This window comes from Astatotilapia calliptera, chromosome 19, assembly GCF_964374335.1.
Source record: "Astatotilapia calliptera chromosome 19, fAstCal68.1, whole genome shotgun sequence".
Classification (NCBI taxonomy): domain Eukaryota; kingdom Metazoa; phylum Chordata; class Actinopteri; order Cichliformes; family Cichlidae; genus Astatotilapia; species Astatotilapia calliptera.
This window is the reverse complement of record NC_137440.1, coordinates 16,195,904-16,340,082: the sequence shown is the minus strand read 5'-3', so window position 1 is coordinate 16,340,082 and position 144,179 is coordinate 16,195,904. Positions and strand designations below refer to the sequence as shown.

At 40.4% G+C, this 144,179-nt stretch overlaps 5 protein-coding genes, 1 long non-coding RNA gene and 1 pseudogene across 17 annotated transcripts in view; 5 read left to right on the top strand and 2 right to left on the bottom strand.

Moving 5' to 3' along the window:
• Positions 1-22,284, top strand: part of alk (ALK receptor tyrosine kinase) — a 489,366-nt gene extending 467,082 nt beyond the window's left edge. For all 5 annotated transcript variants that reach the window (XM_080293835.1, XM_026152849.2, XM_026152846.2 and 2 more), the window contains 12 exons: positions 315-473; positions 1,559-1,672; positions 3,891-4,077; positions 4,783-4,873; positions 5,811-5,875; positions 5,965-6,094; positions 7,600-7,697; positions 10,770-10,862; positions 15,453-15,554; positions 15,801-15,935; positions 18,657-18,747; positions 19,338-22,284. In XM_080293835.1, coding sequence (XP_080149961.1) covers positions 315-473; positions 1,559-1,672; positions 3,891-4,077; positions 4,783-4,873; positions 5,811-5,875; positions 5,965-6,094; positions 7,600-7,697; positions 10,770-10,862; positions 15,453-15,554; positions 15,801-15,935; positions 18,657-18,747; positions 19,338-20,414 — 2,342 coding nt within the window. In that variant the 3' untranslated portion in view covers positions 20,415-22,284. The remainder of the gene's footprint in view (positions 1-314; positions 474-1,558; positions 1,673-3,890; positions 4,078-4,782; positions 4,874-5,810; positions 5,876-5,964; positions 6,095-7,599; positions 7,698-10,769; positions 10,863-15,452; positions 15,555-15,800; positions 15,936-18,656; positions 18,748-19,337) is intronic.
• An 8,682-nt stretch (positions 22,285-30,966) lies between these two features.
• On the bottom strand, positions 30,967-92,191 carry LOC113012735 (CAP-Gly domain-containing linker protein 4). Of its 4 annotated transcripts, none has more exons than XM_026153043.2 (16): positions 92,051-92,191; positions 70,533-70,679; positions 69,474-69,613; positions 68,890-68,983; positions 68,483-68,644; positions 65,728-65,846; positions 56,553-56,801; positions 49,836-49,971; positions 49,213-49,344; positions 44,417-44,512; positions 43,032-43,214; positions 42,780-42,914; positions 39,889-40,012; positions 34,964-35,028; positions 34,776-34,854; positions 30,967-34,450 (listed from the first exon to the last, which is right to left on the bottom strand). In XM_026153043.2, exons 2-16 carry the CDS (start codon positions 70,657-70,659, stop codon positions 34,084-34,086), a joined length of 2,208 nt encoding a protein of 735 aa, XP_026008828.2. In that variant the 5' UTR covers positions 70,660-70,679; positions 92,051-92,191; the 3' UTR covers positions 30,967-34,083. The 4 variants fall into 4 exon arrangements, with proteins under 4 accessions (XP_026008828.2, XP_026008827.2, XP_026008826.2 ...); XM_026153042.2 differs by lacking the exon at positions 92,051-92,191 and adding an exon at positions 74,788-75,386; XM_026153041.2 differs by lacking the exon at positions 92,051-92,191 and adding an exon at positions 71,161-72,378.
• On the top strand, positions 56,737-60,312 carry LOC145422547 (uncharacterized). Its single transcript, XR_013903857.1, has 3 exons — positions 56,737-56,873; positions 59,212-59,549; positions 60,191-60,312. It is a non-coding gene; the product is annotated as an uncharacterized LOC145422547 (long non-coding RNA).
• Positions 77,299-78,913, top strand: cimip5 (ciliary microtubule inner protein 5). Its single transcript, XM_026153048.2, has 3 exons — positions 77,299-77,642; positions 78,167-78,203; positions 78,588-78,913. The coding sequence occupies exons 1-3, from the start codon at positions 77,506-77,508 to the stop codon at positions 78,765-78,767; spliced, it is 354 nt and encodes a 117-aa protein (XP_026008833.1). The 5' UTR covers positions 77,299-77,505; the 3' UTR covers positions 78,768-78,913.
• LOC113012677 (tripartite motif-containing protein 16-like) lies at positions 79,299-81,722 on the top strand (annotated as a pseudogene). Its single transcript, XR_013903856.1, has one exon. The product of XR_013903856.1 is annotated as a tripartite motif-containing protein 16-like (transcript).
• On the top strand, positions 83,312-92,601 carry slc66a3 (solute carrier family 66 member 3). The gene is made up of 7 exons (XM_026153047.2): positions 83,312-84,069; positions 88,815-88,897; positions 89,318-89,387; positions 89,498-89,555; positions 89,915-90,035; positions 91,207-91,248; positions 92,165-92,601. The coding sequence occupies exons 1-7, from the start codon at positions 83,921-83,923 to the stop codon at positions 92,263-92,265; spliced, it is 624 nt and encodes a 207-aa protein (XP_026008832.2). The 5' UTR covers positions 83,312-83,920; the 3' UTR covers positions 92,266-92,601.
• A 1,650-nt stretch (positions 92,602-94,251) lies between these two features.
• On the bottom strand, positions 94,252-143,459 carry rock2a (rho-associated, coiled-coil containing protein kinase 2a). Of its 4 annotated transcripts, none has more exons than XM_080294028.1 (33): positions 142,562-143,458; positions 118,749-118,830; positions 118,101-118,201; positions 116,890-117,027; positions 116,443-116,703; positions 115,055-115,199; positions 114,827-114,965; positions 114,258-114,349; positions 112,921-113,080; positions 112,738-112,789; positions 111,794-111,882; positions 111,626-111,674; positions 111,083-111,218; positions 110,196-110,287; positions 109,670-109,916; positions 107,798-107,904; positions 106,947-107,106; positions 106,590-106,750; positions 106,223-106,407; positions 106,056-106,125; positions 104,955-105,058; positions 104,584-104,770; positions 104,254-104,347; positions 104,075-104,169; positions 103,742-103,933; positions 103,464-103,632; positions 102,568-102,638; positions 102,395-102,483; positions 102,213-102,291; positions 101,838-102,105; positions 101,505-101,718; positions 97,246-97,277; positions 94,252-95,909 (listed from the first exon to the last, which is right to left on the bottom strand). In XM_080294028.1, the coding sequence occupies exons 1-33, from the start codon at positions 142,658-142,660 to the stop codon at positions 95,644-95,646; spliced, it is 4,425 nt and encodes a 1,474-aa protein (XP_080150154.1). In that variant the 5' UTR covers positions 142,661-143,458; the 3' UTR covers positions 94,252-95,643. The 4 variants fall into 4 exon arrangements, with proteins under 4 accessions (XP_080150154.1, XP_026007232.1, XP_026007231.1 ...); XM_026151446.2 differs by lacking the exon at positions 97,246-97,277 and adding an exon at positions 97,333-97,386 and having other exon boundaries at positions 95,770-95,909; positions 142,562-143,459; XM_026151445.2 differs by lacking the exon at positions 97,246-97,277 and adding an exon at positions 97,278-97,386 and having other exon boundaries at positions 95,774-95,909; positions 142,562-143,459.
• Positions 143,460-144,179: the final 720 nt, after the last annotated feature.

Here is a 144,179-nt window from a genome sequence, read left to right as displayed (position 1 = left end):
ATTTACAGGTCACCGTCTTCTGTTTTTATTTACCGCTTACACAGTCTCCTTTCTTTCTGTGAGTGAGGATACCATATGCTGGATCACGATGGCGTGGAGAGTGAAACCTTGGGAAGTTTTTCTTTCTTTTTTTTTTTTTTTTTCATAGATCCTTTAATCAGGACTATTTCCTGTAAATTACATCAGGAGCGTTATTGAACTTTGGCTCATTTAACCAGAGAACATCCTACAGCCATCTAATCAAATCCTGTTCGCTTTAGAAACCTCTGCTCTGCCGTGTTTTTGTGTCTGTGTGTGTGCGTGGATGCCTACAGGTATGGAGGGGGATGGCGAGGTGATCATCAGCCCGGTGCAGAACTGCAGCCACTGTGAGAGCAATGAATGCCACGAGATAGACATAGACTCCACAATCTGCTTTTGTGATGAAGGCCTCACCCTGGCACCGGATGAAGTTTCCTGCATCAACGCCACAGGTATGACACAGGAGATAACAGTAGTGGAGCTCAAGTAATGAAGAACCACAGACTAATTCTATCTGTTCCATGCAAACGTATGAAATGATCTGAACACACAAATGAGCTGAATGTAATTGTACCTGTAATAGGCTGCGACTCGGAGAACAGATAATGAATTAATCCACAAAAGTAATTAAGCCTGGAAGGCTCTGTACTTTATTGAATCTTTATCAGGGAAAATGTTTTTTAATAGCGCTTCAATCATTCGTAATAATTATCAATACGTAGGATAAGCTAACCTCTCACTGAAAATGAATGTAACCATAGCAGTAATAGTCGTGTGGATTCCTGTCCTGTCGTTTCACTGTTGGCGCTGCAGTCAGATAAAAGCTCTTTATTTCAGGATGTCAAGGATAAAAGGTTTCACCTTAGTACTGATGTGGTGACATTAGACTGTGGATTGTGAATGTGTTTCATAATGGGCTTAATGAGCCTTCATGGAGCTAGCTTTGCCCATTAGGCCCATCGACTAAAAATCAGCTTTCAGAAATGTCTGAAAACTGCGTTCTTCTTGGGTTAAACTCTAACAAGCCGGTGTAGACAAACCCCTACAGACCCAGAATTGCCTCTTCAATTATGATTTGTAATCTCAGGCAGATAACACGTTTATGAATGTAGATCTGAAATGAATTAATATGGCAGAGTGTCACTTTATAATTTCAAGCAAAATAACAGGGCTTTTACCGTCTCAATAATATCTTAATGACCTAGACTGTCTCCTCAACCGATGATTTGCAAATCTGTTCTTTATAATGACAAGCGGTAGATAATTCTGTGATGCTAGGTCGTAAAAAGGTCACAATTTCAATATGGTGTCTCTCGGTGTTCAGATTTGTTCCTCGGCTTAGACGAGCGAAACGATCTCCCCTCCGCACAGAAAAAAGGAATTGACATGCAGCGTCCGTCGCCGCTCCTAAGCTCTGTTGTGTCATCGCTTTCACATCATTAATTAAGTCTGGGATCAGTGTGGTGAAGTGAATGTTAATACTCCTCTGGGGGAAGATAACAACTGTATGACACCGTTGTTTCCCCTTGTCCTGCAGATGTGTCCCAGCAGCCTCCGCAGCCATCTCTCTCGCACCTGGCGCTGGGTCTGTCTGTGGGCACCTCGGCGCTCATTGCTGCCCTCCTGCTGGCTGTGTCCGGAGTCATGATAAGTAAGTGTTGACACATCTTTGTCAGCAACTAATATGAATTTGAAAGAATTATTTGGTATCGGCAACGGCCAAAATTATTCTGCTTGATAATTTACAGAATTTTTACAGTGAAAATTGACATGATCTGCAAAAGCCTGGATCAGCAAGTGTCTGCACTCGTTTTATTCTCATTGCACTTTTTCCTCCCTTCCTCAGCTTTGCAGCTGGGGTTTGTAGGTGGAGGAGGACACAACATAATTAATTTGAGACTAATTTCAGGAGGTGTATTCCTTTGTTCACTCATTCAGTACTTCCTGCTATACATAAAGTGTTTTGCTCTGTGATTTTTAACACTTGACTTGCCCAATCACTGAACAAGTTATACGCAGTCGTACCACAACGCAACATACTCTATTAAATATTACAGATTTTATTAGGAGATTGTGAGAGAGGGTTGGGGTTCCAGAAAACACTGGGACTCTGTGCAAAATGTGCATAAAAACAAACTGCAAATCTAATAAACCCAAATTTTATTTACAGTAGAACATACAAAGTTAATGGCAGCAACATGTCTTAAAAAGTTGCCACAGGGACATGTTTACCATGGTAACATCCCCTCTTCTTTTAACAACAGGCCATAAACATGTGGGAACTAAGGAGAGCAGCTGTTGGACATTTGGGAGAGAAATGTTCTCCCATTCTTTTGATAGAGAATTCTAGCTGTGCAATAGTCCTGTTCGTCTTTGTTGCATTTTTTTTTTATTTCATGATGATCCAAATGTTTTCAGGGGCTGCAGGAAAGCCAGTTCAGCAACTGGGCAATTGTGCTATAAACCCATGCTGTTGGAATAGATGCACTGTGCTGTTTAGCATTGTCTTGCTGAAATATTAAGGTCTTCCCTGATCAAGTCTGGATGGGAGCAGACTTGTGTTTTCCTCTCATTGATACCTTCAGCATTGGTTGTGCCTTTCCAGATGAGCAAGCTGCCAATTCCATAGGCACTAATGCACCCTAGTACTATTTGAGATGCACGGTTTGGTGAGCACTGATAATAAGCCATATTGTTCCTCCCTCTATAGTGTCTAAGCCTGAGGTTGGCACCTCAAGTCAGCAAGCCACAGGGTTGTACGCCATGAATTTGTTCTCACTACATGGTGGATACGGTTCAGAGGTTCACGGATACAAGCTTAAAGCCAAATGTAAACCCGACATGATTTCTTTTTTCATTTGAGATGTTTTTATGATCACCCTTTTTTCTTGTTTGTTATACATTTTGAAAAAAACACATTTTCACTCTGCATGAAACTTCTCCAGTGGTCCCTGGCCCATCTTAAATGGCCCTTAGCAGGCTGTTTCCAGAATGGGAGGTGAGCCTCGTAGCCATCACAAATATCCCTCTGCACGCCTGCTTTCAGACTATTACCGCCAGACATGCAGTATACGCTCATTGAGCCATCACTTGCAGGCTGACGCATATTTTCAGACTCCCACCTACACTTTTGAACGCACATTAGTGGACGAGGCAGGGGCAGACGAGGTGTGGGACAACCTCTCTGATGAACGAAACACGCTAATGATGGATGGCTGCTTAGCCAGCAGCTGACAGCACTCGTACATTAGACAGCACTTGGTAAATAAATAACTCCCCTACACACACATAAGCACACACACAAATGATTGTCCCTGAAGCTACTATGTTCACAGTCCAGGTTGAGGCTTCTAGCACTAAAAAGTGTGAAGTTTGCTGTGTGTGGGTGTGTGAGAGAGAAACAAAGAGCTGAGTTTTCATACTTCATGCTGTTCTCTATGAGGTGCATGCATTTGCAATATTGAGGGAAAAGATGTGAGCTCTTTGGGTCTTACGCTTTGGGCCCATTGTTGTTTATGCACTTTATATGTGTTCATGTATCTAACAGGTGCACATGTACAGTGGTTGAAAAACTTTAAATCTGAAACATGCTCTTTGTGATATTTTGGACAAATCTCAGATCGGATGGAAAGGAATGGATGCTCAGGGACACAGTGGGCTTTATCTAAGTGACTGGTGCTGTACAGCTTTGTGTTCTTTGGAGACGTAATAACTGGAAAAGCTTTCCGCTTTGTGAGCTTTGGCTGCCAGTAGTAATTTTTTACAAAAAGGACTTATGTTTTGTTATTTATTTATTTTTTATTAATATTATTAATATGTCGATATCTCAGTAGTGGAACAAAACTGCTCTTTTATTTTCATGTCACCAGTGTATCGGCGTAAACACACAGAGCTGCAGTCCATTCAGCTGGAGCTGCAGAGTCCAGACTGCAAGCTCAGTAAGCTGCGGGCCTCCACCATCATGACAGACTACAACCCCAACTACTGCTTCGCTGGCAAAACGGCCTCGGTCAACGACCTGAAGGAAGTGCCAAGGCGAAACATTTCTCTCACCAGGTAAAAGATTCAAGTAATCTCATTACTGTGGGGCAGGGATGGACTGATGTGCAATTACTGAAGATGTCAGTCCTACAAAATAGTTGTGGAAATCCACTTATGTTAGACTCAAAAATGCAGAATGGCGTGAGAGGAAACAACGTTAGTAGTGTGACGTCTCACGGTGTTCACCGCTTCTGAAAAATCATTTTTTTCCAGAATGATCTTGTCTCTGTGTTTATAGTTCGCCAGTTCATCATTTGAGGTTTTTAAACATTTGAAATCATTAATAGTTTTCTCTTTTTTTTTAACTTTCATGACACATCTATTTCATCTAGTTATGCGAGAGTCATGTCAACTGAAACAACTTTTTAAAAAAAGGGGAAAAAATGGAAACTATAAATATTTTCATTTTAAAATTCACTGCTGCAACAGGTTAAAGAGTTATTTTTCTTTGTGGGCTGAAAAGCTGTCAGACCACTAAATTAGAATACTGACTAGCATCTCAACCACCGTGTTTGAAAGAAGTCACTCTTTTTGATTTACTACATGACTCCCACTCGTTTACCTCGTGCTTAGCTCCTCGGGTAATCGATGTTTGGACAAAAGGTTTATTTAGGATGTCTTTCTGCTGCCTTGTTCAAGCGTCTTTAGTTTAGAGGTGTCAGCACTGTTCTTGTTTAAATCGTTCTCTCTAAAACTAGTTATGTGTTTGTTTGTTTGCAGGGGTCTAGGTCACGGTGCTTTTGGTGAGGTCTATGAAGGTCTTGCAGTGGGGATACCAGGTGAACCAAGTCCACTGCAAGTTGCAGTCAAGGTGAGTCATGACGCAAGAGTAATAGTGGGGTTACATGTGATGGATGTTTGTGCGGCGTTTCTCCGGCAATCACAGAGTTGAAGACTTGTTTTGAAACTCCGTTAAAAGCTTTGTAACAGAACGACTGTAACAGTTATTTTCTCTGCCCCACATTCAGCATCATTCAGCTCAAGATACAAAATATCATAAATACTGTATGCAACACTTATTACCACAGACTTTTTATAAAAGATGGATGTACCCATTGGGACACCACCAGCTGGTTTATAAAGCTCCATTCTAAAGCGACAATTTGTAGCATTATAGTTTGTTTTGGACCAAAACAAAGTATTTTTGGACGAGAGGGTGTCGTGCTAAATTGTCAGCTGACACAGTGAGCCTGGTAAGCAATATGCATTAATAGATGGTTGCATACTCATACACAGATTGCTGCTAATTAGCGCTAACAGACTAATGAAATATTAGAATTTCACTTGCCAAAGCTGGAGCACATTCTTCTTGGATGGTCTCTTAACCGCACAGTGAGCCATATTATTTGTGTGATAATTGCATTAAAAATGCTCCATAAGGCACCAACGGCACAAACGCAGTCGAGAGGTCCAGTTCAATGACTCCAATTAGCTGAGGTGAAGCCTAGCAAACTGCTAGTGGCTTAATCAGAACCCGCTTGTCACTCACAATGTCCAGGCCACTAATAATTCCAACCTTTAGCCTTTATACAGATAAAACAGGTTTGTTATTTTAAAAAAGGAGTTCTCCCCAGGCGTCGTGATGGGAGGGAAGTGGCTCTAGAGACCAAAGCAGTTTTTGTGCCCGTCTGCAAAAAGTTTTTTTGAAGCCTTAAGTGCCACACAAAGAACTGCAATTTCATTTGAAGCCAATTACAGCTTGCTTATTACCATTTGTTGCACTGAGATTTGGTTTCCATTTAAACTAGACTCTTCCGGAAGTTTGTTCTGAGCAGGATGAATTGGACTTCCTCATGGAGGCTCTAATCATCAGGTAGGAGCTATTTAAGCATTAAGAAAATTCAGTCTGTCGTACAGCACCAGCAGAAATCTGACCTGTGTTTCTCTGCTGTGTCGCTGCAGCAAGTTCAACCACCAGAACATTGTGCGCTGTATAGGAGTAAGTCTGCAGGCTATGCCTCGGTTCATCCTGCTCGAGCTGATGGCTGGAGGGGACCTCAAGACGTTCCTGAGGGAGACCAGACCCCGGCTGGTGAGACACACTGCTGCTTGGCACTCAAGTGAACATATCACTTTATTCTCCTGAGACCCAGCCCCCAGTTTGGGATTGATTGGGCCTGATAACAGTAAAAACTAAACATCATCTGTGAACAGACAGTATTTTTTTAATAGTGGATGTGGGTTTATTTTAAAGGATAATACAAAAAGTTCATAATTGTTAACAAAGTCTAAAACATTTTATTGAGCAGAATGAAGCTCCTTTGTGAGGAATTGGGGTCTCAGGAGAGTAAGATGCACAAATGTACTACTGTATGCGTTAAGCGCCTAAATATCACATGACGCAGTGCATTGATTTGGTCTTATATTCATGCTGACCTGATGAAATCCAGCATTTATTCTCTTGTTTTAATCTCCAAACTGGCTCTGCAGCCACTTAACTCTAACATCGTTATCATGTCTCACTTTGGACTCCATATAAACTAAACACTTATGTGTACTGCTTGAAGTTTGACAGGGTAGCTAAGTCGAACACACCTAGCTATACATGATGACTGCAACGTCCAATAGTGAACGCTGCACTTGGTACCGCTCATCTAATACACATTTCTTCTACACTGAGTGAAAACGTAACACCTGTATACAACAAACAATGTCACAACAGCTGTAATTTCAGCGTCTGAAAGAAGAAAATCTTTTGTTGTAAGCTAGCTAGCGTCAGCATTGCCATTAGCTCTGCTGATGTAGCCTCACTTTACACTGTTGGCCAAAATTTCATTGATTTGTGCAAGTATTTTACTGTTTTTGGCAGTTATTAAAGTACAGCAACTGAGTACTTGTCAGTGTGAACACATTTCCAGACTAAAAAAAGCAATGGTAATTAAACTGTAGGCTCAGTTTTCTTTCCTTAGCTGACAGGAGTGGCACACAGCACGGTTTTCTGCTGTGGCCAATCTGCTTCAAGGTTTGACATGTTGTGTTTTCAGAGATTTACTTCTGCATCTTCTTCTACCTTGGTTGTGACAAATAGTTTTTGGAGAAGATTCTTGCTGTCCTATCAGCTCGAAGCAGTGTGCTCATTCTCCTCTGACCTCTGGCATCAACAAGACATTTTCACCTAGAGAACTGCAGCTCACTGGATATTTTCTCTTTTTCGGAGCAGTCTCTATAAACCCCAGAGACGGCTGTGAGGGTTAATCCCAGCAGATCAGCTGTTTCTGAAATACTCAGGCCAGCCCGTCTGCCACAACTAACGAACAAAGTGGCTAATGAGTAATTTATATAATCTCTCATTTTTGACAATCCATATGCCAATACAGATAAATCTGTGATGGGCAGTGTTGGTTAGTCTCTTTTGCTGTGTTATTAGAGGGTTTTTTTTTTACTGTGAGGTTGAACCAGAATGGTAAGTTTGTAGCAACGAGCTAAAGGGGGATTGTTATCATAAAATATAGTGCTCATTAACTCTTAAAGATACTATTCCTGATTCAGCCCCAGATTCAGTTTTTTGTTTTTTCTGTCTCTTCTCTGTTTAATCAGGATCAACCATCCAGCCTGACCATGGTGGACCTCCTCAACGTGGCCAGAGACATCGCTAAGGGCTGCCAGTATCTTGAGGAGAACCAGTTTATACACAGGTACCTCAGCAGATGGCTGCACATTTTGCATACACTTATGCAAAAACAAATTTGCGTTGGCAAAAATAAATGGAGCATATTATTATGAACGAATACAGTGAACTCAGTGGTTCTCTAGTCTCCCTAGCAAAACCGATCAGACTGACATATTCGGGGAGCTCATTCACTGAGGTCAGTACGGTATTTCACAATTTAAAAGAAAGTGTTTTCAGATCTACATCAAAATTTAATGTATCCCTCTTTTCCCCCGGCCACCAAGTTTCATGAAATTTGTCTTGGTGGGGTTTTTTTGCGTGATCTAGCTGACAGCCAAACAAACAGCACCTATCACAAACCCCCGCCTCGGCTTTTTGCCTTGGCAGATGAACAATATGCAGAACATATGGGTATGCATGCCACTGTATAAATATGGAATGCAAATGTGCATTCAAACAAACAGAGTTCCCTGCCTTCATCTAGCATCTACTCAGAATAATGAACTGACTGCATCTGTCCAAGCAGAACATATGGACTGAGTATGCCTTTTGCCTTCCCTGAGATAGCAGAAAGGACAAGTGATGAGTTTAGTATCGGAGCAGCCAGATGGGCTAGCCGGCTTGCCTTTTTACGCTCTGTATCCGAGGCGCAAGTCAAGAGTATGCCCCTTCTATGCTCATATTCGCAGTGGCTGGTGAACCATATGATGTGGCTAAAGAATTTTTAAAAGCCCTCTCTTGAACCCGACTTACAAAAATCTCCTTCGTGGACGCGCACGAGGAAAGTCAAGTACGTGTTAATACGAGAAAAGGTCAAAATAGATTCTGCAATCAAATCAGGACAATTAAAGCACATCCACCTTCCCTGAGATCTGCCTTTGACTTCCCAGGGATTGGCCAATGACAGACGAGGTCTATTAAACCTTGTTTGCCCCGCTGCGGTACAGTAAAGCTCCATCAATCCACCTAATGGCCGACTCTTCTCCAGAGCCTCGTGATCTTCTATTCAACCTGATTCTCTGCCTTTAAACCTGTATTAAAAGTCCCCCCCAACGCTGTCCTTGAGGCTAATTTCATTTTTATAGAAGCGTGTTTTCTTGGGGGTGAGTAAAGGGCATGTGAGTGAAGTAGGCTGCTACTCCAAAAACAGAAAGCAGCTTTCTCTCGGGGCTTACTGGGTTGGATGAAGAGCTGTTATGTTCACCAAGAGGTTAAATCACAGGGTTGATGTTATCTGAGAATGACTTACTCCAGCTTATGTGTGTTTCTCTGCTTATTTCCATTTTATGGCTAGTGGATGGTGCAGTGTTGCTCTTTGGTTATTTCATTTTACAAGCGGCCTGGCAATTGTAGCCACCTGAAAATTATCACTGTACTGAGGAGTTGGGCAGTTTCGTGCAACTGCAGGTGTTAAAATAGGCTAACGCGTATTGTTCTGGAAGTGCTGCTATGAAATGGGTCTTTAAGCTGCAGTGAAAATTTACTGTAAATAAGGTTCACATTATAAGGCCGGTTAATAATATTTTAACAACAGTCTCCTCTCATATCGCTGTGCTGCACGTACAACACATCTGTGTCTTTCCCTTAAGCTTTTAGACCACAGTCTGTCACAGCAGTATGCTGCAGTTCAAGACTCTTCCTCGCCTACAAGCAAAAGCAAATCATTTCCATGAATTCTTCCAAGCCATTAAACACAGCAAGTTGGATTTAGTAATAGCACCTCACGACTCTGTGTGTGCACGTGTGTGTGCACGTGCACTCTCGCCCGCTGATTAGAGTCGCGCTACGGTAGAAATTATGCAGCTTTCCTGAAGCGGCTTAGATGACCTTAAATGGATTAATTGTTTCACCTCTTGTTCCTGAAAAAGAAAATGGAGGAAGTTTCTCTTCTCTGTTTTTTATAACCGAGTTTATAGACACTGACACTTATTTAACTACTTTAATATAAAGTTTAAAAGAAACTTGGAGAAAGTGGAACTGATGTCCTAGAGAGGATTTTATTGTTTCTCATACTAACGCGATGAAATACTTTTATAATGTTAGCTTACATCTCTTGCGGTGGACTAAAGTGGGGCAGCTGTGTACAGTGGTTAAAAAGCCCTCCGTTTAAATCAGTCTGAACCATTACTTCATCCTCATTGTGTCATTTCTCATCTGAGCTTGGAGGCCAAACATCAAAACATGTGTGTGCGTTTGTGTCTACACACAGAGCTCGGTGCTGTGTGTTTCTATCGCTGGTGGTTTCCAGCCGTATCCTGTCTCGTGATCTAGTCTGAGATCAGCGCCGCCACATGATGTTATTCTGATGCTAAAGTCTGGCTGTTTATTGGCCTTTGGTGCTCGCTTGTCTGCAGTGTGCAGACGAGCAGTGAGCTACGTCACTTCTTAAGATGTTGAGAAAGTTAGATGCCTGGGGAGCAGAGAAAAGTGTGTGAGCTCGGCTCCTTTTTCCCCAGACAGCAGTACAGCACGCCGTGAGAACTACTGTATTTTTGCTCAAAGAATAACCGGCCCAGAACAGTGCAAATATGAATTTTCTCCTCTAACCCACTCAGCCTGCACATACATTTCAATCTTTTCTTTGGATCCACCATGTGGGCAGAGTCATAGGAAACTATACACTTTGCCAGCTTGCCCGGAGCAGCTTGGTAGTTACAGTGAACTTCAGATCCAACAGGGAGCATCTGTAGGTGTTTCATACATGGAGATGTTATAGATGCAAATGTATGAAAACCTCTGAGCAGAGCTTTGCGAGCATCAGTATTCACCTTGTCGTGCTGTATAATTCAGGCTTAAGCTATTTTCACAAATGTACAATACAGTGGGACTGGATATGAAACAGTCTATAACCTGCCAGTACCCCAAGCACAAAGTCTGTATATTGAGTGATGAATTCACAATGGGTCAGGCAGCACCTGCGTTGAAACCACAGAGAATTTCAGCAGTGAGAACTGTGTAAAGCGTCCTGCTGTGTGTTAGATGTGAGAAAGCTATCCTCACCTGATCCTCCTGAAGTTCGTGGGTAAAGATTTCTAATAGCATGAGTCCATGCATGTGTGCAACATAACCTGAAAGTGTTTTTTTTCTGTTCTTCCAGGGACATTGCAGCACGGAATTGCCTTCTGACCTGCAAAGGACCGGGACGAGTGGCTAAGATCGGAGATTTTGGGATGGCTCGAGACATTTACAGGTACAATACTAACGCAGCTCAGTGGCAGCGGGCAAGAACACTCTGGTCCAGTTGGCTAGCTATAGCTGAACTGGAATCCAGATAAAGTCCAAAGGGATGCAGCTCACACCAAACAGAGAGAAACAAACATGTGGCAGAATACTTTTCTTTTACACAGTCCACGACTCTGACCTAATGGCAAGTAAAATCAGAGAGTAGGATGACCGGAAGGCCTAAGCAGCAATCATTGGATTTTAACCTAGTACCACTTGTCACAGCTTTGCTTCTATCAGGTGACAGGACTGGAAGGAAGTCGTGTAGCTTTTTTCAGAAAATCATTGGGGTGGCTGTAGCTCAGGTGGCAGAGCAGGTCAGCCACTAATCAGAAGGTTGGTGGTTCGATCCCAGGCTGCATCCTCGCTGCATGCCAAATATCCTTGGGCAAGATACTAACCCAATGTTTGCCTACTGGTGGTGGTCAGAGGGCCCGGTGGCGCCTGTGTCCGGCAGCCTCGCCTCTGTCAGTGCTCCCCAGGGCAGCTGTGGCTACAATGTAGCTTGCTATCGCCAGTGTGTGAATGTCTGTGTGAATGGGTGAATGACTGAATGTAGTGTAAAGCGCTTTGGGGTTCTATGGACTAGAAAAGCGCTATACAAATGCAGGCCATTTACCATTTACCATTGAGCAGACTGGCCGCTGACTTCTCAGATGCCCGTTGCTCTTAGAAATAGGGATACGTTTGCTTGGAAAAGCAGTTGCTGCATGCCATTGGCAAATAGCAAGACTGTATGCACTGGTGGAGAAACCTCTTCTCGCTTACTGATATGTGCAATGCAGGTCATAGATGCATGAAAGTTTTTTCTTTCTTGTGTGACTATAACAAAAAAAGAGTTGAAACTGTTTTTGTCCTGGGCTTTTTACCCAGTAAATACTGCAGCTCAGCTGTTTTATCCTCTGTTATACTGTTGGACTGAAGCTTTCTTTTAATCTAGACCAGCTCCCCTTTAGTCATTGTTCTCATCCCCTTTTTTTTTAATATAGCTACCATTATTTCACGTGGCATCATTTAAATGAACGCACAATCCAGCAGGGAAATCTCCCAAGCCTTTCATCTGGTAAGAAATTAGAGCAAGGAAAATATGTCACAACATTCAGTTAGATCAGCGCAGCGCTTTTGAATCATGCGATGAAAAGTCACACGAGAGCAAAGTCACTCACAGAGCATCCGGAAAAAGCTGTTGCACAATATCCCCGGGGAGCCACTTTAGGAACACTTGATTTAATTGCTGATGTCAGTTTTTCAGGTGCCTCACTGCGATTTTGTTGTTATCTCTCAGCCTGAAGCTCTGGTGCAGGGGCTTTTTATTATTATTGTTATTGTGTTCGGAGAGAGGCGGGTTGTTTTGCACACATGGCTACCAGGCTGCTGGTGCGTTATTTTTGCCATTTCACGATGTGGCCATACTGCTATGTGACAAGCGACGTGGGGTTCTTTTGAGGCGATCACAGGGGGACAGGTGCCCCCAGTGAGGCACCAGGACATGGCTTAATGTCAGCTTTTTATATTCCGCTAGAGCCACAGGCATACTTGCACTTGCAGAATTTCACTCACACAGTCTTTCACGCATGCCTGCGCACCAGTGATGTGGTGGTAAATAAAAAGCTGGGTAGACAATAGCTGGCAGACAGCCGTCATCCTAAGGTGAACAGCTGCCAGTATGAAGAGAAATCTACTGTTTCGCCTTAAATGACCATATTTTCATAGGGTCTAATAACAGTAGCTGTATAGCACGACTCTAGGCTGTATTTATTAAAGTCAGCCTGGCGTGCACACATGCAGGCGCACAATAAAAGCAGAACAAAGACATCCAGCTCCGCAGACACAAACATTAGCCTCCACCATTGTGTCCTTAGGTGCATGCAACTATCTTACTTTCCATTCAGCACAGCCCGCTCCGTGCCTTTGTCTCTTACTGTTAGAGCAGTATTAGAGGGAAAAACTATCTTGCACACAGAGTCACACATAAACATAAAACACCTCCATTTGAGCTATAGATTTCCTGAGACTGTATTTAAGCCTCCCTAATCTGCAGCTCAGCTTTCAGTCAGTGTTGGAGGTGTTGGCAGGAGTAACAAATATGTCCATACACCCTGTGCTGAAAAGGTGGTTGATCTAGCGATAGCGGGATTATCAGTCTCGTGTTCTACATGTCCCTCAATCTTTCTCAGAATGATTCACCGTTCTCTAACAGCCTGACAACCGACAGGGCGGAAGAAAATTAGAGTTCGGTTCATCTGCATTTATTTGTTTCGGTTGCAGAGGTCATCAAGGGTGGACGCAGTATACGTTAAAAAAAAAAAAGAGGACATTTTAGGAGAATAAAAGGAGCTCCTGCAGCAGTTTGGTCTTACTGCATCTATTTACAGGGGCCACTCCACTTCGCTCACCGTTTTCTTTATTAGGATGGACAAGAAAATTAGAGGGGTACCGAGGACGGAGAGGGGAATGAGATGGTAGCACGATTCAATCCTGTAATTGCGGCACTAAAAATGGGGCTGGTAACTGATTCCCATCACTGACTGGGGCATGTTATTTTAAGTGATGGATTAAGTCGCTGGGTGCATATCTGAGTGTCTGCCCTGCAGTGTAGCTCTCAGCTAATCTGTCAAGCAAACAGACTTCACTAGTGATTGTTTTCTCTGCTTCATTGATTATGTGTAATTTCCCTCAAGGGTAACTTCTTATGCCAATAGTTTATATTTCCCTTTTAACCATATTATCTGTCTGCATATCATTTATATTCATCTCTGCTCATGGATCCCCTGAAGAGTCGCAGCTGCAGCTAAGTTAAAGTAAATGATGAGTGCTGGCTCTTGCTGTTTGCCCTGGGTTCATACTGTAGGAAATGCAGCAGTCTATTAACGCTCTCACCTGAATTTATAATTAAAGGAAACTCCATCTTTATGACCAAAATTTAATAACTGAGGCCGGGCCTTGGCTGCAGATGGTTAATACTGCATAAATATTGCACGTTTTACTTCTGTTTTAGCCTCTTGGCACTCATCTCATATTATTTTTGGATTTAATTTAAATGTCAGTTCCAGGTTATACAGTAGGTACAGAGCAGTGGCTTTTAACTGAAGTTTGGACATTTTTGCCCCAGGAGAGCATGAAATGAAAGCGGGACTATTATGCCTTTTTCTTATTTTCCATCACATATTTATATGCTGTTCCAATGTTGGGTGTTAATTATGGCCCAGTGTTCAAAATGATGAAGCTGGTGGATGTAAAAGTATTTCCCGTGAGCCAAAAGGCGTCAAGCTGCTGTAAATGCTCAGGTTCAGAAATTTTTTCTTCTCTCAGTTCTTGAGGATAGCTTTAATATAGTCGAGCGGCACACAAAAAGCACACACACACTGTTTAAATCGTCTGCTTTCAAGCAGAAGCCAATCAGAAAAAAGTTGGCTTAAAGGCAGAGCAGTGAAGCTAGCTTATTTCAGAAGCCCAGGATAAGATACAGTATCTCTATTTGGAACTGTCAGTGCTTTGAAGTAAATCATGCAAAGCTGCTGTTGTTGACTTCAAAAATGAAGATATGGAGCTGGATATGAGCACTTGTCCAGACAAATATAGGACATAGAGCCAAGTGCACAGGTATCAGATGGTGCATTGAAAAAGCTCAGGCTCCTGAGACGGTCCCATAATTTCTCCAAACTACAACTGTCTATTTATTCTTTATCACCTTGTTTTTGATGCGTTTGTTTTCTCTATATGTTTATGTGTTCGACCAGGGAACACTAGTTACACCTGGGAGCTGCCCACTGTAATTACAATTCATTCCTGTGCAGCCATGTGCAGCTTCAGCGGAGCAGCTGCTGTTTTCAGCAGAGGAAGAGCGTTATTCCTTAGGCCCCAGGGATTTGAACTGGCAACCACCCAGCCAGTCACACAGTCTCATTTATTATCAAGAATTGCCATGTTTATGAACAAGTGCTTAGGGAATATGCTGATATTTTTATGACAGTATTACTGGGGGCAAACAGATTTACTCCTCCGCAACAGAAAACGGTGCCAAAAATAAAGTTTTCCCGTCTGACAGCAGCTGACACCACTTAACTGTGATCCTGACACATGTCCGTTTTTCTTTGTGGACACCGTGGCGGACGTGGAGCCGAATGGGAGCCACTTCACGTCTGTCCTTGTTGTGCATCTCGGGGAGGGCGAGATAAACCAGGCGGCGACCTCTATCAGCACCAAAGATCAGATACAGCACACATCTGATTATTTTTCTAGCAATGCAAAGGGCAAGGCAGCATTAAAAATGGCTCAGACGGGGCTCGGCTCAGACGGGGCTCGGCTCAGCCCGGCGAGAAATCTGCGTCGTTCCTTTCTGCGAGATAAGGAGTTCTTAGAAGGTCTCACACAGCAACATGTAAGAAGGCTGAAAAAGCGACCAGATCAGAGCGCCAATAAAGCTGCCGAAAAACACTGAATTAATTGCTGGATTTGAGAAGTTTTCACCTTTTTTTTTTTTTAATACTGTGTCTGATCTGTTATTAACCACACGGTTATGCAAGCACGTCCCTCACAAATGTGTTTGTGTGTTCAGGGCGAGCTATTACAGGAAGGGTGGGCGTGCCATGTTGCCGGTGAAATGGATGCCACCTGAAGCTTTCATGGAGGGCATCTTCACATCTAAAACAGACACATGGTGAGAACCCTGCACACATCTCTCAGACTGACACTGGTTTCACCTCCAGAGTTTCACACCTGTCTGTTTTTTTCACCTCCTGCTGAACCCTCGCTGCATTTCTCTCCGTCTCATACTTGTCCTCTGCTCTCATCCTTCACCACTTCAGCGGTGATGATGCCTGTAATTTAAGACTTGATTGTCCTTAGCTTTCTTTCTCTCCCTCCAACTAATCTTTTTTTTTTTCTCATCAATTGCCTCTCGAAGGTCATTTGGGGTCCTGCTGTGGGAGATCTTCTCGTTGGGCTACATGCCATATCCGAGCCGCAGTAACCAAGAAGTGCTGGAGTTTGTAACAAATGGGGGAAGAATGGACCCGCCTAAAAACTGTCCTGGACCTGTGTAAGTGCAGATCACACAGACAAGAAAGATCACAGTTGTAAGAAAGAGCTTAAATTTATCAACTTTTTTGTACTTATTGCTCATGGCATCTAATCCAAGTCACAACTGTAGACTAAGCTAATGCTGCACAGGCCAGTTTCACACATGCACTGAACTGCTAAACCCAACATAGGCATATATGAAAACAAATGCAGATTATCCAGCTAGCCCGGTAAATTCACTGTCACTGTAAGAAAGCAGCACTATAGATTTTGTTTAGAAGCTTCTGCTTCTTTCACAGTTTGGCTAATCTGACTGTTTTAAGAATTTCGGTGTTTTATACAAAATTAGACAAAGTTTTGTCGGGTTTTCCTCCCATCAACCCCGATTGGTTGAGGCAGATGGCTGCTCCTCCCTGAGCCCGATTATTCTTCCTGTTAAAAGGGAGTTTTTCCTTCCTGCTGTCACTAACTGCGTGCTCAAAATGGGTTGTTTTCATTGCTCTGTATTATTTCAGGGTCTCTACCTTAGGATGTAGCAGTCGCCTTGAGGCAACTGCTGTTATGATTTGGTGCTTTAAAAAGACAATTTAATTTAATTGAACCTTCCACTTTAATAATAATACGAGTCAGACTGCAGTGATATGGGAATATCACAGCTGATAATCCAGTGCATTTACCACTCGAGAGAAGGTGTCATGCACACACTATCCATGCAGCGCACTCACCTTAGCCACGTAAAGTATTTCCAGTGTGAATGTGTCTGAAGCAGACTATCTTGCTTTGCACTGCCTGTGAGAAAGAACAACTGATCTAGTTGTCTTCAAACTATCCATAGTTCGTATCAAACAGCAACCAGCAGATTGTACTTTTCCTGTTTTTATAGCCATTCAGGATCAAGGCTGCAAAAGATAAATGACCTTCTGTGCTAACGACTTCTCTAAAAGCTACTCTAAGTCAGGTGTTCCAGTTAAAGACGTGAGAGATGAATTGGAGGTTGAAAGGTGCCACACATGATAAATAAAGACATATAGAGTCTCTATTGACAGAGTCTGATCCTCTAAAGTAAGACTGGTGGGTGTGAATCATGTCTCGATCACAGCAACTTTCAAAGGACAATTCTAAATGTGCACAAAGCTGAAAAGAGCTTTTGAAGACCTGGGTCCCCTGAGTTCTACAATAATAAGATAAACTATCCATTAAATGGGGAGTTTGTTTCTGCTGGGAGTGAGCATCATGCAAACAACACAGTAAGATGGCATTGTTCAGTCCTGAAAATGGGTAAAAACAACCCAAAAGTAACATGAAATTGTCAGCAAAATCTCTACAACAATCTGTGTTCACTGTGAGAAAAACACAAAGTAAGAATTGTGTTAATGCAACAAAACCACAAAGGAGGCCACTGTTTTCAAAAATGAAAAGAGATGAGGTAACATTTACATTTTCTGGCTCAATGATGTTGTTTTGTTTGTTTGTTTTGAAGAAAAACAGGAACTGCACAACAAAAACAAGCCTTGTGTATGCTGTGAAGCAAGTTGAGAGGAAACGTCATGGTTCAAGGCTGCTTGGTCGCTCAGGACCTTGCTGAAGCTACTAATCAAAGATGGAACACGAAATTTAACAGGAGGGAGCAGCCGGTGACCCGAAGCTTCACAAGGCTGAAAGCACAGTTGGAGGAATAGTTCAGAGTTCTATCATCGATCAAGTCTGATAAAGGCTGTTACTGCTAAATAAAACGTTTTACAAGTCACAAAGAGTCTCCCAGATTGAAATATAGTCACGGGGATTGTACTACATGTCTATACTATAGACTGTATTTCTCAGCCACTTTATGATATAATACTCTTTGTCAACATCGATGACTACTAATTGTTTGTTAACCTACAAGTAGAGGAAGTTAGACAATTAGTAGTCCCTCCTCTATTCTGCCCCTTACCTCCCTGGTTGAACATGTGAGCCTGACTCTCAATGCTTCACAGGAAGAGTACAAGTACACAGCACACTTCACCCTACCACTTCTGTCTATCACCTCCTTGTTAATGATCTATGTACCTCTAGCCATGAAAGCAGTTGTTTTCCCCAGGCTGGACTTGAACATGCGTCTCCCGCTCCAAAGGCGTGGAGTCTTACCACTACACCACTATCCAGCTATATATCCATCTGTCTATATCTCTATCTCTATATAAAAATAATAAAAAAGAAAATTTCCCTGAAGTGCAAATGTATTTTGAAATGAAATTTGTATCCGACGTATCTTCCTAGCAACGTAGCACTGATGTGCGCATTAGTGTAATCGGTATAGCAGGAAATCGTGAATTAAAAAAAAAGTTCCCTCCCCAAATCTTGTTATTCATGTTCACTGTAAACGTGTTGTTGGGTTTTTTTTGTTCTCTCAGAATAGGCAGATACCTTAAGTGCTCTATCAAACTGAAGTTTTTCTGAAAGCCACAGTGAAATTTAATCACCAATTAAAACCATAACTCAGGATTTAACATCACTAAAACTCGCTCCTGTAATTTACATCGCCCATTTAACAATAGCTCTCAGTGGTGGGAGGTTACACTTTAAATCTGCATTACAAAAACCTAATAAAATCAAAATAAAATAAATAAATAAAGAATATTTAGTCAAAGGAGATTTACCCAGCATGCATTAAATCAGCTGGAGAGTCTCTGCTTTCTCTGCATGGAGTGGGAGAAAGTGTTTTGACTCCGTGTTTTCTGCTCGTTCATGTGCATTTCAGGTACCGTATAATGACTCAGAGTTGGCAGCACCAGCCTGAAGACAGGCCCAACTTCTCAACCATCCTGGAGAGAATCGACTACTGCTTACAGGTAACTAAACTGAGCACCGTATGGGAACCTGACTGTCATGCAGGCACTGATTAGGGCTGAGCAATCAGAGGAAACAACCTAACTGTGACTCATTGTTTACTATAAGCTCTTGGCATGCAAAGACTGATTACACAACACGAGTTTGTACAGAGCATAAGAAAGCGTATGTGTGCATGAAAAGGAGTGTTCCATCTGAGAGGAAGACATAATCTGCAGTAGTGGACTACTTGCTCTATTCGACCACTCTGCAGGACGATAGAATCAATCAGTACAGCTGACAAGTGGCTAAGATTATAATGTAAACTGCTGCTGCATCTTATGCCATAAGTTGTTGATGCGCAGCTTTCAGTTTGCTGGACCCACAGGCGAACTGTGAATATTCCACAACTTTGTTAGAATCTGCTTGCTGGGACGTTGTTGCCCTTTATTACTGTTAGTGCAGCCAGACTGTCAGCGCACTGCAGTTCTCCGTAATATCCTTCTCGTTAATTCTCTGCTCGACCTCATGACATTTTCCAAGCAAAAGTATTAGACCAATGAAGTAACTGTTATGACCATTCATCCACAGCCATGATCTTTGAATCTTTCAGGACCCCGATGTGGTGAACGTGGCTCTGCCTATCGAGTATGGGCCAGTACCCGAGGAGGAGGAACATGCCCCCATGGGCCCCGATGACCCCTCAGCTCCGACTGTGCTGGTGAATCCCCAGGTGCCCGATGGGGAGGCTCCACAGCCACCTCCCGCCTACCCCACAGAGGAGAACCGGAGAGGAGGGGAGCACGTTGTTGTGACGAGCACAGCGTCTGAGGCCAAAGCACAACCATCGGCTCAGCCCCAGCCATACCTCCACATGCACCAGCACCCTCACACACAGACCACCAACACAGTCACCTCTGCTGCCCCCTCCACACTCACTGCCAAGGGACCTCATGTCACCACCCAGCCCAGCTCAGAGGGAGGACACATCAACCTGGCTTTCGCCCAGGGACACCCCTCAGAGAAGGACGCCCACACTGGGAAAAGCAGCAGTCTGTGGAACCCTACGTATGGCTCGTGGTTCCTGCAGCAGCAGCAGAGGAAGCAGCAACAGCAGCAGCAACAGCAAAGGCAAGCAGGGGTGGGCGGAGCAGGAAGCAGTAGTGGCAGGGTTCCTGGAGAGGGGCAGGATCACGTGAGCCGGACAGTGGCTGAGGTGGCCGGGGCATTAGGTCTCCAGCACCAGCACAAGCAATTCCAGCAGCAGCTCCAGCAGCAGCACCAACTCCAACTGCTGCACCATCAGCAGCAGCAGGGTCTTTGCAGACCTCTGCTACCCCCTCCACCTCCTCCCGCTGCCCAGTCTCCCCTACTTTTAGATTCAACCGCCTTGCCCCCAGTCCCCCTCTACAGACTGAGACGTTTCCCCTGTGGCACCATCGGATACGGCTACCAGGAGCAAGGCCTCCCCATAGAGTCCAGTCACAGTAACACCAACCCACCTCCTCCACCCCAGCAGGGCAGCATGCCCTCCTCAGCAGCCCACCAGAGGGGGGGACCCATTCCTACGTCAGTGTCCATGGCTCAGTCAGGTATATCCGAGGATAGCCGCCCACTGCTAGTTACGATGGGGACGGTTCAGGACCCACGGCTGCCCAGGATGGAGGGCCACAACGCCACCGTGCTTTAGCCCACAGGCCTACGCAGAAAGTCTTCTTTTTCAGGCCCCGTCTTTGGAGACTGTGAGTCACACAGCAAGAAACACTGTGCCGTGAGAGAGACTATTTTTCACCACTCCCGTCCCACCATTTTGGAAAGAACCCATCTCTCTAAAACTGGCTTTTTACACCAGAACCTTTGAGGTGTGTTCAAACCCCAGTGGATGCTAAAGCACATCGGAGAACTAAAAAGCTTTGGGAGGCAAAATGTAGAGTCAAACATAGTTTTAAGAATATAAAAAAAAAAAGAAAATGTATTTTTTCAACATTGGAGCGATTGAGTGAGAAAACTGAGAATCACCTGGAAGACTTTCCACACGATTGTGACTAGGAGAGGTCAACTAATGTTCTGCTGAGGAGGCTTCACGACTATCAGAAACAGACTACGAGGAGGAATAAATCTCTATATTTTGCCAGACTTTGACTCTCAACCTTTGGTGATCAGTTTGACTGTAGCTGCCAGCCACATGTGTCATTCTTCTGCAGAGCCCTCAAACTGTTCCTCATCCCTTTGGGAAAAGAAAAAAAAATGCAGCGTGGTAAATTGCTTGTATCAGACTATTTTTCAAGAATATCACAGGATTGACGCTGGATTACCAGAGACATTTCTACAAAGGAAATAAAAAAATGATGATAATAATAATAATAATACTGGGAAAAAATGTGGTTGTTGATGTTTGCTTGCCTGCTTGTTTATTTATTCATCTCTTTATTTATTATTTGGAAGTGGCTCTATAAATTATTACTGCTTCTCCAGATCCAAACAAATTCCTTTGGAAGCAGATATTTCTCAGTTTTTTTGTTTTTTTTGTTCAGGTTTTTTTTTTTATTTGAAGAAACTCCTTACAAAAAGAAGTTAACTAAATATTCTAAAAGCTTTGTTACAGCAGCGACTCTTTTTAAGCGGAATAGTTGGATAAATGAAGCACTGAGTGTTATGTGACTGAAGATGAGCAACATTTGGGAGTTGAGCTTTTTTGTTGTTGCTAAAGATGTGAAATTACTCGTTGCCCCCGGTCTCATTGAAGTCGCTGCTCTTTGAACTCTCCTTTTGTTCACAGCTCCATTCTGTCGAACGAGCGCTTTGAGACAGAGAAGCCGCGGCTTTTCCTTACTTATTGCTTCTTTGAGTAACCTTTTATTAATTAATTCACATCTTGGTTTTCTTTTTTCCCAAACTTTTTTGTTTCGTCTGGCTATAGAAACAGTGGATATTGCTGAATCAATCTTAACCTTCAATTTGCCATCGCGAGGCACTCCACGTTCTTAAATTTGCATATTTTATCTTTTCTATTATAAGATGGCTGTTGTGGAATACAAATGAGTCTGAGAGAAAAGTTTAAGTACAAACTGCTTTCGCTCCACATGTGAATGAAACCCAGAACCGCTCATTTTCACCCGCATAGTCTGTGTTTACCATCTGCCTTTCAGTTCGGCGTATCTATCAAACGATGCCACGAGTGTGTTGATATTTAGGTGAATTAATGACGATATTTTTTTACGCTTTTTGCTTACCGGTACTCGGCTGTCAGTCCAGCTGCTGTAAAGAGACGACGAGCCGTCGTGTGAGTGTCATGATGCTCGGTGATAAATGCGTTCCTGCAGGCGAGCTCGGTATTGGCTAATGAACACTGTTTTTGCTTTGTCTGTGTTAAACTGCATTTTATTGATTCTGTGCTCCCTTCACTGCTCATCCCCGTCGTTTGATGTAAAAAGACAAACCCAACTGCACCTGTAAATGTTGTAATTATGAAGTATTGTACTATGGCTCTGGTAAAAAGCTGTACATTGCCCTTCAGAAGACATTCGGCAAAATTAATAAATTACTATATAACAGCCGTATTTTCTCTCTGTTTCCATCTTTGAAGTTGCCAGCCAACTTAATCAAATTAACTCAAATAAGATACCTCTCTAAGAAAAAAGCGTTAACTAGACGTCCGGCAGCTTGTTTGCTCTGCAAACATAATTCAGGCGTTAAAATTGAGCAGCTCATTCTGCAGCTGTGTGCTCATACGTGCAGTACTCCAGTGATTTTGTGTTAGGTTTTTGATTATCATGACTCTCTGATGATGATGATTAGATTTTGCCGAGAATTCATCAGCGTGCCACACGTCAAACAGTGCATGAAGCACTATTTTAAAACCACTTTCTAACTGGCTCTGCCCAGAGGAAAAGCTTTCCTGCTCGCACTAATCTTTTCTTTGTCTCATCAAAACTTAATCACTTCAGCTTTTGTTTTGTTTTTATTAGATAACTGAATTTTGATCAGTTTTCCTATCTCAAGGTTAGAAGCAAAAGCATAAATGCATTTAAAACAAATCATCCGGTTTGCTCTTAGATTCATATTAGAAACAAACACCGGACAAAGGCATTCTTTTTTTGTTCCCAGGCTTCTCAGTTGTTTCCCTCGACATGAAGCCTGCAGGATTTTGATCTCAGTACTGTCCAATTTTTATACTACTGTGCAGAAATCTTGAGCCATGTTTTGGAAGGAAAAACTGAAATACATGCAGCAATTAATTGAAATATGGGAATGCGTACATAGATGCACAGGATAAAAAGCAAAAATAGAATTTGTGCAACAAGCTTAAAGGCTGGATTTGGTATCACCACTCTTATTCGTCAACATAGCTGCTTAAGAAAGTTTAGGCTGTCATCTTGCCAATCGCTTACGCAGCCTTCACAGATGGATATTTAGTCCACTTCTTGTGTAAATTTGACATACCACAGCCTCTTCTTCCCATTTCCCTTCCTTAACAATGGCTTTTTGACAGCCACTCTTCCACTGAGACTGTTTCTGATAAGGCTTCAGTGAACACTAGATGGATCAGCTGAAGGGCCAGATGCATCTCTCAGGTCCTGTGTCAGGTCTTTGCTGAAATTTCTCCAAGGACATGACTTTCACCGTTCAGCTGCTGTACATTTTCCGCTAATAGATAGTCCACTACATACACATCAATGCCTTTTAGCAAAAGTCTAAATTACCTCCAGCTAGAATCTGTAAACTGGAAGCAGATGACTGGTCATTTGCAGAAAAAAAATGCATAAAACTAACGTGAATTCTAAGATCTTCATAGAATTTACAAAAAATCAAAGCATTGAAAAACTCCACAATGCATGAAATTGTACCTCAGCCTGGCTACATGGTCCATATGAAATCAGTAAAATCTGAAATGTTGCCACCTGAGACCCTTCTCTCAAACGACGTGAGAATTTGGAAAAGGCTGAAAGTCGAACATGTTAACACCAAGCTTTTCCTCAATTTCACAGCTGAAAGCGACAAGTCTTACAAAACAACTGTATTAGAAATAGAAGTGATTGCATCAAAGCTAGGTTAGGAGCCTGGTGTCAAAATGCAAGTAAAAATGAAACCTTTTATGTGCGATAGCGAGCCTTCTACCTGTCCCACGTGGTGAAATGACCCTTGAAAGTTTCCCTGGGAAGGTGGCTCAGGTGGGAGGCCCTGATTGGCATCTCATGGAATGACCCTGTGATGTTTCAGCCTCAGTTTTTGTGACTGGTAAGGTATTACCAAAGCTTCGAACACACAAACCTGGAGTTGTTAAACTATGACTGTAAATGGTAAATGGCCTGTATTTATATAGCGCTTTACTAGTCCCTAAGGACCCCAAAGCACTTTACATATCCAGTCATCCACCCATTCACACACACATTCACACACTGGTGATGGCAAGCTACACTGTAGCCACAGCCACCCTGGGGCGCACTGACAGAGGCGAGGCTGCCGAACACTGGCTCCACCGGGCCCTCTGACCACCACCAGTAGGCAACGGGTGAAGTGTCTTGCCCAAGGACACAACGACCAAGACTTCCAATTACAAGGCGAACTCCCAACTCTTGAGCCACGATCGCCCGACTGTCTCAGTAGCATTTTCAAAAGTCTCTGATTATGGAGTCCTGAAACCCCAGAGTAGTGTTAATATGCACATACGTGAAAAGTATACATTTTAAAATGAAAACAATGACTAATGTGGACATTTCCTCAGAGCCTCTGACCTACAGTGTCTTTGGGAAGAGGTGGCGTAAAAATCCGGCAAAGGCACAAAAAACAACATGGAAATCCACACGGAAAGGCCCTGAACAACCAGCAGGCTCAAACCCATGACCTTCAAACTATGACCTCCAAAAAAAGCCAACAACAGTTCCCATTTTACACCATTTTATTCTATTCATATTTACAGTAGATGGTGCTTCATTAAAAAAATGAAGTAAAGCTTAAAACAAGGGCTATTAAACGTGACGTCCACTATGTACTTGCAGATAAGCGTTATCACTTTAGAGCCTGTAGTTTGACTGCAGTAGCTGTAAATGGCATTGGCACAAGAAAAAGTGTTGACTGAGTAGTATTGGTAAAAGCTGGCAGTAATGGGCTGGAGAGCAGAGGCCAATTAAAAACAGTCAGCAGTCTGCGGACCACAGATTTAAATCTCTAGTTAGCGCTATAAACCGTCACCAATCTGCACAGCGCCTTCAAAGTGGCTCATTCACACACTTCGAAGTGTATTAACTAATAAATTTCATCTCTTCATCGTTTCAAAAGCTTAAATTAAGGGTAAATTCATAGCTATGAAGTATTTGTTACTAATGAGGCAGGAAATGTTCTCTATTATGAAGCAGGACAGCACAAAAAAGTGATTTTACCCACTATTAGTTACTAGAAACAGTCCCATCTTCTGGTTAGATTACTCATAATCTGGTATTTTTTATTTGAAAAAAGGCTTTTATGGCACAGCAACTATCGAACAAGCAAGTTCTGTTTTTCAGAAGCATCGATGCATGAAAAAAAAAACACCTTTGCAGAATATTAATAAGTTGTTAACTGTTTATGACTCAGCATTTTAATATCTTCTGACTTTGTTAAATATTTATTTTTTATCTTTATTGATACCTTCCATCGGCTCTAAACAGCCTGCTTATACGGTACATTTGAATGTTATTAATTCACCCTGGCGTTCACCAATCTGTCAGCTGTCCGCGGTGGAAATACACTGTTCACGAATGAATACAGTCAGCAGTATATTTTAAAATGATCCACATTATGGATGATGCACCAAACATTAGAGTGGTAATGTATGGAAATTTCAGGTCTTTAAAATAATGGATTAGATATCTGATTTTTACTCTGATTGCACAGCCTGTGGGGTAGCAGAATGATTGCAGTTTCCTTGATTTATGCACTAACCACTGGCCTCAGCCATTTAAGCTTAGTGATGAAGCCTCCCATCTGACTTGTATGGGGATAAGATTTGTTTGAGATTCACGGTCCTGAGTTTGCACAGAACTGTGGTTATGCAAAGAGAAGGACTGTTGTAGCTGTAGCCTCTTTGTTGGTTGAATTCTCACCAGTGATGACACCAGGTGTACGTCGACTGCCGTTTGGTTAAAAACTTGGCTTGAACATGAAAGGCAGCCACAGCGGAGTGTACCATTGACAGAAACAAACCAAGTGTGGGAAAACCCCAACATTGCTGAAGCAGTGTGGGATCATCTTGAAAGAAAACGAAACAAAAGGCAGAACATTCAAAAAAGAGGTTTGGAACGTCCTTCAAGAAGCCTGGAGAACTATTCTTGAAGATTCCTTAAAGTAATTACTAGAAAGTTGCCCAAAAGACTTCAGGCTGTGTTAAAAGTTAAAGGTGGTCATCCCAAACATTGACTTTTTCCCTTGAATACTGCATGTTTGGATACATTTCAATAAAATAAGTGCACTATTTCCCATTTTCCTAGCAAAAACTAAAGAAAAGCAGGGTGGCTCAAGGCTGTATATCCTTATTTGTATCTCCTGTTCAAAAAAGGCTAAGCTAAAGAGACAATAACAGAAACATGAACAACAGTAGCCCACATTACCAGTGGTTTCACATATTTTTGACTCTTCCCTCTTGTGATAACATGTAAACGTGGGTCTGCAAAGCTCAAACTCAATGCCATCAGTCCGCTGGTGGTCAAATTTTCAGACTATGGATTTTTGTCTCTCTCACTAACATTTAATAAGCGAGGGCAGAGACTCCACTTTGACTCGGCAGGTCTACATTACTTATTTTGCTACATATAAGTGGTGGATAGATTTTACTGCTCTTGAGGTATGAAAAAAAGACAGTCTTTCAACTAAAAAGTCATCAACAGACTATACAAACAGTATAAAAGAAATATCTTAAATGTGTTCACTGTGTTAATACAAAAGCTGTGCGATGGCTCGATAAAGAAACCAGACTTCTTTGGGAGTACCGGAGAACTGAAAATGGAGGAACAAAAGGGCAAGACAAGTCTCCACAGACAATTCATGAGAAAATGAAATGGTGCTTATAAAGATGCCAGGCTGGTTTTCACTGACATTCAGTCTGACCTTAGTTCCAACAAATGCTGTAACTTAAGAATTTTGCTTCGAGATAACAGACTCTTTTACAAGCTGCCATGAGCTCTTACATCAGGCAGACAAAGACGCCAAACGGCACAGACAGTTTGGACTCTCTGTTCTGAATTTTCTTTCAATAATATGTTAATATCTCAAAGTCGCAATTAATATTATCACAAAGCAAAAAGGTCAACAACATGTCCTGGAAACAAACTCCACAGATGGCTGCAAGATGACACGTGACATTTCTATCCAGTACATCACACACATCTTAATTACATACACAAGTGTCAGAAACGGGTTTGGTTTAAATTCTGAACAAGAAAATAAAAAGTAAAACGTGTCCTGTAAAACAGATTCCTGCTATTCTCGCCCACTATAGCAAAATAAAATTGGACCTGTGTGAATAGTCGTTTAAAAAAAAAAAACGTCAGACTGAACTCAAGTACTAGAAATTAAGGCATTGCCAGAAGTAACGTGCCAAAGAGGCTAGGGCCAATCTGCATCTCTTACATGCTGGAAACACAGCGATGGGCCACTTCATTAGATACATCTTGCTAATAGTGAGTCAGACCTTGAAGCATTGACACAAATCATGATGGATCCATGCTTTCATGCTTGCATTTACAACAAATTCTGACCCCCTCATCCCGATGTTGTAGAAGTAAAGACTCCGTTTGTCCAATTTTGGTGAAACTGTGTGAACTGTATAGCCTCAGTTTCCTTGTCCGAGCTGACAGGCCTGGCACCCTGTGTGGTTGGTTTTCCGGAAAAAGAAATTAGCTGAGCATTTACTTCAAGAAGTTGCACAAAAAGACAGCTGGCAAAGACCAACAGCACTCTGATTTACCACAGCTCAGCCAATCTGGAGCGCAGCCTTTATTTTCCTTTATGTGACAGTAGACAGATGTAGAGAGAGACAAAACATGAGATAAAGCGTGAACAAAGCTCCTAATCTGTGATTCAACTAGGCAGCCATGTGATTTGTGCCTGCCGTTATGATTTCCTGCACACAGAGAGGTGTTAATCTAATTTTTAGCATCATATTTGAATTCTTGAACACTAAACTGTAAATCCTTTAAAGCTCCTGTAGTAATCTGTTGTTATCTTGAAGCTACCCTTTCAGCTTCATTCCTTGCATTTTAACCAATCGCTTGTCTGACTGGCTGCAGGTGGGTGGGGTTTATGCGTCTGCAATAATAACACAAGGAATATGCACACTTATTGATATCATACAGAGCCAAGGGTAGAAAACACTTTTCTGAAACTGAGTGTTGAGAGCAGTGTGAAGACTGAGCTTTTGCTCTCAGGGATTACTTGGGAGAATGTTGACCTCGCTGTTTGAAACGTTCTCCATGTTTGACACAAGGACAGAGCTGCTGTTCTCCAAAAAGCCTCAAGCATTGCAGTAATCAGCATGAAAAGCAGCGTGGCATGCATGAAAAAGAGGAAACACCAGGATATAATGAGGTCAGTAGACAGGAGAGATATGAGACTAAGATCCATGGATTTGAGGCTAGCACTATGCACTTTCTGCTTAATTCTAAGTGTTTCTACGACTACATTAATGGTTGGGTGATTAATATAAAATAATAATAAAAAGAAATTGTGTCAAATCATTACCACTCATTGGTAAAGTAGCTGTGTAATAACATGGATTATGTACAGAGAGCTGGTCATTATTGTACGTAAGCCAGCCGACGGGGTGCACGGAGGCCGCAGCAGGATTATCCCTGCAGTGTAAACATGCCTACAACTGTAGAGGCCTGTGCAGCTGACAGTGTACATTAGCTCGTAATAGCAAATCATATTCCTTACATGCCAGTTGTGTGATCCATCATGTTTGAAAGTATCGCTTCATAGTCTCACGAAAATTCTAGTATTTTAATTTTACTAAGCACTAATTAACAGATACGTGTTTAAAAACAAAACAAAAACAAACAAACAAAAAAGCAACCCTTAATGTTAAGCCCTTAAAATGTAGGACCCAAAGGACATAGGATGATGTCATGGTACATCATGGTAGTTCCGGCCATCTTTTGTGTACATTGGTAAGATGCATGACTTTACAGCAGCCAGCCTCCCCCCTGGTGCAAACAGTTTAGTCTCAGGAGGTAATTTCCTCCTTTGGCACTGCTGTAAAGTGAGTGAATTTATTACCTGCTGGGATCTACCTCACTTAATCTGACTCTCTGAGCCCAACCTATCAAGCGTGTTTGTGGTGTTGGAGTCTTGTGGAGCATTTTAATGCAATTATCTGGGAAATAATATGACTCGTTGCATGATTAGTTGTGGTAATAGCCAATCACAGAAGTTTGTGCTGCAGTTTAATCTCTCATGCATCTGTGCAACCTGCATTCTCATGTCACTTAACATAAAATGACAACAGCCAAAATCCTAAAAAACAAAAGCATCCTACACTGGTTTACACAACCCTCCAAAACGGTAAACCTTTCCATAAACATAACCCGAGTCAAATCAAATTCTTCTGATGCTTTTCCATTATCTGAAAATAAGCATGCACCTTTAATGCCCAAGTATTTCACACAGTGGGGCATGAGTTAAACAGCGCCATTGTGTGCTCCAGGGAGGCCCTTTCATCATTTCAAAAGGCTATATTCAAGATGAAAAGCATTTGTGCTGCAATGTTTTTAGGCGACAAAGACATCACCATGCAGAGAGGCTAGAAACAGAAGCATCACTGCATTTCTCAAAACTTTGCCCATCAACTGAAGCTCTCTGCAAGCTGCCTCCAGTGCCTCCATTTACATTTACAAGTCATTTACATAAGCACTTGCACTAATAGCAACAATAATGTAGCACAGTATGTGCACTTTGTTCCCCTTTTTCAAAACAGAAGAGAATCCATAAAGAATTTAGTAAAAGTGACATCCTCGGTGTAAGGACTCCTGTCACGCAGGCTACCTTCAGGATGCATATAAAGTTGAGGTTCAGCAATACGGCACTATCTCCATTTAAGGTTCCCTTTATTTGGTTATGTGTTTGCTATAACCAGTTATAAGTTATAACCTTAAGATCAGAAGTAATTAAGTGGAACAAATACTTGGTAACAGATGAACAACAATTGTTCTAATGCAATTAAACACCAGACCAGATATAACCAGGCTTCTCTCTGTCAGCTGATCCATTTACCTCTGCAGATTCTGCATCTTGCAACTCAAGTTCTGTCATTCGTGGTTCAATGCAAAAAAACAAACAAAATAAAGCAACTTTCCATTAACCTTACCGACATTAAAAAACAAACATTGTTTTGATTCAAAAGCATCACAATGTTTCAGACAAAAATAACTATTCAATGTGTTAAAATTGCATCCACCAATTCATTTTCATGGACATTAAATAAGATAAAAATGCCCTTATTCTCCCACTGAAGTCTTAAGCACAAGCACACTGTTCATTCCCCACCTGACAACTTCTCCATTTACCTCAAATCAGACACAACGATGATTATTTTAAATTAGCGTGAGATAAATATTAGATTAAGTCATCAGGGGATTGTTTTTCACGATGGGAGTTCCACAATAGAAGACGCTTGTCCAAATAAATACAAACGACTGAATTTGAAACGTGACATTTTTTACTAAAGTGGGTTCCTGGCACTCAGTTTGTATTTTTTTTTAAATGTCTGACAATACCACTTGGCTATATTTATTGATTTATTTAGTTACAATGGCTGCACGTCTCGTTTCATTCTCACCTTTGAAACCATCACTCGGTCAGTGGTTTGGACAGGCAGACGCTGCTTCACTGGATCCTCTCCCTTGCCCTCTTTTCCCCCCCTGTTGTGTGCGGACTATAAAAATAAGCAACAATAAGCACTGAAAACAATTTCATGCAACCATTCAAACATCTATTTGTTCCACAATCACAGTATAATAGCGCACGTCACTCCCATTCAAACCTGAATTTGTGTGCCCAGGCTGGCAAACAATGCCACTCCACACCAGGCTTTTCAGCTTTGACGGAGATGAGCCCCGGTGGAATCGGATGGTAAGTGAACAGACGTGTAACCATTTCAAAGTGCTTGTGCAGTTTCATTTTTTGGGTCCCTAAAGGCAGCTCTTTGTGAACAATCTGAGAATGTCAGGCAAACACACTCAATAAAAGCAAAGAGCAGAAGAGGAAAGAGATAAGAGGTCAAATTGGAAACTTTTATTTATTTTTACAAATACTTTTGTTTTGTTTGTTTGTTTTAACCCACAACATGTAAATGCATCAGAACAAAGCCCCGTGTCACACAGCCACACACTTCAAATACATTTGTAGAGGGAAGTGAGTTAAAGAAAACACCCACAGTCTGAAGATGAGATCTGAAATGTTGCAGGAACCACCACAGCGGTGGTCTTAATATAAATGAGAAGCTTTTTGTAAGCGCTGAAAATGTTTCAGTGGGAATATTTTCCACCGTGGTGGGTATTTCAGACAACCTTGTGTCTACCCACCACTGCTCCTCAATCACGACGGGGCCTGACCAGACAGATCAATGAGAGAAGGGCACTGGTGATTCAACAACTGCTGCTGTGGCATACACGCCCTAATTGGATGGTACACGAGTGTTTTACTGAATACTGGGCCTGTTTTTCAACATGCACAATCAATGGCTTGTTCTCCGCTGACTCCTCTGCTCACACAGCTCTAATCAGATAGTAAACTCTGCGCTTGAAGCTTCTGGATGATTGCATATTTCCTGTGTCACACTGCTTTAATTAAGCATCAAATACAATTACGCTCCATTCATCACTCTACAAATGCAATGATATCATATTTTACTGTTAGATACCAAAGGTGGGAACATTCAAGAGGGCTTTTAGATCACTTGCTAACACTCTTTAAATCTCACACATTTAACACCTGGCATTAACAGATTACACGGTTCAAAAATGATAGGAGTCAGCTCAAAGTATAGAATCACAATGAGCTTTTTCACATTCGGGTTATAATGCAAATTGAAAGTGTGACAGCTCTGACAGATTTAATGCTCCCTCCAACGGATAAAAGATGTGAATCTGTCACAGCGCAGCTAAAACCAGTCTAGACAATGCTGAGGAGAAGGAGAGAACAGAAAGGTACATTTTCCTGTGGCCTGTAGTGATATTTTTGCCATTTTTGCACGCGTCTCTTTTGGAAATGTCCACGTTCTCTTAAACACAACGGAATTAATACTAAAAGCATCTGCAGCACCATTTTCCAGAAAGCATATCCTTTTAGGTCAAAAACATTCACAAATCTTGTTGCGAGTCGTTTCATGAAGGATTTAGTTTTTCTCCTACTGAACATTTTCTCCTGAAGAGCCACGCAGTCAAACAAAAACAAAAAGCAGGTACTCGTCCGCACATTGGTGCTGGATCATATTAAGCTACTCGAATTTGTTTGCATGGCAGATTTTTTTAATATTAGGTTATTTCGCAGCAAAAGCAACCTGCTTTAGAAAACAAGTCATTTTGTTTTGGAGGTTATTATTAAGTGTATTTAAATAAACAATCCACTTTAAACAAAAATGAGCCAACTTTTAAATTAGCCTAAATCTTACCGAGTGTCGGATGTGCTTCGCTGCACAGGTCAATGAGGAAGCATACCACATTATGTATAATTATGGACTCGAGGCACACTGTTCGTGACAGTATTTTTCTGCATCAATAAAGAAGAAAATACGGACACTCGGTAATAATTATGAGCAAACACCTGGTCAGTTTCATGAATATTATTAACTCTTATTCTCTTCCATTAGTTGAGCAGCATCCGAGACCATTTTTAATTATGCGTTTCCAACTCAAACCTCAGTGTCTTTGCAGTACAGATCTACATCCCCGAACAAAGAAAAGGTTGGGATAATATTTAGTATGCATGTATCACTGCGCGGTCTTACATCTTACAAATAATCATCAATAATTTTAAGCACTCGCAGTATATCAATGTGGAGGAATAGATATACAGACAGACGTTAGCCTCGCCGTCATCTCATGCTGTACTTTATGTTTTCTCTACATTTGCCAGTCACTGAAAGCATGCAGATAGCCAACATTACAGGCTTAACTGATGAGGGCACCATTAATGTTTACATCCTGTCACAGATAAGAGCCTTTAGTAACAGGTGAATGAATGACTCTTACTATACAGTTTCTGGAATGATTTCTGGAAAGAGCATTTTTCAGATGTACATTATTTGACATTTTAAGCATCACAGGGCAAGTGCCATCTACTTACATCCTATTTAAGAGACACTTTTACAGCCATTATCTGTGAAACTGGCCAACAAGCATTAAAGACACGTCGAAGATGAATAAATAGCACTACAGTCCAGAGCAACCATACATAAAACTTCATTGTGAAAGGTCTCTTTAAAATCTGCTTTTCACTCATCTCGTGTGTTCCCATCTGCAGTTAATGCACTTTTTAAAAGAACAGCTTCTGATTCCATGTCATATTCTATCCAAATACCATCACTTCTTTAAAAGTGTTATCAGTATGATGCCAACCATAATGGAATCACAGTCAGATGGGTATAGATTTTTGCTGTGCCATAGCACAATACGTCAAATTAACAGACAGTCTGAGGGGGACACTGATGCACACAGGAGGAAACACTTCCTGTTGATGCAGCTGTATTTTAACAGAGGTTGATGGAGGTCTGAGCTTAATTAAATCTCTTTTTTAATTCTCATTGATTCATAAAGCGAATATTCAGTTTAGATTCGGTATCCGCCAATTATCTGTAAGCCATATAGCGACCGTGGTAAAAAATCAATCATTCTCTCTTGTTTCAAAGTGCTCTTAATTAACATGCGCACATACACACACAAACGCATGCACTCTTTTGGTTAGATAGTGGACTCTTAAATTATCTGATAAAAATCTCATTTGATGTGATCAAAATTAGCTTTGGGTATAGAAAACCTTTTTACTCGCGGACATGCGGAACATCCACTTTATCCTATTCTAATCTACCTTAGTAATGTTTGTCAGTGCAATTACATTTAAAGTAGTGCAGTGTTTAATGTCTTATTAAGACCCCCTCACCCACCTACCCATTTTGCAAAACAAATTCTATTTAGAATTTAGTGTTAACTTTTTAAAGTGCTTTCAAGGCCCCTTTAATTCCTAAAAAATAAGTACTTACTAACTGGTTTTATTCCTGTTACAACAGCACATGACTGAAAACATTATTGAGCACAATGCAATGAGGGAGAAGTTTACACCCAAATTTTTTTGCTTTGAGCGGATCATAAACAGAAAGCGTCCTACAGACCTCAGCTGGTTTCATTCACCAAGCGTGAACCATTGATGCCACGATAAGTGACACGGCTGGGGCGGACCAGCACACCGTGGCCGGGTCGACAGCTGAAGTAGCGACGGCCGCCCACTGAGCCGTCATTCTTGCCCTTGGGGCTTCGGAGCTCCAGACCCAGCCAAAGGCCTGGGGCAAAGTCTGCTGTGCCCAGGTAACGGATGATTGCCATCTCATTGGCGCTGCTCAGCAGGACCTGCATGCCCACGTGGAGGTGGACCTGCCCATCAGAGCTTGGAGAGGGACTTGAGCCTGCGGTGCTTCCAGGAATACTTCCACTGCCCCCACTGAGGGTGCTCCAACGCCGGCGGTGAGGATTGGAACGACTCCTATTTTATTTTATTTTTGTTTTGTTTGTGGAAACAGCAAAAAAAATACAGTAAGAAAGATTTATGAGAAAAGTCAGGCAGTGTGACAGAATAAATCATAAGCAAACAGGAGATTCATGGGAGCTTTGTGTTTGAGGGATTGATTCTCAGTTTCCTGCTCTTGCTCATTATAACCACAATCATGCACTGGCCATTTAAAAGAACCTTTTGCTGACTAATACCACTGCTTCTTATCAGTATTGATTCAGTCATTGCTGCATTCGGATAAAGCTGGAAAGCTTGGGGAGGAAATAATACGAGGAATATGCAGGAAAGGCAGACACACCTGGTAACGGGGCTTCTTCTGTTCGTCTCCTTCGGAGTGGCGATGGCCGATGATGTGCTGAAACTGCGACGAATTGTCCCTGCACGGCAAAAACAGGAGTCAATTGCTTCAACACAAACACACAGAATAATAAATGCAAAGTCACATTTAGTGTAGTTCAAAGGTTGTAATGAAGGCAGAATTCTTACCACTTAGAGGATGACTGAGGCGCGAGGAAGTGAGCTCTGAAAGGCAATCAACAGATCCATGGATTCTGCAAAAAGAAGCAGGCAACTGATTTTTCCCAGAATGAGACAACCTTTGGAGTTTATAAAAACAATTTTCATTAAATGGGCCCCAATTTGCTTGTTTCCAGCTCCTTAATTTTATTCTTGGACCCTACTAGGGTGGCATTGCGTGATTCACAATTTAAAAACATTCCTTATTTATCTTGCAGTGATGCTTGATGTAGCCCCCTTCCCCCAGAGCTGTTTTAGCCCTTCTCCCTTTGAGGGCACTATCCTTTTAAAGCCCACTTTGTCCCTCATAAACAGAAAAACAGCAGGCTGGTGGAGCCAGTGACAGAAAACTAAATGATGTGATCATTCAGGAACACTAAAGCATACAAAGAGCCAATCTAGATCCGGAAACAGAAACAAATTAGCAACCATGTTGTTGCACTGACACAGATGGTAGAGTTTCAGCTGTGTGGTGGTAAGCATTTATACACTACGTGGACAAAAGTACTGAGTACTGATACATTACAGCTACATGGAAAGCCACGACATGAAGCTCCCAGCTCTGGTGCTGATGTTAATGCCAGAGGATGTTTGGAGCTCTGCAGCTAATATGCGCCTCCACACTCTGCAACCCAACTGTAATGTTGTGTTTTCCAACACTTCAGGGCTCAGTTGTTGTGGTTCCTTAACTTCCATTTTGCAGTGTTACTATTCTTTTGGAACACCTAGTAGGGAAGAAATTTCCCAAACTGAATTGTTGCTAAAAAATTCAGCGATCTCTTTAGGGCGACCTTTTCTTTCCTAGCTGTATGGCTAGGTGCTTCATTTTAAACACCTGCCCATATGTTGTACTCTACTGCTGCTCCGTGTAAATCTATAGTCAAGTGTAAAACTCACTTGGCTGACACTGTTTGTGTGTAGAAGAAGTATAACTTACAGGTGGCAAAATGGCTTTTTAACCTTTTTTGGGGAGAAAGTCACCAAACTTCTGAAGTGTTTCTAAATCAGGTTTGATTTCCATAAATGTGTTTTCTATATCCCTGTGGCCAAAGAAAAATGATGAGGCTTCCTCCACATTCATTTAGATACTGATTTCAATATAACTACACAGAGAAAAGTGGTAAAAATTGCTTCTTGAAGGACTTTGGTGGGGCTTTTTGTGTCTGAAATTAGTATAAAAGGATATTCGCTCTCGTTGCCATCAGACAGATCAAGACACTTGGCTAATTGGGGTTTACTTGTACATGCTGACCTCATTATTTGAAACTTGGCAATGTTTATTGTGGGCATACACGACTGTAACAGTGTATAAATTACATCAAATTCGAAAAAAAAAATATCAGGATCTAACTGGTTATATTCAGATGTAAGCACACATTCAGTTTAGTGGGTGTGCTTTTGATGGCCACCTCTGTCAAAACGAGTTGAATGGGGAAAGAAAATAAAAATAAAAACAGGCTTTGGCTGCCTGACACGATAAACTACCTTGCTTATTAAGATTGTCTTAAGCAACTATATAATAACAGCCATAATAACACTTATAAAGGCATTCAAATATTGGAAGCTATTAAACATCAGTGTGCCAAACAGCACATGAGCAAAACAGGAAAATGGAAAAGTGTGTGAGGAGGGATGGGGGGGGTGTCTTCCTAATGGATTGTGATAGCTGCTGACAGGAAAAAGAAAGGAGGAGGAGAAGCAACTTCCTGGATGGAGACAAAGTGATATTTTTGATTTGACAGCAGGAAAGCATGTGCTTAGCTGAGCACACTTTGTACCCTGGAGTTAATTAGGGAGGAAAAAAGTAAAGGAAAAGAAAATTAATAAAAGATGACAAGGAAAAAAAAACAGCAGCTGGAATCCCTCCCAAAAAAACAAAACAAAAAACAGCTTTTAAATGGAAGAAATAAGCAAAAAAACCCATCAAATCCTGAATGGTAGATCTGCATAGAGATGAAGCATAAGTGGCATTTACTCCCAGAAAGAAAGGTTAAATGTGTTAATTTAATCACCAGTCCATGAGTTCTCACCGCTCCTTTACAATAAACATGTTTAGTATTTCCAATGCCAGCTGCTTTTTAGGGTGTAATGGCTTTTATCAAGTTGTGACACACATAATACACTTGACACACTGTGCTAATAATGAGCCATCCAATAAAAAGGTCAACAGCTTTTATTCAATTTGCAAAAAAAGAAAGAAAAAGAAGTAAACACAAAACAATGCACGCAGTAAATAACTCAGTGGTTTGTGTGTATGTATGCCAGGGAGCATATCTTGTGTATAATAATTAGGCCTCCAGTGGAATTTGCCTTTGTTCTGCACTCCACTGTACTTATATGCTGCTTTTTAACAACAGCAGCTCCACAAAGGGCTGTACATTTTTCCCTTACACACACTTACGCTCTCAGGAGGGAGTAATTAAACTTTTTCCCTAACGATTCCCAAGATGATTCAGGAAACAATTATTGTGCGATATTCTGTTTTTACAAGGATGCTCTTATTTTGTCTCGTATCATAAACTCAGGGCACTCCCTTTCTTTAGAGCATGTGTTGATCCAGATATATCACTGCTCAAAACAAACTAAGGGAACACTTGATCATCACAATACAACACAGAGTCAGTTACACTTCAGGGAAATCAGTCTGTCCAGTTAGCGTAACCCATAATGAATCAATTTCACCTACTTTGGTGCAAACAGAAGCGACTGCGGAGGCAACAACAGGACAATAGCCCAAAAAGGAATGGCTGTGCAGGTGGTGACTACAGACCATTGTCCTCTTCTCATCTTTCCTGATTGATTTTTCCTAGTGTCCTTGTTACTACAGGTGTGAGACAGTACCTGCAGCTCATTCAGGTTGCACAGATAGTGCAGCTCCGGGCAGTTTGCTGTGTCTCGCTGCACAGTCTCACTGTGCGAAGAGGAACAGAGGAAGCCCGAGAAGTTGACCTCCTGCAGTTGACTCCTGCATGTTTTCTGACCAAACTGTCACACTCAGACTCCGTGAGCACGGCATGAGAAACCAATTTCCTTAAGTGGGAACTGTGCCCCACGTCTTGCAGCTCAAACAGCACTTATGAGACAGCACAACTGGCAGATCCAACACTAATACCCCGCTCTTTTCATAGATGAGAGCAGCTTCACACTGTGCACATGTTTCACACACATGAAAGAGACTATATGGTAAGATCATCATTTGACACTGGGTCAGTGATGGTCCGGGGAGGCATCAATGGTCACACAGACTTCCACATTAGCCAACAGTTCCCCGACTGCTGTTAACGATGAAATCCTCAGAGCTTGTAGGCAGTTTCTGGAATATAAAGGGACTCAAGCTACTGAGCAGCCCTCACATTCCCTAGTCCTGAATCCCAATGAGAATCTCTGGAACATCATGTATCAATAAATCAATAAATAGTATAACAGAATGTCCAGGAGCTCACTGATACCCTAATCCAGGTCTGGGAGGAGATTATAATATAGAATTAAAACACAGCTCAGCAACAAAAAGCAGAGGACTTCAACTAATGAGACTGTGGTTTGTGATCCTCGTAAAACAAAAAGTAACCAGAGAATCAATATTTTTAGACACAGCAGACTTACTTTCATATGAAAAAAGAGAGAAAAAACACAGTTGGAGTTATAGTGGCCTTGCTGACAAAAAGCCATTCATTATCACATCATAGGAAATATCAACACAGTGATAGATTCTGCAGTCTTTGCCGCTCCCTCCCTGAAGCCCAAACTCACTCAATACACGTCTAATTCATCATTTCAACATCAACCTTTTTTTCATAATCGACCTTTATCCTGTTTTCTGTGTGTAAAAGTTATTTGTAAAAAATATTTTTTATGAATAAAGATAAACTGAGAATCTAAATGAAAACAGTTTGCAGCAGTTTTGACTCCCATCTGTCAAACTGAGTTCTATCGTTTACGCTCTCCGTCTCTGCCAAATATTTAAAATTAAAACATAAAACTTTTCTTTTCCATCCCCACAGTGCAGAGAGGTAGCTGATGGGTGAGATCATTTGAACAGCAATCCCACACTTTGTTCCATAACTTTAAAGACAATCAGGGGTACGAGAACAAACAACTCCAAAAGCTCATCAAACATTAGGATAAAACCATGTAGTCACAAAACAACTGACTTTGAAGTGAAGATTAAACATGTCACGCTGCTTATCTGACAGTAAAAACAATGCAATGTACTCCACCACAACTACATTCAGACAATATGGCCATTTGCACTTTAGCAGCATTCTTAAATATGACTTAGAAATAACTCGTGATCTCTGTTTGTTCCACTCAGCTGTAAAATATGGATTTAGCGTCAGAACGCATCACTAATAAAACCTGCCTCGCATTTAAATAAATGCAGCATTTTAAAGCGATGTCTCGTTTGTGCATTCAACAAACTGGTGGGTAAATATAACCACCTTTATATATCCATTATCCATAATCAATATTTAAAAGCAGCGATGATGGCATCTGGCTCATTACTAGGTGAAACATTAAACAGAGAAGTCATGCAGGGAGAGGGCCTTGGGCTTCGCGTTTGACGACTCAGACTCGAGTTAATCACCAGTTCAGAGAAGCCCTGTTAGCTGCACAGAGGGCAAAATCAAATATGTCAGTACTTACACAAATGATACTGTCAAAGGAGCTCATTAGTGCACTCAAATGTATTGATGAAAGAAATGAAATGCAACCTCTGGGTTTCTGGGGTCTATTGCCAAATTCATACCATCAAATCTGCTCTCAAGTTTTTAATCATTTAGAAAAACATTCTTCTTTGACAAATCTGTTTTTAGTCCTCGAATGACCACTGGCAAAAACCAAAAAGGGACCGTTAATCTTGAGAAGAAAAGCTACCTTAAAGATTCCAGACTCACCTCTGAACGCGAGACGGAGGAGCAAAGACTCCATGTTTTGGTGGGCAGGTGAAGTACCTCACTCCTCCCACTGACCCGTCATTTTTACCGCTCGGCTTGTCCAGTTCGATGCCCAACCAGAGTCCTGCACAGAGACCGGAAATCAACAGTGTCAAGAGGCATATTAATAAATGAGCAACACACCTTACAATAAAAACATAATTTTAGACTGGCGACACCAAATGACTTCTTAAAAAATGACTGAATGACCTTTTACCAGATATAAGCTTCTCTCTCTGGCTGCCCCTGAGGCTGCTTCTGCTGGAGTTGGTTACTCGGCTCCTGTTACAGACGCTTTCCTAAAAATCAAATGTTCTTGCTTCCTGTGGTTCAAATACAATTATTTACAGTAGCCAAGGTTTCTCCAAGAAGGATATTTGGTTTCCAAGTGTTTCTTTAATTTGCTTTTAGCATTATTTAACTCAACCCAACATCAGTCTACTGCCCAGTGGCATTCTTGGCTCAGCTGACGCCATAAAACAGGGAGCTTTACAGTAAGTCCTCCTGGTTTTGTGTGATTTTATCTCCACACAAATCCATCTTCCTGAGGATGTCCGACTTGTACAAATGTGATAAAATAAGATTTTGTTATTTCATTTTAATAGCTATAATGATAATAATATTTAACTGACAAAATCACTACACCTAGCTCACAGTACACCATTTGGGAACAATATATTGGAAAACTCTAAATAGGAGAGTTTGCCCTAAATTAGGACATTCGGCAGAGGCGATATTTCACTTCCATCTCAGGCAGCTCCTAAATAAATAACTTTTTAGCTCTTAAACATTCAATCACTGTCCTGTAAAATGATGCAACTCCTCAATGTGAGCCAGAAAGTTCAGACAGTGTTTCTCCTTTCTCTTTACGAGGGCCTTAAGACACCTCGCAAGTGCCAGATGAAGGTATAGCCAGAATTCTAAAAATAAGTCAACCTGCTGTGAAGTATCCAGCAGCTGCTGTTGTTTTTAGTATGGAAGCGCAGCGCTCAGTGCAGTGAGATAACAACGCATCGCTAACACTGATTTAAGAGTATCAAAGGAAACTTAAGACTGAAACCCCTTCAAACGTGATCCTCGGTGCTGTGAGATACATCACTATTTATTCATACATGACTAGTGCTGGGCCAGAACTACTACCTAAATATTAATGAATACTGTGAGCTGTTTTCTGTTTGGGTTTCAATGGCTTTTTGCTCAGCAACAGCTTCTTCACATCTAATTTTTTTTGTCCGCCAAGTATCTTCAGTTGCACTCAAGGATTCCCTCTGCAATAAGTTGGGAATGAGAATGCAGCTGAGTTCATCCAAGGTGAAAGACAAGAGCATAACAGAGCTTCAATTTATCTTCATCTTTGTCCATGTGAGTCATCTGCAGAGAATGAGTTCTCAAAAGATCCCCAAAAGTTCAGCAATTCAAGGCAAAACTGCTCCATCTTGATTGGGTTCATTTATTCATGTTATTTCACTGTGAAACCCCAAAACTCTGGTTTTAATTTTTGAACAGGTGGTCTTTTATCCATCATGTTAGGTTTACACTCAACTCTTGTCCTTTCTTTGGTTGCGTTTCAATGAGTTTATCCCAAACTACTCACTAAAAATACCAGAATATCACTTCTATACAGGACAGGCACATTAAACAAAAGAAAACTGTGGTAACTTTAATTCTTTATGACTGCCCTGAAAACAGCAAAGTAAGGACAGACATGATTTATTAAAAGGATCATTAATATTTAAAGCTTTTAAGATTTCTTTGTTAAAGTTCTTTCCAAATTCAAGGTGTCATGTACCCAAAAAGTTTTTTCTACTTAATTCCATTATTTAATTCCAAGCACACGTTTTCCTCAGTATGCTATAATTCATTCATATACATGGATTCCAGTGTAGCAATGTTTACTGTTGTCGCCTGAAAGAAAAGAAAAGCTGCACAACATAAAGCACAATACCACTGCCACCGACTTAAGGTACTTTAAGGAAATTCCACAATAATGAGACTTTTATCAACTGTCCTGTCTATATCCAATACACCCAAGTTATTGTAGTTTTGCATTTTCTAATTAGCTTTTATTTTCAATAAGGCATCCTTTGGAGTCACTGCAGTGATGTTTTGCATTTGACCCATGTCAAATAAAGCCAATTGTTTAAAAAAAACAAATAAATAAATAAATAAATAAAAACCTTGACATTATATTTAAATCCAAAATCCAAAGCGAGCATCTCAACCTCTCCACCTAAACAGGCGGACTTGGCTTCTATAAAATGCGTCAGCTAATGCGTCGTGGCAGTGTCACCACACAACATCTTGCGCGCATCCTGGCCATGCCAGTCACCTTTGACACAGCGAAGGTATTTCGCACCACAGGAACATTGATTGAGAATATTGATCATTTACACTGGAAAGTTCACACTAATTTACATCTTACAATTTGTGAATAAAGCTGATGAGTTAATAAGCTGAGAAAGACATTTTTCTTAATAATATCAGAATGTGATTAATGTGCTTTGCAGCTGATGTGATAAATGCCAGCATCAAACGCTGAATAATAGCCTCATCATAACATCATCCACTGGTTAGTCCTGCTTTGAAGGCTCCATCCAGGGATGGGTTGGACTGAGAAACTAAGGACACTGTATGCTCAGCGACTTGTCACTTACAAATTAGCCACATTGTAAATCATGCTCTGCTTTATCATTTATTATGACGCTAACAGGTTTATAATTTAGAAGACGAACAATGAATGTTGTATTAAATGATATCTACCTTTAATAATTTTGCTGAACTGCGATCTCACAAAATACAAACTAAACCCATCTTTTATGTAGAGCACATGTGTTTGAGAAAATGTGTTCGACCTGGAGCAAAGTTGGTTTTTCCGTAGAACTGGACCACACCAGTTCTCTGACCGACCACCAGCACCCTCTCCCCGAGGCGCACCTCAGAGCCATCACACAGGGAGCTGCTACCTGAGGGGGTTCGGCTTCGAAAACCTGCGAGGAAGAGGAAAACCATTTGTTAGCTTTGATCATCATTTCTCTCAATTTCACGCGGCTGAGTCTGCTTAATGATGGGAAATCATGAAATACAGTACTATGAGATTATTAGACCTGCAGTGGTGCCAGCAGAAGAGCGGAGGGCTGGTGAAGGTGTTATTCTGGGACTCGGGGAAACACGCTCCCTTCGTTGCCTGGCAGGAAGCCGTTGCCTGGGCAGCGGACGGGGTCGAGCGCCCGGTCCCTGTCGAGAGTCCAGGGAAGACGACGAAGAGGAGAGAGAGCGGGAGAGGATCCCTGTGGGTGCAATGCAGAAACAAGAAAATAAGAGAAGGAACCCCTCAAAAAAAATCTAATGAAATGGCCAAAGCAAACTCAATAGCTCACATTAATAATTAATTCACACCAAGACAGCCATACTGCCACACACACGCTACTCATATATCAAAATGGCTTATCAACTGTTGCATCTAGGCTTAGCTGGGACATTAGCTGTCTACATTATTATCCACTTTATCTAAAAATCACACGGCACCAAATGCCTGCTTCTCCTCTTAATAATGAATCCACCATCCCTCCATTTGGACCTATATCAGTAACTCTAATGCCACTGAGATAATGAAGCTCAGTCTATTATTCATTTTCCATTTTATTCTTTCAAGTGTGACAGTGCCTACAGCAGCAGGATCTTGGCAATTACCACTTTATTTTTTTATTTTTTTTTTGCCTAAAAACTAAGCAGCTGCGTCACATCAATCTAAGGTAGCACACATCAAATGAGCTCAGTCTTCTGCAGTTGCATGTACCATTACCAAGCTCCAACTAAAGGGCAACATGCTAATCCCCGCCCAACATTGGGGAATGACATGGAAGACGAGGATGCCGGATTTCGCTCTTAAGAAGCTATTTGGACGCTGGACCTCATTAAGCTTTTAACTTTCACAGACCTTCACAGGCCATTAGTTCATTAAGTGCCCGACTCTTGGAAGCTAATTGATTAAATCAGTGCCAGAATGCTTTAAGAAGGGAAGATTCAGCTACAAAGTAATTGAAACCTGGAAAGAAATGTTAGAGAAACTTGTCAGCCTTTCCCAAAACTTGTTTTCAATTGTCAGCCTTGGGTAGTTTGTCTCAGCACTGATTTTAAAAAGAGAAAAAGAAAAGAAAAAGAAAAGACAGTTGTTGTTTCTGTCATTTCTGTGTGCATGCTTCATGCACAGAGAACACTGTATGGAGGAATTTATGCAGCACTTGCTTATGCATTATACACAATTGTTTATTAAAAGCATCGCTTTAATTCACATGGGCAGTACTTTGTTTAAAGAGACACTGACACAGATGGATTAGGATGCTGGATTCAAGTATTAAGGTGTACAGACACAGATGAGGAAGCGGGATTTGAACAATTCCCCCAGCTTCTGCTAAAGCTCAAATACATCCCCACACTACATTCTCAGATAGGAAGTGCATTAAAGCCAGCTCAGCTATAACTCCAGTACCTGTCTTTACGATTGAGGTGTCGCCCTCTGTGTCTTGATGAGGACCAGATGCACTTTTTTGATTATCAGGTGTGTTTTTAACAGAAGGAGACAAACCTTTCAACCCACACACACACAAAAGAGACACAAGAGCATTATTCATCAGATAGCAAGGTTGGTAAATAAAAGCCATATTGACAGCTGGAAATTGTAGTAAGATTGTCTAGTCAGACAGGTTAAATTGGCTGAACTAAGGAACCCATCAATCTGACTGAATAATCTGCACTAGTGTCACACTGTATCCGTTTAAGGGCGTGCCTCAGCAACCTGATTGCCAAAAAAAGCACTTATACTGAAAACAACATAGGTGGAACTTTGTCAACAAAGTCGGAGCTCTTTGCATGTAAAGCAGCCCTCCAAATGGACAAATGTCGGGTCAATTTGTGCAAACCCTGTGCAAAACACACGGGGTTGTAGTCTCAAGATCGACCGGTTGATATGCTCTCATCCAACCAAATTCTCATTTTCGGCTGCCAGTGTTACTTCCATGTGGAGAAAAGTGGTGCATCAATAGCCCACATTACTTCTGGCAGCAGGGCGAATAATCTACCGTCTCAAAAGGGAGAAGAAAAAAAAAAAAAAAAGGCAGCGATGTTGAAACTGTGAACTTGCCAAAACTTGCTTAATTAGTGTTTAAATGAACTGAACGTGTACTCTGAGTCCGCTCCAAACAAACTGACACCAGCTGTCAATTAGTTTGCTGGTTGCTAGTGTGACTGCACTTTGTTCAAACAAATAACCAAAAAGTCAAGCGTGAACTTTTCCTCACCCACCCTCACCGATGGTAAATCAAGCGGTTGAAGAGTAGGTAAGATTTCAGTCGACCAAGATTTGGTTTTGTTGATTTGAGCCCTAGAAGGGCAGTTTATGAAGTCTAACAAATTACAGGAAATAAGGAGCATTTTAAATGAGGAGAATTTTAAATGAGGAGTCTATGAAGACACACAGTGCAGCACTGCGTTAAAGGCAGAGCCAAAAATGCTACACTGAAAAGATAAGGCACGCGGAGGGAAGTGAAGAAATGCAAATACGGGACAGCATGACATTGCAGAGTATAAATGATACATGAATACTGAAGCTGACTTTTCATTTACTGCAACACACAATCAAATTATTTTTTTTAAAACAAACAAAAAACAGACAAACATGCTGAGACAAGCACTTGTGTGCACACAAAGGCCTAAATGACAGTGAACACCAAAGAACTTCAAAAGGAATCTTAGACCGATTCAACACAGAAAAACAGCATTTCCTGCAGAAGTACGTGTAATTGTGTTTTAACAACCTTTTAGCAACAAACTGTAATTTTAAGCCTCTTATATCGTTTGCTGACTTTAAATATATCTGCTCTTTATTCAACACTTTGTTATTTTTATGGTGTGGTATCCGTCTGAGAAAATATCATCATAATGAATACACCGCTCTCCGCCCACATATCCATTTTCTATTGCTTATCAAGGCCTGGGTCACAGTGGCAGCCTAAGGAGAGATTTCCAGACCTCCCCATCCAGACCCTCAGCTCTGATAGGGGAATACAAACATATTCCTAAGTCAGCTGAGAGACATGATCCCTCTAGTGTGTCCTTGTGTGTGTCCAGGGGTCTCTTTCCAGTTGGATACACCTGAAAAACCTCGTCTAGGGATTCCAGAAGGAATAAACATGCATGCAGGAGAAAAAAAAGGCAACTAGACACTTTGGGCAGGGGAAACACACCCCAGCCCCAGCAGGGAGTCAGACCTGGAGGGTGCGCTTGTTGGTGACCGGCTGGTGGTCAGGCCTTCCCCCCTGAGCCCAGCCAAACCCAGCTCAAATGAGCCACTTGGGACGACCCCCCCTGTGAGCATAAGGAGCCATACAGTAGGGATCCAGTGTACTGTGGATGAGGGAGTAATCGAAGGCAGGGGCTTGACAGTCTAATTCCAGGCTTTTAAAACTAAAAACTGACTGTATGGATATTACCAACATGAGGGACTTTGTTTATAATAGACAATATCAACCAACATCTGTGCATAAACACATTTAATTTCTAATGAGGATTCAACAGGTACATAAAACTGTCTCATTTTTCTTTCTAGTCACCAACAGGACGCCCGTGTTTAAGTTTTACATTGCTCTTTGAAAAGTCATTAGAAAAATCTCAAATCAACCTGGTATTTATTGATTGCCATTTCAGTTAACATTTAGGGGGAGCTGGGAAATGCTCCCTTCAGAGACAGAGTTTGTGTCTTTCCTCTGAACTGCAGAGAAGAGCCTACATTCCAACTCAGAATACCAAACATTTCTTGTCACTTGACCTTTAGCTTGCAGGGACCTCCTGGTAGATAGAGCTATCTATCCCTTCCACATACACATAGTGGCATTCACTTCAAGTGGCAGACTGCAGCACAGACTGAGGCTTTATGAATTAAGCGGAGGTGGCTTTGTGCAGTTGTCTATGTTCTCACCACCCTTTGAGGCCTGAGTTACAGTTGACGCACTCCAAGAGGGGCCAGCCTGGCATTCTGCCGTGTCTGTCTCCCCAGGTTAGCGAGACAAGGCAGTTCCACAAAGACCCGTTCAATCTATAGATAAACACGAGCCAGCAGCCTGCACTGCAGATCCAATGGGACAGTAACACAGGTGGCTCGACAAAGCCCTGAAAACTAAGTGTGTGGTCATAAATTAGTCTAGTTCTCTGGGCTGTATGAAGCTGTAGACACACATGGCCTCACATGCCTTGCATGGTACACAAAACACTCACATGCACTTTGTGATGAATGGCTGCCAGCCTATCCAGCCTGTCTATGCCATAGTTATTAAATCCTGCTTAATTGGACTATCAATCACCGAATTCTAAAGGCCTCTCAGGTCTGCAATTCCAATCACGTCCAGTTCAAGTGGCCTTCAAAACCTCTGAGTATTACACCACCCACAACAATACAGCTATAAGCCGCATGAGTAGCAAAACCCAAAAACCATACCAAGACACAGCTTTTACAATGGTGTAGCGCATTTACTGCAAATGTCAACGGTAAGGAACCATCCGAAGACTGAGAGCACCAAGTTATGTCAGCAGTCAGCAATTTTTGCCTTATCCTTTGGCACTGGTTCCGAATCCATTTTTCAAGCTATTCAGATTAAGATTAATAAGATTACTATGAAAGCACAGATGCAATAAATCCATCCATGTAGTGGCATGGCTCATACCAGGTAGGAACGTTGAGAAGGACTATTTTTTAGCACAAAAGAGAGGCTGAAGTGATATCTGCAGCTGATGGCATCATCTGAACACTGTGGGGTGAGTTAGTTCTCCCACAGTAGGCTAAAAGGTGCTCACGTCAGTAGGGGCATCAATTTTGGATGTTGAATGAGTGTGTCACTACAAAATCTACAAAACAACAAGTAAATATTTGACTAAACAGAAGCAAAGCCAATAAACATATGGATTGCTTTTCTTTTTTGGCAAGAAAATATTAATGGAGGCAACTATGACAACTTGACAGTGCCTCTTTATTACTACTCTGCTCTGACTTTTCTTAAGTGATGAAAACTATAATGTTCAAATACTTTAACTGACTAATCAACCCATGAATACAACTAACATTAAAGCTCACCTGTTTTTTTCTCTTTACAGAAACGCCACTTCTTCGATTTTTGGATCATTTAAACCAGGGGCTCCATCTACGAACCAGCAATCATCTGGTCCCACAACAAAGGGGCACCATCATCTGAAACTACACTATAATAACCAAACTTCACTCTGAGCTGTTGGACTTGATTGCAGTTTTTTTTTTTGACTACCCTCAGTCTTTCACCTTTATTGAATTCAATTTAGTTTTTGCCTTCAGTCTTTAATAGATCAAAATCTGCCAATAAAAAAATGCTTAGTGTCAATGCAGCAGCAATATTATGCTGCTGCTGAATGTTATTACCTCTACGTTTCGAAAAATTAAACTCCCATTTGCAAATATATTTTACTTTTAAATGTTTATGATATTAGTCATATAACAGAGAAGGATTATAATCACCAAAATCACACATTGTGCATTTCATTTAGTGAAACAATGGAGTAGCAATGAAGTCAGTTTCAACTGTCCTAAACCCCCTAAAGTAAGAGGGTTCCGAAATGTCAGTGGCTTCAGTAATAATGTATTTGGAACTGTGTAAATGACTAATGCTGTCATTTGAAAATATTTGTTTTCTATGAAGTTAGCACTGTTCTGTTGATTTTTTTAATATGAAATAAAGTATCCAGGGGACTGTAGATTAGTACCTGTGGCATGAGGAAATGCCTGCCCTTGTAAAACCTTTTTCACCTGCTCTAATAAACATTCACACACACACACACACACACACACACACACACACACACACACACACACACACACACACACCTGCCCCAGGGCTCACCCAGCTAGTCAGACTCCCCATCTTTGTAGTTCAGGTTTTGATCAATTTAAGCCTTTTTTATTAGAGTATTTTATGGCAGAAATCCTGAGGTAAGACTTAATTTCAAAAACAACGCTACCATCACTGTCTTTGTCGCAGTGTTTAAGGAGGTCTGTCAGGACCTGAGCACAACTTCAGTCGTAGGAACAAAACCATATAACCATAGAACGACATACAAACAAACCAAAGCTCGCTCAACAGACACGTCATTCAACTCCTGTGACTTCTATCTACAAATTAGAAGGTTGTATAAACAAGATCAAGCGCACTGCAGACCCAACATTGATTATCTGAATTTAGCAGTAACACTTTATCGCTTGTTTCTCACCTGTGTTAATCTTGGAAGTAATCCGAGACAGGTCGATGCGACGAGGGGGGCGCACGGGTGTAGACTTCTTTGTAGTGCTGGTTTTATGTCTTTCCAAAGGTTTGCTTATCTTGGACAGTGGAGCAAAAATTCCTATAAAAGTAGAAAAGGCTCTAAGCATAACCAAGTAAGAATATCATCACTGACGAGACACAGAATGAGGATAATTTAAATACATAAAAGGGCAGCATGAAAGAGATTTTCTGTGCCAGGACACATTTTAAGTGCTGAAAACAGAATGAATTTACTGACATTTGGCCAAAAGGTCAAATCTTATTTCCTATGGTTAGATCAGACGCCACTGAAAAACTGACCAGACAATTTAAAAGGTCCAGGAAACGATTATGCTATTATGTGAACTGCAGTCAGTGTGTTGCTGCTCATGTCTGAATGCAGGAGAACACATAAAAAAGTCTTGTTTGATCATTCAAGTTTGCTTTGTACTATTACACTATTTAATATGGGCTCAAAACATAAAAGCTACACTTTTAGAGCCTAAACAGTTGGTAATCCAAGTTTCTAATCTAAATAAGGGAGCAGTTGTGTGTCATTGTTTTTGCTTTCAAGCACCGGGCGCGACCTACCATGTTTGTTTCGACAGTTGAAATACTGAACACCTGCTACCGAGCCATCGTTCTTTCCCTCTGGTTTGTCCAGTTCCACTCCGGCCCACAGGCCACCGGAGAACTCGGTGCTGCCGCAGAACCGCAGAGTTCCAACCTGTGTTAATAAATGTATGTACCACAGGAGGTCAAATAGAAAATATGGAAAACATCAATAAGAAACAAAACATTCACTAAAAGAACTGGAACCAGCTCTGAGCACTGGCTTAAAGATAAGATACGAGTTTTGATTAGCAAACCACACAACTTGGCACAAAGTATTTCCTGGTACGGCCTTAGAGAAAAGCATACAACACACACACTATAGTGGTAGGAGCCTTCAAAAAGAAGAACAGGGGCAATAGAAGGTGGCTAGTTGTGTACATCAGTGTGTACACATTAAGAATATCAGAAGAGGCGATTAATCAAATGCTTTGACTTCTGAGTCCTAAAACAGTAAGCTCCCACAGGTGATTAAGTATACTGCCAGATCCACTGCATTATCATAGACCGAAGAACCATAAATCTGGTGTTCACAGAGAAGCTGGTCATGACAGAAAATCAGCAGCAAACTGAAATGAAATTATGCATTTTGAAGCACATTGTAAAATCCCGGATGGTAGAGTTACTTACAGTTTGCAAATATGAGACATGAGTTTGAAGAGCTGGAGGTCGTTGTTCTAATGTTTCTCCACTACACAATAAACTACTGCCATCAATACCACTGGGCACTAAAGCCAGCCAACATCACTTATGTTAACGGTCTTCCCACACTCACCGACTTTAACTCATCAAATGGTAAATGTCAGAAACCTTAAAGCTTGGGTTTACTTGCATAGACAAATGCAAGAAATTCAGACATCTTTGACTCAAGTGGCTGTTTGCAGGTTATTTTCACAAATTCACACTTCCATAAAAGTATTAGGACTTCAGTAACACCGACTCTTTCAGCATGATCTCTCCTGTGGCCTAATAAAACTGTACAATTTTAACTCATGAGCCCTTAGAGTGGAAAAGGTGCTCCCTAATCTAATAAGAGTCCATTTTTAAGATATCTTTCATAAAAGTGGAGTTATTTAAAGAATGACTACAAATCTTTTTGATGTAATGGGGCCTACATCATTTTTTTATTTATTTTTTTTAAAAAGTTCAACAGCACCACTTTAAATACCAAGTTTGTTTTTCAGTGAGTTTGAGGTCTGAGCACACTCATTACTCCCTCTTCAATGAGGAAGGGTTATGAGAAGGGGCCATAAAGGGTATCGTGTGCCTTACAGACTGGGCACATTTATTCAGTATAGGGGTATTTAAATAAAACTGACTTTACTTATGAAGTCTAAGATTATTTGTGCAAGGGCAAAGGTGTCACTGCAAAAATTTCATTACTGTTTAAATTTCATTACTTTCAATCATGTTGGATGTTAGGTGTCTGCAGAGAGGTAATACTGAAAGGAGTAATAGGTAGCAAGAGGTAATTGAAGAGTTTTAACTTACAAATCGTGCAACTCACATCAGCTATAATGTCATGGCTTACACGGATGGTTTGTGAAACAGATCTCCTGAGATTTAGTGCAGTAAAAAGGATATTCCATTTAACAAAGCTCAATTTAATTCCTTCTATTAGATATATCACTGTTTGCCATTTTTCATTACTCCGGTCGTCTTCACGCGACACTCTTTCAGCATGAGGACAAAGAAACTTAGTAAATACTCTGTGTGAGAAATGGATGCAGTTCCAGAAGTACAGAGCAGACCCCATAACTGTCAAAAAAAATTGTCTTCGGGGAAGAAAAATGGAAAAGCTGTTAAGTATTAGTGATGTTGAATTACCTATGACTGCCATAAAGTAAGGTAATTTGTGCCCATGGCACTGCACTCAGTGTCTTTCACCTGCTTTGTTAGGTCACATAAGGTGGACTGGGCCCATGCTGTCAGCCCGATGATTTCAAATTAAAACACAAAGCACAAAGAGAAAGATTTCTGGGGTCCTCATTTAATTTTAGAGCAGAGACACCATGTAGCAAATTGTCAGAGCTGAACAGTGCAATGAACTCAATTAGAAAAATGAATTGTATTTAACCTATGGGGCTAAATACCCTTCTTATAAAAGTGTGATTCATTTCAAAAGGATTGCACATGGCTTAAGGTCCCAGCATGGTCCTGCATTGGTAGTCTGTAGGTGCTGTGCACACGTATTCACATGCTGTCACTGGGAGACTGTACAATGTTAAAAGAAATGTGGATTTTTTTTAGTACTTTGTTCTCGCGACCGAGCCAAAGTATGAAAACGCGTACACACAAAAAAAGAAAAAACGACTTCTTTGTAGCAATTTGAAACTGCTGTAACTGTCCTTTTTAACCATCAGTGCTTTTTTCAGTCTTTGATGTTTCATATGTCTTTATTTCAGCATTACCTGGTCAAGCCAAGCCATCTTTTTAACCAATCAACATTCAACTATGCACAGCATCATCACTGTCAGGCTGTGCTACTGGCTTTTTGGATGTTGAATTCCCATGGACTCTCCCTGTGAGGAACCAAAGAGCTATGAGAACTGAAACCAACACAGTACCATGAATCCTATTTTACAAAACTGCAAGGTTACTGATTAGGCTAATGGCAACAATACAGAAATTCAGAGCTTTTATGCCATTACTCTCTTGCCCTCTCCCTTAGGACCAAAATCTGTACATGCATCTTTGCCATACTGCCTTACTTAACTGGTTAAGAATTAATTGCATCCGTATATTTATTTTTACTTATTATACAGTGATGTTATGTGTCATACTGTTACAGCTTTGCCATTATTAATCACCTAAACTGGTGGTTTGTTGCACTTTTTCCCCTCTTCCTTTAGACATTACTTGTACAGTACTCTTCACCACATATTCTTTATATCATGAAGACAATGGTTTTTTTTCTTTTCTTTTCTGTACTTTGACAATTTGTTGCCAATTAATGCCTTCCCACAATATATCTGTCATTCCTCACACCCACACTTCAACATCCATACTTTTCTATCTTAATGCAGTGTGCTGTATAGCTGCGTTATAGTTACACTGTATGTGTTAGAATTATGACCAAAAAAATAACTAAAGAGGACAGGGCATTTTTTAAATGCTAAGTATAATTACACTGTGACTAGTCAACAGATTTTGTATAAATGCTTTTAATTACAGCGCTGCTACGTTTACAGTTGAACTCATTAGACATTCTCACTTCTACAAAGAAACAGCCAGTGCGGCTCACACTGCCGCCTGTGAACTTGGACTGGGTAAGAGTCGGTGATTAGAAAAGAATGACTCACAGACAAAGAACATGAGCACATGCATTTGTAAAACTTCTAATACTGATACCAGGCACCGGAGATGAACATGCTCAGATGAATGTTGATGATGTGCCAGAGTGATCTGATGGCCATAACCGAGAGTGCTTGATGGATTCCCAAATGGTGTTGCTTAGCAACTGGAAATTATTTTGTCTTGGTTGAAAATGTAACCAAAGCTTCTTAACTTTGGCTACAATGGACTACGGCACCGGTGCATGGCACTAATGTGATGCAGGATCCATGCTATAAAGACCTGGACTGTTGGATTGATGGAGATGTTGCTTAGTAAATGCAATACAGATTCTATATGTGCATTTATTACTGGTACACAGATATTAATAACCTTGGCCTGGCCAATCTGTTCTATTCTCTGATTGGCATAGAAATCTCCAATAACCAATACCATTACTAACTGGGGTGGTGGTGGTAGTATTGTGTTAATGTGTATCCACTTAAGCAGCACCATCCAATTGGGTTCTGCTGACAGACGTTTATTTCAAAATGAGCGGCGATAGCACGCCAGTCAAGGCTATTTTTAAAAATCTAATTTCTCCAGTTGTGCTTTAAATTTATATGAGTATTATAATAAATTGAATCTGCCTCATTATAATTACATATTGCAAAACCACACGAGCAACACAGGTGTGCCTGGGTACGCACACAGGTTCACACCCCGACTTCTGTGCTGCTCTGAAATGAATGCGTGTGTAGAGAGGCTACAGCAACCCATCATAAAATAGCAGGATATTTCTGACTGCTGGACTGATTTTTTAAAGCTAAGGCTTAATGTAACTGTGCATTTGCAGAGACACTCAGGCTACGTTCACACTGCAGGTCTTGATGCTCAATTCCGATTTTTTGATCAAATCTGATTTTTTTGTCTGCTTGTTCACACTACAAATAAAATGTGACAGTAAACGCGCTCTAGTGTGAACCCTCAAAGCGGCCCGCATGCGCAAAAGAAGACGTCACACACGACGCGCTCTGTTTCTACCCAGACCAAACACTATTGTTTGACTGATGGCCGTTAATATAAAGACTTGTTTCTGACTTTACGTTTCCCAATTTTGTTATTTACAAATAGCCTAATAATTATCCGTATTGCTGTTTTAGAGGAGCGGTGCTTCAAAGGATGTTTGCAGATTTCTGTCAGAATCTGCAGATTATACAGTACAAATAAAATGTTCACGTTTCTCCAACATTGTCTTCCCAACATTTTCACTAACATCTACACGGGATGGGCAGGAAGCGTTCACGATGTCTTCTCGGGCGCTGATAATTGGCGTAGCCTCAGTTACGGTCTCCTTAACTCCTCTTTCTACCAGGTGTTTGACATGAAATACTGTGGGTGGGACTGACAGGTGGAGAGAGCAGGAGAGAAAAGTGAGAGATTTTACAGAGGAAGAAAAAAACTGGATCACATAGTTGAATCATATATTAAAGGTAAATAAGCAGAGACGCAGCAAGTATTTTGTCTTAATACGACGTCAGCTGTTCAGCATTCACCCACACACGGTACCTTATGAGGGCTGGATAAATGATGGAGCACTACGGAGCAAATCGCCCAACCTTACCATAATCCCTATAGCCATCACTAACTAAAACTAGATGTGGGGAAAAAGTAATAATACAAACTATAATTTTGGAGGAAAAATACAGAACTAACTGAAATGATATTGTAAACCCACAAAACTAAAAGGAAATAAAAACATAAAGCAAATATTCTTTTCAGTTTTAGTCTTTGTCAATATGATAAAATCTGTCAGCAAAACCTGCTCGATTAGGCTTTCGTGCACCCGTTTCAGACTTGGAATGCCGCATATCACTTCCTTCAAAAAGCGCTGTATTAAATTCCTAAACTAACAAATACCCTACATATAATGATAAACAAAAAGGACTAACACTACCACTCAAAATATTAAAAAAAAAAAAAAAGAAGAAAAAAAACCCCAAAAACATTTTCTAACAATTTTCAAAAAACTAATTAATTTAAATTTAATTTAATTTAAAACATAAAAAAACAACACAAAGATGATAAAAGTACTTTTAAAATATAAAACGATAATAACTCTGTTCGCTTCTAGCATGAAAAGAAAGACGGAAGCTTTATTTGCAGGAGAGCATTGATGAACAATTAGTGACTGTTAGTTCCTCAAAATTTACTCTTTTTCTTTTTTTAGGCCGATAGTTTTACCAGCTCCTTCAGTCTATTTCCACATGAAATGGCTCACCTGTCTCTCCTCCACTCTTCAGGACGCTCTCCCCACACACAGTAAAACCAAGTGAAACAAAAAGGATGCAAAGAGGAAAGAAAACAAGCATCTCTCAAGCATACAGTTACATCAAACTCTCATTTAAAAATCAACATGACAAACACAAATACCATCCTTCTGCTTTGCCTGGTTTTAAGACTATGACATAACCCAACTCTAAACAAAATATCATTCAAAGTTTCTTCATACTACTCCATCCAGCACAGACTTTTCCAGTGGAACAGGAAACTCACTCGGTATACAGGATTCACGCACAACCATGCAGACGGTTTAATCTCTGCTTAAAGTGTCTCCAGAGGTCCCGTGTTTACAACCATCAGGATAAAAAGTGTCTTGAGTGTCGTTGTGGTATGTGCAGAAAGCTTGGACTTCAATGTAACAGCAGGTGAAAAATCTATTGCAACATTAAGACGAAAACAGCACACGGCATCATCGATACTCCAGCGTTTCCAGTCTGTGGAGCTGATAATTTAATAGCAGCACACACAAAAGGCTCCACTGGCACCGTATCGTTTTAAACAGCATCCCACTGTCAAGCCTTATCAAGGGCTTTAATTTCCATTGTACCAAGTGGACTTGCAAGTGGCCTCCAAATTGTTTCCTGGTGGTATTCATTTTCAGGCAAACTTAGATGGATACAACCAAATCTAGCTAGCTATTACTTCTGCTACAACTTCGCTTCAGTTTGTGAAAGCATATGAAATACTGGCAAGACGTGACCTGCAAATTTCACAAAGTGATAAAGGGGGGAAAAAATTACAGTAAGTGTTAAAGAGACGCTCGATTTCAGTAGAAAAAAGGCTGACTGAAGCCCCTAAACCAAAGTTAGTATCATATTCCAGCACAAAACTGAAAAAGCAAAGACAGAGCCCTGCATTAGTGAGCTTTGTTTAAATATACTGACTCGCTGCTGCTAAGAGACAGCTCATTTTAAACTGGAGAAGTGTGGACTTATTTGAATTCAGCTAATCACTGAGTCATAATTAGAGGGCTGTGAAACTTCCCTCTATTGTACCATTCTGAGATATGAAAAAGCTTTAAGTAAGACTGAAAGTACTGCTGTATAAAAGTGAAGATCACTGCTCAGAGCCACAACTCACCTTCTGTGCAGCTATAATCACACGGTCACCTAGACGGATTCCCATGGAGGCGAGCTGTAGCCTGGCCTTATCAGAGAGAGCAGGGAGGGACTGGGCTTTCAGGGTGAGGGGCAGAGGGGAGCTGGGTCTGGGTAACGCTTGTCTCAGCAAAGTCCGGAGCTCTTTGGCCATGGCTGCTGCATCAGCCATGTCCAGAGGCATGTCGAGGGGATCAGGCACCACGTCTGCTGGACACTGCCCTTTTTCATTCTTTAACCGGACACAAGGAGAAAAAACAAAACAAAAAAACAACACAGATAAGAGGAATGTTTTACCAATCAGGTAAGAGAATGTTTTAAGCAGAGATTTTGAAAAAGGACAGTCATTTAAATCATTATATCTGCAACTAAGCAGAGCACTAAAGACACCTGCATTGCAGAGGTCATCCAAACGATTGGTTTTAAATTAAAAAAGGGAAGAGAAAAAAAAAAAAAAAAGAAGAAGAAGAAGAAGGGGGTGTTAATCCGGACCACCCTCGGCTCCACTAACTGAACACACAGCAGAACACTTTCTCTGACATCTGTTTCAGCTCCACTGGCACAAGGACAGATACAGAAAACCCTTACCACCTCACAGCACATTCTCTTTTTATATATGAGGCATTTATTCACTGAGCTGTTATTTTATGTCCTTTTTTTCTACTTTCTATTTAAATGAGCCAAGGTAAAATCAGTCTTACTTGATTGTTTTGTTTTTTTTCCATACTGTACTTTTTTGTTGCTACAGACCCTTTCATTTTTTTAAGTAAAAATACACTGCATCTTAACTAAATATGGCAAACATAATAATTACAGCAACAATGACATCTACAGCAACACTGTAGCAAAATTCGTCAAGGCAACACCTGCAAACCTCTTAGCTCAACATCACACACCTGCAACTAAACCAATCACTGCAACTGCAATAACTAAACCACCAATTACATCTGCCCCAGAAATGGACCCTCAGTTGATATCACTGAGGAAATAAAAGAGCCAGTTTCTTTAACGCACGAGTGTGAAAGCTTCTATCCCAAATGAAAAGTGTAAACTTACTAATGCGTTATGAATCCATTAAGTGCAAACAGTGTGACCCAGACAGTCTCATTAATGCTGGGAGATGTGTGCAATAAACCGATCCCACTTACCAGAACACTGATATGATATTAGAAACTGCCCAACTGCAAGCACAAGACTGGACGTCATGTTGGTAGGAGCACTGAAGCGCTGAACCTTCTGACAAAACACAGAATTCTTGCAGTCCACTTGAGCAGAAAATAATTGGTTGAACTTGAACTGGTGCTTTTTTATTTCAACAATATCAGTTGGGCCAAGAGTACCTGAGAATGAGGATTTATTGCATGCTGAAGTACGGCTCAGTAAAGAAAGAATTTAGCCAGTCGTTTTTATAGCAGTGAATGAGAACCAACAGTGCTCGACCTACAAACTGAGGCTTATATCTGGAACTCTAATCCCTGCGGGTTAGATGTTTACATTTGGAGGAGGAAAGAGGAGGCTTGTGCGTTGAAAAGTAAAAACTGTGAAATAAAGCAGAAAAAAAAAAATACCACTAGCTGAGAACAACAGTGAGACAGCTTGCCAGCTCTCGCAATATCGATCAATACTAATTAAATCAAATGCAGCATAAGCATCACTGATGACAGACTGCTTTCAAAAGACAAACTATTTAAAACATTTTTTTTTTTTTATGTCCATCTCCAAAATGGTCACCATCATTTCTGTATGCTGCACCTAATCGCATCTTATTCATGTTGTCAGGGCAAGAGGCGCACAACATGAGCATTTAGTCACGTAAAGAAACTACAGTCAGGGAGAGCTTAGAGACACTAAGCAAGCTTAAGTGTCAGCGGAGGTAGGAGGATACGGCTGTGGAGGCGTGACAGACGAGAGGAGCTCATCCAGCACTACGGCGCAGGATTAATTGGGGCACACTTGCATTTGCCAGCCCCTCCGGCAACAATACAAGTGGTCTTTGATAAATATCAAAACCCAGCTTGCCTTTTATTGCTGAGGCCTGTCGCTCTCATGTTGTAACACTGAGCTAAAGTACCAAACAATCAATCTGTCTTCATGTGCCTAGAGTGAAGGCAGCATGCCACAGGACTAGCTCCAGGAAAGAAATGCTTAGCTCAGTGGCGATATCTATATTTAAAGGAGTGCATTTAAAGCATGCAATCTCTCTCTTTTTTCTTTTTTTTTTAAAAACAGCTGGGCAACCCTAATCAACTCCCCATGTATACTTTAGATTGATGGGGTAATAAACAGAACAATAATCACCTCTAGACAAGTCCAGTGTATTTCACTTAAGTACCATAATGTAATACCATGCCAAGCTCCCACGGTGAACCATTTTTTAAGCACTGTCACACACTCACCCACTGACATGTGACAAATGCCTTTCACAACTACACAACAGCCATACTTCATTTGTTACGGTTAAATTATGAGAGCTTTGAAAGATGCTTTTAATGCTTATGCACAACAGGCAGAATACCTGAAACATATTTGACACTCTCGCAAATGATTTGTGAATCATTGCATTTAAGTGACTTTTTTCTTTGTTGCAATCCTGGGATAGGAACATGAAAGTGCTAATAACTGCAATTCCACCGCTGTTGCAGGAATCAGCATAGCGTTCTCCACATCTTTTCCACACTTTGACCCTGTGATTCAACTGCCGTATGTTCAGGTTCCAGTGGGCATGTTGCCGACACCAGCGCACTTAGGCCTGACCTCCCAGCAGCCCCATGCAGTGTGACCGAGTGAGGAAACGAATCCTTGTGGCGTCATCTTCTTGGGATGTAAACAGGCTGTTCAACAGTATGAGATTTATTGCCAAGAAGCATCTTTACAACAAAGAAATAATTGACTAAACACAAATTTCTTTAATTTTTGTGCAAAGTTTATCCTGGAACCAACACAAAAAACAAGATTTACTGAGAAAGTAAAATAAAGCTGAGTAAGTAAACACCTTCTGTTATTGTTAACAGCTGAACTTCCCATGAGCTGTATGCTGAAATTCAGAATGTGCAGGGAAACATGTCAATCCACCCACCCAAAATCCTCCACATACCAAACAGATCTGCAACAGCAGCTCACATTTAATCTGAAACTGAAAGAGAAATAAGTGAGCAGTTCACCACAGAAACCTTTTTTTTTTACTAATGCAAGAAATGATGAGTTGCCACAGCTCTCAATCCATAAGGTATGTAGCAAGGGAAGCACGAAAGGCCAGCAACATTTTTATTTTTCCATCCTTTTTAAAAAATCTTTCCATTGCTCCAATACTCAGTTTGTTGTGATTAATCTCTGCAGTGCCAGTGAAGAGAAATATCAAATTAAACCACTTCCATGCCTGACCTTTACTCAGAAAGAAACTGAATTTCTTGGCTCTGATATCACGAACACACTGCCAGCCAACACCATCATTTTTCAAATGCGAATTTCACAATTTGTCAAACACATGAAAAGTCAATGCAGGAAAAAAAAAAGAATAGTACTGAAGGATGTGGCTGATTGTGATGAATTACTCATTATTACAACTTTTCATTTTAAAGGGAGTAATAAATTAATGTTACCTTCTCTGTGTGTTTTTTCCAGGTTGTGCTTTAATTTTGAGTAATGATAACATGACGACATTACAGCGAATGCACCGCCTTACAGAAGATCAAAGCTGCATAAATCAAAAATGGGGGGGAAAAAATACATGACTAATAAACTGATGCTTATTTTTGAATCTCTCCATTTCAAATTCTTATTTATTTCTCCATTATATTTTTGATTTCTTTATTTTAAAATAAGTCAGTGGTCTCTGTATACCTGTTGTGAGCTTGGTCTACATTGCCAGCAAAAAGCTGGATCCCCTCCCAGTAGGTACTGGACTCCACCAGGGCTGCCCTTTGTCACTGATCCTGTTCATAATTTTTTAGGACAGATTTCTAGATGCAGCTGAGGACGAGAGGGTATCAGATTTGGTGGTCTCGAGATCTCGTTTCTGCTTTCTGTGGATGGTGTGTTCTTGTTGGCTTCATCGAGCAATAACCTCACCCACTGAGGTGGTTTAAAGCAGAGTGTGAAGTGGCAGGGATGAGAGCTGGCAGCTCGCAATCTGAGGCCATGTTTCTCAGTCACACAGGGTGGAATGCCCATTCCAGGACGGGAACATGCTGCTACCCTAGTTTGGAGTAGGATGCCTCCTGGACGGCTCCTAGGTGAAGTGTTCCAGGCATCTCTCACCAGAAGGATGCCCCGGGCGAGACCCAGGAGATGCTGGAGACATTACGTCTCTCAGTTGGGTAGGGAATCCTTAGGTGAACCCCACAAGGAACTGGTGAGAGGTAGTTCTGAGCATTTCTGCTTGGATTGCTACCCCCGTGACTGGAACCACACTGCTAGTAAATTGAGATGTTCTAGCTAAAGAACTAATAATAAATAAAAACCCAACAAAATAAATGAAAAACAAACTATTAATAGAATCTATTTATCTCATTTCAATCCTCCGTAATAAAAGGACTGTCATCGTCAGGGTCACGGCAAACACACGGGTCCTTTCAAATAGTGATAAAGATTACAAGAAGAAAAAAATATTGCAATATCGGAGCTTATAAAAGCCGATGCAGCATATCTCTAGAGCCAACTGCCAGCAGCAGTGATGAACCTTAAATAATAAAGCAGACAGAAAATAATCTTCCCTCTGTGGCGTTTTAACTTTTGCTTGGCAAGATAACGACTAAACAGAAACCAAGAAAGCCTCTTGGGTTTCAAAAAGCCAGCCTTGTAATTTCTAACCACATAGTCCATATATCTTGCAAGCATTGCATTCACTCAGTAAGATATAGAGCCTCTGCTCTCATATTTGAGAATGGAAATTACTGAATTATGGTGTGCAGTGCTTTGGTGACCTCCAGTGGGAAAATTAGTGCTTACAAAGACCAGGAACTAGACCTGTTTACAAACAGCTTCAATACTTCTGCAGCCAAAATGTGCAATATTAAAGATAATCACACTGCAAGTTCCAATACAGATATAACATTCTGAATAAAACCCATAAGCTATGACAGCCCATATATTCATGCCAAAAACATTATCTACTGGGACCCTGCTGTGTATATACTTTCGCTCAAGATAACAGCTGATCAGGGCTGTTCAGCAAAGCCCTCAATCAAGATTTAAATGAAACTGAGATGCAACCGAGAGGCACGAAAGCAAACAGAGCAAGCACAAGACATCGAAGTAGTGAATCTATTCAAAAATGTCTGTGAAATCTGTAGTCTAAGCAGCTGCCTTCTCAGGTGTTAGCTGACAGCTGAGTCAGAAGATGTCAATGTGCACAAACAAAAAACCCCCACTGAATATCTAAAATTGGGGGGGGAAAAACCTGATAGATTACCTGGACTTTCATACCAAAAAGATTGCGATCTGTCCCTTTTTTTTTATTCATTTATTTATTTTTTTAAAAACTGAGCAGGCAGATTTCCTCTGCAAAGATCTCCATCAAATCGCAGTAATTCGGTCTAGCAGTAAACAAAAAGAGCAAAGATTGAATCGCATCAGGAAGGTTTGTAAAGGTGAAAGTGGGAAAATTGTGGGAATCAATTTTCTATCTCAACGGGAGTTATGAATGCTGACATCTGAGAAAATGCATGGGGCAAAAACAGTGTCATGACCACCTACAATCTAATGAAATCCAATACAAGAGCTACGAAACAACAATCGGTCTGTTGAGATTACATTAGTGAATAGCAGGGTCACTCGCATGCTGTTTTTAGAGCAGTTCACAGTGGTGGTGGTGCACTGGGCTGCTTTAAGTCAATGTGGTGCGCTAAAATAATTAGTCTGTTAAGAAAAGATTGAAAACGGGTGAATAAACTGCTTGTTTATTTTACTTTACCAACTAAAGGAAACTAATGTGCTAATGTCGTCCAGTGACATTAAATTAAATCTCATCTAAATTCTATATCTCTCGTTTAAGTCTGAAAACAAAGGTTCATTTCTATATATGGAATATGACTTCCATTATCTATCATTAGCATCATTAACAGCTGTTTCTGATTTGATCCATTTTCTTATAGAATTTTTTATACCTGATGTGAAAAATATTAAATGTGTTTATATTTTTTTGAAAACTTACCAGGCACCAGGTTCCAGAAAGATGTAAGTTTTTTTGAACATTAAGATATTGTCCCATTTTTTCCTTTTGTGAATCTGATGTATATTGTAAATAGTAAATGGATTTTTGGTGGAAGTTAAGATAAAGGCACTAACAGGTAACGTGTGCAAACAAAAAGCTTCCAGGTTGTGAATTTATATCATCACAAGGTTCATACCACAAGTCAGAGCTTGTTTTGTGCTAATGAGTTTGTGTCTGTTTGAATAAGGATTTGTCTGCACAAAGAGTTGTGCATACAGCTCACGTGGAACCCAATAGCACGGTCCATAAGGATGACGCTATACATAAATCGAAACAGGGCATAGTGGCATTCACCTCAAACACCAGAAGTGCAAAGGTCAAAAACCACAGAATGAGAAGCCTTAAATAGCGGCTACAGTGAGAATGTTTTTTAAATACTCGTTTCACATCAGCTCTTTATAAAATATAGCTTTGCTCCTCTCAGTGGCTCACAAGAACCAAGACCAGCACAAGCAAGAGGAACCCTCGGACTGGTTGTTTGTGACGCTGCCCCCTGGTGACAGTAAACAGCGATCTGTAGGCTGTGCATAAGACTACTGCAGAACCCTGTTGGAGCCCCAAGTCACCAAGATGTGGAGGGGTGGGCGTGCTGACCTCTGTGGTCATCTTCAATTTAGAGCTGGGGACAAACTAAAAAAAAAAAAAAAAAAGTTTAAGCCAAGTTGGGATTTTCTTGACAATATGTTAGTTCTGACTATGAAACAGGAAGATGTAGAAGTCAGAATACTGACAGAAATTACATTTGTTCCTGCTAGGTAGCTGATGCTAGGTGGTTAAATCAAAGGGACTAAGGCACCTCCCTCTACCAGTGAGGGAAAAAAGGCTAATTAAATATGTTATGTCAAAATAACATGTCAAAAGAAATGAGAAAAAAAAAACATTTCAAATTAAAAACATCTGGACCATGTGTCCTCTCGCTCCTTGTCAGCCAAATCCACAGGAAGCGCTACCCGAAAAATGCATCCACAACCCACCATGTTCACCTGAATGTACACGAATAAACCTTTTCACTTGTCACAGCAGGAGAAGTGGCGCAAATAACCTAAAAATCAATAACATTACTGATGAGTCAGTTGCATTAAGTGCAGTTAAGGTATGTCAGTGAGCCAACAGGCACAAAAGACTGCACTAAGTGAAATATGACCATCATACCCACTTATATGCTTTTTCAGCTATGACAAAGCCGTCTTACTGATCTTAAAACCATGCAATTACCTGACGCATCCGGTACTGACAGTCAAGCCGCAAAGGACTCTTAAATATTGTTACCTTTGCAAGTGCTGCAGATTATTTAAACCATTCTGCACAACTGCTTTACACATGTTATGTGGCATATTTTTCACCTCCTTACGGCAGATAAAGTCTGAAGAGCTCAAATCTCCAACAACACTTGAATCTCAAAGAACTTTGCTGGACTGACAGATTATAGCCTGTGGCCTTCACTGAGGTCATCATAAAACATTGAAATTTTAAAGTAAGGATAAGTATGGAATAGGAAAACAAACAAACAAAAAACAAACAAAAAACCCCAGCAAATCATAAGTATCCATGTATAGTTCAGTTAATTTGGCAGCTACAAGGATGGGCTCAGCATATTAAGACTTATTAATATTTGGGTCATTCTTCTGTCAGGAGCATTAAAGATAACACTCTAACATAACAGAAAACCAACCAATACAATAAGTAACCTACCGTCTGCTAACAAAACTTCAATACTAGACTATAAGGTCAGTACTTAACAGACTGGCTGTTATACTTTTAGCTTAGATGCTAAATGTTTTTGTTTGTTTGTTTCGTTTTTTTTAAATGGCTGCTATTTTTAGTCATGTGGCTCGTTAGCATTAATGTTTCTACAACAAATGATTCTGTCATCAAATAAAACACCTCTTAACCTTGAGCATGTAAACTGTGCCTCCATTACTTTTTGTGGAGGAGCTCAGGAAGTCCAGGAGCAGGACAGCCTAATTTTTGAAAACTGAAAAACTTGCATAGAGCTAATCTTTCTATCCATGATGTTGTTCCACCATCATGGATTATAATGTAAACTAATTTTTTTGCTTTTTTAGGGTTAACTATTTTACAAATGTAAGCCAGTCACATGACTACAGCTGTAAATTAGAAGCCTGCAGAGCCCTTACATGTCACCTCTCACTACAATCATCAGCACATCAGGTGGCCAATAATTTAATACATTTAAACCGCTGGGAACGCCCAAGTGGATGTTTCATCCTAGGTTAAAGCAATATTTTAAAAATTCATATCATGCATAAAATTATGACTATTATATAACCCAGTACTAGTTGGGCTTATGGTCAGATTACATCAGTGCAATCACATGGTTAATACCAAATTTGGTTACTAATCCTATCGTGTTTCCATTTTTTCCCCCTTATGTTGACCAATATCAGCATACTGGCAAAAAAAAAAGAAAAACAGAAAAAACAAAGATGGCGTTTACTACTGTGTGTCACATCAGTTTGGCCCGAGCTAGAAGTTCACGGGCCCACACTCAAGAGCTACAAGACTTCTTTGTTTACTTGTAAAAAGAGGAAATAATTAAAACAATAGCAAAGAAAAATCTATTTAACACTATGAGTCAACTGGAAATTTTAATTTTCCATCAGTGCATCATTATTTATAACCACAAAAGCACAGTGCGGATCATTTGCTGACTGTAGAAGCAACAAATATATAAATAAATAATACAAGCTATATTCTGAGGAGATCTTCATTTTTTAACATTTATATAACGCAACTCACTCATCAAGCATCGATTCTCGTCTCTGTGACTTAAAATCGAAAAGGGAGATCAATACCGATATGCAATCCTAATTAAATGTAATAATTCTTTGGTCGGTTTGATGAAGGAATTCAATCTGTCAAATTCACAGGATGACTTGTGAGTCTGCTGCTGTGTGCGTATACGCAGAACAACTATGGCACTTACTCTGAACGCAGGATTGGCTCCCAGTTCCAAGAGACACTTGACAGCTGATGTGCACAGGTTGGATGCGGCGATGTGCAGAGCTGTGCCAAAATCAAAGTCACTGCAGGTGGCATCAACATCTACAACATAAAAAGACCATTGGGAGGTTAGGAATACACAGTTATATGGCTTGTGTGGGTGTGTTAAGAATTAATTGACACTTTATTAACTTGCATCATTTTCTACCTGGTGTCTCAAATGCAAACACTGGGTTTAAACATTGTTTAAGCAACTAAGTGTAAAAGACAAACTGAAAACCTGCCCCATACACACACACCCTGCCTTTGTTGAAGTCATTTCCTAATTAACCTGCTCTTGTAAAACCAGTTCTATTGCCCTCACCGTTTGTATTTGAGCAGACTGCTGAGAGCAGAACTGCTGCATGGTTTGTCTGAATAAATTAAGCACCACTTTCACAGCAGAGTTGTTGAGCTTTTTGAAGGCAGAAATCTCAAAGTATGTATAATGAATGCACCAGAACTCCAGAAACTTTAATAAGTTAACATGAAAGAAGTTTGGACAACAAAGGGGAATTGAGAATGTGGTTTAGTGAGTCATCAGACTTGCTGTATCAACCTCAGAACTCCAGATAACTCCGGAAATCCACATCTGGAAACGGAGCCTACATCCATGATTCTGAAGCGTTTGGCAGCTGCTCTCAGGACTCATGATTATTTAACATGATTGCTTACAGTCTTTGGGAAAAAGCAGAAGTTGTTACATTTAGTTTATTTACAATTCAACTGAAAATAAAACTTAAAAACATTCAAACTGAATCAAAACTGCCACCACATGGCAGTGGGCTTTTTTACCGAACGAAAAAAGTAAAAGAAATTGTCAATTATTTTGATTTATTAATAGGTGGAAACCAAATATGGAACTAAATGTGGAGCTAAAATTGATTTCATTAACTGCACAGCACTATCAAGACTTAGTTGATTCTCACAGTACACGAGATTCTGAACTGCCGTAAAATTAATATTCATAGAGAATCTAGGTAAATCTAGGTCCCAGCTACACCGACATCCTACACCAAAAGAGTAAGGTATGCAGAAAGAAATCTTTCTGGACTAACAAATAGATAAAGTATTTTAAGGGTGGAAAAAAAGCAGACAGCAACAGTCAGACATACTGCACCATTTACAGGAAGGAGGAAACTGTGCTTACTGCACACAAAGACCATATGATCCTTGTGTCTCATTGACAAGTCAAATAATCGAATGTCAGTTTTTGCTCAAAGTATTTGTGGAATATTTTTACATTGTGCAACGTGCCACAGCAGAATATAGATTATTTTTGCTAGTGAATTAACAAATTATAGCTGATTGTTAACACTTTCAACTAGATTCAACTGCTGCTAACTTCTTGTTAATGCAGATGTCTACTGCACATTAGTGCAGTTAGGGTTAGACATGACATTTGAACTGAGCATTAGAGTAGGAAAGAAAGGTGACTTGAGTAACATTGAATGTGGCATGGTTGTTAGTGCCAGACACACTCATCTGAATAGAGCATAACAGAGCTGATCTGCTGGAATTTTCCCACACAACCACCTCTAAAGTTTACAAAAATGTCTGGAAAGAGTGCAGTGAGGGGTGAGAGGAGAATGGCAAGACTGTTATTAGGTGAAAGCAAGACCACAGTAACTCAAGAGCATTTTTGAACACACAATACGTCCAGCATTGAAGCAGATGGGCCACAGCAGCAGAAGACCACACTGGGGTCCCACTCCTATTAAATAAAAACAGGAAACTGAGGCTAGGGTAAGTTGGTAAGCTAGCTGGTTTTACCATTTACTGATTAGTTTGTATTTGTGTGTAATGATGAGAAAACCACACTTCTGTCTGTGTCATTTACTGAGGCAAGTGTTTCATCGAGCACCTTCTTCAAGACACACTGCCGTGAACGACACTTCTCTCGTTATCATTTGATCCAACGCAGTCAACAAGGTTTTATCTGCTGAGTAACGATTTTCATAAATTGGACATCACAGCCGTACGAAAAGAGCGATGATCAATCCTCGTGCTGCCAGTGTACAAGCAGACAATGAGCCGCCAGTATGAAAAGCTAATGACAGGGCTCCTGTACAGTTTCCATTTCAAAAGAACTTCGATTCTTTTACAGAAATAAAATTTTGAAACATCCTAGTAAACTTTTTAGAACCAAATTAACATCTAACAACACTTCATGAAACCATTTCATATTCAAGACCCTACTTTTTCAAAGGCTGGAGGCTCTTTATTCTGATACCTGGAACAGCAGGATGGTAGTATTTATTTTTCCCAGCTTCATTTGTATTTATGTAGTTACAAAGTGCTAAAAAATAAACTTAAAATAAAAAGAAATTACACAGAATTCAGGGGAATTTCATATTTAACAGAAACAACAGAAAAAATAAATTACAAAAAAAAATCCTGCCCAATGAGAGACAGGTAAGAGTCTCAACGAGGCATTAGTGTTTTAAAAAGCAAGATTTTAAGAGATTTAAAAGAGGTTGCCGTTACCCTGCCTTAGATCTTCCACCAGGTTTACTGTAAGAAATCAACACATTCAGTGCCTTCACTTTACACACCAAGAGTTGTCACCCCCATAGGCCCATTCTGAGCCAAGAAAATCCCTGAGACAGGCTGTTTATTTGAGAAAATACAGTCTCTGCCTGTCCTTACAGCTAGGGTGACCTTTCATCTCTCTGCTCCAGCTGCAGCTCTGCTCTCACCTCCAGGCTGGGATGCCTGCAGCACCACACGGATAAGCTGGGGCACATCGAAGTACGCAGCGTAGTGCAAAGCCCTCATGTTAGTCCACCGCGAACGAAGGTTTGGATCTGCGCCCAGGGCGAGGAGCTGCTGAGCAAAGCTCGCTGCCGTGTCTGCATCGCCTGAAGAACAGGTCACAAACACAGGTGTTAGAGTTGAGAGGAGTTGTAGTAACAGACAGTAAGTCAGCTCTAGAGAGTGTATTTAAGAAGTGGTTGATGAACAGCTGCACTTACTGAGGTATACAGAATAATGTTCAGCAGTAGAGTGGTCACATAAATTCACACACACATACGTCAGAGTAGATGTCTGTTTAGTTCTACCCTGCAGCTGAGAGTGCTTATTCAACATCTCTGTCAATACTTACCAATGCCTGGGGCTCCGGCCTTGCAGCAGTAGTGCAGGAGGCTCATATCTGTCAGACCGTCTCGATCATTCACACCACAGCCTCTCTTTAGTATCTGTGCAAAGAGAAGATATGCAGTATGTGCCACTAAGGACTTGGTGTTGGCGTGCAGAAATCTTCCATAACAGGTTAAAGTGAAATTAGAGGGAAATTGTGTGATGAATGACAAGTAATTCAAGGCTTTCATAACTCTACTCTACTTAAATCTGGACAACAGGTATTACGTAAACTGGCATTGAAACAAGGTATTTATTTCTCAAGGGTGATAGTTACTCAGAGAAAATGATCGCCTTCTTTTACCCTTGAGATGAGTGCTTCTCTGCACAGTTTACTGCAATGCAGCTACTTTGTGTAACACAGGCAGAAGGGATTTGGTGTGTATCTGAACAGAGTCCATAACAATGAAAAAAAATAAATCAGAACTTATATTAATCTGAAGTCCTCTGAAGCTTCAGTTGATTATATTACGACAAAAATAAAAGCGTTACAGCTACAGAAGGGACCGCTGTGAGATTCCGCAGCAGTTGGACATTTTTTTATGTCACCTCATTGCCGATAAGGTCAATGTCCTTCTGAACCTGGGGCACCCACTGCCTGAGGACAGCAAACAGCTCTGGTATGGTGGTGCTGGGATCCAACAGAACCTCCCTGCATTGCGGCTCACTGGGGTCAAAGAAGGAGAACTCTGGAAGCAATGAAGAGGAACAAAAGTAACACGTGTTAAGTATAATGAGGAGTGGGACTGGAAATATTTCTCTCCCGTGTACAGACACGAAGAGAGCATGTGTGAAACTCTGCAGCACAGACGTTTACTACGTTTCTGCAACTGACTGTTCAATCGATTCAGCAAATTACTAATCTTGGGAAATGCCCTTGCTGCCCTTGCAGAGGCAAATGAAAACAGATGTGACAGTAGATGGCCTGCCGTGAACCAAATGAGGCATTAGATGACCCGGCTGAGGCTGAAGGCAAATGGATTGCACTGTGAAAGGCCAAAAGTTAACACTAACTGTAGTCGGCATGACATTTTTTCATAATTTTGTCTCTGTACGCAACTACAGCAAATCTGAAATGAAATACTTTGATTAAAGATTCAACTTTCAGAGGGTTTTGGGGAAAAAAGGCATTAAACATGAAAATTAGACTTTAAAATACATCACTCACCTCAGAAGTAATTGAACAGTCAAGTGTTACTTGACTTCTATTCACCTCAAAAAACTTACACAAAATCAACACAGTAGTTTCTTAAAGAAATGAAACATCCAAGTATTTAAGGACATTAGAGCAAATTAGCATCAAACCTGCTGAAATGGCTTTACTGATTAATTAGGTAAATCAAGATATAGACGATAACAGTCACCATGTTCTTGTTTAAGAATTAATCACTACAAAAGAACAACCTCAATTTGTAACTAACATATCCAGCTACATTATTAGAACCCGGAGACTCTGTATCACTATCATCTCTCTGTGTCAATTTAAGCCATCAACCTTTCTTCAGTCTCATATCTTGTGGCATTTCACAGCCTGTTGATGCTGCAAAGAGAACGCGTTAACTAGCTTGAAATGTCACATAGCTGCAAAGAGAAAGCGTGAATACTCACCACAGTCACTGGGCATGGGTGCAGAGGCCACCTGGTGGATCACTGGCCGCTGATGAGAAGAGAGTCTAGCGCGGCAGCCCAGGACCGTGTCGCCTTCAACGGGCTCTGAAACATCCTCCTTTGTCATCTCCCCCTCAGGGCCTGCGGCTGGAACAATATTAGAAAGCCTATTCTGAGAACACAAGTAGGTCTAATCTCTCAATAAAAGCACACAGGCTACAGCGATGTCTTCATTTGATCTGGCAGTGCAATACAGGGAAATGCAACTTGTAAGCAAAGAACTAACATAATATTAAAAAACATGGTATTTTAATCTGTGGTGTCGCCTGAAGAATATGGGGCAAAGGCGCATTCAAGCTATCACCCCAACAAGACAGGGATTTTCAAAGAATGTCAGCATTTGACTCATAGCACCTCTGAGAGATTACTTTGCCTGCAGATTAGAAAACAAAGGTGAACACACCAAACTACGAGCCTAATCTCAAAAAAGTGACACTGTAATGGGGACACAGGAAGCTTTCACAGAGGAACCTTGGAGGCTGAACTAGAAGCATACACACACACACATAGGTGTAAGCCTGGGAAAGCAACATTGAGCCTAAAATCTTCCCAACCAACCCTCACTCACTGTCATCTTCTCCTTTATCCTCTTTCTTGTTGATCTCCATGCGAGCAGTCGTGCTAAGCTAAAATCAAAAGACACAGACTGGGTCCAGTAGAACATCTAACCAAAATCCTTCCCAAAATAACTCCAAAGCTCATTGACTGCCCCCCTCCTCAATCTCCAATAACATCCCCACTCTCTCTGATTATACCCTGTTGATCCCCTGACTCCCAGGTCCAGCAGCTATTTACAGCCTGTACACTTTCAAGCCAAGGAGCTTGTATGTCTGACTCTCCCAGCTGGAATGTCACTCTCACTTTCCAGTCCTGTGTACCTCTGACCTCAATGACATAGAGTAGCCGAGCGTAACCCCTAGTGGAGGGAATGTGGCCTGTAGGCTGCAAACAAACGGTAGGAAAGTGGTGGCTTTGATTAGAAGGCCTGTCGTTCACCATAAAGGCCAGTATCCAGTTCCCCCTGACAGCAAACATCAGCCCTATTGAAGCAACCATAGGACAGACACTGAATACCTATCAGCCCCAGGGAGAGGGTAGGTGACTTTACACCATGACCTCCATCCATTTGGTGTAAAGGAGAAGAAGAAAAAAAAACACTCACTGTCACAATAGGGTTGTATTATCAAATAAAAGCAATTTCTTTAAAAAAAAAAAAAAAAAAAAAAAAGTATTTGAGCAAATTTGCAAGATATTTGTAGAAATATTTTAAGAAAAAACTCATATTTCATAAGAAAAGGGGCTTAACAATATTAACCACTCTAGAGCCCTGAAACTGAAGCACCCTTTTTTGATTAGCTTGTGGAACTTCACTTCACAGTCTGATTTTCCAACAGCATGCTCAGGTGACGGTCTGACAAGAGACTAATTATTTTTCAGGAAGTTTGAAAACTTTGGCCTCAACTTTCCGAGTCACAAAGATGTTTTCTTTTAACCTGGATGAATTACACATAACTGAAACAATGTACTAACAAGCAAATTCAGATAACTCACATCAAGACAGGAGTCACCAACATTCTCTGTTATCCCAGACTTCTGCTTCAGCCTCAGAGTGCTCAACATTTATAAAAGAGGGCGTTTGATGTGTCATTTCACACATCTTCTGCACAAAGTTGACAGATCAAGTGCTACCTACTTCAGTCAAAAAGTGTCAGAGGAACAGAGGATAGAAGTCAGTAAAAAAAGAAAAAATATAACGTCTAAAAATTCTCTAACGTGCACATTAGCGCAGTCAGAGCTAAGTAAAATTAATTTTACTGACTGAATTTTGTAGTAATTTATTCACAGCAGTTCCAGCAGTGTGAAGCAGACTTGGCAGTGCCAGAAGATTCAACAGGTTTAATGTATAATACATTTTTCTTCAAACAGAACAGAATCTGTATTCCTATTAAAGTGAAAACTCAAACAATCAATGAAATTGTGGCACTTGCAGAAAATTTTAAAAAGAAAGGAATGCGTTTTATACATACAACCTGTTGATTTGCATTTTAACTTTACCATTAAAGGAAGCTGTGAAATTATAGCGACAAACTGTGTGTTTCAAACAGTCAGCAGGCGATGCAGAAAATGTTTAACTGTGTCTATGGGGTATTTAATGTTTAGGAAAACTTGAGAAATAATAAATAAAAGCCTGTAGTGAGTGCTAACATTCATGTATTAACTCAAAAGAATAAATTATTTTCTGCAGCATTACTCTCTTGCCATATTTGCAAAAACAATGTTGCTTTTTATCATTTAATTTTTTTGATGATCATTTCTTTAATCTTTTTTATTACATATAATTGCTCCGACTCAAGTGGGTAGCACTTAAATGGCCCATTTTGTCCAAAAGAAGAGTGAAATGGCTTATTAATTACTCTATTTTTGTGAGCATTCAACTGAGTCAGAAAATCTGGGTTACAGAAAAAAACTGAAATTATCTCTGACAAAGAATTTAGGATTTGCCAAGCTGATGCAAAGAAAGCAATGACTATGCTGAACTTTCTCAACAGCACACCCCACAGAAGAGTGCACGTGCATGCTTGAAGAGGAAGAGAGTGTGTCTTAACATGTAACTGTTGATCATTTCTTCGCCATTTTTTGTAATTCTGTAATTTCATTGTTGCAAACAGAACATTTGTATATAGATGTATGCTTTAGCAGTGATTGTGATTTCCATAGTTCATGCTGCTAAAGAGTGAGATGAAAAACTACTACCAACCTCTCTGAGGTCACTGACTGGCTGTGTAGAGATTAGGTCTTTGCAGTATGACTTGAGACAATGGCCTACTTCTGCAATAAGCCTCTTCTTGTTTGCCTGACCTACATGATGTCACCATCCCCACAGCTACTGAAGAGACAGCACTCACATATTTTTGATGACTGTGGCCATTTAAGCACCCATTGGCAAGCTACCCATTCTGGCTGACTGTAATGTATGTGGATCTTTTTAAGTTCCATGCTATATCTAGAGAACTATCTGAATTACATCATTAAGCTCATAATAACTTTAACTTCAGGAGCATGGAGCTTCAAAAAACACCCTGATTTTTCTTGAAAGTTGATAGCATTTCGTGCACTAGCATATTTGAAGGCCATAAGCAGAAAGAATAATTTTACAGCTATGATGCTGAAATTGAAATAAACATTATATGTGTTATATGTGTATTTTTATTTAGATATTTCACACACACAAAAAAGTGGCATAAATAACTTTAATTGGATTTTTCCATAAAGATTAAATGTCTAGTGGTAATGAAATGTTTAGTGGTAACAACATATCCAAAACGTTTGTTCACAGGCAGCATCCTTGACCTCCATCCATCCTATGCGCCTCATGCACCAGGCCAAATCATGAACTATTACCCCCTGCATTTGTTTGATGTGAGGTGGGGTGTGTGGATTAGCTTGATTATGGAAGACAGAGGTTCCTGTTACTCTAATCGGACGCAGGTATGCACTCAAACAACAGTAAAGCCATTAAAGGTTAAAGTATTCCTGTCTAAAATATAAGTCCTAAATGACCACACTCGGTCGCTTGAGCTTTAATCAGCTTGAGAAAAGTTATGCAACTTATTATCTAACATCCAATTATTGGAGAGATGGCTTATTTGTGGTTGTTTATACCAGTTTGTGTGACTTAAGTGTGGCCGATTCATTTATATCCCCCAAATCGTTAGCTCACTTCACAGTCGAAGAGGTTAGCAGTAGACACTCTCTCCTCATCTCATACTTTTGTAGCCCTTTAGCAGAGGTAAATATAGCATGTCATCTTTTCAAACGTCCACACGTGGATTTAATTAATTTCCAAATAACTTTGCCAGCTAAAAGTGTTTTTAAATCGAGCTACAAGCTGACAGTAACAGTTAGCTCGCTAGCATATGTTCAAAAACCGGCTCGGGCTTAGCGACAGATGAAGCACACCTTATATAACTAACACTGCAGACATTGCTCAGTCCCTATAAGCAGCTAGCCGTCCCTGCTTTCACCGTGCAGACGTGAAAGTTACTCAGAGCCCTCCTCTCAGTCACCTTAGCTCCCTGACGTTAATGTTCCCCAACAAGAACACTGGGCCAAAAACATCTGCGCTACTTACAATGCACTTAGCAAGCAGAGAGAGAAACAAGCATCATGTTAGGCTGCTTAATATTAGCGTTACCTTCACCTCCCTCCTTGTTTTGATCCGCCCATGGGGAAAATGTCAGATAGCGGATTTAATTTCCGTCCATTCTAATTGGATGTTACACAGCTGAAATACTTCCTGTTTCAACATCTAGGCTTCAGAATAAAGGCGGTTAATGTACACTTCCGGATTTTAAAATAAAAGTCTCACAACGACCCGTAAAAATAAAATAAGAAATAAATACAACTAAATAACTTTTGAAATGTTTTTGAAAATTAAAAAAAAAACAAAAAAAACAAAGACACTTTTTTTTTAAATAAAAGAAACTAACCTGCAATATCTTGACAACATAAACATGACATTAAAGACACATGTTCATTTTATGTATTTATTATTCATTTATATATTGAATGAATAAATGTTCCATTTATTCTTTTCGGGTTTGAGCAACAATTCACTAATAAAGTTAGGAGGATTTTTGCCATCCAGTTACATAATATAAAGTGGCAAACCTACAAAAAGGCATTATTTTAGCTGCCCTGAAAGTTCCTTCAATTCTGGGATTGTTTGCCACATACTAATGAAAATAATCAACAACTGAATACCAGAACCTGCTGAAGGAAAATACCTCGAAATAGCTAAATTGCACTGTACTATTTTGGTTGCAGAAATTTGGAGTCTTGTTTTTCTGTTTTTGTTGGGCAAAAAACTGTAGAAGAGTCGACAAAAGAGAAACAACTTTATATTACCTTATGATTACTTTATGTAATTAAAATAGCAATGTTTAAACCCAGTGCTTTAGTTTCTTACGGAAGCACTTTCATGACTGTTAAGTCCATTTCATGTTTTCATTACAGAATTCATAATTGCTCATCTAAAATAAATGCTCTATTCTGCTATATAGGAAAAGGATACCCATTTTGTTGATGCACTGCTTTATTCTGAAGCACCCAACCTCCGAATACAACAAACCTCTTACTTTTAAACAGAAAAAGTAAGCTGCCACAAAGATGGATGGTGCAAGAGGTCACTTTTGAGTCTAATGCCTCTCTTATCATTGGCAGTCACAGTGTGGGAAGTTGTGTCTGAACATCTTTCTTTTCAGGAGAAGGTAATTTCTCAGGGTGACACTTTTCCTCCAATGTCCATTCAGACTGACAAGCCACTTTTAGTGAAGACTCAGAGATGGGTGCTGGTGTTTATTGAACCTGAAGAGCACTCTGCATGTGTTTCTGCCTCTGTCATGAAATAAAGGAGAAGAGGACCAAATTGCAGACTGCTGAGACAGACTTGGAATAAAAAAAAGCAAGCCTTTATCGTCGCTGTTGTAGATCCAGAGCATAAAATAGAGAAGGGCAAAAACAAAAGAGACCACTGCAGGGGAAACATGCCAGGAGAAACCAAGGCTGGAACACAGTATGATGAGCAACCTGAGGCTTCAAATACACACAGGTTTCAATCAGGGAGAGTGGAAACGTAAAGGTAACAAGACACAGCTGAACTCACTTGGAAGTAACACTAAAAAGAGACTTAAACTACAGGCTGATGAGATGGTGTGTATAAGCACTAGAACACAATGGTTTTTAATTTGTGTTTATGTTTTTTCTGCGTTGATGGTCATACCAACTCTTTAAAGTATAGAATTATGGGAAAAACCGACTATAAGCACAATATGAATGCATAGTGAGGCAACATTACTGCAGATTTTTTAAACAGGCTAGTCTTGATTTTATTTACTTTAAACTACTGGTTCTCAATAGGAAGCAGGGAAGATTGGCTGCAGAAAAATATTAAGCTTTTCCTCCTTCAAATGATGAGGACAGGAATCAGCTCTCCCTAAACAGCTCCCACAAAGCTACAGGAAACCAAAAATGTTGGGGAAAACATCCAGCAGATTGACTGACTGACTGACTGACTGACTAACAGCGAGCGAGTGACCAAATCATAGGTCTGACCTTACTTGGAAAACCACAAAGTATCATGTGAATCAGGTGAAAGGTTTAGGTGTAGGTGTAGGTTTGTCTACATCTATAACAATAAATTTCTATAAGGTAAGCTTATTTATAGAGCTTATCGAGAACAACATTCACACCGTGTTTTTACAAATAAGATAAGGTACCAAAAGTGTCCACAAATCTTAAGTCCAATAAAAGCCAGTTGAACAACAGCCTCAAAAGCAAATTCTCCTTTGGTCCTCAACCTGGACCGAGGTACCACCAGGAGCTCATCTCAGCTACCTTGGGGTGGGGTACACCCTGGGCAGATCGCCAGTATGGCTCAGCGCTAACACAGCTAGCATTCATATCCACATCTATGGGCAACCTAACCAATGAGATGTCATTGGAAACGAGAGGAGCTATTTCAGAGCGCATAGTAGGAGATTTTTGTTTTTGTTTTGTTTTTGTTAAGAAGGTGAGTAGCTGTCTATTTAAAATATGAAGAGAAGGTCCAGACACTGATCAGCTGCAGTTTGAACTGGTGAACTGGTCATTGTAAGTCAGTTAGGTTATTTTTTTTTTTTGTTTTTTGTTGTTTTTTTTCGGGGGGGGGGGGGGGGGTACTGACATAATTTCATTTCGTTCAGACATATTCTGCCGGTATTGAGGACTGTTTCCATGGAAATGAAAACAATCGCTTAGATCCGGGCAGTTCTTTCACAAGCTCTGCTGACTGGTGCTTTAACTCTCATTAGCTTGTGGCCTGTGTGCAGTTTTATGCAACAAAACAGTATTTATATTTAATCTAGCTACCACGATGGGCTTGAATCCCAATAGGCCTGCGTCCTCTGCTGGGGCTGAGCGACTGGCCGACACGACACGGGTCCATCCCGATAAACAGGACCAGTTGTGGAAAGAGAGGGTACGGAAAGAGAGGAAATCAGCAATGGAATGGTGAGCATGGTTTGAAAAGTAGTCTAAATTATCAGGCGAGTTTGCCAGGATTTTTCTAATAAGAACCACGAAGAAGCAGGCGGGGATGGCACAGGAAATTGATTAGAATATTTGATAATAAATTGATAAAAGTGTACGGAAAAACATTAAGGATGACTTTCATACAGAAAGCATGATATGAAAATCAGCACTGCACTGGAGTTTACTGTGTTAAATCATTTCTGTAAGTGTTGAAACAAGTATTTAGAGGCATTAAATAAGAAAAACTCGAAATGATACGTCAGAAATACAGTCACATGTATATTGTATCATTGGATCATATTCGTTTATTCATGCTTCATAGCTTTTATGTAATATTCCACAACACGTTCTCACAGAATCTTCAAAAATGTAGCATAACAAGTAATTTTTTTTAAAGTACAAATATGCAGTACTAAGTTACATTGCACCACTGGTTCAGTAACAAGTAGTGGCAGATCATGTTCATTCAAAAATCAGTGAAACAAACTTAATCTGTTCCACAGGGAGGAAACCTTGGATATCAAGGATATTCATCACATGGTAAGAAAAATGCATGTAATGCAACATTGTATAAAAAAAAGTGCAGATGTACTCCCCTTTACGCTTTGAACACAACCAGTTATAAGTGATGAACACAAGGACTAATAGGTCGTCAAATAAAAACTACCACTGATTGTGATTTATGGAAGATGAAGTTGTTAGATTTAACTTTGATAAAAGATTTTTGCTTTTTTTTTTTATTTTAAAGATGTTTCTGCAACAAACTAGAAAGTGTATCGAAACCATTGTGAAATTTCGGAGATAAACTAAAATGTGAAACATTTACAATGGTACATTAACTAGGTATGAAAGATTTTGCAGTATTATGAAAAAAGCAGCTTGAATCGTGACCTTCTGTTACATTACTCCCCCATTTGTTTGTAGGGACCTTTTCCGAACAACCTTTCAGTTTTCTCTGATTGCATTCCCAACACTACCAACCAAGTGTATGGTAGCAGATTGAACACTCCACTGGGAGATGAACTGCTTAGACAGGAAAGGCTGACACTCTGGCCAGCAGGCCAACGCAAACAAAAGCCAGACCCAGAGCTGCTGCCTTTCTAGGCTACTCTGGACACTCGGAGTTGAAGAATCAAGCACAAATCAACTTCAAAGCAGGAATAAAGCTACTTAAACCAAAAAATGTAGCACATGTTTAAAGGGATTTTTTAAAGAATTTAAGAGCTGAGAATTTTGTGCTTTTGTGTATTTTTCCCCTAAATGTCTGTTTTATATTTTCATGTTTTCAGATGTCATACAACTTTAACTCATATTTTTCTATTGCCATTGTTGAAAGAAAATACGATTCTGGAAACAGTATTGTTATAAAGTCCTGATATTTTAATCAAACTCACTGATAAGGTTCACTTGTAATTTTCCTATAGATTCCGCGTTTTTTCATGTAAGTGTAATGTAAGGAATCCTCCTCACACATAAAAATTATTCATTGAGTTCCACAGGGTTCTGTTTTGGTACCGATACGGTTCTCATTACCACTAGGCAAAAATTCATAAAGATGACGGGTATATCTCACGGATGTGCTGGGACACATCATCAGCTATTAAACCCAAATGTGTTTACACCCAGTACAAAGATGCAATAGGATCTAGAAGATAGGTGGATTAAACAAAAAGTTTTATTAACTGATAACTGGGGCATTATACAGAGTAACAGGAGAGCACTGACTATTAATGAAATTCAAGCCCAGCTCTTCCTCCCTCCCTCTTCCTCCAGCTATGAAATGCAACAAGCTCTAACCTGTTCCTAAGTTTCTGTTTAGATCTTGGACGTGTTTCATTTCTATAGAAGTGAAAACTCACACAGCGGCTGACAGTGAGAGGAGAAATGGCACAAAAAGGAGCTCAGCTGAACAGGGAAATCTTCTCTTGTTCAATCTGTCTGGATCATCTCGAGGACCCAGTGACCATTCCCTGTGGACACAATTACTGCATTAACTGTATTAAAACCCACTGGGATGAAAAGGGGAGGAGAATGCACAGCTGCCCACAGTGTAGGAAGACTTTCACACTGAGACCTGCCCTGGTGAAAAACACCATGTTGGCAAATTTAGTGAAGGAGATAAAGAAGACTGGACTCCAAGCTGCTCCTGCTGATCACTGCTATGCTAGACCTGAAGATGTACCCTGTGATGTATGCACCGGGAGAAAACTGAAAGCCTTCAAGTCCTGTTTAGTCTGTGTGGCATCATACTGTGAGAAATACCTTCAGGATCACAAGCTTGTCGAGCCCTGCAAGAAGCTCCAGGAAAACATCTGCTCTAGTCATGATGAGCCGATGAAGATTTTCTGTCGTACTGATCAGCAGCATATCTGCAGTCACTGCAAACTGATTGGCCATAAATACCACGAAACAGTCCCAGTTGAAGCAGAAAGGACCAAGAAGCAGAAGGAGCTGGAAATGAGTCGACAAAAACTCAAGCAGAGACTCCGTGACCGAGAGAAAGACGTGACGATTCTTCAACAGGAGGTGGAGTCCATCAATCAGTCTGCTGATAAAGCAGTGGAAGAAAATGAAAAGATCTTTGCTGAGCTCATCTGTCTCATGCAGAATAGAAGCTCAGATCTGAAGCAGCAGATCAGATCCCAGCAGGAAACTGAAGTGGGTCGAGTCAAAGAGCTTCAGGAGAAGGTGGAGCAGGAGATCGCTGAGCTGAGAAGAAATGACGCCAAGCTGGAGCAGCTGTCATGCACAGAGGATCACAACCAATTTCTACACAGCTACTCCTTACTGTCAGCACTTAATGAGTCTACAGACTCATCCAGCATCGAGATCCGTCCTCTGAGGTACTTTGAGGATTTGACAGCAGCTGTGAAAGAGGTCAGTGATAAACTGCAGGATGTTCTGAAAGAGAAATGGACAAACATCTCACTGACAGTCACTGAGGTGGATGTTTTGCTGTCAGAACCAGTGCCAAAGACCAGAGTTGGATTCCTAAGATATTCACGTGAAATCAGAATGGATCTGAACACAGCTAACACATCAGTGTTATTATGTGAGGGGGGGTAGAAAAACCACAGCTGTGAAAGAACAGCAGTCATATTCTAGTCATCCAGACAGATTCACTGGATGGTGTCAAGTCATGAGTAGAGAGAGTCTGACTGGACGTTGTTACTGGGAGGTGGAGTGGAGCGGGAAACAGGTTTATATAGCAGTCGCATACAAGAGTACCAGCAGATCATTGCTCTCAGATGAATGCGGATTAGGATTCAATAGGACATCGTGGGCATTATGTTGTGACCGAAATGGTTTTAAATTTGTGCACAACAATTCTCACAAGGCTGTCTCAGGTCCTCAGTTTGGGAGAGTAGGAGTGTACCTGGATCACAGTGCCGGTATTCTGTGTTTTTATAACGTCTCTGGAACCATGACTCTCCTCCACAGAGTCCAGACCACGTTCACTCACCCGCTTCTTGCTGGATTTCGGCTTTCAGATTATGGAGACACTGCTGAGTTCAGGAAACTCAAATAGAGAGAGGTCATGTAAGGGACAGTTAGTTAAAATGCATGTTCGCAGAATGCCAATGCAGACTTTCTATTGAGTAGAGAATTAATTTTGAAGTCAGTTTTCATGTATGGGTATATTTCAGAACTATTTTACTGCTATGTTTGTGCTGCATTTATCTATGCTGACTTATAATAGTGTCTTGATTAATGATATTTTCAAGAAATAGGCATACTTTTTTAATGGTCTTTGCTACAACTTTTTTTTATCCTGACTTAATCTTTTGTCCTCTTGGGTCAGTTTTGTTTTTGTTTTTTTAGGTTCTGTTTTAATAGATCAGAAGTTGTTCAAATAAATGTACAGACAAAGAACCTAGACTTACATTATCATTATTACAACCTCTTTGATCACTGGTGATTATCTGCTTGTAAACAGCTGATACTGTGAATCAGTTGGTGAGATTTTTCTTGACTAAAGAAGCGAGATGTCCACACTTTACTCATTATGTTAATAAACTGAAGCCTTACAGAGTTATTAAAGTTGAACAAATAAACAAATGTCTCCTGTCTTAAATCCAGGTTACTGTACAAACCTGATGGCCAAAAAACAAAAGCAACATGAAAGCATAACTGAGAGTCTTACACCTGAAAAAGAAGCTTTGTGTTTTGAACAGAAGATTTCTCTTCTTTTTCTCTGGATGAATCTTAACATTGTGGCAAGCTCAGACAAGTAGGAGACAGAAACTTCTGTTTTAACTTGCTATTTCTGCCTTAGCTGTTATACTAAGCTACAGGGAGCACAATCTTTTATTAGGAACACCCCTTCACACACACACAGCAGTGAGAGGTGGTAAATGGACACAGCCGTCTAACTCACTGTGCTCCACCAGCCACACCAAACACAGAACACACAGCAGGACTAATGTTACACACTAACACAAAAATGGCAAATCAACACCTGATAACTGTAACTGCCGTTATAACCCTACAACTTACAACACGTTAACATCAGGTATACAGTCCCATAAGACCTTGGGCCAGTGGCCCTTCCCCCTAGCCCGCTACAATATTATGAATTTAAATTGGATATGTGAGTGCACACATTCACGCAACTGAAGCATTCATTTGGTAATATATCATTCACAGAAATCAGTCATTGCCCTTAGTTTAAATAAACACTGGTTAGTTTTTTCTTTATCTTTTTACTTACTTGTCTTTTCTGTTTAGCAGGCCTCTTTCAAAAGCCCCAAACAGCTGAAATGCATTCCTCTGTAATTGTTGGCTAAGATCTTATGAACAATAATCCTCCTGTGATTGCTATTTGACTGCTTTTGTACCGTCTCCAGATTTTTCTAAACCAGGGGTGTCAAGCATAAAATCTCAGATAGATTTTTAACTTTTAGCTGTATTTACATTGATTTTACAGCTTTTCTTATTGATAACAAATCCCCCTTATTAATACTACACCAACGTAATTACGTAAGAAATATTTTTTTTTCACAGAAAAAAAAAATTTCTCTTTTGAATTAAAGGTCTGGGGAAAAAGGGTTCTTGAATAATTCATGGACATGTGTTGCTGTTGTTCCTTGTTTGTGTGTATCAGTGGCTGTGTGTGTGGGTGTGGCAAATCACTGAGTTTCAGGCATCATCAGGCCTGGTGGATGTGTGCGGAGAGCACACGGACACTTACTTTTTGGGGAAGACATGATGCGGCAGTCAAGGGAGAGCACGGGGATTTATTGTCATTTATTGCACTGTAAATAAACGCGCTGTTTGCTGTGAGGAATCCTGCATTTTGGGTCCTACTTCCCCCCATCCCCACGGTCTACCATACAGACCGTGACAAAAAATTTATATCTTTATAATAATGTAATCATGTATGCAATCACTGTAGTCACCCACTTAAAAACAAAGCACCCTGTATACATCCCTGTTGTAAACCTTTGAAAACATCTTAAATTTATGCCTTTTGCTATCAGAGACAAGCTGATTCACAGTGATTTCCCACCTAAAGGGCACGGAAACGTTCTGTTTCAACTTTTCTTTAATGTCGTCCTGTTCTGTTTGGGGCCCCAATGTCTGAAGAATCAAGATGCTTCAAGGTGCAGGTGTGAATCTTTGGCACCAACTTCAATATTTCAAGGCAACAATTGAGGAGTTTGCCTGTAACATGGTAACAGTTCCTACGTTGGTGCTTTCTGTGATGTTTTTAGAAAAGCAAAGTATGAAAATATTAAAAACAAAACAAAAACTACAGCGCAGGCCCAGACTCATGAGAGGAAATGATTTTCCGTGCTCAGAAAGTACAGATTTCAAATACTCCGGGCGAAGCTGTGTGCCGTCCAATCAGCGTTCAGTGGATGTACGGAAGTGAGAAAAGATGCCGTCTGACGAGAACCTGCCAAGCTAACGGCTAAGAAGAGGAGGTGAAACAGGTGCACTTTCAAAATAAAAGAAAGTCTCTATCATTCTATGAATAGATTTGTGTTAGACGTTTGTTTTTTTTTTTACTTTTTACACACATTCATATAATTGTTTATTTTCTTTAAGTTTCAGACTATAGCCTAAAAGTTCTAACGCTTTCCACATAGTCACAGTCACCTTTATTTTGAAAGTTCAAAGCGGAAGTATTTTGTAAATTCGAGCAGTCTGATTGTGGAGGCAGAGCAGTAGGGTCCTGCGGGTCGTTTTTTGATAGAAATTAGCATAGATCTGTCAATCTAAAGTTTACATTTTGTAATCCCTCTCTTTACAACATGCAGCAGGTCGACACGTTGTTGCACATCGCGAATTTCAGCACACTGTTTGTGTGCATGGTGCTCAAGTTCCCGCAGATCTTTGTACTGATGCGAGCGAAATCTACGACCGGAGTGAGCCTCAACAGCCTTCTGCTGGAGCTGATCGGGTAGGCTGCTGTCCCGCTTCTGGGATGTTTTTCTTTTGTTGTTGTTTCTTGCTCTTAAATTTTGTTACATAATCTGTTCACGTGTGCGAGTATCCATGTAATTTAGTAACTTCAAGCTGCTGTGATGATGGGACGTCTTCCTCTTCCTCACTTGTGGTTGGTGTTCAGCAGTAAAGGCGGACTCATCCTGTCAGACAGCAGCTACAAATGCTTCTTCTGAAAACGCTGCGAGACGCTCAACACTAAAAGCTCTGGTGTTGTCTTTGTTACCAAAATTCTTTCTCCTTAAAGGCTGGATAAACGATGTTTAAAAGTTACCACCTTACTGGTAACATTCTAACAACGTTGAATGTTACCAGTAAGTCAGAATGTTACAATCACCGCGTAACCCTACAGTACAGGTGATAGAATCGCTGGTATTGGTATTGACTCGATACTAGCGTGATAGGACCGATACTTAGTTCTACAGCATATTGATACAACAGAAGTTGACTAAGTGCTTTAGAGAGAGGCAAGTTTCAGGTGTCCTCCCCCGAAAAAAATCAGCTTCAAAATACATGAAAACCCGAAACGTTTGATTTTATTGCTCATTGAGATGTGTACATAATTTTCAAATTGATGATTGATCATAAATCATGACACTGGTCTCCCCAACACAAGCTGCCTTTGTACGTCATAAGTATCAGTATCGGCAATACCTATCCTGCATTTTCAGTATAACACAGTGCTATCTTACTTCCATTTCTTTGGACTGTGGAAGGAACCCATGCAGGTACAGAGAAAAAGTGCAAACTTCATCCCTAAAGAAATTTCTTTTCTTACTCCAACACACCCTCAAACTGTTGCAGACAAAGTGCTCTCCATTAGCTAACATTACAGTATAAAAAATTCTGTCACATTAGGCCTCAGTAGCATCCTGAAAATGGTTATCATGTAACATCCTCAGCATTGCAGTCAACACATTTTGCCATAGTTAAGCTTTATGTACTTTTGTCCATGTTTTATCTATGGAGAGACGGACTGAGAGCTTTTAAGACATATTTTAGCATTTTAACAATATTTCTGTTTTGTGTGAAATCAACTGTACTGTTCACAGTAAGTCTGCTAAAGACCAAAACTGCCTTCAGATGATAAGCTTTTGGAACCAAACACACAAGTTATACTCCAATATAATAGTACTCTGTATTTCCATTTATATAGATGTATTACTCCTGTATAGTATCCAGATTGCAGGATTAGCAGTGCATTTCATTATAAAAGTTGAGTGACTAAAGCCATCCAGGGGGTCAGACTGGATCCGTTGGGCAGCTCATGGAGAACAGGTTTGACACCCCCATCCTAAAACTCCTACAGAATCGCTGATGTATAGCAATACATTTTGGCATAAATACCACTTTCACTTTGATAAAAGAAATGAGTATTTCTTACAGATTAAAACTTAAATAGGACACAAAGAGATTGTGTTCCTAACAGCTGAAAAACTACAGTACCTTAAAATGAAAAATATAATCCTACTGCGAAGGCTCAACACTGAACAATTGTGCTTTGTTTGCACAGCTGAAGATTTTGGTTAAATGATTAAAAACGGGGTAAGAGTCAGCCTCGGCTGGCTCTGTGTGAAGCTTTGTGCAGTCTGCTGTTGAATCAGTGCAGCAGATTAGAGCTTGAAGTGCTTCTTATGCATTGAACAGGAAGTGTTGTGGTTACCTTCACTGTTGGAGCAGGACGGATAAAGACCGTGTCTGTAAGTCTGCGTAATTTCTCTCTCTCCTTGGTGCCTGGCAGTGGCTGCACTGTCTGAAATGTCCCCACTGTTTTGGTAAGCGTTAGCTTGCTGTCACTGTGCATGCCACGCTGAAACAGTGAAGACGTTTATGTAGTTAGTAGTAATCTACACAGCATGGCTACAAAGCAGCAAAGAAAAGCACTCTTGTCATTCGGCATGAACGGTTTTGTCACTAGTGGAAAATCATTTCCACACACGCCAATATTAAATAGCTCTATTCTAGATTATATTAACTGGCAGTTGGCTTTATTGATCACTACCTCTTCCTAGGAACAAAAAAAAAAAAGTCCCAACACAATAAAGCCTATCTGAGAGTGGATAGGTTAATCTGCTATTGATTTCACCATATGATGTTATTGTGTTATACTGTTTATTTAACACTGTGGGAATCTCTCTGTGTGCACATGTATGCATCTGTACGGTGGCTTGCATAACAGGGCTGGGAGGCTCAAACCTGCCAGAATCAAAACAAACTCATTAGTGCAGAAGTAAAAATGGATTATGTCATCAAATGCCCCAAATGTAAACTGTATGTATAAATGTATTTTATAAAATGGGACATGAATTGAGATGCTTTTACTTGCTTTTTTTATTTACTTGTCTTTGCATGAATATCTCAGTTCATTTGCTTTCTTTTTAAATTTTTGATGTATTCAGTACATCCATCCATCCATCCATCCGCTTTTGTGCTGCCTGTCTGGGCTGTAAGAGCAACAGTCTAAGCAGAGGAGTTCAAACCTCCCTCTCCCTAGTTAGGAGGTGATGCCAGTGTGGTCCTCAGCCAACTGACAGCTGTAATCTCTCTCCTGGTTCCTGGGTCTACACAGAGCTCTCTTTCTTTACCTATAAAATCCAAGTCTTCCAAGTCAGACTCCTAAAGTGCCTTAACTTGCTCCTCACCCTATCTTTGCATTCATGAGCGCTGACATTGTATTTATTTCCATTTCATTTTCCCTTCATTTATCTCTGCAAACATTTGTTTGTCTTTTTACGTTCCTTTATGCATTTCTAACCACTGCAATCTGCAAGCACATTTGCATAATTTAGCAGAGATGAAAAATAAAAAAAGGAAAATGGAATAATAGATGTTTAGGGGGAAAAGCAAAGGAAAATACTTGAATGGGAAAAATAATACACTGATAAACAAAATGGAAAATTAATCGATATAAAGGTAGCTAAATATAGAAGCAAATTATAAAAAAATTATACACTCAACAAAAATATAAACGCAACACCTTTGTTACTGCTCCCATTCCCCATGGGATGGACGTAGAGACCTAAAATTCATTCCAGATACACAATATAACCATCCCTCCCAAACAGTGGTCACAAATCAGTCCAAATGTGTGGTAGTGGGCACATCTGCCATATTGAGATAATCCATCCCACCTCACAGGTGTGCCACATCAGGATGCTGATCTGACATCATGAGTAGTGCACAGGTGTACCTCAGACTGCCCACAACAAAAGGCCACCCTGGAATGTGCAGTTTTTTGCGCTATTGGGGGTCTGGGGACCCAGAACCGGTCAGTATCTGGTGTGACCACCATTTGCCTCATGCAGTGCAACACATCGTCGCATGGAGTCTATCAGATTGTCAATTGTGGCCTGTGGAATGTTGGTCCACTCCACTTCAATGGCTGTGCGAGGTTGTTGGATATTCGTGGGAACTGGTACACGCTGTCGTATACGCCGGTCAAGCACATCCCGAACATGCTCAATGGGTGACATGTCCGGTGAGTATGCTGGCCATGCAAGAACTGGGACATTCTCAGCTGCCATCTGCCCTGAACAATGTGAACCATGATTCATCCGTGAAGCGCACACCTCTCCAACGTGCCAGACGCCATCGAATGTGAGCATTTGCCCACACAAGTCTGCTACGGCGACGAGCTGGAGTCAGGTCAAGACCCCGATGAGGACGACGGGCATGCAGTTGAGCGTCCCTGAGACGGTTTCTGACAGTTTGTGCAGAAATTGTTTGGTTGTGCAAACCAATTGTTCCAGCAGCTGTCTGGGTGGCTGGTCTCAGACGATCTTGGAGGTGAACCAGCTGGATGTGGAGGTCCTGGGCTGGTGTGGTTACACGAGGTCTGCGGTTGTGAGGCCGGTTGGATGTGCTGCCATATTCTCTGAAACGCCTGTGGAGACGGCTTATGGTTGAGAAATGAACATTCAATGCACGGGCGACAGATCTGGTTGACATTCCTGCTGTCAGCATGCCAATTGCACGCTCCCTCATTGCTTGTGGCATCTGTGGCATTTTGCTGTGAGACAAAACTGCACATTCCAGGGTGGCCTTTTGTTGTGGGCAGTCTGAGGTACACCTGTGCACTACTCATGATGTCAGATCAGCATCCTGATGTGGCACACCTGTGAGGTGGGATGGATTATCTCAATATAGCAGATGTGCCCACTACCACACATTTGGACTGATTTGTGACCACTGTTTGGGAGGGATGGTTATATTGTGTATCTGGAATGAATTTTAAGTCTCTACGTCCATCCCATGGGGAATGGGAGCAGTAACAAAGGTGTTGCGTTTATATTTTTGTTGAGTGTATATTAGTTCATTTGATTTTAAAAAACAAACAAAAAAAACAACTATTGGCACATTTAATGGCATCTTGATTTCTTTACGGTTTGATTGCAGTCAGTTCAGCCCTCTATAGAGGAGACCTTCTCCTGCTGAAGGCTACCACTGTTGATTCATCGTGTTTGCTGAGCACACCGAGTCGAGCTGCTCTCATAAAAGAGTGAATGAACTGATCATCATGCCGCCGCTTGGCTCAGAAACTGCTTGTTGACTCCCCGTGTGAATCCCTTCCCACAACATCAAGTTTTAAGCAGCCACTGATTCTTTGGCTCGTTTGCCCCTGAGCATTGTTTCTCATTTTAATCAGTACTGAATATAACAAAACACCTCCAGTTTAATAACCTGACACCATATGCTTTACAGGTTCATTGTTTTTGTAACATATCAGATGTACTACGACTACCCACCGCCAACCTACTTGGAATATCCCATCCTCATTGCTCAAGGTAAGTTATGCTGTTACATAAATTTCCTCTGCTTATAATTATCTCCGCAAGTGTCTTTTTTTCAACCTTGTCTTAGATCCAGATTCCTTAATTAGTTTATCATTCAGTCTTAAATGCCTCGCGTTGCTCTCTGTAGTCTCTGTCTATTGAGATCATTCAAAAGGAGCTCAGTCATATTAACGTATCTTGTTTAGTAAAGCTGCACATATGATTGGCAACTTCATGCCCGTGGCAGTGGTGGAGGAAATTAAGACTTTTCATTAAGTGTAATTAAGGGTAGAGAGATGGGCAAAATAAAGTTGGAAAAAACAGAAGGAGTCTGAATACACTCTGAAGCATCTGCAAATATCAGCAGCCCTTGAAATGGAAATCAAACAGAGCTGTAAATGGTGCAAGTTATAACCCGCCGTGTGTCCTCAGACGTCATCCTCCTCCTCCTGATTCTTCACTACAACGGCAGCCTGCGGCAGAGCCTCATCTACGCCGTGGTGTATCCTTTCACTTATCGCACCAATTGATGTGAAAGTGCTCGTTCAATTTGTGCAGAAATCAATGACCCATTAGACTTTTGTGTCCCTGCCTTAACGTACTTGTGCTCAGGTTTGTGGGAGGCTGGAGGCTCCTGACTCTGGAGAAGTGGATCATAGATTTGGCTATGGTAATAAACCTGTTTAAAATCAATCATAAGTCAGTGTGTGCGTGAGAGACAGAGTCAGCAAAGAGATGGCATGTCATCAGTCAGGGGCAATGAGGTGGAGCTTTGAGAAGAAACTTATACAGACCTCATTTCACCCGGTGTTTCTCACCCAGACCTTATAAATGCCAAATGGCCCGGTTGGTTAATGAGATGAACATGTCTCAGGGCGTTTTGCATTTAAATAGGTGAGAGCAGCGAACCCTCCACATCCTTTCCTCTGAAAGTTTGACCGAAGCAGCAGAAGGTGTTTGAAACTTTTTGAAATTCAGCTCCATGTTCAGCTTGTTATCACATGAAATCTGACCTCCTTCTCCTCTCAGAGCCTGTGCACATTTATTAGTGCAGCCAGTAAGTTTGCCCAGCTGCAATGCCTGTGGAGGTCAAAGGACGGCAGGCAGGTTAGTGCCCTCTCCTGGGCTCTAGCTACCTACACGTGTATGGGTGAGTTTAACCAGCCAACAGCGTTCGCTGTGGTTTTTTTTTGTTGTTGTTGCATTCCCCACTGTATGATTAGATATACATTTAAGTTCGTAGCTGTCACTGGCACAGTTTTGAAAAAAAATTTCTCTTTTTTAGCTGTGTACCAAACAACATTGAAGTTGTAATATTATAACTTAGTTTAAAATAAAAACTTTGAGGTTAAGTTTGAGGATTTTACCATTCATTCATAATACGTTAAAAAGTAATTCAGTAGTCTTTGTGGAGAAGTCTCAGCAATTTCTTCAAAAATTATAATAACTTTAGGAATTAAAAGATCTACTGCTAATTTTATTTGAAAGCCAAATACAAGCAAAAGATAGCAAGAACACATTAATGCTGATTTGAGAGGAAAATTGAGCTAGTGAGCCCTACAACCTGGATGTACACAGTTTATATTGGTGTATGATCCCAGGATCCTTTCCATGATTAAGAAGAAACCATTCACAAAGGTCATCATCAAGAGAAGACTTTTGATAGATAAAGATCAACTTGTGAAAAGAAATGTGGAGGTTTCATAATCCAACTCTGTAAAAATGTTACATAACCGCTGTTCATGGGGATAAACTGCTCAGATTCATACAAATGCAGCAAAGACTTACTGCAAAATCACCTCAAGGGGATCTGAAAGTTAAGTGGAATATTCTATAGTAGGCGAGTCGATCACCTATTCAAAACCCAGTGAGTTGCATTTTAAAATTAAAGGTAGAAACAACAACTGGAATCACTTTAAATTTAACTCCTCAAATTAAAGCTGAGCCCTGAGTCTATATTCAGTAGATCACTTAAACTTGTTTCTGTACTCAGCTTAAAAAAAAAAAGAAAAAGCAAATACGGTGTGATTATCAGAAATTGTAACAAACTGCAGCATGAAAACGTGCCAAGGATACTGTTGCTACTTTTCATACTGCAGTCCTATCGCTGTCAAACTGAATCCTGTTAAGCACTTTTATCAGTTCACATAAATCCCCCTCCCTAAAGTAACAAGTCTACTCTTTCATTTCATGAATATGCACGGTAGTGTTTATTCAGCCCCCAATTTAATAAATGAGCAATCCAACGCTTCATTAATGAATGATCAGACGCTCTGTCGGGTAACAGGGATGTCATTAACTCTGCTTCCTCTTTGTTTCAGCTCGGATTTACACCACCACAGTGACAACTGGAGACGTGCAGGGTAAGTCTGTCTGAATTACTAATGACTGTGGGAGGTGTTGCATCCCAGAATTTTTAATGAACACTTCAAGGAAAAATGATTTGTTTTCTAAATAACCATCGTAGATTTAAAACGAGCATTTTTTGTGCTCTTCTCTGGGAAATATCCTAAATAAATAAAAACCACAAGGAAGTGAATAGTGACTTTGTTTTATACTTAGCGGTCGAATTCGTTTAGATTAGACTGCTTTAAAACAACGTTAGTGCGGATGAGGCCACCCGGGCCCGTTCAGTAATCTATCAGTAATGCATCATACTTCTATATTTCAGCAAGAGTAAAAGTGGGGTTTACAAAGCATTAGTGAGACCTCCTATGATGTATGGTTTGAAGATGGTGGCACTGACAAAAAGACAGGAGGTGAAGCTGGAGATGGTAAGATTTTCATTGGCAGAGACCAGAATGGACAGGATTAGAAATGAGAATATCAGGGAGAGATGGTTTGGACGTGTGCAGAGCAGAGATTGTGGATGTACTATACAAAGGATTTTTAATGTGGAGCTGCCAGGCAGGAGGGAAAAAGGAAGACCACACAGAAGGTTTGGGGATGTAGTGGAGGACACAAGGAGGATGCTAAGGATAGGAGGAGGAGAACCGGAGTCTGGTTAGTATTAATGGCTAACTTTCAGTCATAATTAAACTGGCAGGTCTAAAGGGCTGCTTCTTTACAATAATGAACGTCAGTAACAGGACTGTCATACAAATTTACACATCACCGGAAACCTGCAGTTTCTTATAAGACCAAAGGATTTCAGGCATCTTTTACCTGGAGTATCTCCGAGTAGTCACCATTTGTAACTCCAGCTCTGCTGTCCTTGTGTGATTCAGAGACGTCGCTGTCAGCTTCCGTGTTTCTGATCATCTTTTCTCTTTGCAACAGTTCTGGTGCGGTTCATAGCGATGACCCTGCTGAACCTGTGGGTGTTGCTCACTGTGCTCCACTATCAGAGACGCGGCAGCAGCTCCAAGAAGAAAGACTAAGTGTTTAACACTGGATTCTGCAGATCAAAGACAGCTGGGTCACTTTAGGCACAACCAATACTGTAAAATGAAACTGACGGGTAACAAGAGGTCTATCAGCAGAGAGATGATTTTTTATATAGTCTGTCTTCCCTGTTAAAGCCACACATTTGTTTGAATAACATTCCAGTTTGTAAAAATCTGTTGATAGGAAGAGAGACCAATGCTTTGCCATACAGTCTGACACGACCCCACGTATATGTGAAACGATCCTATTCCGGGTAAATTGTTTTGGAAAAGCTTTTGTATATGTAAAGTTATTTTCTGAACTGTTTCAATAAACCAAATTCTACCTTTTTACAGTGAGGTCATTTAATTTAAAATAGAAAGTTGAGTATGGGAGCTCAACACTGCCAAAATTCAAAACAAAACATTGCATGAAATATGCCACAAATTCAATCTCAGATTGATGTGATTTAATTTGCTTTATTGTAACTCACCATGTTTCTGGACAAAGACACAGTTCTTGTGATTGTGACACCACCACGGTGGATTTCAAATCAAACAGGATTTGACTGAAGTGCAGACTTTCAGTTTTAATCAATATGGTTTAACAAAAGTACTGCAGAGACTGTTTGGTATTCAGGCCATTTGTATTCAAGGTCCTCTCAGAGGCTCAAAATTAATTGGACAGCTAGCTAACGAGCAGTTCCATGCCCAGGTGAGACTTGTTCCCTCATTATTCCATGACAGATTAAGAGGATAAAACACCTGGAGTTGATTGCAACTGTTAAACTTGCAGGGGATATATATGTATATATAATATTTATATTGCGCGCCAGTAAAAGATGAGTGGACGCCATCATTTCCCAGATACACCAAATTAAACCAGAGACACAAGGAAAATGAACAAACTTGCCAGCTCAGCGACACTTAATCAAAAGGCCAGCGTAAACATTAAGGGATAACATCTACAAGAACCTGCAGAGTTCTGAAAAAAATATTTGGACAGATTTGATTTAACCTTCATTTATGCAGGTAGTCAGGTAGACATTGAGACTCAATGTCTCATTTAAAAGAGAAAGAACAGATGAGCTGTCATGGTACGAGAATGTAAGGAACCAGGTCACTGGTGTCATGTTAATCCATTGAAATTTGGCCTATACTCACCGAGGTCAACTCAGTGCTTCATTGTTAGAAAACTGATTTAAAAAAAACAACAAAAAACCCTTAGAACTTATGATTCTTATTACCGTGGTCATTTTTGCAACATATAGAAAGTACTGTGTAAAGATTTAAAGTATCAAATTTGACCTCTGACATATCCTTCAAGAAAAATAGTGTAATCGGAAGGTTAAAGTGATAATACTTTGTAGAGCCATTTAAAATTGTTTCTTACTGCCAAAAGTATTCACTCAGCCATCCAAATCATTGAATCCAGGTGTTCCTATCACTTCTACATGTGTATAAAATCAAGTACCTAGGTGTGGTACCTTGACAGGATGCCACCTGTGGAACAAGTCCAGATGTGAAATTTCCTTGTTACTAAATTTCCAGTTAGTGGCGTCATGACAAAGCAGAAGCGATTGGGAATGACAGCTCGGCCACAAAGAATTTTCTTTTTGCCTGTCCAGTCCGTCACTGTAGCACTCAGAATTATTGTCTGAAGGCCAAGAATTTTCTTTTTTAGATTTCGGTATTATTTAATGTGTTTCTCTTTCGTGTTTCAGTAGTTTGAGTATGACTGACAGCTTGTGTTGGACTCAATATCAGAATACGGAGGATTCCATATGCCTAAAAAAAACAAAACAAAAACAAAAAACAGTGGAATAAAATCAAAAATATCAATTTGTCACAATTTATATTTATTATACAAAACTGCTTACTATTTAATATTTTTTGTGGCACATTTTTATTTTGGCACTTTTGGTTCACCATAGTTGTACACCTCTGCAGAATGACAACGTCTAACATTTTTAAAACAGAAAAACGATCCAAAACCAGAAGGCACATCCATGTCTTTATTGTTGAAGTGGTTATTATCATAGAGCTGTTTGATAGCAAACATGCAATCTGGATGTAGAACCCTTAAATACAAAGTTGACAAGGCTGTATAAATAATATAATGTGCACTGTATGGCATGTAAAATATATACTGTGTATATTTATATGTATAAAACATGCTTCTTGGTTAAAGGAGAGTGCACATACACACACACACACACACACACACACACACACACACACACACACACACACACACACACACACACACACACACACTCAGTTTACTCTCCACCTGCTAACTAAGTCACATACATACGACAATGTGCCCAAACTCAGAGTTTGGTTTCCTTTAATACAAAAATAAGGACAAACACTTTTAGAAAAAACTTCAATGGAATAGTGCTGCTCAGTATTTCCACTCATGGTTTCAGGATATGATTGGATACCTTCATTATTTCGGCTTCTTATTGGTTAACTTCCCTCATTTTCACTTTTGGTACTGACTAAAAATGACTAGGCATGTGGGTGAAAAAGCAAACGCATGCAAGTTCACTCAGAGTAGTTTGTGATGAAAGGCGCGGCTTCAGTCAAGTATACTTGGATAATACAATGCCTGTGTGTCGTCTCTGGTGAAGCCCAGATGTACATTCAAAAACAACAGAAGGAGCCGAGCTCGGATCAGAAAGCATTAACGGTGCACCCCTTTGAATTCAGTAAACATTAACCCTCAGAACTGACAGTGCAGGTTTGCAGAGATTATGGGATCGTGAGGACTTCATGTCTTAATCTAATGCCATTTCAAGCAGGATTCTGTTCCCTTTGTAGTCGTTTGACGTCAAACCCATGATTCAGCGTGTGCATGAGTCAGAAATCTGAATAAGAGGCACTCTGAGAATTATTTGCTCATATCCGAGAGGAAGCTGGGCTTCATTTGCTGCCTTAATGACTTTCCATGAAGTCACAGCTCATTTGGTTCCTAAGTACCTTATTCAAGATTCCCCATGGACACGCACCTGAAAGCAGAGCTGTGAAAAGCAAGAAGCTACAATCATGTTAAAGAGTTTGAAAGTACAGACACCATAAGCCAACAAAAATACAGACTCTTCTGAGTGTAGTGTTCCCCCATTAAACCCTTCATATTGTTCACAATCATTAAACACAAGATTGTCTTTTTTTTCTTTTGGCCATGAGAATCCTCAAAGGTGGTGTGGAGGTGGTTTCCTGCTGGCTGCTTCAATCAGACAGAACTGTCTGTCCTGGAGAGAACTGTTAAGGTAAGTGTTCCCCTGTTCTTGTAAGAGCTATCCTCCATTGTGTGGGAGCCGAACAAGCTACTCCAGCATCCAAGAGCTGCACAAGTGCTCTCGCCAAGGACCCAGGAGAGGACTTGGGTTATATGTTTATGAGACGCCCAGCTTGCTGTAAAGACGGCAGATGCTGAGGTGAGCTTGCTAAGTGGCTTGGAAACAAGCTGAATAAAAATGGAAAATGCCAGACTTTGTAACTCTCGCAGGCTGAAACGGGACAGGGTGGAGTGGGCAGTGGAGAAACCAGTCCAGTGTGCTGATCTGCAAACGGAGCTTTGTATAGAGTCTTTGATTTAGGAAGAAACTCTTCCCACCACCTCGTCGATGCACCACACTCCCGGGCAAGGTTAACTGGAGGGAGAGAGAGAAACAGATGCAAGTTAATCTCAGCAAATATGCAGCGAGATGTCAGGAAGATTAAAAGATTGGGCTGTGATTTGAATGGAACAGCGAAGGCATCATTTCATACAATTACCAAATCAAGGACCTGGCTGATTTTCAGACCGAATGTAAGAAGCTGCATTTTTAATCGTTACCCTACATTTATTTTATCTCAGCAAAAAACTCAAATGATTTAAAAGTCTTTGTAGTAAACAAACTGGCTAAGCATGCGTTAGTCCTACCAAGATATACAATGATCCTAATTTGGATTTTAAGCAAGTCCTATGTCCACAGACTGTATATAAAAGATGGAAATAGCCACAGAGCAGAACATTTCAGCCATTGCCATCTTGTTTTTTTCAATTATTATTTTCCTTATACATTTTATGATTTAAGGGTGACGACACTCCACACTCATCCTGTGACGAACTGTCAGTCACAAGATGGTCTTACCCTAAACCAGTATATTTATCTAAATTGAGAACATGCTGTAATAAATGAAACCACTGATTTGATCCATAAGTTCACCAAAAAAAAGTGCTGATTGAGGTGTTCGCGTGAGCCTTAGTAATTTTCTCTGCTGGCCATGAGACAGACGGCAAGTCAATTCTGAATTAATTTCTATGAAGAGCATCTGCATGACTTTGGTCCTGAAAACCTTTTGGTTTCTTACTGTCGTCCACTGCACAGCCTGTGTGGAAAGCAAAAGAGGTTTGCTCCAAATTAATTTCAGTTCATTCCAGTTTATCTGCATTTGTAGACACTGCCTGGAACATGAGAAATGAAAAATCTTGGCTTGGATTTCTTCTAACTAAACCAGACATCCCAACAAATTGTCCAAAATTCCAAGAGGCCAAATCGGCAGACTAGCTGATGTGGTTCCAAGATTGGCTTTGCTTCTCAGGTCATCATATTTTATTCACAGTCTGAGGACAGATCAACATTAAATAATCGAAAGTCTGCGCGGGAATACAGCAGCGAATTGTTCAAGCGAGTCGCAGCAGAGTGCTGCCTCGCTAAAACTTGAATTTTTTCCAGCCGTGAGAAAAAGTCCTGTCTTATCTCTTGTTGTGTGAGAAAGGGCAACTTCAGACAAACCTGTGAACTTCTTCTCCTGAGTTTATGTGTCAATTTATTTTTGTCCAGTTCAAAACACCCAGTGCCCAAGTGAAATTTGAATTTGAATTTGATCCCAACTCTTAAAAGAGCAAATCCACCCAAACTACGTGGCTCAAGGTCCATAATACAGAGTATATTCACCACCTGCACCACCTCAGTGACACCCAAAACAAACAAACATACACACACTGAGAAGTTGAGATGTTTACAGGGAAACACCTGGTCAAAAGAAGAACAAGGAGGAGGAGGAGAAGGAAGGAGCTGTCATTTGTACCAGGTACTGCTGGAATCTTCTCGCTTTATTTTGAAGCCATTTGACCTGCGAGGGCTGAGGTCAGACATTTTTAAGGTTTTTTAAATGGCAGGCACTGCACAGCACACATTGCACACAGTGTTACCAAATGTGGTGATCAGAAATGTATAGAGGAACAGTCATCATCTATATCATCCAACGCCCAGTGCCAGTCCTGGAGACTGGAGTCCTCCAATCTGAAAGGGGAGATTAGTTTTCATGGCCGTGTAATCGTTACTGCACACAACTCAAGTCTGTTCTGTGGGGTTGTATGAGGGCAAATCCTGAGACATAGAACTGGACTGGACCAGGACAGACAATGACAACAGTTCCTCAACTTCTGCAGGACACGCATTGTACATAAAGAACAAAGCCTCACAGGTTAACACCTCAATACACCTTAAAAAGAGTTCTTACCAAAGCTGAATAATCAATACGCTAATTTTTCTCCTTCAAGATCATCAGTCGCTTTTTTAAGATTGCTTGTTGAAGTTGCATTTGTAGCCTGTGCACATGATGTGCTGTTTTGACAAGAGTGGATGAGATGTAGAGTGCACTGAAGGCACTTTATTATAAGTGGTCAGAACGGGACTTTCAGTCAGTGATTTTAAAGCAAGAGTTGCCTAAAGGTTTTTTTTGTGGTCAGTCAGCAGGCCATTATGGAGAAACAGTCATATTAATTGTGACACACAACTAGAGCTGCTCAATTAATCGAATTTTAATCACGATTACGATCTGGGCTTTCAACGATCATTAAAAATGACTGAGCCGATTATTAGCCCCTCCCTCGTGCTTTACTCTCGTGCTGCTCCGTGTGGCAAATCGAGTGCACCTCTCTGCATTTCGAACACGCGTCACAACAATTAAGAGGACCCGAGGGAAGCTCGGAAAGCTAAGCAGAAGTTATTTGGAGAGGAGAGTGACTGCTGTTGGTTGAAAAGAGAGGTAAAAAAAACTTCAGTGGTGTGGAAACATTATGGGTTCGCGGAGTCAGACGTGGATCAAGTAGACATAATGTGTAAACTTTGCTACGGTGTCATAGCTGCACCACAGAGCAACACTGCAAAGTTCACTAAACATAGATGTTTACTAGGGGTGCAACGATACACAAAATTCACGGTTCGGTTCGGTTCGATACTTTGGTGTCACGGTTCGATATTTTTTCGATACAAAAAATGTTCATGCATTTTTAATTTGTCATTTATTAAAATTATAAATATATATTTTAACTCAAAAGTACAGTTTTTGAATTTAACCCTAACCCTTGTGCGTGTTTTTTTATTTTGACAGCGAATGCGCACCTGCGGACCACTTATGTGCAGCCCTGGTTATTTAGCTCGTCATATTGCAGCCACAGAAATTCTTTTGTCCATGAAACCATAAAGCTGCACTTTCTTTTTGCCTTATAGTCTGATTTGTCATAACTTCTCCGTTTTGTGGTAAGCTTTTCTTTGGCTGTCACTTCTTCACTCTGACCTGTCTTATTTGGCTCAGCAGAACTGAAATGCTTTTACACACGCACTCACATAAGCTCAGCGATTCTCTGCGCGATCAACCTCTCACATGTTTAAGCTGCGGGAGATTTCACTTGTCATGTTTGCATAGTAAGCTAACGATTAATAAGACGATGTCAGAGGAATTGGTGCATAAATTATCATCACTCACAGATCAGTGCTGTCGCTCTCTATACACAGTTCGCATGATTGCAAAGTGAAAGCAAAAAAACAAGCGCAAATTCAAACGCGACTTCAATATGTCACATATTGACAGTGGCTCACCGATGCCAATGACATAATTACCCAGCTACATTTCTGAAAGAATGCAAAAGCATTGACATATATTTTTCCTACAATAGCCCGACGGGCAGGGAAGAGAAAGATTTTGGTAGCCCGACTGAAAAAAATCGCTAGCTCCGGGACGTCGGGCTAGCGATATTGCAAGCCCTGTATCTGATTGAGGAATCACTCATCTTTGGAAAAGAGAGTTTATTACAGAAAAATGTCTCTTTCCAAAATAAAAGCCATACTATCCGCTTCTTCTGGGCTATATTCTCAGCAGCATAAGGAGAATCATGTGCTAACAGCTGTCTAAATGACTCGGCTAAAGTTAGTAGCATGCTTGTTGTTTTTGTCTTTGCACTAGGATGATGTCGGCGTAAATGTGCAGTCATATTCGTTGTGTTCCCACTAGTGCTTTCAGGTTAATCTCGTTGAAATGACCTTAACGCCACAACACGGCAAATCTCCGTTAACGAGCTACCGCCGATCACTCCGTGCATGGGGCTAGACGGCCAACACGTTAACGAGCTAACTGCGCTAACACACTAGTTCACACCAATGTAATTGAGCATTGCATGGCACATTCAACATACTGTTTTACTTTAGTCCATGACTCGCTTACCTTCAGGGTCATACGTCATATGAAAACCAAAATAATTCCAAACGCCAGATCTGAATGACGTTCAATTTGCCTGTTGCAAGGAGAGCTTAACTTCTGTCTCGCTAGCTTGCCCTGCGCTCTTCCTTCTGACTATGCTGTCTGTGTTGAGCGCTCAGTGGATCTGCGCTCGACAGTGCAGCCTAGGCGGAGTAGTCGAACGCAGATTCACTGAGCGCTCAACACAGACAGCATAGTCAGAAGGAAAATTTATAAAATAAATTACAAATGTTGTATTGTTCGATACATATGCGTACCGAACCGAAAGCACTGTATCGAACGGTTCAATATCGATACGAATATCGTTGCACCCCTAATGTTTACATTTTTTATTTATTTTTTATATTGCAAACATTTGCACGGTTATCAGTATTTGCACACTATTTTATATTATTTTTTAAAGTCATTATTCAATACATTGTTATTGTTAACCCTTTAAAGCCAGTCAGAGCAGCACGCTCTGTTTTGTGTAACTATTTTTAAATCCCTGTAGAACCTGAACCATGTAAGCTAGCGCAATAATTTTTTTTGCATATGAAACTTACATCTTATGCCCTCAGCTTGTCCTCGGTCACGGTTTCCTTCCACATAAAGCTTTGCAAAAATTGCATAAAAAGTGCTTGCAGCAACAAAAACATAATATTCCAGAAACACGCTTTGCCGATCCGATCAGCTGTTCGTAACACTTCCCACATTGAAACAGACGTCAGCGCGAACTATCGCATGTCCACCATTTCCTGCCCGAAACAGGAAGTGACGTCATTTTCACGGAAAATGTAGTTGTTTTTTTTTACTTGTAGGCCTTAAAAGCCTATACTGGTGTTTTTATAAGTCATGTTTGAATTTTCTGAATAGTTTCTGGGATGCTTAGAACTCGAACTGCACAGCTGGAAATAGTTTATTTTGATGCTGTTTTCTTTGCAAATTTGCATCATAGGATTGTTTTTGTTTTTCCTGCAGTATATAAAAATTGGTGTATCTCCAAAACAAAACTATGAAGACACTCAAAATAAATTTCCTGTGGTGGGAAACTATTTTTTGCAACTTTTTTGTATTTAAGGTTTTGAGGGATAAGCCTCTTAAATTTCCCCAAGTAGAAATATATGTAAAAAAAACAAAAATGATTTTCAATTTTTTTGTAGTTTATTGCACTTTTTTGCAATTAATGTAGTTACTATGGACTTAATGCATACATATTATTAAAATATGGGCTATAACAGTTGTATTGATGTATAGCAACTTGAAATGCTCCCAAAAATGGCACTACAGCATGTAAAAAAAAATAATATAAGCTCTGACGGGCTTGGTTCTATGGTAGGTCTTAAAGGGTTAAATAAATATCGTCAAATAATCGAGATCTCAATTTCAGTGAAAATAATCGTGATTATCATTTTTGCCATAATCGAGCAGCCCTACACACAACACTCAAAATGCAGAATATATACTAAATACTATAAATAAATATTAAACTTTCTGGATGTAGTATGTTAATCAAATACACAAAAATTTCAGTTTTGAGGCTTTTTAGTCAGCCTGCATTATATAGGTCACTCCACTCACACTGTATGTACCTCAAATCATTAGAAATCTAGCCTGGAGATCCATAAACTGTTATTTGTTTACCTCCTGCACACCACTTTAACTGTCGTAGCTAACATAGATGAATCCAAAATCACACCTATAGGTGTCTATTACATAAAATCAGCTTTTTAGTCTACCTGCTCTTGCTGGTGGGGAGCTGTCGACTGGGCCTCCTCATGGACTGGCTGGGCTGAACCTTCATGGAGGTCCGCGGTGAGGAGCGTGCGAACTGTTCTGGGTGTGGAGGCTTTTTGGGAATCTTCTTGACCAACCGGCTCACCCACTTCTGCTGCTCCTCCTGGGACACGGCGAGCAGGAGCAGGTTCTTGGCTGTAGAAATGTCGTAGTTCACTGGTGGTAGAAGAGAAGAGAAATGTTCAGTAACACTCCAATTCACAAACATTTAAAAACCCACCAATTGTAAGTAAGATCGAAACACAGCTTTCATAGAAACAACAGGAGCGTCCTACCTTTACAGGGGGCGATGATCTCCTCCTTCTTGTCCATGTGGTCCTTGTGGCACTTGATGTGGCAACGCCGGCACTCCAGAGCAGGGGGCGGCTTGAACATGTTCCACAGTGGCTTTGTGCAGGCCTCACAGTTGGTGGGGAAGTGGTAGAGGGTGGGAATGAACTCGTGGCCTTTGTGGCAGACGTAATTGGACTTTTCTCCAATGGGATGCGGCTCCACGGGAAACTCTGGCTCCTTTTTGCTTTCACCTTCATTGGCATAAAGAATCTGGAGAGCGGAAAGAGGACATATCTAACTTTTTCAGCCTTCAACAACTCTTTAAACAATCAACATGCTCAAAGAAATAGAACATTTTCAGTAGAGCTAGGGCAGACCTGGAATATCCTGGGAATTTCTTTGGAGTCAGCTCGATACACATCTGTCTGAGTAACAGGTCTCACATGGAAGAGTTTACTGTGTGACAGAAAGGAGTGTTATTTTCTGTTTAAAGCATAGAACGTGTTAATACAAACTGAGCTGTTTTCTTTGCAGAGGTGCCTTCAGGTGTCATACTCACTCTATATCGAGCACCATGTTGGGGATGGACTGCTCTTTGTCTTGCTCGCTGTTGTAGAAAAGAATCTTCTTGCTGCTTACTACAACGTACTGCATTGACAGGACAGAGGTGGTAAGAAAAAAGGTCACACGCTGTTTTGCAGGGTCAAAGCAGTCTCAATGGTTTAGTCCTACCTTTCGCTCCCATCCAAACTTCTTGGTATTGTTTCTGACGGGGAGAGACAGCCAGCCCTCGAGCCTCATTTCTGAGGGCAGAAAGAGAATTTAGATCATTATGGTTTGGTTTGAAGAAATCAACAAAATCACATCACATTAAAGTGAAATATTCTAGTCAGACATTATGCACCTTTATAAAAATGCTCTACTTGAGCATTTAAGCACTTTATATAACACGCCTCATTCCCCCATTCTCTTTATTCTACATCTAAGTGATTTGCATCCAACCTCCACACACATTCACACTCTGATGAAAGTATTCGAGAACAACTCAGGGTTCAGAATCTTGCCAAAGGATGCTTTGGCATGTGCGCTGGAGCAGCCAGGGATCAAATCACCAATCGTCATTAATCTGTGCATAACACACTAATGATAAAATGACTGTATTGGGATTGAAAGTACTTAATTTGAGCTGAATTATAGCGTCTTTCTTCTGAAACTTTCAGAAATTAGGGTTATTCCATTACTCTGACCTGGCATTTTCACACAGGGACAAACAATGCATGTTTTCTCTTTTCCAGATGTTTGTGTGGGAAAAGTCCAGTAGAACAACAGTTTCTGAAATACGCAGACCTGGAACCAACAACCACGCCACGTCACTCAAATGACCTTTCTTCCGATGCTCCATTTGAACTTCAGCAGGTTGTCTTAACCGTGTCTACATACCTCAGTGCACTTAGCTGTTGCCTTGTGATTGTCTGATTAAAGGCATAGTTTAGCAGGTGCACTTTGTAACATAGCCAGTGAACATAAACATTGTACAAGAAGATGTTTGTAAGTGACCTTAAACCTTAAAGCTGTGGTGAAGACAAACTGTCAGAAATACTTTCTTTGTTTAGTGGCTGAGCTCTTACCTGTGTACGCATCATCAGCATCAAACTCGGGCCCGCTGCTGACGCTGGCGGAGTCCATCGACTGAACACTGAGCGTCTGCAGGAGATTTCTCAGCTGCTCAATGTCACTGTCCTTACTGTCCAGAGCCATCTGCATCTCAATGCGCATCTGGCTCTCATCTGCCAGTTGCTATAGATTAAAATGAGAAGAAATAACATATTGTAAGTGTCGTAGTCAGAGATACAGCAGCAGAGTGTCGTTTCACTGCAAGGGAAAGAAAACTCAGCTGTTCACTTACTGCTTGCATTTCGTTGATCTCCTTCTGATATTTGATGATGGTGCTGTTCAGCTTTTCCTTCTCTGACCTGAGCTCAAGCTGCAGCTTCCTGTTCTCCTTCTCCTTTCGCCGCATGTCTGTGTCGTTACCACGGCGGCTGCCTCCGCCACGCACTTCCTTCCTGTTCATGATCTCTGCCAGCTTATTGACGGCCTGCGGATGGGGATAAGATTCAATCTTAACTTAAGAAAAATGATGGGAAAAAATGTAAATTTTTTTTTGTAAATGAAGGGGAGGATTAGTCTTGAAAGTCTGTCTCTTCATCTTGTGAGTTATTGCTTTAAAAACACCGACCTGGGTTTTTAGCGTCCTCTCGCACTGCAGCTGCTTCTCAAATGCCTGCTTCATCTGGCTTATCTGCTGCTCCCAGTCCTTCGACTTCTCAGTTTCTGAAGAGAACAAAAAAAAAATAAATTATGTACCCACACCAAAATATATAATTCTTGTAATAAACATTTAAATGTTCTAATTACCCTCTATTGCCTCCTTCAGTTTGTTGTTCAGTTCCTCCTTCTCATTGGCCAGATTGGCGACATCACTCGTCAGGGTCCTATTAGCTTCTTCCAGCTGCAATGGACAGCAAATACTTTCATATCTGCTCTTTTGTGGAACTATAAACTCAACCTAATCTCACACTATTTTCAGAGCATATTTATTGGGCTTGAGATGCACTGCATTTACACGTCGTGATACTTCCAGGACTGTGGCGAGTTATTCTATTTAACAGCCTTTAAACGTCTAACGATACAAAGACTTTCACCTCAACTCGATCATCTTTATTTCACGCAAACTCAAAATCTCACAGAGCTGATGGTGATGTCCTTCTCAGAGAGCTCCTGGCGATGGCGAGCCATCATCTCCTTCAGCTCCAGCTCCTTCATTATCTTCTCCTTCTCGAGGTCGGAGTACTGCTCCTCAGCGATGGAGCGCGCCAGCTGCTCCGAGTCAGCCTTTGTCAGAGTGATCTCCAGCTGTGCTGCCAAAGAGTCCCTGAGAGGAATAAAAAGAAACGCAAGCCTGAGCAACCCACCACACAAACCACCCGAGTCTCTTATTGGAGATAAATGAACCGAGCCTTACATTCATCATCACCGTTTTTCTGCTAATCATTTTTCGAAGATTAAAGTGGATGAATTTATTTCAAATTGTATCTTCAAACTGAAAAACCTCTCACCTCTCCTCCTGCAGCTCCTGCAGAGACTGCTGCACTTCTTTGTAGAGTTTGTTCCTCTCCTCACATTCCTCCTTCAGCTCACGAACCTGGGTCTTATAGAGAGTCTGGAGAAAAGGTAACAGGTCAAATACGCCCCATACTTAATACATCAACAACAAAACTCTAGATAACTCTTTAATGCCGAAATCTCCAATGGGAGGGCCAGAGAGATGAGAAAGTTTCCTAACAACAAGCTGCTCCTCCTGACTGATAATGAACATGGTAAAGGAAAGAATCACTCAGGCTTCATGTTGCATACACACTTTGATACATACTGTTGACATTGTACAAAAACATTAGCTAATGGATGCCCATTGAAGTCTTCACCATCATTCAGCTCTTGGAAATGCATAACATACATTGGCTACAGAAATAAAAGGAACCCTCTGATTTTAACAGCCTACGTTCCCATAGAATAAGACTGTGCTACGGTTTATTTACTTTATTTTCTAAGTGCATTATGGAAAATACATTACTTGTTATCCTATATCATCTTTAAACATTACTGGATTATTACGCTTGAACTAGGAAATAACAGCAATGCATTACAATATGGGAAGATGTCACTCCAGTGTAATATAGCTGACTGTTATTTGACAGTATAGTCTGGAGCAGCCCCTGTAGCTCTACTCTATAAATATCAAAGCACCTCTATATTGTGGACGTAAGAATTGCTAGACCCCTACACACAACTGAAACATTTAGTGAGTTGCCTTTACAATGAGTTAAGCTCCAGCTTGGACTTCAACTGTAGCGCTAAACAATTCAGAGCACCTGCAGTTATAGGCAGCAGAGTTGGAATGAGTCTCTGACTCACAGGCAGCTGAATATTTTAAAAACTGCCACAGCAGCGCCCTGATCAGGCTGAAAGGAGTGAAACACAATGTGGACACGGCAGGGAAAAGCTGTTTAGCCAGAAGGAGAGAGGGGACTATTCAGTAGCAAATCAATCAGCAGTTTTTGGCCGCTCAGTCAGATGAATGAAACTATAAAAAGCCTAAAATGCCAAATGAAAGGGTCTTCATTTTCCCATCCACATCTGTGATCAGATATCAGACTTACTGAGAAATACTGCTCAGCCTCTAACTGGTCTTGTAACTCCTTCATTTGTCCATCTGTGTCCTGTCTTTCTCTGTGAAAAGAAAAATGAGTCGATGATTCATAATTTGACCGCATAAGGAGCCTGCAGTGTGCCTGCTGGGAAAGTGTTACAACAAAATGAAACTTACTTGCGCAGCTCCTGGTTCTGCTTCTCCAAGCTGCGCTTAATATCCAGCAGGTGATTAGTTTCCTGCTTGAGCTGCTTCTCGGAGGTTTTCAGAGCACTGAGCTGCTGGTTTTGAGCCTTCAGGTCGTTCTGAGTCAGGTTACGCTTCTGGGTCTCCTGCTCGATCTTCAGTGTCAGGTTCTTCACCTGAAAGAACAAAATGAATTTAATAAAAGTTTTTTACTCGCATCAGCTCTTTTTTCATTATCCTTCTATCCAATTTCAGATATGACACTCTTTACATTAGCTGCTGAAGTAGCTCCTGTTGGTGACATTTGACAGCTAAACCCAAACTTCACTGGTCTCCTGTGCAGAACAGAAACGCTCACCTCCTCAGTAAGGTGATCCTTGTGTCTGCGCAGCTCGTCTAGCTTCTGCAGGGCCTGTTTGTTGTCACAGTCCATCATGCTGCTCTGCTTCTCCAGCTCTAGTATTCTGTTCTCCAGCCGCAGTTTGGCAGCTCGCTCCTCTGCCAGCTTCTGCTCCAACTCTGAATGAGTATTCACTTATATTATTTAATTTCCCTTCTGAAAAGTTAAATCAATAAAATTTCTCATTCTGTACATCTTGTTGCAATCTGTGAACTCAGAGCTGTCGATCAGCCCCAAATTATATAGCTCGAACCCTGAACTCGGTACAAACTGTGAAAGAACAACCTTGTGGAAACAAAAGATCAGAGCCCTTACCCTTCATGGACTCTGACTTGGCGCCCTCGATGGTGACCTTGATCTTGCTCTTGTCTGCCTGCATTGCTCTGGTGGCCTTATGAGAGGCCTCCTCCTGTTCCAGCTCCTGCTGCAGCACCTTCAGCTTGTAGGTCAAATCGATCTCCTTGTTGCTCTTCTCCTGTAGAAAACACACACACAGAGATGTCACATCCAGAGTAAAATCTAGTCAGAAAATTTCACACCAAACGCTTTGAGACCAAGCCCAGAAAGTCGTGTCACTACATGGTGGTTCACATTTATATGTATATTCTAAGGAAGTGCAGTTAGAAATACTCAGTAAATCAATAAGTACACAGTTTCTGAAACAGGTCAGTTACAGTGCTGCAATAAATTAGGCCTTTCTTCTCAATTTCTCTAAGATATTTTAAAGTCAAAAAGCAGGCAGTTATGCAATTTTTAATATTAATCTATGAAAACAAAACAAAGCAAATACTTTGTATTAATCTTCCCGTGTCGACTGGAGTTGTGATTAAAGGTTTGGCAGTCTTTTAAAATAATTATTTGGCCTACAGTGGGCTTGAGTTTGAAAATAGCTGCTGTAAATCAATTATTTGTCACTTTAATCAAAACAAAAGACTTTCCCGATTGCTTTAATAAAATAATAATTTCTCACTGATGTCAAATGACCTGGAACAAACAGTCCAATCATGCTGTCCTCAAATCCAGATGCAGATGTTTCCAAGAAACACTATGATACTACTTTTAACATAACTTTTACTTAATTTGGATCACACGTGAGGCTCAAGTCAAATTTCCAGGAACTGCATCTCAAAGCAAAAAATGTTTCCAGTCAGGATTTTGTGATTTACCTTCTCCAGATCAGTGAGTTTCTCTTGAAGCTGCCTCTTCTCAGTCTCAGCTTTGGATAAAGCCTGTTTCTGCTGACGGGCCTCCTCTTCCAGGCCAGAAATGCGTCCTGCAAGATAAGCCCGCGAGAATCCTCAGAGTTACATTTCACGTACAGATCACATAAAGCTTAACCCAACAGCAAACTATGGCAAACGGTAAATGGCCTGTATTTGTATAGTGATTTACTTGGTCCCTAAGGACCCTAAAGCCTATAAACGTACACAGTCGTCAAGAATCTTTATTTCCATTTTCAATACATTATTCCTGTCTCAACTTGTATACGTAAGTCCTTTAATCTTTCTTAACGTCAATTTTATCCCCTCATTAAAGCTCAGTCTGAGGTCCGTCTGCTGTTTCTATTGTAATTTCAATTTTAGTTACTATTATTTTATTATTTGTCCTTTAATTTGTGTATTTATTTTCATGTTTTGAGTTTCTAATTTAGGTCTGGTTTGTTTATTCCAGGTTTACTTGTAAACTAGCATTGTTAATCCCCTGACCTCAACTAAAAAGCACTCCCTCTGATTTAAATGTACTTTACACATACAAGTTACTTGCCTGTTGTTCATATAATGACTCTGGTCAGCAAGCTCGGGGCAGTTCAGGGCAACTACCAAGAGTGTATGTTTAGTTGTTCCAACAGTGCCACAATGGGTTATTTATACACACATATACATCCCCCAGTTACTTGTAGTAAGCAACGGAGGGTAATATTTATATTAATACAAATATTTACATAGTTCAAATGAATTTCAGCTCTTGGACCAACTAGAGGAAGTAGCTCATTATACTGTGCTGTGTTTTATTTGTAAATGCAACACTCAAGTCACTGCATCCGAAGACCTACAAACATTCATAAGGCAGAACTCATGGTTTGTGATGCCCACGTCCTAATTAACGCAGTCAGATAAGAGGTTTTATGTGACAGCTTAAGTAGCCCGAGAGCTGCTTTTAATCAGATTATGGGTGAATTGTTAGCCTTTATGTAAGCACACTCCCTACAGTTACACAAATATTACAAACTGTCCAGGCGCACTGGAGCAAACAGGCCGCTTTGACCCTTCTGTCTTCAAAACATCAGCTATATTTGTTTATCTGACACCTCTGGACAAACTTATTTTTACTAATTCACATCAGCCTTTCTCAAACACACACAGTGTGACTGAACTGGAGTCAGAATCCATTCAGCAAACAGCACAGAGTTATTTAGTCCTGAAAAGCCTCTTGACTGCCCTCAGCATTTGGGTGGCACATTGCTGTTCCTCATCTAGCTGCCCCTTTATTAAACCTGCCATATAAGCTCCAAGGCAAGCAGGAGGAAAACAGAAACTGAACTTCTTTCAGAGGAATGTAATTACATTTCCACCTCATAAAAATACAGGTAAACATATCAGCAGCTACAGATGTGCCTAGAATTATGACTTATACTGACATCCAACCTGAAATTCTGCACAAATCTATTCTTTTGGTTTTCTTTATGCTAAGGTGAGAACCAAGAACAGAGGTGCAGTTTCTTTTTCTGATTGCGAGACGAATTTTGTCAAATTTGGTGGAGCATGAGCGAAAAACTAATACAAGACATTTTGGTGCTCCATGTAAAACTGCTAAACTGAGGATGCTCCAACTCCCTATTCATTGGTTTAGTATTTTGTAGGTTTGTAAAGAAGTAGGTTTCACTTTTTACAAACACCATTCTGTAAGATCTGTTTAGATACACCGATGAATACAACATGTAATATTCCTGGTATCACTTTTATTAAGTCAAATAACGCACATAAATGACAACTGTTTGCAGACTTGACAAAGAAATCTTCGTGTGCTGTTTCACCCACCCATCAGGTCAGTGATGGTTTCCGAGCCCTGGCTGTGCTCCCTCCTCTCCGTCTCTAGCGCAGCCTGCAGGCTGATGCATTCCTTCTCCAGACTCAGCTTGCTGCGCTCCAGCAGGCAGCATTTGTCCTGCAGCTCGCGCACGTTGGCCTCCAGCTGCTGCAGCTGCTTGCTGCTCTCAGTTTGGGCTTTGCGGAGCCTCGTCGCCGCCTCCGTCTCGGCCCGCAACAACGTGTTGGCTTCTTCCAGCTAAGAGAAGAACACGTACACAAATCACACCAATATTTTCCCTTTAAAGGACTCCGAGTCCAACAAGGTGACTTGACAAGATCACAGTGATCTTTTCAGTCTGGCTGGACATCAAATATTAGCTTTTGCTTTCAGCTGTTGTGACTGTTAATGTATTTGGTTTTATGTCTATTCAAGGCTTTTTATGTTATATGCTTGTAATCTGATGTCACAGAGCTCATCGTCCATGCTGACCACCCCCCAAACCTCACCAAACATACATCAAGGTAGGTAACCGACCTGTTTCTGGAGGTGAATGTTCTTCTCATTGGAAATGTGAGAGTTTTGGTTTCGCTTCTTCATGTCATCCAGCTGGTCTCTGAGGCTGTTGACTGCACAGATCCCAAGAACCAAGACAACAATTATTATGATGAAGTGTGTTTCAAGAAGTGAAATCACAATTTAAAACTGATAAAGTTTATTTAAATGCACCAAGTTCTTCATATACAAACTGTGCAAATGAAATATGGAAACAGAGCTTTAGTTTGGTTTAATAAAGACGCTGGAACCAAAAGTTATACAATATGAATATTACAAAAAAAGCCAGAGCACAGAAGAGAGTAGACCTGATGTGTTTGTATCAGTGTCTTTGTCCAGGTGATGGCAGTATTACCCACTTTATCTCAGTAAAGTCACCATGAATTTATATCATTGCAAAGCCAAAAGAAAACGTAAGAAGTTTCTGACTTTACACAAGAAGAGGGGGGTTGATTTTTACTGGATTCCTGTGTTCATTTTATTCTCTTGCTTTAATGCATCACTGCTGTCGAGTTTGAATCTGTTTCTTAAAACAAATGCATTTAATCAGCCTCATTTTTCTCACTCATGATAGAAGTATTATAATGTTTTGTCTTTTCAGTTCATGTAATCGATCACCTTAAACAAAGCTAACCTGCATGAAGGATGTTACACAAATAAACCGAGAATGTGTGCCGCTGTATTTTTTTTTACTTAAAAGCTAGTTAAAAAGCTTTAAAAGTTGTCTCTTAAGAGAAACGTCTCTTACTAGAAAATATATTTTTCTGTGAAATGTAATCATTTCCAGTTGATAACTGGTGTTTAACTTCCTGTACAAAAGAAGTAAATCTTTTCAGCTCTGCTGCAGAATCCAGTGTGTCTCGTGTCACCTTCGTTCTCCAGACAGCGCTTCCTGTCGGCCTCGCTCTCAGCCTTGCGGTGGCTCTCCAGGCTTTTGTGCTGCAGCAGAGCCTTCTCCCTCTCCAGCTGCCTCAGACTCGACTCCAGGTTCTTTCTGCTGCTCACCTAAAAATCAATCATAAACGCCTTTGTTTAACATCTCCTGCGGGGATGGTTTCATGCTACTGTGATTCCATAATTCACTTTATGAGAAATTATCCCCAGAATCCAAATGGGCTTCAACACAAATTCAATCACAATAGACATTTTAATGTGGCCGTTAGAATTCAGCAGGCGCTCCAGCTGAACCTCCCTGGATACGAGACGCTGGTATTCAACCGGAAAGTGGACAAGTGTGGATAATAAGAATCATTATTCTGGCTCAAATAATAGAGTTTTTGGGAAACGCCCATTAAAATGTGTGAGGAAGAAAGAACTTCTAAAATCCCAGAGGGGTCGTGAACCAGCAGATATTGACGCCAGACAGACACAGAAATATTCAGGTAATTGGATGTTCCCTGTGATTAACTGACCTCTTCCTCAAGTTCTTTGGAGAGCTTTTCCAGACGAGTGGTGGTGGCCCTGCAGAAAAATACAAATGCTTAAAAATAATAATTTGGCCACCGCGCATAAGCAAATAAGTGGAGCAACATGATGTGGCTCTTATTCCTCATACACAATGTTCCCTACAGATCACCCACCTGTATTTTTGCTCTAGATCATCTTTGACTTGCTTGTCATTATTCATCTGCATCTCTAGGTGGCGAAGTTTCTTCTGCAGTGCTGCTGACTAAGGAGAGAAAGAAAGAAAGACTTCCAATTTATGCGCTATACACTAAAGTCAGAATTTAACACATACAGGGTAAGAAGACATGTAACATCAATAGCTAGCTAGACTTTGCAGTGACACGCACACTGTCTGAGCACTGGCAGAACGCCTGATGCTCCTCTATAGGAACTATCGGCCTTTATAAGGCCGATAATTAAAATAAATTTAAAAGTCAAGAAAAGACGACAGAAACACCCTTCAACCATGTTTTGAATGTTGTTGTCCTTGGTCAAAATAGCACAGAAACTATTTTCATGGTTAATGGTGTACAGTTTTTAGGGGCAGTCTTTTAGGACTATAAACATTCTTACAATTAGAAGTATCACAACAACCTTAAACCACCACATTAGTCACTTAAAGGTCAGTATTGAAATACAGCTTACTATACCTTTAATCACCTATATTTAGGCAACTGATTAGAAACAAAGCGAAAGTAAAACATAGGGTTTGTTTTGTTCCTCGTAATGGGGGCAGTCTTTTAGGACTGAAGTCAATAAAAGTTCTTCAGATTAGCGTTCGGCTCAGCCACTTATACTGAAAGCTGCTTAAGTCTCTGTGTGCGGCTGAGAACACTGAAATTCTAACAAAGTACAAATAAATCATGGGATCAGGGAAGAAATCCCCCTGTGAGTCATTTCCATCATAATCCTTGATGTCTTACAATGTGAAGTTGATCACAATGTCAACAGGCCTTTTCTGTGTGGTCATGTAAACTGATACCAGACTTATTTATTTCCTGAGGAGCTCGGTCCGGTATTAATGCAGTCGCTAAAGGTGCACCTGGCAGTTACTGCGTGTGGGAGTCAAAGTACTTACCTCCCCTTTTGAATTCTCATGAGCCACTGAGTTGTTGGAAGCATTTAATAACCTGAAGGAGGAAATGAATAAAATCAGCCCAAGGTCAAGGACACTAGAGCCAAAAGTAAATCTATAAATTGTCTTCGTGGAACCACGGAGGTCCCTAAAATCATGGGAAATGAAGAGAATGGGATGATTTACTGGTCTTCTTTGAAGTAGGTGAAGCCAACAAAGGGTAACTGATTGCCGACAAATGCCTTAGGTGTGGGGAAGGTTTCTACATCGCCTTTGTCGTCTTCTATCTCATCAAAGTTGCTGGTGTCTATGTCACTGCTCAGCTCTGGGACCACAGGGGCAACCGCTGAGGCGAGAGAGAGATAAAGAGAGAGACAGGAAAAAGGTGAGAGTGAATTGGTGGAAAAAGGAAGCACTGTGTGAAATATGTCAGTCTAATAAATCATTTTAATGTGCTCTCTGATCCAGCTGCTGTTCTGAAGGAATTCCTGCTAAAGTTTTAGATTAAAGACGATCAAGATTAAAGAAAAGGTTTGCAGGTGCTGTTATGCTGAATTATATTTCATTTAAATCTAATTTTGATATTTTTTAATGTTGTTTGATTGATAAAAACTGTGAGTTGAGGGTGTGACCGTTTTTGGCTTCTGAAGTAGAGCATGCCAGAAAAAAATTGGAGTACATCTGATAAAATTTAAGAGCTCTCACAGGACAACAACAACAACAACAAAAAAAATTACTCATCTGCGGGAGCTGCGTTCTATATTTGGTCACAAATTCTGACTTTCTCCTGAATTACACTTAGGAATGATAATTTTGTATGCTTGATGCATTTCTGGCAGGTATGGCCAAAGAAAGACAAAATCTGCTGTGCCCAAAAGAGATATCCACAAGGTAAACAACTCAGAGGTGTTACTCTGCACACAGAGTAAAGTGGAAGGAAAGGTGAAATTTGATTTTAGATGTAGGAGAACAAAATAAAGTATTGTGCAGAATTTAAATGTAATGGTTTTTGAAATTGTTTTGGAAAGTGCACAATGGGCTTTGCTGGAAGCTGAGCACTCATCTACAGTATATTCTACGTTCATTTCTACTGTTCTTCAATTTAGTAGTGGAAAATCCACTTGCTCTTATTTTAAAAGTTCAGTCGCTGTTAACCATCTAGCCTCTCACTTCCCAACGGCCGGCACGCTGGGCAGTTCATTGTCATGGCAGCCTTTGATGCAATTAAGCTGCTTTTTCTTGCACACAGACAGACTCAAACTCAACAGTCTTGGACTTGCTGCTGGTGACAGCAGTCCTCCTGCTCTGGACATCTGCAGCAAGCCAGAACCTGCAGGAGGTGGAGGTCTAGTTCTGCTCTGTACAAGTACTTTGCAAATAAAAATACCCATGTGATCTGCGCATGCACTTACCCAACCACCAAACACATGGTGCTAAACGAAATACACTTCATATTGAGAAAAAACTAAAACATGTATCATAATGAATGATCATAGGTAGCAGAACAAAGGTTGTATACTAACTGTCTCTGATGGTGTCAAAGGTCCACTGGTCATTTTTGAAGAAAGGATGTCGCTTGATTTCCTCCACGCCGTTTCTGCCTAATCGCACCTCCCTCAAAACAAAAGCAGACAATGAGTTGATTGAATTGGACCTTTGTCCTTAGTTAGAGGTGACTGGGAATAAATCAACTAAGTCATACAAACCTTTATAACCTTAAATATTAAGAGACAAACACACAGATAAGCGTAAGTGTGCTGTTGTATCAACATATTATGTAATCTCTAAGTATTGCCACACAAAAAAAGAAACCTTGTGCTTACGTCTGGGACCAGCATGAAGAAACTACAGCTTAGATATATATATATATATATATATATATATATATATATAAAAAACATCCCCATGAAAGACAAAGTGGTTTGTGGGTTGACAGACAGATGGAGATGGACAGTTGTGTATAAGAGGAAGAGTTTGAGAGATAACATAAGAGTGCTATTGAGGTTCCCCCTGTTACTCTCTCCAAGAAAATACACAGGTGCATTTTCCAAAATGTCAAACCCCCTGACATCTTCTTCTTGTAAGATCATACCTGTCAGTCAGGAAGGCACAGATGATATTCTTGGCATTGTTGGAGATCTCCACATCATCTGGAAAATTGAGGGAGTTCTTGTGGTCCATGATTTTACTGTATGTTCCCACCAAAGAGTCTGCGTAGAACGGCGTGTCACCTAAAAGTGAGCAAGCAACACTGAAATAAATTGAGAGACATAAACATCAACACATACGAGTTAAATTATTTTATGAAATGTTCACCGACCGACGAGCAACTCGTAAATGAAGACCCCTACGGACCACCAGTCGCATTCTCTCCCATAATAGCCATCTCCTCCCTGGGATTTTAGCACTTCTGGCGAGATGTAGTCTGGAGTCCCAACAGCTGTGTCACAGTGCACCATGCCGGTCTGCAACATAAATCCAGAGATCATTATATGTTTAGTACCCTACAGGTATGGTTTGATTTATATGGGCATAAGCTAAAGCAGAGTGTTGATCCAAATTTAAGAGACTACTAAAAACTAATCCTTCCAGGTGAAGGCAGAAGCAGAGCTCACTGTAACAGCTTAGTTATTAAAGTGGACTTGTTATATTTTTATTCTTGGACTACACTAGAGTAGCTAAATCAAGCCATTTTAACCCCTTCCCCTCTCTCTTTAAGCCAACTTTCTTCAGCCAAAGAAACAGTTTGGACAGCAGGGGGTCCCTGAGATGATCACATAAAAATATTGTTTTTCACAGACATCATAGAGAGTAGAGAGAAGAAGAAAAGAAAACTGCTGAAGCTAAACATTTATAGCAATCCAAAGTCTGAGGTTTAGCTTTATTTCTTCTCTTTGGATTTTTTTATTAGTGTTTTATATATAACGCTTTTGCACTCTCACAATACAAAGCCCTCAACTATGCGTCTATAGCACTTTGACTGTCTTTTTATTATAAACTGTATTATTATTATTCATTATCCTACTCCAAGTGTCAGCACAGCATCTATCCATCTCATACACTGACATCAGTATTTTCAAGCATTTTAATGATGATAATCTACCACTGCAACACCACATTAAAAAGAGAAGTCATCAACAGCTCCTCTTTGAAATAAAGTATGGGCCTAAAAAACCAAACCAAACCAAAACAAAATAAATCCAACTCTTATCTTTGCCAAAATAGTCTGCTCTAATATACTGGTTTATGCACAAAAAAAAACATTTATTAACTGGGCTTCACTACATCATTATAAGCATCTCAGAATCATTAAAAAGCTGCACCAAATGCAGCCCTGGGCCTTTCACGGCTTCACCCACGGAGCCACATGTGAGAACAAAAATGTTCAATGCAGTCTCAGCGGACTTTAACCTGCCAGCTCTCTGAGCAAAGCTGCTGTAATGTCTCCACTTAAGAAAAGGGCAGGTGATAGTATGATGGAGCAGAAAGTGAGCTTCATTTGTGCTGTCTGACGCACGCCCCATCCAGGTACCCTTGTAGTTACACTACTGAATCGTTACTTGTTTCCATCATATGCAATAAGCCTCAGGCCATATCTAGAGGTTACTTGTCTAAACTGAAGCATTTCTAGTTTGGCATTTGTTGTGTTTGTAACCTGGTAGGAAACTCTGCTGGCAGCAGAGACTCAGGTTTTACACTTTTACTCACCGAGTCCATTTTCATGCAAGTGCCAAAGTCAGCCAGCTTCAGGTGTCCGAGTCTGTCCAGCAGCATGTTGTCTGGCTTCACATCGCGGTGAATGAAGCCCATGGAGTGAATGGCGTCCAGGGCCATCACCACCTCCGCTGTGTAGAACTTGGCCCACTTCTCCGGTACATCATAGGTGCTGGTGAGGTTAACCAGGTCGCCTCCTGGCATGTACTCCATCACCATGTAGAGGTAGTGGTCATCTTGGAAGGCAGAGCACAACTAAAAACAATTTTGAGGTTTAATAAATTAACATATAAAACACATATTTTGCAGAAAATGTATTTCTTTGTTCTAAGTAAAACAAAGGATCCAAAGTAATCCAACTGGCAACACGTTCCCAGTGAATATTCCAATTAATGCACACGAAAGCTTTTTAAAAGCTGATCAGCAACTTAAATGCTGTACCTGCACAACCCAGGGACTGTTGGAAAAAGCCATGATATCTCTCTCTTCCCAGAAGAATGCTGAGTCTGAGCGTTTTATCATCTCAAATTTGCTGAGCAGCTTCATTGCGTAGACCTTCTGTGAGGCTTTATGTCTGACCTGAACAACAGGAAGATAAAGTTTAGAGATTCTCCAAAGTCTAATCTTACTCTATGAGAAAAGTTTGATGAAATGTACAAGAAAAGATACAATTACAATCACAACAGATAATTCATGAGTACATGTGCCACTTTCAGATTACAATACAATTAATGTAGACTCTTTTTTTTATTTTTTTTTTTTTTATTCCCAGAGTGCATGCTTAGTTGTGGTTTGTAGAGTTTTCAAAAGTAAAATGGGGGCAGAGGCCTCAAGTATCAGGTTTCTCTTGTGGAACCGGCTCAGTGTGTGAGTTCAGGATACAGGCATGCCCTCTACTTTAAAGACTCAGCTTTCCTTTTTGATAAAGCTTATGTGTAGGGTTGCATCCTTTGGTTATGCTGATATAGGCTCAAGCTGTAGAGGGAACCCATTGCCTCTCCGTGTATTCATATGACACCACTACAGAACATAATTTGTGTTTTTGGTTGTTGGTTCTAAGTGTTCATCTTTTCACCGTCCACTCTCCCTTCAGCATAAGCAGCTGAGGTAGATGACTGGTTTACGGTGTCAGTTTGCACAGCAAACCTCGTCATGCAGAGAAAAGGATTATGGAAGTGAACAGGCATTTAAAAAGCTCTTTTCTGATCTTACTAACCACTCAAAGTCTTTTAGAATACAAGCCACAATTAACCGCACATTCATGCACTTCGAGCACTTGTATCTGCCTCACATCCACAGCCAATGTAGAATCACAAATAAACATAACATGTACTTCTTTGGACTGTGGGAGGAAGCCAGGGTACTTGAGGTAATAGGCTAAGGGAGAACATTCAAACTCCACACAGAACTATTCAACTATGCAGGAGATTCAAACCATGAACATTCATGCTATGAGGTAACAGTGCTAACCATGACTGTGGCAATACAAGCAGTAGATACTTTTGACATGCACTTCTCCAAAGTTAGAATCGTTTTGATGGTATGATGGATCCTTGATGGACGACTATACCACTTGTTTTTTTTATAGTTGCTTTTACAAAGCAACTATAAAAACAAAAACAGTGTTACCTGTTCATATGATCAGTACTTACCAGTTGCACTTCACCAAATGCTCCTCGGCCAATCACTTTAACTCTGTCAAAGTCTTCAGACTTCATCTGCAGATCTCGAATCTGGCCAATGACTTTCTCATCTGAAGCAAAAGTTTATTGACAGGACAGAGGAAATGAACGTGCATTAGTGTTGTAAATACAACGCAATTATTTAAGTGAACATCCTCTATATATTTATCCATCCATTTTCTACTACTTATCCAGGTAATGTTCCAACAATTTAAGCTGAGATGCTCAGACTTCCCAGAAGACATATATAAAGATAGATATAGCCACGGTTTTATCACCCATTGATTCACATGATAATGACTGATCCATAAAATGATAGACCCTGTGAAGTATATCCAGTTTTACTATTCTCTGTCTAACGAGTTTCATAGACAATAGTACTCTAATGACTACTAGAATTTACAAAATGAACATAATCTTATGTTAAATAACCTTTGAAAGTAGCAATCAAGAACAAACTCATTAGGAAGGCATTTATTGATTAATACAGCAAAGAGGCAGTATTTTATACCGAACCTTTTACATAAAGTGATGATTTGACTGGTTTTGATAATCAGCCTTTTCTGAATAATTGAGCTGTTCACCTTCTAGATAATCATCTCTCATTAAGCTACTCACATCTGTTTAAGAAGGTCTCAATGTTTTTGTTCTTTCGTAGTGCAGGGTAGCCCAAGTCTAAGACCAGCGCATTCATGGAGTCCTGCAAAAAAAGAGAAAAAACCCCCAAAACATTAATAATAAGCTCTAAGAGATCTATAAAAAAAACCCTCCACAACACAGTGGAAATGCTTTGCAGGAAGGTGTTATGAAACCACAATGACACTGCACTGTTAAATAAATCAAAATCAACAAATGTACAGCAAAGGCACTAATGTGCTTTGAAGCAGTTCGAGGGGGTCACATGATTATCTACAGGATTAACAATTCGGTTGTTCAGTGATGATGCGACGAATCCTACTTCCGGGCCTAAAGTAGTCTGCGTTTAATATGGCTTTTGTGTTGTTAACATGTTTAATGTTTTGTATTTTCTTCTATTTGATCTCAAAAAGCTCCTAAAACAGTCAGTGATCACTGTTGACCTCCCTCAGCTTTTATGACCGCTAATCATTTGTTTAAGCTCAGTTTTTAAAACCTTAGGATGTAACTACAGCCCAGCCCATGCAGCAGTATATGAATGACTAACCTCACTGGTTTGATTTTTTCCCTCGTATCTTTTCTTTGGCTTTTCATCAAGTCTGTCTTTGTACGGACCGGCATTGTTCTCCTTCATTTTGTACATACCTTTTTGGGGGGCAAAGAAAAAGCAAGAATTTATTGGAACCGAAGAATGAACGTTTTGCGGTGCTGCAAATGCTTGCATTTGATGCGGTACTTGGATTGTTTTGCCACGAGTTCCCGGCATGCAATGCACGAAAGTCACGTGGTCTGTCAATCTCTATTGTTGATGGATTATCTCAGTTGTTCTCCTGGCTGAAGTTTGGTCCTTTTACAGCATCCTGCCATGCGATTACATTTGTTCCTGACCACCGAGAACACTCACATTAACTTTTATCGAGTGGGAAAAAAGTTAGCTTGTTTATATTATGCTAACATAGCTGTGTCGCTAGCGGTCACATAGCACATCATTATATACCAGCTAGCCCAACTTCAGTAACCCTACAAACGTCACTGCTGTTTAGTTTTCTGTCTTCATTTATGTTAGAAGTGATAGCAGAGCTGTACGTTTTAATTTGTTTCCAAAACCCCGCAGTCAGGACATGCTATATTGTATTTAGATAGAAGCTAGCGAGCTAACTCCCTGCTAACTTCTAACTCCGTTGAATGTCATAAATTCCGTTTTCATGGATGCCTGGATGTTAAACTCAATTGTTACACCTGGTAGAGCAGAACGCTGATCATTTTATTAAAGATGAAAGACTTTAGACAGTTTTTCAACTCTGAGTAATGCCATAGTGATCGTTTGATATATGGACCTGCAGCGGAGTTTAGGCCCAGACACGGCTAGTGACGTCAGACTGAACAACCGGATGGGATTCAATAGAGCTGGGCGATATGAGATTTTTTCATATCACGATATGTTTTTTTCATTTCAGGCGATAACGATATCTATCACGATATAAGCCAAATAACTATATTTGTAAGATTTAAATGTGCCGTTGCTCACAAGTAAAATGTGAAATAATCAGCAGCTTGTTTTTATTTAAATATTTATTTCCCATAATAAGTTCAACAGGGTAGATGTACTTAAGGAACATGAGACTTTTTCAGATAAATAAAGGCAAATATTGCAAACTACACAAAAGGCAGCCGCTAAAGCGTTTAAGTTTCAAAATAGAACAAACAAAACAGACTAAATTGTCAATTCCACTTAGAAACAAAATATTAATTCTAAAAATAAATCTTAGTTTGTTTTACAGAAGAACAGACAAAACTGACTAACTTTTGTCAATATCAAATAAACTGAGAACTAAAAGGAAATTCTCAATCTCTCCTTGTTGTATAGCTGAGCTTTTCAAACACTTTTAACAGTTACTTTAGTCTGACAAAAGCCGAATGACGAATTAGCGCTTCCAGTCAGAGACTGAGGCTACGTCCACACGTACACGGGTATTTTTGAAAACGGAGATTTTCCGTTTTCGTTTTAAAAAATAATCCCGTCCACACATAAAGGCAGAAATGAAGGAAAACGCTGCTATGATGCCAAAGCAGCAGGTGGAGCTAGATTCCTAACCGTGCCGAAATGTTGGCCAATCAGAAGTCTAGAAGCCTCGGTGGGAAAAAGTAAACAAAGCTGGGGCATAGAAGCAGAACCGAGTCGTATGTGTGGAGGGACAGTAACTGTGTGTATATGTAAGCATTTAAACACTGCAGAGAGTAGAATTAACAGTAACAGTATTGTTGAAATTCATTTCACCGAAACAATAACGTGGCGCACAGTGTGACGCATGCACCAGTTTATTGTATTTCCAGACTTGCTTTCGGCACAATTTACAGTGCACGCTACTCTGTTTTTTGTCAGACTTGAAATAGCCGAAATACCTTCACACTACGGAACGTCTATGGCTCTTCCGTTCGACAATCTCTCCGGCATTGGAACCATCATCTGTTTTCTCTTCGGTCACGCTCGGTTGATTTTTCTAGTCGGCACACTCATTTCCTCCATTACCCGCTGGCTGCTTCCCAAACAAACACACGTGCGGCTTGGCACTTGTGCTGTACGTAACAAGTCACGCGGACGTGACGCTGCGGCTGTGATTGGTTCGGCTCTGCGCTACTTAATTTGGATTGGCTGACCTTTTTTTTTTTTTTTTTTTTGAGGACAAGAGCGGCGAAGTCTATCGCGATAGCTTAATTTCTCTATCGAGTAAAAGTTATATCGCGATACATATCGTTATCGTTCTATCGCCCAGCTCTAAGATTCAGGATATGGTGGCATGCTGTCTGTCCTTCCTCCCCTCAGCAACAGCATTTTCAAACTTGTCACCTCTATGGAAACATTAGTCACAGTGCTGTTGCAAAACAAATCAAGCCATCATAAACGGCGCATGGATGGTAAAAGGCTGCGTCACACAGCAAGTCACTGTGTTTTTGCATGAAATGAGACAAGTAGTCATGAGCTGCCAGGAAGTCTGTTGTTTGCATCAGCACTGATTTTTCACACATGATGCAGATGATGTGACGTGTGAGCACTCACAGATTAGGTGTCAAAACAAAAAGTGCATTCAAAATTTCCATAATTTGCCATTTACCAGTTTTTTTTTTCTTTTTCCTCACTGAGATATAAGTCATTTGGCTGCACTTATTTTAAGGAAGTATGAACTATAAAAGAAATGTGTCATAATCAGTCAATACCAGCTTATTTTTATCCCCTTATCATCACGACACAGCCACTGGTAATGAATTAATCCAAAAGATGAACCATAAAACAAAATTAAAAATATGAAATCTAGTTTCAAAATTAAAAAATAAAAATGTATCTAATGTAGGGGAGACCATAAATTCATGAGGGAATCTGGACCTGAGCAATTTAAACAAACAAACAAACAAAAAACCTGTATGGAGTATCTTTTGTTTTCTTTATTTGGTGCTTTACATTTTTTACTTCCTTAGCAATAATATGCTGTTTTGGGTGCATTATGAAATGATACATTGTTAGTATTGCCTAACTGCTTTTGCACACATGTATCAAATTAAAAGTAACCCACACTGATAGTAAATAGAAAATATTCATCAGCAATCGCTTTAAAAATGTTTTTTTTCCCCTGCAAGCCAAAAGCCAACTGTATTTTTGATTGTTTTGGATTTTGAATCTAAATTTGTGACAGAGAGATGCTACAATGCATCTGAGTTTGTGTGTAAATAACAAACATTTAAACAATAGGAGCATAAAACAACCAAAATAAGAATGAGTAATGTAAAAAAAATAAATAAATAAAAATAAAGGTAGAAAAAACTAAAAGGAATATATTACATTACAGCATAAAGGTCAGCAGTTCTTTCATCCATTGTCCATTATACTTAAAAAAAAAAAAAAAAAAAAAAAAGACCTTATGAGTCACATCTGTGGGCAGATTACTCCAGAGATTTGTTCCATAAAAAAAAGAAAAAGAAAAAAGCATATGTAAATATAGTGAGCAGAGTTCAACAAACAAATGAATAGAAATAAGATAATAAAAATAAGTGAAAGTCCACAGTCTCAAAGTTGGATGTCCATTTCCCCAATGTTTTCTGGTTTTTATTGTTTGAAATTCTCAGAGAGGAGGGTATTTGTTCCACTTCACATATTTCGTGAATTATTTTTGACCTTTCAAAGACTTAAAGAATATCCAAAAACAACAATTTTCTTGGTCAATGGGCTTTTTATTTGTTTGTTTAACCGGCACAGATAATAACCGAACTTGACTGCAGGATAGTTCACATGTTCTCTGATGACTACTAATTAACAACTTTTTAAATTTCTGAAAAGAAACTCCTTCGCCTTCAAAAGTGTTAAAAGATAACTCCCAGGTTCTTCGGAAAGGGTTTTAAGGAGATCCATATTAGTATCTTTCAGGCCGTCCAGTAAGCCCTTTAAAGCCATGGTTTTGTTTCCCAGCAGCACATTAATCTGAAAATCATTTGTACAGCATTTACTAAACCTAAGGGAGCAAAACCAAAAGGCTAGGCTGAGATGGGACCTCAGAGGGACCTCACATGACCTAAATAAGCAGCTAATGAGCATCCATCCTATTTGGAAAGCTTCTAAAAATAAATAAATAAATAATTTTTTTTTTCAAGCATCTTCCATTCCAATAAAGGCAACATGCTAACTTAAAGCAAATCCAAATTCAACATTACAGACCACTGACCGCCTTTCTAAGGACAGTTTATGTTCTATTTTCTCACCACTGCACAGAACGAAAACAGTTCCACATCAATGCAACCCAGCGAGTCTGAATGAAAAGGACCAACTTCCCCTCAGCATTTCATTCAACACAACAGTGCTCAACTTGACTGACTGGATACACAAACAGCAACTACATACAGAAGAAAAGTGTTTTAACTGAAAGCTGTGTTCCTCGAGAGAGACAGACTGTGGAGCAGTGACTCATTTTTCCATCAGCAGCTGCCTTCTTGATTCTCTGATATTCTTCTGATAAATGATGAACACGCTGTTTCTATAACCCTTGGAAAAGAGGCGGTCCCAGAGATAAAGTCACCTCCACATACACGCCACAGTCATAGGCTCAGACCTGCATTTACCACACTCATAGTGCTGAACACCCTCATAGTATTTATAGGCATGTGATTATTATTATTATTATTATTATTATTATTATTATTATTACAGCATGTAAAGTCAAAGGAGCTTGCAAAGAAAAGCGTCTGGACTTCTTTAAGTTGCTTGAAGACGTTTCACCTTTCATCCGAGAAGCTTCTTCAGTTCTAAGGTCAAATGGTGGAGAGTCCCAGATATAACCTAGTGGGAGTAACCCCCCACAGAGGGACAAAAGGACCCCCTGATGATCCTCTAATCGCCTCACAGACATACAGCATGTAAATAGCATACAAAGTGCTTCACAACTTTTTGAAAATTCACACAAAGACACATCCCAACCTACAGTATATAAATTCATACCTGTTTACAGAGTCTCAGCTGTGATTAAAAAATTGACTACAATTTTAAATATGTGGACCGTTTCCAATAGTTGGATAAAAGTCCTTAGCGGCCGATGACTTCCTTAAGTCTAGACTCCATGGACATAAGTGTTTGGATGTTCAGTCAGGCTATCTTCAGTTGGTGTTCGTTTATGGGTATCTTTGCCTTCGGTTTTATGTTCAGTAACTGAAAAGCATGTGCTCCTGGCTGAGAACAGATGACTGACTTGGCCAATGAAGATTGTTTTGCAATGAGAAATTCTTTGGTTGTTTTTGCAATATACTTTGGTATATACATTGTCACAAACACTAGTAACTTTGCTTCCACCGTATCTGAGAGCTGATGTGGCATGCTTCTGTTCTCAAGTGGTTCCTTTCCTCCTAACTGCATGTTCGTATATGCATATTCTCTTGTTCATACTGGTCGGGACAAAGGCTGTGAGAATCTCAGAGTAGTTGCTTCGAGAAAATTAGAGAGACTAATTTAAAGAGAGGTATATTCAGTGACTGAGGCCATTAGGAAAGTATTTACCAATGTCATAAAGTAAGGGGGGCATGGGTTTGTCCCCCCCTCCAATAGGCTTCTATACAACCAAATTTCTGAGGAAATAGGAACAAGAGGAGTCACCCCATGCTGGCACTACACGCCTATCTTGTGTAGCAGCTCTACCACTTACAGGTATTTGAGAAAGTGTGTGAACAGCTGAATAAAACAAACCCAACATTAGACACACTCATTCTTGTTCTTCCTCTGACACACACAGTCTGATTCATGGACATTCCTGAAAAATGTGTGGCAGGCAACAAACAAAGCAGCTGATGAGTATTTACCCCAAACTAAACAGTGGCCAGTACATTATTACTCACAGATGTATTTCAGTTATTCTTGTGACATCTGATTACCTCAAACAAAACAAAACAAAAAAAAATTCTGTGATGCGTGTTGTCCTGTTATTCTTATTTTTCCCCGACAGGAAGAAAAGCTGGGCACTGTACTGCAGTATCGCAGACATTTCATAAGTATGACCCAGGGCAATGCAGGGAAACCATTAAATAAGCAAAGGACGGACTGTTGCTAACCTCTAATCGTTACAGCGTGTAACAGTAAGGAAGTCATCAATCAACTTTTGTCAGCTATGCATTCCTCAACAGTCAATAAGGAGCAGTTCGTAACACTGGACCGAGCCAAATGAGAACATGAGAACACGACGCAGTGCATACGCTGCATACTTGTCACTTTCCTTTTTCTTTTCTTTTTCTTTCATTATTGCGCTGTTAGGCGTTGTGATACAATCAGTTTCATCACTTCCTTTCTAGGCTTCTCCACTTTTTTGTTCTGTAGCCTCTCAGACTTATCTGCCCGTCCTCCTCTCTCCATCGTTCTCCGCTCGGATGAAATCAGCTTACGTCGAGCGAGCGGAGCACTCTGTTTCATCAACTCAACTTCCCCATTAAAGGACCGACCTCTCACAAAACTACTATTTAAGGGAAAAAAATACACACATGTGTGGGGGTGGAGAGGGTTTGTCGGGTGCGTGTTTGTGTGCGTGCACGTGCGTGTACATATACCTACATGCACACATGCGCGAGCATGGCAATACAGGAAATGATCCACCCCACCCCAGGGCTGGCAGATAATTTCACTGTGTCATGAAGCCAGTCCCTGTGTGCAAGTCATTTCCTCTGAGGCACCGTTACTGCTGCTACTGCAGCTCTATATTCGTCAGGCGGTGAGAGACAATGAAAAACACATAATGGATGCATAGTAGCAGTGTCCAAAATTAGCTCAATGAATCAACAGCAAAAATCCAACAACCAAGCATATTTTCATATAATAAATCGTCTTTGTGTCACATTGTAAATTTGATTTAGTCCATATTGTATGTATAATAAAAAAGATGACTACAAATTTTGAAACAAAAAGTATTTTAAATATAACACATATTTATCAGAAGTTAATCAGACACTGCCCGAGTACATGTCTTGATCACGAAATTCTGCTGATTGATGTTTTTAAAGTAAATCTCTCAGATTAGTCTTTGCCGTTTAGTGGGGGTTTATTAGGGATCGTGCCTGGCAGGTACTGGTGTGTGTGTGTGTGTGTGTGTGTGTGTGTGTGTGTGTGCGTGAGAGTGAGTTTTGTGCATTACACTCCTGATTTGTTTGAAAAAACACTTTCAGAGTAACCAAACATAATTTCTTGGCACTTTTGATGTGTTCCATTTGTCTTGGAAGTCGGATGTCGGAGTGACATTACCATCGAGATGAGTGTGTTTAAATAGTAACATGATGTAGCAAACAAACAAACAAAAATAAAAGAAGCAGGATTTATTTTGCCCCTTAGCAAGGTGGAGCCACTGATGCATTATTAACAACACAACAGCATAGTGCTTGTTTATTGCACAGCTACACAACGTTCACAGATAGAACCCAGTCAATGCTTTGCAAATGGCTTATTTATTTAGAGTCACAAACACACTGCAGTGGTGGCACGGATTTTGCACTTTTACTACCGCTTGTGTTCACAGCCGCACAGCCCCCATTAAGTTGGGGTTTGTGGAGCGGCTCCAACTTTCCGAGTTGAAAATTCCGACTTCATCTCGGAAATTCCAACTTCCAACTTCAACTGGAATGCACCATCGGCCACTGATTCATTCCCATGATGTAAGTGTTCACTGAGGCCATTTTAATTCGGTTTTGTAGAATTCTTTTACCATTTTTAAATACAAAACAAAATATGACACCATATGTGGCTGATGTACAGGAAGACAATCCCATTGATTTTATTTTAAAAGTCATGGCTGCCATTGCAGATAACAGATATTCCCTACCAGCTTGTTCACCTTTCACTGTTGATGCTTTGCACAGTCTCTCTCGATCACTGTACAGACTGACTCTGTATTCTGGACTGCAGCTGGCGATAGATTCTCTCTGTCAGGCCACTCTAACCAGAATCTGAAACTGCTGGAGACATGCGACAAGCTCACACCATTGTTAACCGGATAAACATTAGTAATACTAGTCTGCAGCGTCAAACCCCAAGAGCCTCACTTGAGATGAGCCTATTGTTCGATTATAGATTTGTCACAAATTTAAATTCTTCAACAAAACTGTCAGAAAGCATAATTTTGGATTTGGATGGATTTCCATCAGATTTTTATAAGGTGTTTGTGGACGAACTAGCTCCAAGACTACTGTCGGTATATCAAGATGCGTTTCAAAGAGGGAGACTACCGTTTAGTATGCGATCGGCAGTGATCACGTTATTACATAAAAAAGGGAAAGACCCACAGCATTGTGGGAATTATCGCCCAATTTCATTAATTAATGTGGATGAAAAAATTATTTCTAAGATATTAGCTTTTAGGCTTGAAAAAGTTCTTCCGTATTTGGTGCATAGGGATCAGGTCGGTTTTGTGAAAAATAGAAGCTCTGCGGATAATCTACGTAGGATATTGCATATACTCTGGAAGAGCAGGACTAAGCTAGACCCTGTCGTTGCCTTCTCTTTGGACGCAGAGAAAGCTTTTGATAAAGTTGAGTATCCTTTTCTGTTTCATACCTTGAAGAGATTTGGTTTCGGTCCCTTTTTTAGGCAGTGGATTCAGGTGGTATACACAGATCCAATGGCTACAGTTATTACCAATGGGATAATGTCACCCTCATTTTCGTTAAGTCGGGGTACTAGACAAGGTTCACCCTTATCACCTCTCATTTTTGCTCTGTTTTTGGAGCCTTTAGCCATAGCTTTACGTGAATGTAAGAAAATTAGAGGGGTGGATTTGGGTCAAGAAGAACATAAAACTTTTTTGTATGCAGATGATATTTTACTGATTTCAACTAACCCAGAACAGGCCGTTCCTGCAATTTCCTCAATTATTGATTCTTTCTCTGTAATCTCTGGATACACTATAAATTGGTCTAAGTCTGAAGCTATGCCTATTTCTAAATTGTGTCCGCCTGTTATGAGGAGTTCATGGCATTTCAAGTGGATGCCCGAGGGTCTGACTTATTTGGGGATTAAATTGACCCCTGGTTTAGACAACATAATGAAAGTAAATATTTCCCCAGTGATTCAAAACATCCGTTCGCTGTTGCAGAATTGGGTTAAAATAAATCTGTCCCTTTTGGGCAGAATTAATTTGGTGAAGATGATTATTGCCCCTAAACTTCAGTACTTTCTTCACATGTTACCGATAGCAGTCCCACATAATTTGCTAAAGCTTTATAATACATGTGTAGAGGGTTTTGTGTGGGCAGGTAAAAAGCCATTGTTCAATCGGTCTAAATTATATGCTGCTAAAGAGAGTGGTGGGTTGGCATTGTCTAAGATGGTCTGGTATCATTATGCTTTCTCCCTCTCTCAGTTAGTTAAGATACATAATTCCTCTACTGATAAGCCATCATGGGTTGGGATTGAGGAAAGTCTTGTGGCCCCTTCGTCTTTAGAGGCCTTCCTTACTCAGAAGGGAAGGCCAGTACCGTTTAAAGATCCAGTACTGTCTTTCATGCAAGAGACCTGGCTTAGAGCTCACCAATATACCAACAGCAGCCCTTATCTCACCGCTAGAGCCTCTATTTGGTATAATAAGAAAGTATTAATAGGTAAGAAACCGGTCTGGTGGGAGGCCTGGGCTAGGACAGGTATTAATCAGATGGGGGACCTATTTGGGCAGACTGGCATGAAATCGTTTGCAGAAATCAGACGAGAATTCAATTTGGATCCAAGGGAAATTTGGAGGTTTTTTCAAATAAGACATTGTATTAAAGCCATTTTGAAAAATAATCTAGACCCTCCATCTAGTGTTCAGAAGATGTTTGCAACCCCTGACAATAACAGAATCAGGGCATCTAAATTTTATGGGAGCTTCAGAGAGGCACACGCTCCCAGTTTGGGGGGATTGAGGCGGTGTTGGGAGAAAGATCTGGGTATCCAGATCTCAGAGGACAGTTGGAAGATGCTGATCTCATCATGGTATGTCTGCTCACCTGAAACACAGTCTCAACTTATCCAGTACAAGTTGCTTCACAGAAACTATTGGACACCCAGTAAATTAGTCAGGTTGAAGCTCGCAGATAAGGACATTTGTTGGAAATGTCAGCAGGAAGTCGGGACTCTAGTTCATATGTTGTATACATGTCGGAAAAATGATTATTTGTGGGATGGGATCATCAACTTGGTGAATGATATTTTTAAACTTAATCTTTCTAAATCTCCAGCTATATGCGTCCTGGGCCTACTACCTGACGATAACATTCTCTCAAAAAAACAGAGATTGTGGATGCGTCTGGCTTTTATAACTGGTTGCAGGGTAATTCTTAGGCATTGGAAGTCATCCAGCCCCTGTTCTTTCAAGGAATGGACCGAACAAATGTCTAGGATGGCATCATATGAACGGGTTATGTATAGAATGAAGGGAAGAGAAGATATTTTTGAGCAGGTCTGGGGTCCCTTTTTGCGGTACATTGACAATGTCTCTTAGACATTATGATAAATGGTCTCTTAGAGGGATATTTCATGTGTCATTGGTATTTTGGTTGTTGTCTTTTTTTTTTTTTTTTTTTTTTTTTTTTTGCACCAGGGGGTTTTACCCTTATTCGTTTTTGTTTTTGCTGATGTTCTCCAGGAGGCGGTGTATTATTTTGTTTCTCCTGGGTTTTATTTATTTTATTTATTTATTTATTTATGTAATTTTTTTTTTTTTTTTTTTTTTTTTTTTTTTTTTGTGTGTTGTTTGTTTGCTTGTCTTAGTTTGTTTGTTTGTTTAGAAATGGACAGAGAACTGACAGTATGATTATTGCAGTTGTATATTTATTTATTAATGTTTCTGTCCATCCAAAAATATTAAAAAAAAAAAAAAAAAGGAAAAAAAAAAAAAAAAAAAAAAAAAAAACAGAAAGCATAATTTTCTTGCATACGATACTTTTATGATAACGGCAGTTGCCTGAGCATGCAGGCTGGAATATGTTAGTGTCTGTTAACAAATCAAGTGTATTCATTTAGGGTACTGTGTGCATAGCTTAAGTCATTTTCAAAGGCGAAAGAACAGCCCACAAAACCACGACAGGCTCCGTGAAGTGACTTACAATCAGTCCTGCCGGCTATCTATGATAAAACAAGCAGCACTGCTCAGCATTTTCCACCAGAGACGGACACACGCCTGAAAAGGCCACACATGCAGCAAATGTACGTGAGATGCATCCTTTTTCCTGTCCATGCAATGAAAGCAAACATGCACGATACATCTTCAAAGTAAGCAGAATGTAAGTGTCATTCACAAGTTCAGAAATTAACTGCCAGTAACCTGTCACATATTGTCAAAGTGAAACGGCTCAAACAGAAGACTGGAGAGAGAAAGCTCTACACCCAAGCCAGCACACCGTAAAAGATCGAATGGAGAAGGAATTCAGTTTTGCAGATTTCCAACTTTGGACATGAAAAAGTTGACAAAAGCTGTTTGCTGACAGTTGCCACGAGAAATGCAAAGTAAACACTGGTAACGCTTGGACTGGCTGCAGGCACGTAGCAAACATTCCCCATTTACAAGCTGGACCTCATGGTGATATATTTTTCTTATCCTTGTCCTTTCTGTATCCCTCCTTTAAATAAGATGAATCAAGTGTGGGGGAGGTACAAATAAATGTTACCATGGTGATGATGAGAGGCTCCACAGCGAGAGTGATATTATGTTGGTAGACACGCATTTGGTTTATTTTATTTTGTTTGCTAATTGCACCAGTCCACTTCAAAATGCTTTCCTGAACCACATTTATAGTAATTCTTACACTGCAGGATTAGCAGTAACCTCAAAGGTCATGCATAATAAGCCATTTAGTGCATTGGAGTTACACAAGGGAAATGACTGCAAATAGCTCTTTCAATTAACTTCCATTACTATAAAAAATAAATAAATAAATAAAATAAAATAAATGTAAATGCAAAGGCGACTGGAAGTCTGTGGAAGCAGCATTTCTTGAATATTAAATAAGTGGTTAAGTCTCTGGGGGAACGAAGCTGCATCAATAGTTTTAACTTCAATGAATTTGAGACAATAAACAATAAACAGGTAAATATATAACCTTACTAATAATGACAGTCACTAAAACCACAAAATACTGACAATACTCGTTCCTCATTCCTTTAAAATGTGACATAAACTGCCATTTCTGGTCTTCATTTAGTCGTCTCCCCCCCCCCCCTTAAAACAGGAATGTGTTTTAAGTCCAGTACACAGGCCTAGAAACCAGTCAGCAACCTCCTACCAGCCACCAATAACAAAGGCAATTTGTTTGTTCCCCAACTTTTTGGCAAATGGTTACTGTCTCTGCAATATCATTTGCTAAAGCTCCGATAAGGGTCCTGAAGACGGTTCAGTCACACACAGGAGGGTCACCTGAAAACACAATGTGTATATCCTGACTGACTGGCAAGTGGTTGCTTGAGAAAAAAGGTCACAAAGAGGGTGATGCACCAAAAACATCCTTGCAACTCCTTTGGTCACTAGGAGATTGCCACAGTAGCCCCCGGTTATAGAAATAAAGCATAACTTTTACTGTAAAGGTGAACAGTCTCCATTTGGTTTATGTTACGTCTTTTTTGTTGTTGTGATTACAATTGTTAGCAACAATTGTAATCACAAAGAGGTTTTTGGTGCAGCACCCTCTTTGCCAGCAATTTCTCCTAGCAACATCTAGTAGCCAATGGGGTTATTGACTGGCCTCTAGGGCTATGTGACTGATGCCTTGCAGTCACTAAGTTATTTTTAATATTTAATTTAATTCAATTCAATTTTATTTATATAGCGCCAAATCACAACATAAGTCGCCTCAAGGCGCTTCATAGATACAGAGAAAAACCCAACAATCATATGACCCCCTATGAGCAAGCACTTTGGCAACAGTGGGAAGGAAAAACTCCCTTTTAACAGGAAGAAACCTCCGGCTCAGGGAGGGGCGGCCATCTGCTGCGACCGGTTGGGGTGAGAGAAGGAAGACAGGATAAAAGACATGCTGTGGAAATTTACTGCATTTAAAATCATACATGTTTATTTTTTACATTCATGATTTTGGACGTTTTGGTCCTCTGTATATATAGCCCTTTCGGATAACTAATGTAGTGTTGGCTTCGCTTAAATTAAAGGGAATGTTTATTTCTGTAATAATGAATGTGAATAATTACAGATTATCCAGTCAGTTTCTTTAGCACACTTTGATATATAGTGGGCTACACTTCCTTGTAGAGTTATTAACATCCTTACAGTCTCCTTGAGCTGATAGGAGTATCTTCCCAGTCAGGCTTATCAGTATGAATTGCTATGTATCTATTAGATGGCTCTTTATCTCTGCTATACTGTAATCCAGCCCGTGGGTTATGGCTCGTCGCATAGCAACTCCTGCAAAATACAAAGAGCTGAGACTGGTTGAAGTCGCAGGAGGCAGGCATTTTATAAGAGCGCCGTTTCGGCACATTCTATTCTTCTCCCTTTTTATTTACCCAACCTGCCGCTGACAGAGCGGTTGTTCTCCCCTCGCCTGCTTCCATTCTTTATCACCCTATAAAAAGCCACGTGGATCCACCAGTCAAGAATGCAATGATGTTAACCTGAAAGAAGCTAAAAGCAGAAAAGGAATAGCCCTAACTATTAAAAGTCACAACCTCCCTCTGCTCCACTTTTAGTCCACTCCCCCCCACCACTCTTCCTCTCCTCATAACCGTCTCATCACTAGGCATGTGGAACAGAAAACAAGCAGCACTGCTCTGAGCTTTAAAAGGATTGAGCAGAAAGTTGATGTTTTGATAGAATTCCAGCAGTTTTAAAAATAGTTGTGTGGATAAATGGTGGGCTGGCCAGCCGGGCAGAGCGAGGGGACCTTGCCAGGCAGAGCCCATAAACTCTTCGAGAAAGACAACAGCAGGAATCCTGGGTTCACAAATAGCGCAGCTAATGTCTCCACTGGGAATAACAATTACTTCTTGCTCCTGAATTTGACATATTTTTGTCTCATGCTCCTGCGCCCTCCCCACGCTTTATTATTAAGTACACTGAGGAATGTGCCAGGAAAAAAGGGGCAAGGGAAGACTGCTTGCACATAAAAACTTAATCTCAAATCTTATAATAACGATGTTCTGTCAACCAGCCATTCTGCTGTTTGACATTTAAAGTCATGTTCTATCCATTGAGCACAAAGACTGCATTTGTGCAAGGCACACTTCATTTTGGCGGCAACCTGTCACAATTCATACTAAAATGTTGTTTTTACTGACAATTAACCCAAGGATTACATCAAGCCTGCCCTGGTTAATGGCTACCATTTTCCAGCAAACTGTTGGGCCTCAAGTCTCTGAAAAAAATTCCTCTAATTAAGCAATCCAAGAGGGAAACCGAACCCTTTCCTTAGAATTCAGAAATTCCTTTATTTTAAGTCTATTGCCACAGACTGTATAAAAGACAGACATAGTTTCTTAGTTTAAGAAGTGAAGCCAACTTAGAAGTTTCCTTAACCTGCATTCCTTTTAATGCCAGCAGGATGTGATGCCTGCAGTTGCAAAAATTACTTACAAAAATCTATAAGTAGTAAATGTTTTGTGTCATACTGAGTAAAATGTTCTCTGGCTAACAGCTTTCGACAGTCAAAGCCACCACGCATTCAGCACATCTGGTTTGAGCAGGAAACAGCAGGATGGCAACAGTGAAAAAAATGCTCTTCAGAAGCTAACCGGTGACAACGTGGTGGCTATTTCCATATGTTCTCACATTTATAAAATGCTTTTCTGGCCTTTTCTAACCTCTTTAGGCTACAAGTTACATTCTAGCTGTGCATAAAGTGTGTTATTCTATACATTTCAAGTACTTAATCTACTACACACCCACAGCCAAACCATACATGTGTTTGGACTGCAGAAGGAAGCAGGGTTCAAATGAGGCGAGTTGCCTGTGCTAACCACTGCACAACCATACCACCCAATATGAGGCAAATTTAAATTACAACACACACACACACACACAAACAAAACAAAAACATAGCACTAAGATGACATCATTAGGCTTAGATTTTGTTTCGATCCTTTGGCATGTCTATGAGTACATTTGTATATAAATATTTTTAGTATAGACACAAACCATTTCAATTATAACTGCCAGCTTCAACACAAACACTCCCGGTCTAAACTCGAGTGCGAACATACGAATGTCCTTGTTTGTGTTTACTAAAGGCAGTGAACTCACTGACAATCTGTAGCTGTTTGGTAATGAGCTGTATAGCTCTATTGTTGCTGCTGGCTACACACAATGCAGGCTGTGTGTTGCTAAGATCAACTGAATAAATGTTGTTTGCTTGTGAAAATGGACACTAATGCGTATCTATGAGTGCCCGAGCCTGTGCATAAGCATGTGTGCATGACAGAAAGTTTGTGTATGCGTGTAGGAGGCTGTGTTTCACCAGCAGGTTGTGATGGAATGATAAGGCTGAGGCCAGATGGATTGTGCGTTATGCGTGGGAGCCTCCTGTTCTCTTCTCTGCTCTTCTCACTCACACCCTCAGTTGAAACTAAAAATATACCAAGACTCAGGTATTAAACTCCTCAATGCTCGCGCCACCGGGGGAAGATTTTGCACAGCATGACAACAAAGTCAACAACAGGATTTTTGCCATCACTGTTAACCACAAACCATTTGCATAACTGAGTTCATGACCTTTACAGTTTTGATCGGTGTGGGAACTGAAAGTTCTTCAAAAGTTAAGTCTTCCTGCAGAGCAGTAAGATTCAAAAACTATGCAGGAAGGTCACAGAACCTGAGTGCTGCATTATAACCAAATCCTACTTTAAGTTAAAATATCAACCACAGTCTTTATGTCTAGACAAAAACAGCAAAGAGATTAAGGTGAAATCTCTGTGTGCATACATGAGAACCCTACACCACCGTAAACACATCAATATCTCAGATTTCAGCTTTGCTTCTAGTCCAAATGTCATATTAAGGAGAAGTCTGGTTTATTTCAACCTGGCAGACTTCTAAATATTGTGTCTGGAAGAGTCATGTTAACTTTATATTCTCTGTTGTGGTGACTGAGGGAAATGTGGACTCAAAAAATATGACAAAACTGGCATGCTGGCCCAATCACTACCAGCGTCTTTTGTTATGTGTGTGTGTGAGGCTGACTGAGTGTGGCCATAGTGTCAAAGTCCTTCCAATTCTGGTTTAGAGTAGGCTCAAAGTCCACAGAAGAAGAGCCAAATCACATGGATGATGACACAGGGAAGACAGAAACGCAGGAAAATAACACAAAGTTCCTGTAACACAACACAACTCAGGAAACTAGTACTGTTTCCTGCCCTCATGTTTGATGCAAAGAGGGGGGTCATTCCAATGCCACAATTGGAAAATCTCCATGTAAATTTTGAGAAAGTCAATTCTTGTGCTTGCATTCTTCCTCATTCTAAACTTTCTTCTCACATCCCTGTTGGACAGCTCCTGACTCATATCTTGTTCCATTTGTCTGAGGCATTATATAACATGAAATCAAGGTGCTGAGAATTAGGTGTTTATTAATGTGTGGGTATTTTAAGGTGTGGACTTTGATTTTTGTTCAGTTAGTAATTAATTTTTTACAGCTGGCTAAGGAAAAGCAAAATGAACATTCGAGATTTATCAGAATTTATTTAAGTAATGGAATACAAAGTATAAGTGTTTGCATGAACTGCCTGCAAGTAGTTACAGAAAAACAGGTGATTGCTGTCCAAGATTAGCTCTAATCTTTTCGACTTGAGAGCAGCCACTTCACTAGAGATTTTCTCAAAAATGTGTCCAACAAACTGTAACACGAGAAAAACAAGAGCAGGGGTACAAATGTGATCATTAATTAGCTACAGTACTGAGGGCAAAGATCCATCTTCAAATATGATCTGGCATCAACTGCAAAGAACATATTATATATAGTTATAGACTTATGATGTTAAGGAAAATGACTGTGTCACTTTTTATCAACTCTGTTGTATTTCTTGCACTAATGTTGCAATTTAGCTTAAAAACACAGTCTGACTCAACCCACTGCCTGCTTTGATGAACCGCTGTTTACAGTGGTTTCAAAATGGTCACACTGGGCATATCATATCTGAACTGCAAGTGAAAAAAAAATAACAGTTTGAAATTGTATATGGGACACTATATAAGCAAAAAACAATTTACCTGTGATAGGGCAACACTGAGAAGTGAACATCAACACACAGATGTATAAAGTTGTATTCAAAATACATGCTGTGCAACACAAAACAATAATAATTTTTCCAAAATCTAAACTTGCTCCCAAATGTAGAGCAACCCATTGAGTGTCCAATGTATAGGAAACAGCAAATGAGGAAACAAGGAGGTTCATTTTGGACAAAAGTTCATTCTTGGCCAGGTTGGGTAACTTCCTGGGGTTCTCAGAGTGTAGCTGACAGGAAACCACCTGTCTGACACGTAAATCTTTAACAACCAGCATCATATTACTTTAATCACCAAAATTAATGAGATGCAACATGTCAATTAGTTAGCTTTATTAGTGTGAAAAAGGCAGGTGTTGGTTTTTGCCCTTATTTTGCTTTTGTGCTAAGCTACGATCTATGGTATTAATGATCTCTGCAGGTAAACATGCAACATTGACAACCAGCCAAACATCCGTGTTGTAATGCAAGACATACACATTATAATTAAGTAGAGGACCCCTCTACTCCCCGATTTGCGCCTGCAGACATCCCACGGTGGCAGAAAGCCAGCAGAGACCAGAGTGTGTCCTTGCAAGATGAGCTTTGCGGTTAAACACCACGCCTAACAATCAGAACTCAACTACCAGACGACCCAGTTCCCTACATCAATATTTGTCCTACTCCTGGGTTATTTTTTAAGTTTATGGAAATCCCCTGTAAAGGCATATGCTTTTAAGTTCAGCAACTAGATGATGTTTGCTAAGCCAATGAATAAATAATCAGAATTAAAATACTGACCTAAATAAATACATTTTTAAATTTCCCCTACTCTTTTTCTTTCTTACAGGCCTTAAGTGTTTTTTTATTTCCAAAAAAGCCTCTGGTGGGCCATGTATGGCTTTAATAAACAAGGAAAACCCTTATCATGTTTCCTAGCTCTGACCACTAAAGGAGACCAGGAGCTGCATAACTGAAGTGAAGGTTGACATTTTGAGACTGCTGAGGGTTTGCACACCCAGAAGACGCCGGGTCTTCTTCACTGGAGTGGAGCGAAAAACCAAAAAAAGACCATGGAGAGGTCCGGCCGACTCACCAGAGGTGGTGTGGAGCCGAGAGACCGGCTTGTTTTGAAGGAAAAAAAAATTGGCTGGGGCCACCATCCCCAGTGCCTTATAAGGCAGTGTTTCTATCCAGCTAGCACACTGAAGCCGGGTCTGGTCTGCTGCTGCTGTTTGCCTGAGAGCAACTCAACTACACTCCAGAGAAGAAGCCAAAACTCAGGTTGACAAAGAGGGGATATCATTTATCCCAATAGCTACAGAGGAAGAAAGTCTAGTGTAGGTGAGAAGTGGAGTGACAATAAGTTAAAGGGGAGGGGAAGAAAGAAAAAAGCTGAAGAAAATGGGAGATGAGAAGACAAAAAAATTAATGGAAAAAAACAAAACAAAATGAAGCATATACGAGTAGGAATAGGGAGAGAAAAAAAGGGCGTGAATAACCAGTACTAAGCAAAAGAGACAGCATATGTATTAAAAGGCTTTCCCAACTAATGCTGAATAAAAAGAGCATCACTCCAAATGATCTTAAAAGAAATGGACAGGGATTGCCCCCCAGAGATAAACTGGAAGGCATCATACAAGCTTTTAGCTCTATTTCCCATATCATTCACACATAAGTGCTGTGCATTAAGTTATCTGCACGCCCTGGGCCTGCAAAAGTATGAAAACACAGTTAACATACCTGCAGTGTGTTTAACAAGCCTGAGGGGAGGGGCTGAGAGAAAAGTAGGGCCAGGGAAAAGAGATAAGGCTAGAAAGCGAACGGGGAAAGTGCAGGCAGGACAGAAGTCTATGGAACTTTGAGCCCCATGTATGGCTGCCAACTATTTACTCAGTGAGGTCATTTCCTTTAGGACAGCAGAAACTTGAGTGATTTGCAAATAACCTGTCCATATTTTAGTTTTGTCTTTTTCTTTAATTCCGGGAAAGGCCCCATCTTGTGCTTGCTCCTTAACAATCACTGCCTGTACTTGGAGCTGCCAAGTTAAGTCCTGCACTTCAGTCAGCAGTGGTGTCCTGCCAAATAACGATCCCTACCGTTTGCACAAGGGGAAGGTTGCTGAGACTTGAGGTTACGCTTGATCGAGTGCTGATAGAGGCAATATAGTGATCTACAGTTTATATAACCAGAGAGTGGGGCGGCATTAACGCATCATTTAAGTATTATTTTTTCCCCTGGCTGTTCTGTGGCTGGATTTACAGATAGCAGCAGCTCTGCCCCATCTCATCACAAGAGTTGAAGATTGACTAAGGAAGGTGACCGAGTTTCCCTGACAGATGCTGCACATTCCTCCACGTCAGTTTTCCTTATCCTAAGGGAAGCCTGCCCACTGCTCCTTAAATGCATTACCTTCATGATCACTTAAAAAAGAAAAGGAAAGGGGAAAAAAAGCACAAACCTGAAATTAATTACCGAGTTTCCTTCACTAAGCTGTTAGTGAGAAGAATAAATAAAGGGTCCACACAATGTGGCTCCCTCTGGTACCGTTGCCATGCCACAATAACAGGGGATTTGTGATTCATTATTTACCAAATATGAGCCTGTGAGCAATTATCTAGGCACTTTAAGTATGCATGTTTTTCCTTCACCTGCAACCCCCCCCCCCCCCACCCCCACCCCCAAAACCCAAACAAAAACAAGACATATCTTAGCATTTATTGTTTGTGTGCATGCGTGTGTCTGAACACACCGAGCAGCAAAACTTCTTGATCCCAGCGGCAGCACCGAGGCTGCTAAAAATGGAAAACCGCAGCCTGTTCTCTCCTACGCATGCTTCCCACTCAACTTTTGTCTCAAACACTCAACACCTCTCTCTCCCCAGCTCATGTGCAGGAAGTAAACACCACCGGTGGTCAAGTTATGCTGAATTCTTCCTCAGGACTTGACCAGGATTGCCTCAAGTTGTATGGAGGGGGGCGGGAGAACCCCAGGGGAAGGGATGTATGGGAAAGGGGGGGTGGGCTGAGTCAGAAGGGGCCCATTAAAAGGGGTGAGGTGATGCTTTTTAAGATAGAGCTGACAGTGTGTTTGCACTCTGTCACATCCAGTTAGGGGCCCCAGAAATTCAAACACCACCCTCTAACTTTAAAGCTAAAGTAGGCAACATCACACAATGTTGGCTAAAAGTTACAGTTAATAGGTCTGAAAATAGCTTGGGATTCCAGCTTTCCTAGGGTCCAGAAAATAACCGAGATCTAAATTTATTTTGGGAGAACAGAGCTGATCTAAATTGTCGGAAGACCTCTTTTCCCATTTAAGCCCAAAGTCGTGATATACACTGGTGTAATGGAAGAATTTTTCCACTGCCTTATGCAACGTTAGGTCATCACAAAACTTAAAGACAGACACATTTAAACAGTTTCAATTCTAATACATCAGTCCTTCGCCAACTTAGAAAGCAAGAGTTATTTGATTGTATCAATGGCAATAATTGCAAACGCTATCCTTATTTGGCTCAACATCCATTACTTCTGGGCCATCGTCCATACCCTGACAATCACTGAGCTGCTAAAGAAATCACCAGATGTGGGTGGTTAATGAAAGGTCTGCAATCAGGCAAGTCCATCGTCTGTTGGCCCAAAAAAAAAAAAAAAAAAAAAAAAAATCTTTCAATTGTACGTCACATAAGCGGCTGTACAAACAGGTCTGACTCATCCCCGCACAGGGTAAACACAGGGACCTGAGACATCGTTCACAATCTCATAACTTCTGACCACTTTACCTCTGAGGAAAAAAATTCAGGGAATGCACCGTCTCACTCCCCTCTCCCGAGGAAAGCAAAATAGAAATGGTTGCCAGGCTGTAGGTGAATAAGAACCAGCGTGTTGATGTAACAGCACACGGACAACCAGATTAAACAAAGATTACTGGTATGATTTTTTTTTAAGGGAAGATAAACAAGAGTATGCAGATGCTACTGTGCTGATATTACACAGCATGTTCAAATTTCCTTTTTTATTGTTAGTTATGTGGAATCTGCGGTGTGAACTTCTTCTGGCTTCTGAAGTGGGGTGTGCTGGGAAAACTTCGAGAACCAATGGCCAAACTGGAACATCGTCCCAGATCGCTCAACAAAAAGGCACTGACATTTATACCACAAGGGTTTTGGATTATCACAGAAAATAAGCTCTGTGGCAAATTGAAAGTTTATGATATTTACATTTTTCTTTTCTTCAAATGGAAAAATCTCCATAAACTTGCACCAATATGACCACCACGAAGCAACTGTGTTTGCTGTGATGGCATTGAAATCCAAAAACAACTTATGTGGTCTTACTCAGCCACTTCCTCTTGTGGTGCCACTTTGGCACTTATTAAAAGAACAAAGCTAAAGCAAATAAAGAAGTAGTCACCCAACTTGAAGAAAAAGAAAAAAGCTTGCAAGGGGGAAAAGGGGATCAGACAAATGACACATTATTAGAAATGAACAGGGAGACTTTTGCAGATATCACCCGAGGGAGATATTAAACCACAAATACCCAAATCAGTTGGCATCAAATGATGGTTACCCTGTCAGCTCCCAAGTGGTCAAAGTCCGAGAAAAGTCTGATTATCCCAAAGAGAAAACAGCAAGCGAGTGGTTGTCATGGTCAAACTACATAGATTATTTCCAGCAGTAAGAACACATCTGGCTTGGACAATCTCCCATTGTTTGCTACATCTGAGAAAAAGCTCTTTTGGACAATGACCAGACATGACTCTTCCCATGCTACATTCATGTATGTATAAACACACACACAGAGGCTATCTTAAATTTGAGGCCAATATTCAAATGGTGGGTAAGATAGCTGTCAGAGAAAGACAAACATGATAGATTTTACATGCCTCTCAATTCTAATCAAATGCAATGCTATATGTAAGCACCAGAGCGTACTAAAATCCCACCCTACAAAACAGAAATATTCAAATCAAAATGATCTCCAGTCAGAATCTAATAGCAGCTGCTGAGAGTACAATAGACTAAACACATACTCACTGTTTTACCTCTTTAAAGTTAGTTTTTCTCCTTCAGCTACAAAGATATCATGAAACTAATCTTCAATGATTTTCATCATTACTACTACTACTACTACTACTACTAAGGGACAAAATTCCAGTTTCCAGAAGACTATATTAATTAACTGTAAAATTAATTAATTAAATTAATGAATTAAGCTGGTGGGCAAATATAGAGAACCGATTTAGACAATATCCAGAAACAAAAAAGTAAGCCATTCTCACATTGTTCATGACACTGACATGATATAACCTAACACTTCCAATAACTTATATATTTGTTTTCCTTAATACTATTGCTCGTTTATTATCTTGTCACTTATTTATATTCGGGAGGTCAAAGGGGAAAAACAAATGGAAGATGAATACAATTTAAATAATAATTAAGTGGAACTTCAGATAAAAATCTACACATTTACCTGAGTGGTTGAAACAGTAGGAGATACGCAGTTTTACAACTTCATACTAATTGTTTTCTTCTCATTAAAATAGATAAATGTTAGGTGGTACAGGAGTATGAGACAAATTTTCATATTTTCTTCTACTTTAATTTTTAATTTAATTCTAAACACTGTTATTATATATATTTTCTGATATTAATTGCTGCCAATATGGTTTATTGGATTTTTGGCAGACTGGGTCCTCCATAGCCAACATCCTATTTGCATACCAGTGTAGGAAGACTGCAATGGTTCTGTGGTTACATCTGGGACTGATAGGACTACAGTGGCTTGGTGGGCCCATATGTTATCTAAAAATATTAGTCTCCATGAAAACACCCAGGGGAGCTATCTCAAGTAGTTAATCCTAATCTGTAGACAGGCCTCAAAGAGCCCCAAACTGCTCTGTCTGCACCCAGATTTAACTATTAATCAGGCTTGTCTACAGTGTCTCCACCAGGCGATAACACTTAAATCATAAACTGCACCGTTTTAACATGAAAAGGTGTTTAAATGCAATTAGCTCACCTGAGGGCGTGCATGCGTGCCTAGCCATTCAGCGATCAGACAACATCATTAATAACCTATGAAGTGGATCCCACTTGACTCACCAGTAAACTTTCCAGGTTTATGGCAGATCTGGGGTCTCTGATCATGTCCTCCAGCTTCTTCAGCCGGGTTTCCATCCTCCTCTCGGCGCCCAGCGACATGACTGCGCCGTCGTTGGTGGTTAAAAGTTGGGTTTTAAAAACTAATGAAGAGGCTTTTCCAAACTGTTTGAGTTTACATGTGAACCCTCTTTGTTCCTGGCTAATGGCCGCAGGCCTGGCGGAGCAGCCTTTGGGCTCCCAGCCCACCCAAATCGCTTCCAACAGGAATGGTGTGCACAACGAGGAGAAAATATTCCCAATGCTTCCAAAAACATAAAACTTGCCAAGTGAGAGGGGGCCGTCAGTTAGCAAACCCGCCCGGCTTTAAGCTAGGAATGACGACTTGAACTATCACCTCTCGTTAAGTGGAAGATGCATTTTTTAAACTTGGCGATAAAGTTTGAATTTACCAGCAACAGGCAGCAAAGCAGGGCGTTTTCTTTGCCCCCTTTTTACTCCCCTTTCCTTCTGGGTTTCGACCGCTTGGATTTTTTTTTCTTCCTGGACTTGCTATCTTTAGGAGGGAAAAAATCCGCTTCGTTTCACCCCATTCAACAACGCTTTAGCCCGTTAGAAGTGGAGTTTATCCTCGGTGCTGCCACAAGTCCTCCGAACGGGTAATAACGTCTGTTCTCCCGCGCTGAATTTTTAATAAGCACTCGCTCGCCTCTTCCTGGATTTCTTCTCGCATTTTCGCATTTGTCCTCCTCGCTTCAAGACGTGGACGCCAAAAAAAATAAGTTTCTCTCGCAGAAAAAACTCATCCAGCAGCTGAATTCCTCACCGTACACTCACATCTACACACCAACACACACGGAGGCTGTACTCTCGCACTCTCCGCCCCCTGACATCAACACACACACACCGAGGACTCAATTACCCATAATCCATCAGTCCTGCCCTCCAACCTGGATATAGCTTGAGATAAATTTCTCGTGTAATCTTTTAATATCAAAAACTTTAACTCTTCTCTTTAGTAGGTCAAAAGTATCCATTCTTTGTGTAGTTCATAACTGTAATAAGTTTATATTTTTAACAATAAGTATGAGCAAGACAACCACAAAGATGATCAAAAGAAAGTACACTCTTTTCAAATTCTAAGGTTTTATATAATAAAAATAACTAGCTCGTCTGAGATTTTAGAATTTGGCAATACAGCTTCAGATGAACTGGGAAACATGACATATTACACCATGTCTTTATTTATTTCGCACAAAATAAGCTGAAACACAATACAATATACTACTTAGGGGAATTCCTAGTGCTGTCACAGAAGCTGTCTTTGCAAAGAGTGAATAAGATAAGATGACAAATTCCTTTTTAAAGTAATCCAGTCTGCATTTTAGGACTTTATATCTTCTATCTGAAGGTGACAGTCCACACTCAAGATGGAGGATATGTAACAAGTTTGGCAGGATACAGGTTTCTCATAAATGAATTGGATGGAGAGGTCCTCAGTTTACTTTAATTTTGCCAGGACAGAAAGATTGACATGCCGCGCAGATATGTCATACTTCGTGATGCACTCCAATACATTGTTTTCTGGAAAGCACCGAACACGGTTAGTTGGCATAACAAA

What these genes read in the sequence shown, in the direction of transcription:
- rock2a (XM_080294028.1), bottom strand. Translation starts at nt 142,660, where the DNA reads ATGTCGCTGGGCGCCGAGAGGAGGATGGAAACCCGGCTGAAGAAGCTG. An exon ending in ACATTCACCTCCAGAAACAG is followed by an intron (nt 109,917 to 110,195) that starts GTCGGTTACCTA and finishes TTCTTCTCTTAG; the next exon opens with CTGGAAGAAGCCAACACGTT. An exon ending in CAAGTCAGAGTCCATGAAGG is followed by an intron (nt 106,751 to 106,946) that starts GTAAGGGCTCTG and finishes ATACTCATTCAG; the next exon opens with AGTTGGAGCAGAAGCTGGCA.
- LOC113012735 (XM_026153041.2), bottom strand. Translation starts at nt 71,200, where the DNA reads ATGGAGATCAACAAGAAAGAGGATAAAGGAGAAGATGACA. An exon ending in GGCCGGAGCCCCAGGCATTG is followed by an intron (nt 68,645 to 68,889) that starts GTAAGTATTGAC and finishes CCTGTTCTTCAG; the next exon opens with GCGATGCAGACACGGCAGCG. An exon ending in AAAAACCAACTTTGCTCCAG is followed by an intron (nt 40,013 to 42,779) that starts GTCGAACACATT and finishes GTCTCTGTGCAG; the next exon opens with GACTCTGGTTGGGCATCGAA.
- cimip5 (XM_026153048.2), top strand. Translation starts at nt 77,506, where the DNA reads ATGGGCTTGAATCCCAATAGGCCTGCGTCCTCTGCTGGGGCTGAGCGA. An exon ending in AGGAAATCAGCAATGGAATG is followed by an intron (nt 77,643 to 78,166) that starts GTGAGCATGGTT and finishes TCTGTTCCACAG; the next exon opens with GGAGGAAACCTTGGATATCA. An exon ending in TCAAGGATATTCATCACATG is followed by an intron (nt 78,204 to 78,587) that starts GTAAGAAAAATG and finishes ATTTGTTTGTAG; the next exon opens with GGACCTTTTCCGAACAACCT.
- slc66a3 (XM_026153047.2), top strand. Translation starts at nt 83,921, where the DNA reads ATGCAGCAGGTCGACACGTTGTTGCACATCGCGAATTTCAGCACACTG. An exon ending in CTTCTGCTGGAGCTGATCGG is followed by an intron (nt 84,070 to 88,814) that starts GTAGGCTGCTGT and finishes TATGCTTTACAG; the next exon opens with GTTCATTGTTTTTGTAACAT. An exon ending in AGCCTCATCTACGCCGTGGT is followed by an intron (nt 89,388 to 89,497) that starts GTATCCTTTCAC and finishes ACTTGTGCTCAG; the next exon opens with GTTTGTGGGAGGCTGGAGGC.